General features: G+C 42.6%; 5 protein-coding genes across 7 annotated transcripts; 3 read left to right on the top strand and 2 right to left on the bottom strand.

Moving 5' to 3' along the window:
• The first annotated feature begins 11,915 nt into the window (after nucleotides 1-11,915).
• Nucleotides 11,916-19,022, top strand: zbtb18 (zinc finger and BTB domain containing 18). Its single transcript, XM_079169005.1, has 2 exons — nucleotides 11,916-12,269; nucleotides 17,275-19,022. Exon 2 carries the CDS (start codon nucleotides 17,292-17,294, stop codon nucleotides 18,987-18,989), a length of 1,698 nt encoding a protein of 565 aa, XP_079025131.1. The 5' UTR covers nucleotides 11,916-12,269; nucleotides 17,275-17,291; the 3' UTR covers nucleotides 18,990-19,022.
• A 19,127-nt stretch (nucleotides 19,023-38,149) lies between these two features.
• adss2 (adenylosuccinate synthase 2) lies at nucleotides 38,150-63,194 on the bottom strand. 2 transcript variants are annotated; one of them, XM_079168613.1, is made up of 13 exons: nucleotides 62,909-63,194; nucleotides 56,691-56,793; nucleotides 52,522-52,590; nucleotides 52,358-52,408; nucleotides 52,175-52,241; nucleotides 49,469-49,576; nucleotides 48,700-48,781; nucleotides 48,491-48,617; nucleotides 46,181-46,335; nucleotides 45,572-45,696; nucleotides 45,111-45,208; nucleotides 44,565-44,714; nucleotides 38,150-38,578 (listed from the first exon to the last, which is right to left on the bottom strand). In XM_079168613.1, the coding sequence occupies exons 1-13, from the start codon at nucleotides 63,098-63,100 to the stop codon at nucleotides 38,538-38,540; spliced, it is 1,368 nt and encodes a 455-aa protein (XP_079024739.1). In that variant the 5' UTR covers nucleotides 63,101-63,194; the 3' UTR covers nucleotides 38,150-38,537. The 2 variants fall into 2 exon arrangements, with proteins under 2 accessions (XP_079024739.1, XP_079024738.1); XM_079168612.1 differs by lacking the exon at nucleotides 38,150-38,578 and adding an exon at nucleotides 40,542-43,703.
• On the top strand, nucleotides 63,099-68,047 carry LOC306702702 (uncharacterized protein; the record flags this gene model as incomplete). Its single annotated transcript, XM_079168357.1, has 3 exons — nucleotides 63,099-63,200; nucleotides 64,156-64,311; nucleotides 66,064-68,047. The coding sequence occupies 3 exons, from the start codon at nucleotides 63,099-63,101 to the stop codon at nucleotides 67,006-67,008; spliced, it is 1,203 nt and encodes a 400-aa protein (XP_079024483.1). The 3' UTR covers nucleotides 67,009-68,047.
• A 13,569-nt stretch (nucleotides 68,048-81,616) lies between these two features.
• On the top strand, nucleotides 81,617-99,336 carry LOC306703258 (equilibrative nucleoside transporter 1-like). 2 transcript variants are annotated; one of them, XM_079169160.1, is made up of 13 exons: nucleotides 81,617-81,673; nucleotides 89,848-89,938; nucleotides 90,148-90,229; nucleotides 91,007-91,188; nucleotides 92,033-92,172; nucleotides 93,042-93,176; nucleotides 94,014-94,111; nucleotides 94,500-94,581; nucleotides 94,962-95,047; nucleotides 95,296-95,404; nucleotides 95,909-95,994; nucleotides 97,136-97,335; nucleotides 97,742-99,336. In XM_079169160.1, exons 2-13 carry the CDS (start codon nucleotides 89,910-89,912, stop codon nucleotides 97,851-97,853), a joined length of 1,341 nt encoding a protein of 446 aa, XP_079025286.1. In that variant the 5' UTR covers nucleotides 81,617-81,673; nucleotides 89,848-89,909; the 3' UTR covers nucleotides 97,854-99,336. The 2 variants fall into 2 exon arrangements, with proteins under 2 accessions (XP_079025286.1, XP_079025287.1); XM_079169161.1 differs by lacking the exon at nucleotides 81,617-81,673 and adding an exon at nucleotides 89,315-89,349.
• A 647-nt stretch (nucleotides 99,337-99,983) lies between these two features.
• On the bottom strand, nucleotides 99,984-115,455 carry atl2 (atlastin GTPase 2). The gene is made up of 15 exons (XM_079169017.1): nucleotides 115,354-115,455; nucleotides 112,295-112,476; nucleotides 108,109-108,272; nucleotides 107,588-107,854; nucleotides 106,024-106,164; nucleotides 105,738-105,842; nucleotides 105,585-105,635; nucleotides 105,432-105,488; nucleotides 105,202-105,294; nucleotides 104,740-104,878; nucleotides 104,509-104,636; nucleotides 104,185-104,241; nucleotides 104,024-104,095; nucleotides 103,417-103,848; nucleotides 99,984-101,965 (listed from the first exon to the last, which is right to left on the bottom strand). Exons 2-15 carry the CDS (start codon nucleotides 112,365-112,367, stop codon nucleotides 101,846-101,848), a joined length of 1,899 nt encoding a protein of 632 aa, XP_079025143.1. The 5' UTR covers nucleotides 112,368-112,476; nucleotides 115,354-115,455; the 3' UTR covers nucleotides 99,984-101,845.
• Nucleotides 115,456-132,165: the final 16,710 nt, after the last annotated feature.

Raw genomic sequence — 132,165 nt, 5'->3', positions numbered from 1 at the left:
GAGGCACAGGAGGAGACGTCTTCTCCTTCTCAGAACAAACTGCAGTGTAACATCTGTGTGCAGGAAGAGAGACAGATGTGAGAAAAGATGTCTGTCAAGGGAGGAGATGTCTCTCAGTCATGTATTTCTCTCACCAATTTGCATTTCCCAAATGTGTCGCATGCCGTGTTTGATAGAAAGTTGTCAGTGCAGACTAGACGTGGAGTTGCTACGACCAATTCACAGCTACTTAGTTAAATGTCTTTTGTTTTCTTGTCCTTATATCCATAATTGTTTTGCCCTTTTAAACTAGCTTAGTCAAAGCCAGTATCAGTAACATCTGACGCCTATCAGCCATAAACATTTAACCCCTGTGAAATGATTTCTAAATCAAATCTGTTTTGATATGGTGTATTATGAAATTAGTTTGTTGACAAAAAGCTTTTGGATCACTAAAGCATAAATACTGACATATGACCGAGGTAATTCACGTGAGAAAAAGATTATTCTAATGTCCTCTGTGGTTTTTCGTCAGAGGTTTGAGATAATATCCCATCCCCAAAAACATCCTGACAAAATACCACATCGTTACCTCATGTCCAGTTGTTGTTGTTTATTCGGTCAGTCTGATGGCTGGCTGGAGGTCCCACACTGGGGAGGGCTGCACCGTGTTGCCCCAGTGGCAGCTCACCATATGGGGGGGGGAGTGGACGTTCTCTAAGCCCTGTGGAAGTCCACGCACATGCATCTCACAAACAGAGCTAAAGCGCCCTGGCAGATGCCACCTCTGTGGTTACCATAGTAAACACGCGCGCACACACACACACACACGCACGCACACACACACACACAGCCAAATCTGCCCCAACATAACAGCTACACGTCCAGATGATCAAGCTAATTGAGTCCGACTGTTTGATGGTGAATGAACATGTTGTGTTTTTGTTTCTAAACTGCTCTCCTGTTTACAAAAGGAATATTTTGGAGGGATCTTGGCTTTCTGTGACTTTTAGAGCTCACGGAGAGGACATTGTGATGTCATATTCTTTCATTTGAATGTCTGTCCGGTTACTTTAGTCAACAAAGGCACACTAACACTGTGGTGTTGATGGTAGCGCAAGTTTGTGACAGTAAGTGTATGTGTGTGTCCACAGTTCCTCTCAGCATTTTAGCATCTTTCACCTCGTTGTTTTGGGCCACACCTTCACTGTTTTGGTTCACTCTCCCCGTTCTCATCAGTGACGTGCTCAGCCGCAGCAGGCAGCTGTTTTCAGCAAAAAGAGCCACAAAACCCCCCTGTACGCTACCTGCTCAAACAGACAGACAAAGTTAGTAACTAGCCGGTGAGCCTAGCAGCTAAATGAGTTGGTGGGGTGAATATTAGACTGAAAATAAATGGTGTGCTGGATATTTAAATAATCAACTGTGTGCAAGCATGTTTGTCTTATCAGCTTCATAGGGAGATATGAAGTGTTCACAGATTGTTGAAGATAAATTAATTAATGCAGATTTAAGCATACTTGTGGGGTGGCGTGTTTTAGCCGTTTGCAGCACTTACAATTTGCATAAAGATGAGTGTGATATAATACAAGTTGGAGCTTATATTTGTAGATCTTGAAAAAACACATTTCTATCAGTGATGATTTGTAATCACTAAGGTTAGTGAGTGGAACATGCCTAGCACAATGGTCAAGTTGAACTTTTTAACTTGAATCTTTTTTGAAAGTCTTGGTATATCCTAGCCATCAACACCACAGTGTTAGAGGTCCCTGCGGCCGATCTACCCGGTCACGGCTGTTTTCTGTCCTGGCCCCACAGTGGTGGAATGAACTTCCCACTGACGTCAGGACAGCGGAGTGGCTGCCCATCTTTCGGCGCAGGCTGAAAACTCACCTCTTCAAGAAGTACTACCCTGACCCTTCCACTTAGCACTTATTTTATTCGTATTAGCTTATTGCACTTATTGTAATCGTATTAATTCGTTGCACTTATTGTATTGCGGGTTTGCTCGTTGCACTTTTTGTATGTTTGTTTCTGCACTGTACGTTTGCCCTCGTTTATGCTCTTAGATACTTGTTTAGCAAGGGATATGCACTTATGACTTCTGGTGACTAGTAGTTCTCTTGAATACCGATGTTGAATACACTTCTTGTAAGTCGCTTTGGATAAAAGCGTCTGCTAAATGACTGTAATGTAATGTAATGTATAGGGCATACATGCTTCTTTTAGGTCAAGTTGAACTTAATTACAACTGTCATGTAAACATGAAATTTGACCTTGTAAAACGCCTGGGACCAATTCTGAGTTAACTGTCCCGCTCAAGGGCCCTTCGACATGCAGACAGTAAATAGCCGGGGATCAAACCACCAACCTTCGGGTTAAAGGACAACGCCAAAAGTTGAACTTGAAGGGTAGTAGTTTTACTGTTTTTCCTTGATTCATTTGTTGAAAACCTGCATGACGATTGTGTTTCCTGCCCGGTCTGACTTCTTTTCAGTGATGCTGCTATGTTGCCAGAACCCAGAAATTGACAATGGTAATGTATTATTATCGATAGGAATGATGGAGAAGATAATAAAAAGAATAAAACCTGAATTATACTTTAACATTACCCACACACACAATTTCCAAAGCACGTCATAGGTGATAGATACATTTCTTACCTTACTGGTTACAGTTTATAAATCTTGAAGACAACCTGAAACTTACTTGACACAGGTGATTCATCAAAGTGATTTATTTATTATAGTTTCTCTATGATCTCTGTGAGGAGGCTTATAGTAGCAATCACATCAAAAGTCTCTCTACCTCATCCGGTTCTCTTTTCACACGTCTGTCTCTTACTTCCCCTCTTTTTTCTTTCATACTGTCTCTCTTTTTGTCATCTGCTAAAAAAATGTTGCTGCAATTTACTATTCCTGAATAATGAGAGAGTGGCTCCCTCCATTTAGCCTGAGGCTTACAGAACTAACATCTGGGCTGTTTGGCAGGCTGGCCACCATTGGCCTTGTTGGAAAGCCTCTTCAATGCTGCTCCAGATGCAGGCAAGGGAGGCCCAGCGCACACAGATGGAGAGACACACACACACACACAGAATGCGCACTACCATACATGCATATGCACACTCACACTGCACACATGAGAGAGGATGTGCATTCGTGCACGCAGATGCAAGCACAAATACAGATGTGGGAAGAGTAAGATACAGTAAGCTGCAAACAAACAAATACGCACACAAATCCAATCTCATACCCAGATGGAGACAGAGCGGCAGCTGATGTGGTGGGCAGAGCCGGCTCATTGTTGGCACAGGTAACATGTTCTCAACAGCTGGCGCAGGTTAGGCATTCCTGGGAATTGGAGCCACAAGGCAAATGTTCCCGCTGGCTCGGGGGCTGGCGATGTGGCAGGCAGGCTGGCAGTCTGGCACACTCTTTCCGTAAAATGGATGAATCCAGGAGAAAAAAGACACATGGATACTGACAGAGGTACAAAAGTACTGTATTGCATGGGTATGTTTTTAGCGAGCATCCTTATGTGCACATGTACGGCACCATGTTCATGGAGATGCTCGGTTACAAACAAAGACACATAAATGATTTGATTTGTTCCCAAGAAACTTTAACTTTGTACGTATCATTCACTTGCTTTCTTCTGAGTTTATCTTTGTTTGTGTGTGTGTGTGTGTGTGTGTGTTGTGCATGTTTTGTTTTGGTCTCTGTGTGGAAGTGTATTAGCCTTTTCACTGCCTGGGGGCTCATTTCCTGCTGCAGCTGTTGGCTAGTTCCTCTGACATCTGGACTGAAGAGAGACAGACAAGCAGGCAGACAGTCAGAACAACACAGAGGCTACAGTGGCGCTTTTCATTTCAACATGATCTCTGAGATCTCTCAGTAAAGATTTGAGGAGATCACTCTGCTGTTTGTGCCCTCTTGGCCTGGACTCGGCTGTTCTGCATCTGCAGTATTTATTCAAAGCTCTGTCCGTGTTGGTGTTTCCCACTCCCTCTCTCTCTCATTGTTTGAACGTGTATTCTGCTTGGACAGATCGAGCAGCTGCAGCAAACCCGACCGTATATCTGGCTTCTGGAGGTCTGGTTATTGTTATGTGTTCTAACAGGACAAATCATCAAGGAAGTCCTCGTATGAAAGAGATGTGAAACATTTCAGTCTATAGGCAGTTTCAGTAGCCATGTTCCACTGTTTGCTATGACAGCGTTTGGGGTATTTCTGTAGAAAGAAAAACAATTATTATGGTATTTCACCTATAGGCAGAGACACTCTCCTCAAAAAAACACTTTAACAGTGAGAAATAAAAGGGTTGAAACCTTTGGGAGAGCAACAGAGGAGGGATCCCTCTCCCAGGATGGACAGAAGTGTAATATCATGTGTACAGAATGAACAACATAATAGAGCTACAACACATTCAATGCATATTACATAAATTATTCATATACTGAGAGTAGTAAGAAGAAGAATTATGTAAAAATGATGACTACTAACAATAACAGCAGCAGTGGACATAGCAGAATAATAAGGATAATAAAAGAAGTAATGGTATCGGTTATAGTAATAGAAATGCACACATCCATATACATATATACATTTATTTATTTATACATAAATAAATAAAAGCATGGACCTAAACGATGGAGCCCCCAACACATCGCCCCCAACACACCGCTAGCAGTGTGAATATATAGACTGTATATTATTTAGTATTTTTGAATGCATGAATGTTTTTTATTTGCAATTAATCAATTAGTGTTTCATTTTTAGCCTAGTGCTCCATCATTTAGGTCCAGACTGATATATCTCACCAACTGTCTGATGGATTGTCATGAACTTGTATTCATACATTCATGGTCCACAGAGGCTGAAGCCCACTGACTTTGATGAACCCTCGACTCTTACTCTGGCGCCACCAGCTGGTCAAAGGTTCCGCTATTCCATCTTGACGTCTACTCGATGGATTACCGTGAAATTTGGTGCAGATATTCAAGATGAACTGTAAACACTTTGGTGATCATCTGTCTCCTCTAGCGCATCATCAGATTATATTTTTACTTCAGAACAACTAAAGGACTAATGACATGTCCATCTTCTTTGTGCTTGTGCTTAATTAGCAAATAAGCTGACGCGCTAAACAAAGACGCTAAACATGGTAAATATTATACCTGCTAAACAACATGTTAGCATTGTCATTGTGAGCATTTAAGCATTCACCTCACAACGGCATGACTGTGTGTTTATTACATGTTTTTGTGTTTAAAAATATGAAAGAATGAACTGAAAAAAGTTGTCAGACTGTGGTGGGCTGCTGAGTCACAATGAAACCTGATGTGGGTTCCTCAAAATAAGAAGTACTTTAAATATGGAGCTGCGTTAACATTAACTGAGTCACATGCAACAGTGCATTGTGGTGTGGCAATGTGCTGCTTCTTATTCGCAGCAGTTTGTTTTTGCGAACACAATCAATTTGATTTTGTTTTGAAATGTATTGAATATAATACAAAAGCTAAATTATTTGGAAGGGAAAAACCCTGAAATGTCCAGCAGGGGTGTTTGTCTACAGGACGGCCGGCCAGATGTAGAGTCCCCTCACCACTCCAGTCCACCCCCGCCACACACACACACACGCACACACACACGCACACACACACGCACACACACGCACACACACACACACACACCTTCTCTCAGCTCAGCGACGGGGACGGCCGGCTGGCTGTTGGCTTGGAGGCGCCATTAACCAATTTAGCTTCCAGATGTCCATCATACAGCCACAGCCAAAGCTGCATAGCTCTCTCCGAGCTTCACACGCACGGGTGCGAACAGCCCCCCCACCCCACCCCACCCCACCACCACCACCACCACCACACACACACACACACTGCTGAGCTGTGATGTGCTGATGCTGGGACACAAACAGATACATATAGAACGGCTGAGACTTTCGATGTACAAAAGTCTCACTCACTTTAACACATCACACACACACACACACACACACACACACACACACACACAGAGCCGACTGCATTAGTGCTGCTCTCCTTGTGTGTGCGTGTGTATTTGTGAGTGTGATATTTGATTGACAAGTACAGATCCTGATGAAACTCGCTTTTTGATCATTTCTAAAATGATCCTCCACCGTCTGGAGATAAGCAAGTTAAATACACAGTTGTTTCTCCTGATGTCTAGTTCCCCATGAGACATAATGAACACACACACACACATGCATAAGGATGTGTGCTCTCAGACACACGTGCATGTCTAGAAAGGCAAGCATGCACACAAAACGCACATGTAAACTGGAGCGTGCACTTACACATTTTCACTTTCCTCAAATGGACAGATGCTGCACCTCTAGAGGCACAGAGACCCAGCAGCTGTTCCCCAGCCAGTCAGATGGACTACCATTGGTACTTCATGAATATTTTAGTCTCAGTCAAAATGGCTGAATTCCAGGCTCCTTCAACAGCAGCCACACTGGTCCAGATGATCAGATCATTAAACTATATGGACCGACTTCCTCCCACCGTCAGCTGGAAACAAAAAAAACAACTTTGTTGCATTTCTTAGAGGTTCTGACTTAGAAAAAAAGTTTGTGTTGAGTGTCTGAAAGGAGTTTACTTAGGGGGCATTGTGTTTGTAGTTTGAGTTGGAGTGTAGTGTGTTCATTTGTGTTTTTAAACCAGCATGATCTTCTCTTTGAATCTCTCTCGATGAAACACAGTTTGTGTGAAATATGCAAAATCTAGCTGAGAACTGTGAAGGCGTTGCTCGGCTTTTCTTTGTGAAAGCTGCGGTGTTGGTGGACCAGGTCAGGTCGTCTGCAACGTGTACTCCCAGGAACGACCTGACCTGGTCCACCAACGCCACAGCTGTGTGACAATAAATTCAACTTGATTTTGAATCTTGAAAATCCTGCAGAGAAACTCCAGTTTGATGTCGCAGATTTGACATTTGACTCATGAAATCAAATCCTGACAATGCAAAAAACCCGGCCCTCCATATGAGTATTTATCTGCCGTTCCGTTGATGAGACAGGCCTGCTTGTTGCCATGTGCTATTACCTAAACATCTCCACATTATAACTGTACTCACACTGCAAATATATACAATATCTGTATTTATATATCTTCCAAGCTGATAGACGTTTCTTCTTCATCTTCCTCTTTCTCACAGTGGCTGTTTGGTCCAGGCGTAGTCAGGGTGTTTGAATCTATAATTTGATGTCTGGGATGCAGAGAGGAAAAAGAGCAGCCAACTGTACTATTAGAGATTGCTTCAATCTTTCTATCTCTCTGTGTCTGCCTCGGAGGATGGATTGATCTCATCGCTCTAGAGCTGAGAGTCAAACATCTGTCTGCCTCCCTCCCTCCCCTCCCTCCTTCTCTTCCTCTGTCAGCCAGCCAGTGTCTCCCAGATCGTCTCCCCTCTTGCTTGCCTCTATTACGGGCATGATGAGGGCAGCTGTGGGACATGCTGTGGAGGATTGGGAGGCTCTTGGATGGACGGTTAGATGGTCTCAGTGTCCCTCAAACCACCAGGACAAAACAAGAGAATTTGGCCAACCACAAACGGAACCACCATCCTAAAAAAGCCCTAATCATAGATTTCACCTTTTCTTATTTCAGAGTTTTGTGTCAAAAGTGTTCCTCTAATTTAACAACAAACTGACTTTATGTTCTGTGCTCAAATAAGTGACAGTCAAGCTCAACATTCTTTTTTACCAGAAATGATATAACTGCATATTTAGCTCTTATTCATTCAGAGCAACTTACAATTAGTGCAAATGAGCTTAAACTCAATCTTCAAATTGTCCAGTAAATTAAAGGCCACATGGAACAATATTACTGTGTCCATACAAAGGCACATACATGGCATTCGTGAAAAGAGACTGTTGTGTATTTAACATGTTACATTAAATATATTTTCAATAAAGAAATCCTGCACACAGCACTCTGAGGCACCATTTATGCTGCATTTCTTCACTGAGAAAAATAAGGCTCATCATCAGAATCCCTTTTGCTTACAAACAGCTGTCTGTGTTAAACACCTTTGAATATAAAAAGCCGTTGACAAGTGAAATATAATTAATTCTGGCAAGGCAAGGCAGAGTCTGTGAAGCATATACAGTCGTAATGTCTCAGGGATGGCCAGAGGTTTTTCTCTGAATCGCTTCTTCTGCCAGATTCGTAAAAATGCTTTTTCTTTGCTTCAGACAAAGAAACAAACCTGCACTCAAGGACTATCCGCTTCAGGGGGACTGAAATAAAAAGATGAATAATGGTGTCATGCATTTTTCTTTGAAAGAGGCATCAAGAATACAGTGAAGCGACACGACAAACAAGTACAATTGTGGCACAAAAGGCAGCGACTGTGAATTCGTTTTTTCTTTATTTTCATTTACATGATTACACATAATTTATTTTTTTCTGTTTCGGAGTATTGTTTGATTAAATACCCCGTACATAACTACTGTTTAATATTTCCATTGCATGTATGATTAATTTTCCTCTAAGTGCTTTGGCAGCATATCTTTTAATCAAAATGTCATGCCAACAAAGCTTCAGTGAACTGAATAGAATAGAGAGAGAATTGGAGTGTAAAATATGGAATCTACAGCGACCTCCAGAGGTGGGAAGTAGAAACAAAGTTAAATAAAATGCTGTATTTACACTGAAACAACACACAAACTGCCCGAGCACTGTCTGGAATGTGTGCTGTATAATTCTTATTTAAAGAAAACAAAAGATGAATACAACAGTTGGAGGATCTGAGGAAGGTCTGACTGATTACCTTTAAATAAATGAGACTATTTGTGGATGTGTGCTTTCAACATTTCTCTCAGTTTTAAGTCAAAAAAGAGAACTAAACCTTCACACAAACGTGTATTCTTTTGCTGTGGACGTACATACAAGCTCTGCTTTGCATATTGGACTTTTTATGTATTTTACTTCCTTCTGCTTTGTCTTTAGTTTTCAGTATAGGGAGGATGAAATGGTAGTACAGATAATTTCAAACATCAGGCTGGCTGTGCTTATTTGGTGCACATACACAGACACAGACAAAGACACACTCACACACACACACACACACACGCACACACACACACACTCACACACACGCGGCTATATTCTGGCATCTGTCAGTGGCAAAACAATATGTGGATCAGAGAGGGGAACACAAGAGCGGTGGAAGAAGACGTTTAGAAAATTGCAGAGGAATCTCTGGAGGCATTCTCACACACACACACACACACACACACACACACACACACACACACATAGACACATACATACAAGATTTCAATGCAGTCAAGGCTATCTGAGGAGCATCTTTCTCTTTACAGCACCGTCTATACATAGGAGCTACAAAAGAGACCGTCTGACAGCGAGGCGAGTCTTCCATACAACGCATCTTCCTGCAAGCTGATAAAACACTACTCTAAAAGGAAGCTTGATGTTTAATGAAATCTGCAATTACCTAAAGACTGGTTGGACTACTTTACATGTCGTGCTTAAATTAGCGAATACTTTTGAAAGTCTGTCTCTAAATCCACTTTTCTGTCGGCGTCATGTTCTACGGCTCCTGCCCGTGGGCCCAGTTGTATTTGCCTGCAAGAACAAGGGGCTCATTGTGATGCTCGGGTAACGTGGACGCCCAAATTGACAGACACATAACAGGGTCATCATTCATTTGCATTTTGAACAAGTCCTTCAGCTATGACACCGGATCGTGTGAATCATTACCACACAGGGCTGCAGTTCATCCAGCCATCTATTAGTAACGCCAATTAGTTTACTGGGACAGGTTTAGGGGAGGCGGACTCACTCAGGCAACTAGAGCTGCCCAAACTTTTTCATGTCGAGGCTCCCAGGACAGACGTTTGACTAAGGTTTTTGTCTCAGTGACCCACATTTTAAAAGGAGTTTAAAAATATATATTTTTTGATATGACTACAGCAACAGAGTGAAACCTCTTATCAGTAATAAATGTTAAAGTGTCATAAACATTTATTTGGTTTAATCATAGCATGACTACCGCCCCTATAAATGATCAGATTTATTTTCAATCTAAGCTGGTTACAACACAATTAACTGGTTGTTCATTGTGTTTCCGGGGCCTCTTTTAAGTCCCCTGGGTGTACCTTGGTTTGAGCACTCGAAATTCTAATTCTAATTGTGAGACAGGTTCCCCTTTTCTCTGGACAAACACGGGGTCCTACATTTGCTTTTCTCTTCTCTTGGATGTCATGCAGAAAACGTACAACTCGTATGTCTCCGGCTCTGCAGCACTTCATGCTGTCGTTCTTCATAAAACAGGTATTAAAAAAAAAAATCTAACCTGCAGGCAGATATATGAGAAAAATACAATCTCACATAAGGCTGTATATAAACTGCAGGGTCCCATGTTGAAGACCACTGCAGTGAAAAACAAGAATATGTGTTGTTTTTTTCAGTGAAGATACAGATCCAGTCCAGTGTTGCAACAACCTGTTCATTCAGGTTGGTTTATTGTAAACTGAAATGTACAGGTTAAACAGGCCTTGCCACACGAAGAGATGCCATTTCTTCAGCAAGGCACAGGAATGTTGGGGGCGATACTGGGACGTCTAACTTGTTGTAATCATCTGAGTATTCATTTAAAGAAGACAATCTGAGGATTAATTTGGGAGATTTTTAAGATGTTTCTGTCAAATCGCTTTTAATATGCAATAAATCAAATGAACACATCTCTGCCTCTATTTTCACAAAACAAACCTGCCTTGTGCGGCTTTATTTTCCACAACATCCACGGTGTTTGTCACTGAGGGTTTTTCCTTACATAGAGCAAAGACTGACAATCTGACAGCACATCACAAACTGAAGGCAGCCATGCATGTAAACTGTAATAAATGCTGTCTGTTTGATGGACACTATCGAGACACAGTGAGACAAAAAGGAGGTAATCCTCAGCACATCTAGAATGTTTTTTAATGCAACTAAATGCCATAAGTCAAATACCATAAATAGTGAGTGTAATAGAAAAAACTAATATTGTACTGGAGGGCCGCATCAAACAATTATTTAACTATAGATTCATTTGTAGATTATTTTTCCAATCAATTAACTAGTCGTTTAGTCAATAAAATGTAAATGCCCAAGTTTAGCACTTCAAAATATTAAAGATCAACAACAAATCCTATTTAAGAAGTTGGCAACAGAGAATGGTTGACATCTTTACTATATAAACCAATTCAATGATTAACCGATTATCAAAACTGTTGTGGTATTCAGTGATAGACTAATCAGTTATTTGACTAATTGTGTCAGTACTAGAGTACTGCAAATGTAAGTGAAAGTACTGAGTTAAAATTTTACTTAAGTTTAAAAGTATTAACATCAAAATATAGCATACTCCAACAAAAAAACAACCCATAAGAACCAAAAGTAGAATGACGTGTTGAGTAAAAAGTACAATATTTCCCCCTAACATTAAGTGGCATTACTCAAGGCTAAAGTACAGTATTTCAGTAGTAGTAGTAGTAGTAGTAGTAGTAGTAGTAGTAGTAGTAGTAGTTACTTAGTTTCCACCATGCAAACAGTTGTTAGCTGTGGAAGTGGTTCACCTGTTTTGTGTCTTTGATTAACACCTATTTTATTTATTTTTTGCCAGCAATACATAGTCTAACAAAAAGCTGTTATTCTTTTAACAATGCAATACAATAAGCATTTCCCCCTCCTGTCAAGGTGCTGCACCTGCTCACATCAGCTCCGCCTCCACCCGCCCCCCCGCTCCGACTCGACTACAGTACCCAGGCCGCACCGCGCCGCTCTCCACTCTCTCGCTCTCCGCTGCGCCAGTCCGCCTCACTCGCAGAACCAGTTGGTTTGGCCCAGCTGCTTCTTCTTCTTCTTCTGTGTGCTGCTGCTGCTGCTGCTGCTGTTGCCTGGTATCAACCTACGCCGACGAGAGAAGAAGACATATCCCTCCCTCTCCTCTGTTTTTTGAGGGCCGCTTTCCAATTTGCTTTCACTCGCCTCCTCGCCGGCACCATTGGCTTCCGTGCCGTGCCAGTCAACTCGCCTCCTTTTTCCTTCCCAGCCCCCGAGTTGAGCAGCAACAAGCTCGGAAACATCTGTCCGCCGCAGAGTGCTAGACTCCCCGTCTCCTCCGCCTGCACGCCTCGGCAGCCTGATATGGAAATTAGTCCAAAGTCAATCTAGTTTTGTCCCCGAAAAGGAAAAGAAGAAGAAGAAAGGAGGATTTGACGGAGGAAGACGTTGGACCGTGTTGTCTGTAAGTGCTGCCTCTTAACACCGGAGTCCGATTAAAGGAGGCTCATGAGAGCGAGGGAGGGTTAAAAGTAGCTAAACCTTCCTTAGCATTACTGTGTCGTCTCCTCGCACACTAATACTCGCTGTGTTAGCTCTCGCTCCTCGCTGTTTTAGCCGTTGTTGTCATAGCACCGGGGCCTTCCGAACAGCTGTAAATGTATCAATATTGTAGCCGCTTGGCTTTACTTTTGTTAGCCACGTTCGGTAGCTACAGCTAGCTGCTGGGTCAGTGTGTGTGTGCGTGTGTGTTTGGTGTGTATTCTGCTCAGAAATCTATTGTTGTTGTTTAGTTTGTTGTTCTTTTTTTGTTGGTGCTAATTTCCTCGACGGATAAAGTCATTGCCGTGGTTGACACATTTTTTTTTTTAGGGACTGCTTGTAAATGAAGTTAAGAAGCTGTATTGTTGTAATTTAGAACAAACTTATTCATCACACTGTAGACTTGTGTGTGTCAACGTGTTGGATATAACACTGTCACGGTATTTAAAACGAAGAAGAATGTGTCGGAAGTAAAAACATAAATGGAAATCGTGCATCAGTTAGTGTGCAGCGACACACTGTAATTATAGATGCTGACTGAAACTCCAGTGGTGAAGTTAATTAAAGTTTAACTCGTGTGATTTAATGTCTGAACACTTTTGAAAGCAGAGCCCAATTTTTTTACATAAGCTTATTAAAGATTATAGAAGTTGGAGTCGACCAAATGTTTACACCGATTTTTTTTTGTAGGTGAATTTTAAAGAAAAGTTCATTTATATTTTCCAGAAGTGTTTATAATTAACTTACAAAGAAACATAATATTATTTAGCAGGACATTAATGTGCGTCGATATTGTAATAAAAGCCACCGGTATATGCTGGACTAGTCTGTTAAACTTGATTAACGGGTTTATTTTGAGAATCGGGAAACAAAGTGAAAATAAGAAAATAACCCGACTTTTGTGGCCGGACATTCACACGCTCCATATATACACACATACATGCACACTTTCACTAAAGCGAAAGTGAAATAAAAGGCTCTTGTAATAAGTTTCTCCCCGGGTCATTAAAGGCTTGTAGACCTTTTGTTTCGGGACTTGCACTCATCAGGTTCTTTCTTTATGACTTGTTCTCATTGTTTCATTTCTGTTCCTGTCAGTTGTCCGAAGGGTGTGTGTGTGTGTGTGTGTGTGTGTGTGTGTGTGTGTGGGGGGGGGGGGGGGGGGGGGTGTAGCTGGATGGATGAATGAATGAGTGAATACAAGACGAGGCAGCGGCGCTGAACCGTAAAGAAGTGGAAAACAATATCAGCTGCGTGCGTCTGTCAGTTGCAAATGTGCTGTGTTGGCCTTTGTTTCTGGTTATTGGAAGGAGACAGAGACATGTGGAGGAAGACAGGGGCATTTAAACATGAGGGGAAGCTTTTCACTCAGAACCTCTGTATAAAAAGAACATCAACTTTCCCATTATTCCTGTTAGTTTTTGGTAGCAGTTGTGGTTGCACGATTTGGTGAGCGACAACTCTTTTCTGTTTTCCCAAAAATCTAAAATCAGCACTGCCTTTAGTAGACCCGTGCGTGTTTTCTTTCCCAGAGAGAGAAACGGGGGAGAAAGAGAGACAAAGTTGCGTGGTGTTGGTGTTGGTAGAATGAAAGAGGAGTCTGGTGGCAGGAGTGTAGAGGAGGCAGCATATGGCTGTAGAAAGAGCACAGCTGGAGGTAGCATCTCCATCTGAGGATGATGTCAGAGCAGCTGACAGGCTGCCATCCACCCCACCACCTCCTCCTCCTCCTCCTCCTCCATCCCTCCACCGCCTCCACCCCTCCCCAGTCCTTTATTGTGAGTCTCAGCGGCAGCCTGGGAGAGTTAGTGCTCTGTGTGTGTGTGTGTGTGTGTGTGTGTGTGTGTGTGTGTGTGTGTGTGTGTGTGTGTGTGTGTGCGCTGTGTGTGTGTGTTTGTGGCTGCCGATCAGCGCCAGTTAGGAGGAGGAGGAGGAGGAGGAGGAGGAGGAGGAGGAGGGAGGTGGTATCTCGTTCCCCCTCCAACATCTCCTCCACTTTGCATCTGTCCCTCGCAGTTTGAACAGCGTGTTTTTTTTTTTTGCCTGCCTGCCTGCCTCCCTCTTCTTCTTCTTCTTCTTCTTCTTCTTCTTCTTCTCTCCTCTTCTCTTCTACCCACTCATTGATTCCGAGAGAGCAAGCAACGAAGAGAGAGAGAGAAAGAGATACACAGCCATTCCCAGCCAGAGAGCCCAGCTATTCTGCTACAGTGGAGTTAATCAAGTTGATGCATACTGCTGCAGGTATCGTCTTGTGTGTGTGTTTGTGTGTGTGAGGCAAAGTGAATAGAGTAGGACAGTCCGGGGTAGTTATTCTGTTTTGTTGTGAGGATCTCCGGTGTGTCAACCCAGTGTGAGCGCTGTGTGAAGCTGCTGGTGAGTAGTGAACTCGTGTTGGTGCTGCCGGTCTGAGGTGTAACTCTCTGCTGTGTTTTAAGTTTGTAGTCCTGAGAGCTGCATTTACAACTCTTTTTGCATTTAGTTTGCTATTTGTGGTGCAAGGCGGCTTTTTGTTCAGACGCTCCTGAATTGAACGCATTATTTTAAAAAGAAGTATTGGATCTGGTTGTTTTTTTTAAAATGTATTATAATAGTAAAACAAAAAGTGAAATAATTATTATTATTGATGCTTTTTCTGACATTTTAATAAAAAAAAAAAAAGATATTGTCATTTTTTTAGATTAGTGTAATTCAAGCAAAGAAAATTAAACAATTTTTTTTAGTTGATAAAACAACAAAAATGTAATTTAAAATGAGCTGCTATTTAATCCTAATCATTTTATCAGATTATCATTTTTTTTCTTCTTTCAGTTAAATCTATAACTCTCTATAAAATTACTTGAAAGCATGTGCTGCCTTTTTTCCCCCTCCTGTCAGCTGGAGTAGAGGAGACTAATTTAGAAGTTGCAGATTTGAGCTGCCTGAATTGGCTAGACAGCTGTAATCGCACTCCCTCCTAGTCTTAATCTCTTTATCTGGCTAGCAGCTGCCATATGGCCCCCGTCAGCTGGATCAGATGTGGGTAAGCCTCCCTCCCCGGCCGTCCCAGCCTCTCTCTCCCTCACCCTCTCCCTCCCTGCCCCTCTGTGTGTGTCTCTGTCAGACCCCTGCCTGATCTCACTGGCCGGGCCGGGCGGCGGGCTGCTGCCCTCCTGAGCCTCCGCCACCACCGTCTTTATTTTTAGCCATCTTTAAGGATTAGGATTGATGCTGTGACGAGCAGGGCACTTACAGTGATTGTATTGTAAATCTTCTCTTCTGGGTGGTGGTGGGTGGGTGTGCGGGGCAGTTTCTACTATGGGGCGGATGTGCGGGGCTTTTTTTTTTTCCTTGTAAGATTCAGATGGGGAAGGAGTGTGTGAGTGACGGATGGTGTGTGTGGAAGGAGGAGGCGGCGGTCCGAGGGGTTTGGCCGGACAGAGGGGGGGAGGGGGGGGGGGGGGGGGGTGTATGAGGTGGGAGGTGGTACACCCTTGTCCCCGTAAACCCCCTCATTTAAAGCAGTCTGAACAAGCCGGAGGGCGAGCAAACACACACACACACACACACACACACACAGTCTCACACACGCGGTGACATTCTTGGTTTAGCTTCATTCAAATGAGGTGATTTAGCTGCTTTGGTTAACACCGTGCAGAGCGGGGCCGATGTATTTTCTCAGACAGGACAAATCGACTTGGTTAACAGGTGGGACTTAATGATTTTACAGATCTCAGTCTCGTTATCGCCTTCTGTCATCCCAGATTTAGTTGCTCATTTATTTTATCAACTAGATACATTTTATCAACTCTTTTTTTTTTGAGGAGCGTTGCTGCAAGTTTTCATGTTTTCCGTCTTACACCTAAAGCCGCTGCTCGCAGGTTAAACGGGGGACAAGCTGTTTTGTTTTCTATTGGCCAGTTTTCCTGCTCGACTTAGCCTGTGGAGGTGGTTGGTAGGTAGGCTGGTGCGGTGTGTGTGTGTGTGTGTGTGTGTGTGTGTGTGCGTGTGTGTGTGTGTGTGAGGACAGTGTGTGCAGCTGAAAGCCGGTTACCTAAAAGGGCCGTGCCAGGCCAGGCCAAAGTGGGTTAATAAAAATAACCAGCGTAGGAGCAGCGACAATCCAGGAGTGCAGGCAGAGGAGTTAGAGAGAAACGGAGAGAGCGGAGAGACGTAGAGTAGAAGAAGCTGTCGCTGCTGGTTTACCTGAGATTAAGTCTGTCTGTGGGTACTGAATCAGTGATTATTCTTAAATTACTGTTATCCTTTTTAATTGTAATTCTCATCAGTCTTTCCCCCTTTTGTTTTCATTTGTTGTAGATAATTATAGAATTATCATCAACATTTGGCGTCGTTTACAACTATCTGCGTGTGTTTTTTTTAAATTGAAACAGAAATATTTGTGTTGATGCTGTTAAGTGAGTAAGAAATATCATGGCTGTGCATAGGTTAATATCTAGTATTCATAAAATGTACAAACGCATTTTAAATATACACGGTATATTTGCGTTTTCTGTTGTATTTTAATTGACTTTTTATGTGATAAAAAATTTGCGTTGTTAAAACAAAAACCTAAATGGTGATAAGAAGAGTGTCATGATCTCTTAACTGTCATTTGATCTTCTCACATAATTCATTTAAAAATGATAATAACTTTGTCTCCTTGCTTTTATTTTTCCGAAACGCGTTTGTCGTCTTCACATCTAAATTGTCTTTTGAAGGTTTTACTTCTCCGTTTACATTTCGTGGTTCCTTTTTTTTCTTGAGTGTTTATCTTCACTGAACAAACAAAACACTGAAAATGAACAAATGTTTAATTTAAAATAGAACAACCCAGTTAAAATCTGGCAGAGCTTCTTTTAAAAGCCTGCGTTAGGTGTAAATGTCATGTCTGCCAGCACAGATCTTGTTCAGGTGTGTCTAACTTTGCCTCTGCCTCTGTGTCTCTGTAGGTTATGAGGACGGCAAGATGGAGTTCCCAGACCACAGCAGACATTTACTCCAGTGTCTGAGCGAGCAGCGGCATCAGGGCTTCCTGTGTGACTCCACGGTGCTGGTGGGCGATGCCCAGTTTCGGGCCCACCGTGCCGTGTTGGCCTCCTGCAGCATGTACTTTCACCTCTTCTACAAGGACCAGCTGGACAAGAGAGACGTGGTGCACCTCAACAACGACATTGTCACGGCCCCGGCCTTTTCCCTGCTCCTGGAGTTCATGTACGAGGGCAAGCTGCAGTTCCAGGACCTTCCCGTGGAGGACGTGCTGGCAGCGGCCAGCTACTTGCACATGTATGACATTGTCAAGGTGTGTAAGAAACGTTTGAAGCAGAAGGGCACGACGGAGGCCGACAGCACGCGCAGAGAAGAGGACGGCGGGTCAAGCTGCTCCGATAAGGCCGACAGTCTGTCAGATGGCTCCACGGGCCGGCCCGCTACCGCAGACCTGCTGCACAGCGATGAAGAGGAGGAGGGGAAGGCAGAGAGAGGACAGCTGTGGCTGAGGCTGCCGTCTGCGGACAGACCAGGGACTCCGGCCGTGGCTAGAACCAGCCCAGGGCACGGCGAGGCGGAGATGCCGGGTGGGGAAGGTCCAGCGGAGGGAGGAAAGCTGCTCTCCCCGGCCGGCAGCCCCACCAGCTCCACCGGGTCCCTCTCGCAGAGGTCCCATCGCTCCGTGAGCTCTCGCGGAGGGCCCAGGGGCAGGAGGGTGTCGAACGACGCTACCGACTGCGTCCTGGACCTGTCGGTCAAGCCAACCGGCGGCAGCAACCACAGTAACCACCACCAGTCCTATTTCGGCGGAGCGGCCACACCGGACAGCCTCCAGAGCCCGTTGGCGGTGAGGGTAAAGGTGGAGAGGGGCGTGGCTTCAGATGAGGACGAGGAACTGGGAAGCGGGGACTACGACATGGAGCACAGCGGCATCACCAAGGCGACGGTTCCCAGCGTCAACGGGGGCCTGACCCACCACAGGGTCGGAGGGCCCCTGTCGGCCCAGCGGAGGCTCGGCCTGGAGGCGCACCTGTCCGCTCTGCGAGAGGCCTCTCTGGCCTCGGAGCTGGAGCGGGAGGACAAGCCTTCGGCCACGGCGGACGACGAGGACATCCTGGGGGGCAACAACGGGCGTGCCCAGGCCGAGGTGGCCGGCATGGATAGCTCCCTGTTGCCCTACGTCTCCAACATGCTGTCGGCTCAACACACCCAGATCTTCATGTGCCCGCTGTGCAACAAGGTGTTCCCGTCGCCGCACATCCTCCAGCTTCACCTCAGCTCCCACTTCAGGGAGCAGGAGGGCATCCGCTCCAAGCCCGCCGGAGACGTCAACGTGCCCACCTGCACCATCTGCAGCAAGACCTTCTCCTGCATGTACACGCTGAAGCGCCACGAGCGGACACACTCCGGCGAGAAACCCTACACCTGCACCACCTGCGGCAAGAGCTTCCAATACTCGCACAACCTCAGCCGCCACGCAGTGGTGCACACGCGCGAGAAGCCGCACGCTTGCAAGTGGTGCGAGCGGCGCTTCACGCAGTCCGGGGACCTCTACCGACACATCCGCAAGTTCCATTGCGAACTGGTCAACTCGCTGTCAGTGAAGAGCGAACCGCTGGCGCTGCCCAATGTCAGGGATTGGGCGATCGAGGACAGCTCCCAGGAACTGTGGAAGTAGAAAACAGACTGCTGTGTTTGACGGAGGGGAAGAGAGCGGAGAGTGAAAGAAGGGCAGTGAGGCATGGGGGGGGGGGGGTGGGGGGGGGGGGGTGAGTCGGCATAAGTTTGATATTCGGGGTTCAAGTGAGTCATGTTCTTGTGTGTCGCAAAATCTCATTCAATTGCACTTTAATAGCACATGAAAATGTTACTACTGAGTTTTTATTTTTTTGTTGTTGTTGCTGTTTGGGGTAATTTTGTTGTATTTTATTCTGAACTCTTTTATTTTTCTTTGGCATAAGTTCTGTTTGCTGGTTTCGATTGCGTCTGAAGGACGTGGGTCCCAGTGAGAATGTCTCGCCTTCTCGAAGAGTTTTCACTCTTGTTTGTGTTTTCATCTCAGACACGTCACTCTGACGCTGGCCAGCGTCTCGGTCCCAGTTCCACAGACAGCGAAACAACCGGTGCAGGAGTTCAGGTCGAACACACTGAAGTGAAAAAAAAAAAAAAAAAAAAGCATTACAATACACTAAACGGGTACTGTGATCACCTCACACACACAAGTTTGAAGAAGTGTGTGTGCGTGCGTGCGTGTGTGTGTGTGTGTGTGTGTGTGTGTGATACTGCACTACTCTGGCAAAAATTTCACCTGATGTGCGTGAGTGTGTGCGAGTGTGTTTGTGTGTGTGTTCATTTTATTTCCTACTGGCATAGAGGTGTCGTTGGCGAAGCGCTCCCCGCTTCACTTGTTAAGCTCTTTGGTGTTGTGTGTTCAGGGTGAAGCTGACTGACTGACAGACTAACTGATGGCACTCATGCAATGCACAGCCTCCTTTTTTCACTTCCAATCGATTTGAAGTATTTTCTAAAAATGAAAAAGACCTTTACAAATTATTATAATAATTATTATTGTTATGAATAGATTTCTTTCTTAAATCTAGCTGGCAGTCTTTAAAGCATCTCTTGTTGAAAAGGTATTTAATTTAAGGTTGTTGTATATTGTTCTGCTATAGTTTTAGAACTTAAATCTCTTTAATTTTCTTTCTTTTTTAAATTAATGATTAATATTATTATTTTTTTTTTATTACTTTTTTGTAATGGGACCTGCTGTTGTTGCATGACGTCCAAACCTGTATATTTTAAAATAAAAATGTGAATTTGCTGTATTACTGTACACATTGTAATTGATCAAATATTTGACAACAGGCTTTCCTTTTCTTTTCATTTCTTTGTGAATACTACTCCAGGGTGCGGTCTGTTGAAAAACTGAATATTATTCTCATGACTATGGAAAAAAATGCATGAACATTTGATTTTGTCTTAAACCTTTTAAGTTGTGGTTTTTGCATCGGGGAAGGGGGGGTTAACACTTTTGACAGTGAAAAGTTTTTTTGTTGCTGGGCTCCTAGAAGAATGTTACAGAATGTGTTTCCGTCGGATGTTGAAGCGATACGATGAAGCATTTTATGCCTGTGTGTGTGTGTGTGTGTGTGTGTGTGTGTGTGTGTGTGTGTGTGTGTGTGTGTGTGTGTGTGCGTGTGTGTGCACTGATCTCTCTGCTGCGTGTGTTTGTGAGCATGTGGCTCGGTTACCACCAGTCAATTTAACCTAACTGAAGATCTACGTCCACCCAGCACTTCCTCCTCCGGCTCCTCCTCAGGCGTTCAAATTTTCTCCACCGCTGTGTGTTTGTTTTCCACACCTCTCTCTCTCTCTCATGCTCTCCGTCCTCTCCGGCTCTAGACGTGGTGAAGCCATTTTCTTAATTATTTCTGCTCATTGGGCACTTACTTCAGGTCTGTTGAGTGCAGTTATGTGGCTCTGACTTTGCTAAAGTGTGAAGCATAACGGGGGGAGAAAAAAAAAAAAAGAAGGAAAAGGCTGAATATGAGCTGTCCTGCTGAAAGTTCAAGGGTCAGATATCTTTGTCACGAGCTGAGCGGTGCCGTGCTGATTCAGTACAATAACCCACATTAGACGCAGTGGTGTGAATGTGATAAGACGTGTGTGTGTGTGTGTGTGTGTGTGTGTGTGTGTTTTCCTCCTAAAACATAACCCTTTGAGATCGATGGGAAAGAATTGGCATGCCTGAATGCACCTTTTTAAGCTAAAAGACATGAAATCAGATTTTTTGCTGAAAAGATGCCTTGATTAAAAAAAACATTTCTGACGCTATGGAAGTATTTGATACTGTAGAGCATTAGGAAATAGTTGTTAAACTCATGCATAAATTCATGGAATTTATCAGAAAATGATGTCTTATTATATTTTGATCATGTGATTGGAAAACTCATTTTTGTATGTGAATGTTGTGTTTGGGTTGGGGGCAACATCTGTTTAATATTTTTTTTGTTTTTGTTTAAACCTCTGTATCTCTAATTTTCTTTTTTTTTATTAGAATTTCAAAGTAATGGTCAAGCGTTTAAACAATCCAAAAACATTTGACACAGAGATACTGAAAGGTGAACGCTCCACATTTCCCCTCACTCAGTGTGTTTATACGTGTGTGTGTGTGTGTGTGTGTGTGTGTGTGTGTGTACGCCCCCATTGATGTGCATGTGGTGGGGGGGTGGTTGTATGTGTTGCCCTGTCATCTGGTGGCACCTACATGCGTTTGCCAAGGCAACAGTGTGGGTGCCATTGCGGCAGTTTGCACCGCATCGTCTCATTTTCTTCTTCTTGAAACGTTATTTCTTCACTGGCAGCGTCTCTGCATATGGGCTCACTCCATCCTGCTGTTGTTTTCATCATTACTGCTGTTTCTTTTTTGTTCTGTTCCTCTGGTTGTACTTGACCGCCTTAAACTGCTGTAGTCCGGGCTGTTATATTTAATTTAATTTTGAAAGTGTGAGCGTGGGGTGGAGTCGTGGGAGCGATGTCAACCGCTCAAGACGCTGTGAAGTAACCACCCTGACGAAACATCTCCATCTTTTGCTGTGCTTACTTGAAAACAAAAGGGGGGAGGTTAACGCAAGGTATAAAAATAAAATGTTCAAATGTCATAGACAGTTTATGGAAAGACAGATGGGACAGACTGAGTCTGTTTTGAAAAAGGACAATCACTGTCTGGGAAAAAAAAACAAGCAGATTTTGATTCAGATATATTTGCTCCCTCTTGAGATTACAATTTTTATTTGCTTTTATTTTATGTTCCTTTTTCCAGATTTAGTCATTTTTAGCTTTGACAATCATAGTTGGGTTGATTTTTTTATTTTTTTTCTCAAGGGGAGTAAATTCTAATTGTGTTTAGTTTTGTAATTTTTTGGTGTGCTGTTGTTGACATTTTTAAATTGTGTGCAAACTGCAATAAATTATAAGAATCTTGAAATTCAACCTTTGTGTGAAGCTCTGTTTTTTGGGGGTTTTTCTCGGCCAAAATAAAACCAGTCATGACTCGTCTTTATGTCATAATGTGTAATTTTACCAACAATATCTTCTCCTCACCGTTTCTTTACTAAAAGAACATCTTCTTAAGCACATTTTGATATCGGGACAGAAATGTTGGCCTCATTTTCAGCTCCAATGCTCCAACGCTCGCACACATACACAGAGTTACAGGTTGCAGAAGGGCCAGTGCAGGAGGTTTTCACATTCTGTTCCTCAGTGACTTGTGATGTGGGTGGAAGTTGTGTTTGTGTGTGTGTGTGTGTGTGTGTGTGTGAGCATGACGGCCTGAACACATCGTGTGCATGAGTGTGTGTGTGCTTTCGGGTTCCTGCACAACTCCTGATCTCCTTATCTGCTGCACCGGTGGAGGCTGCACTTGAGAAGAAAATGTGCAGCAGCTTGTTGAGATACAACCCCCTGCAACACACACACACACAAAATCAGCCTCATTCCAAAGCTCCTCAAGTACGGTTTTCCAGTAACGAAATCAGCTTTGGCTAATGTATTGCTGCTCAGTAAACCTGCTCTTACAGATGCTTAAAAAGTCTGTGCACAGAGGCCAAGGAGCAGCGTTCATTAGGCCCCAGATGGTCTCTCCAGTAAGCCCCCGACGCACACTCACGCGATAAGCTCAACCTAATCTTCATTACATTGTCTGATGAATGCCTAATATTGGTTTAGGAAACTTAGAAGTTTAAAAAAAAGAGATGAGTCCATTTCGAGGAGCTCAATTATTAACGAGGGACATACTCAAGTGTTTTTAATTGGACAGGATTTACGTCCGCACTCGAAGGCGAGCAAATATTTGAAATATTTTACTTATGTTTTTCAGTTTTGGGAGATGTTTCCTTTTAAAATAAAATATAAAAAGTCAGTTTAAATGTGCAAACTATTCAAAAAGTCAGTGTTTTTTAGATACTTGCTCTCAGCAATGCTGTCAGTCGTGGTTTCAGGCAGACAGCAGACGTTATGACGACTGCTGTAGGAGAGACAGCAGCCTTATCCTTTGGTTACGTGCTGCTTGGTGATCATTAATTGCAATCTGCAGCGTTGTAAGTGAACATCTGCTTATAGACAACTGCTCGCTCGCTCTCGCTGCGAGGTGGCCGTGCGAGGTTTTGCTGTGAATGTAGGTCATTAATTTGTTTCTGTCCTTTGTTTACTTAAGGAAGGGGGACAAAGGGGCAGCTGCAGAACCATTTGGCTGTGCCCAAGGCAGGCCAGCTCAACATGTTGGGAGGCTGAGACCAGCTTGGGCTCCTGTCTGGGGGCCCGGGCCCCTGCACTCTGCTGCTTCGCGTGAGGGAGCGGCCTCTGCCAAGCTGCCAGGGAGGGCTCTCGTACCAGGAGATGGAGGAAGTGTGTGTGTGTGTGGGGGGGGGGGGGGGGGGGATAAAGAGATGGACTCAAAGCGTCCTGATGTTTGGCTGTTGTGCCACATTTTCAAACCAGTTCCCAGCTCGAGTCTCTAAACTGACATGGCTGAGACAACAATCTCCATAACTTTGTTGCAACTTCCAAAAATCAGCTCAAGACAGCTGTTTCCATTCACACATACATTTATGTATGTATTCTTGTCCGTGATGTGTAAGAAAATAGTCGCGGATCAGTTTTTATGTAAAAAAAAATAACATGAATTTTCTTGTGCATAAAATGATGTAGCTAATCAAAGGTATAGTAAAGAAGAAACCTCGGTCACAGAGACCACAACAAACAGGATTCCGTACTTTTTAGCCTTGAGGAGACGGCCGCTCCACAAAGCAACGCCAGCAGCGTTCATTCAGAGCTCGCACCGCGCTGACGGGGAGAAAAGCCTTCTGTATCCTTTTCATGTCTGAGACTTGTTGATTCTCCGTGAAAAAAGGAAACACTCCCAGGCCAGGTCTAGCCATGGAAGAATTGACGGAGAGAGAAAGAGGAAAGCAGGGACAAGCGTGTGTGTGTGTGTGTGTGTGTGTGTGTGTGTGTGTGTGTGTATGTGTGTGTAAGTGATCGAGGATTGTCTGCATATTTAAAAGAGCCCCTTTGTCAGGCACTCAGCACAGCAGGACAGAAGGCAAGCAACAAGCGGCCCGCCTGCAAGCAGACAATACAGTGGCACTACACTGGCTGGGGAGGGAGGGCTGGAGGGAGAGGGAGGGGGGGGGGGGGGGGCTGGAGGGCGGAGGGGGGATATTTTTTGGGGGAAAATCGGGGGGCACAGTGTCCCAGCAAGCCATCCATCCGTCCAGCCATCCAGCCACCCACTGCACCCTCCTCCCTCTCCTGAAAACAAAAGGCGACGCAACTCGAACTTGAATATCTGTGTCTCTGTGAGAGGGGGCGGGGGGGGGGGGGCCCAAATACTACTTACCCATAACCCCCCCCTTCTTTAACCCCCTTACACACACACACGCACACACAAACATATATATAAATGCACACTCATAACAAAAACTCCAATAAGAGTGTTATTCAGCAACCCCCATACTTGCAAGAGCACACACGGTTAGAGAACACTACCGGTTTATGTGACACACACATACACACACATGCACATGCACACACATGCACATGCACACGCACACAAACACAAAGGCCTCCAGCTGGTCTGTCTTTAGCGCTGGGCAACGATGGGATTAAACAGTACTTGTCCTTTGTTTGATTCTTGTATGGAAGGAGAGCCGCCATGAACTCTCAACATAAGAGAGAGAATCGTGGAGAAAGAAAGAAACAGACAACGGGAGGAGGCGACATAAATCTCTCCACCTAAAGGATTCACTTGAAGACGATGCGATAAACAGATAAATTAATTGGATTTAAGGTTAAAGAAACAATGACGCCCCGCGGAAAGAGATGAAACCTCTTTTCATCCGATCCTCTCCCAGCTGTGTGTGTGTCTGCCAGATAAGGGGCATTACCAGGGCGTGTTCGGGGTGTTGTTGGAAACTGCTGGCACTGGGACACATGTGCACGACTCAGCACTTTATCATCGCCATGGTGACCTGACAGGGTAACGCAGGGAGGGGTCGTTTAATGTCACCAACTCAGCTGTCTGCTGTGTGGATGTTAACGGCTTTACTGTATGTGTGTGTGTGTGTGTGTGTGTGTGATGTGAGGTGTGTATGCCGGACATCTGCTGCATCTGCCTGCTGAGTTGTACACATGTATAAGCATACACACGTACACACGTACACACTCACAAGTAAGTATAAAGAGAGACACACACACACTCACACACACACACACACATACGCACACACACGCACACACACGCACACACACACACACACACACACACACACACACACACACACACACACACACACACACGTCAAGCGAGCAGCAGTCAGCCAGCTGTGGTGTTGTGGAAGAGTCAAGTTCATTCTCACTGTTGTTTCGTTCCTCCTGATGAAACAGTGGAGACCTGATGAAACACACACACAGACACACACACACACACACACACAAATCAGCAAACAAAAGGAGCAGTATGTTTCTTACATCCCTTTGTCATTTTATAATAACCTTTAACTTTATAGAAGTTTAAGATGTGAAACATTGGAGGGGAACATTAGAGTCTTCCTGACCCGTTTAGAGACGTTTCTGATCATCATGTCATCTTTAAGGAAACAGCTATCATCTCATCTCAACAGCCAAACAGAGACTTGTGAATGAGTTGATTCTGTCACAAACAAAATGTAAATTGAATTTAACACCACTGAAGCATGGCTGAGGATAAAAACGATCATGTGCACTATTGTTTGCCTACTTTTGTATGAATAAATAAAAGTAGTTTGTATCTTTTCGGACACACTGAACTGTAAAGACCGCGTCACTTCCTGAAGAGCCTCCTTGCCGGTTGCAGACGAGTAACCATCGTAACCCATGACCAAACGACGATTTGTGAACTTTACAAAAACTGTATTGCAAATTGCAAATAATGTTATACTTATACTTACATTGAACACATTGCATTGTGGGATGTTTATGCCGGCATGGTGTCCTGTGTTTGCATACCGTAATATTTCGCCGGTAACAGTGTGCTATTCGCGTACTATTGGATTCATTTTCCGGTTTCAGACAAACTAAAACATCTCACATATTGTACAAAATAGCATGTTTATGGGGCGATGGGCCATCAGTGTATGAATGGGTATGAATGCTCGCTAGTCCTGATGGGCAGGTGGCAGCTTGCATGGCAGCCCCTACCATCACTCTATCAATGGGTGAGTGACAACTTTAACAAGTTTACTCTTTTGACTATCAAGATCACTTAACGTGTTATCCAGTCAAACCGAAATTGATTAAAGTTTAAAGCCCAATATTAACATCCAAAAGAGCACACGACTGTTGCAGCTTTACTTCAAAGTGACGTGCATGTATGAAGACTTTGGTCCCTCAGCTCATGTTGATTCCACTGACTTGCAGCTTTGCAAAGAGTTCCACCGCAGGACAACTTTGTTCGACTCTGAGATTCTGAAAGCATGAGTTTCACTCTGCATATTAAACTATTATCTTAGCCCGCCAACGCAGAAATTGATTGCAAGAGCAGAACGTAAATTTATGCAAACAATATGTCGAAACATGTCCGTTGCGCCATCTATTTGTCTATTTATCATATGTCGACATTTTCTTGACACAAGGAAAGACATCGAAAAACACTCCTGACAGCAGAGCGAGCGTGCATGTGAGGAGTTCTCTGGCGCACATGCATGTATGCGTGCAGTTCTGGTGTGTATTGTGTGTGTTTGTGTGTGTTCTCTCACCCTGTGTTGCCAACCTCTCCGCTCCCTCCCAGCTCTGGCCAGGCACGACCCATCTGTCACATTCCTCCTTCCATCCCTTCTTCCATCCCTCCCCCCCCCCCCATCCGCCGCATCCATCCCTCCCTCTGCGTACCCATCCTTCTTTTCCATCCCTCCTGTTTCTCTCACCGCCTCCATCGCCCTCACCCTGTTCCTTCCTTTTCCGTCCTGCAAAATGCCAAACTCCTCGTCTCTGTTCTCCACCTCTTTTTTTACTCTCAAGGAGTTCCCTTCCTCATCCTCCTTTCACTGCTTTCCTTTCACCTCTCTCTCTCTCCCTCTTGCTTTGTTTTTATTGTCTGTGTCAGCTTTTGTGGGCCTCTAGACGGCCAGGTTTAAAGTGATGAGAACGACAACATGTGGGCTCTCCAGCTTGAGTAATAATAACAATTGTCATCATCAAAAGATAACACAATCAAGCCCAAGAGCTTTTTTCCATTGTAGGCCCAGCTACTTGAGGCCAACGTGGGACCCTGCAGGCCCATGTAGAGCCCTAAGGCCCAGTGTTACTGCTCCATGCTGAAACAAACTGCTCCAATCTGGGCTAGAGAGACAGGGGTCCTGCCTAGGGAACTGGCACTGCCTCTGCGTATGTATGTGTGTGTGTGTGTGTGTGTGTGTGTGTGTGTGTGTGTGTGTGTGTGTGTGTGTGTGTGTGTGTGTGTGTGTGTGTGTGCGTAGTGTAGCATCAGGGGTGTAGCCCGGGGTGTACTGGCATGGCTGTGCATTGGATTATTGAAGGCAGCTTGGGACCATCTGTATGGTGGTGGGGAAGAAGTGGAGAAGGAGGAGAGGAGACTAAAAGAGCGACAAAAAGATGTCAGAGGAGACGCCGTCTTTCTTTTTGCATCTTTAAATTGTTTTTCCTGACTTTGCTTCGGTGCAAACGCATTCAACAGAACTGGATGGATACACTGTGTGTTGTCAGGTCTGCTCCTTTGATGGAGGACAGTGGTACCCAAATAAGGGGTCAGGGCCCCCCTCAATGTGGACAGGAAAAATATGAAAAAAGATATGAAAACAGAACCTAATTAAACTATAGATATATTTTCTGACATGTTGTGGCTCACGGGACGGTAATGTCAGTCGCCCAGGTGGGTGCGCCACTTTGTTTCAAACTGAAATATCTCAACAACTAATGGACTGCCATGACATTTGGTGCAGATATTAATAGTAATCAGAGTATAAATCCTACTGAATCTTGTGATCTCCTGACTTTTCCTCTAGCGTCACCAGCAGGTCAACATTTTAACCGGATGGATTGCACAGACGTTCGTGGTTCTATAAATAATGATCAAATGCACCGTTCAATTTGGTTCGGACTTTAATGTCACTCAGAGGATCAGTTGTAATCACTTTGGTGATCCCTTAACTTTTCATCTTCAGCTCTCGTCTAGTCAAAATGTGCTCAAAGTCATTAACATCAGCCTCAGCTGTACTTTTAGTTTAGAGCTAATTTACAAATGTTCGCATGCTAAACATGGTTATACCAGCTAAACATTTGCATGCTAGCATTGCATGCTAAAAAATGATTACAATAAGCAATGTGAGATGGGAAAATCAGTATTTGGGGAAAGCGCCCACAACTCATTGACATATGCATCACAGGAGGGAGGGTTGCAAGAAGAGGTTGCATCATTTTAAGGGGTCATCAGGCCAAACGGTTGGGCGCCAGATCTACTTCAAAAGTGTCTGAGCTTCAGCAGTTACACCAAAGAGTCTAAACTGTGTCACACACAGCTATGGGCTGGAGTGTACTAATCAGTGACACAGTCGGTAAACATGATTAGATGTCATACATGCAAGTCTGTGGTGAAAATGCTCACACAGGAAGGTCAGAGGTCAGGGTCGGCTACAAAACAGCCTGTGAGAATTCAGTGTTTTTTTTGTCTCGAGGGATTTCTCTCCATGGTACCAACATATCGGAACTATTCTGTTCTACACGGTTAATACAATCATATTCTTACAATAAGTACAGTGATAAGAAACAGTGTTGTTCAACAGCCATGACTTCTTAGACCTCACAAACCCCATCAATATTAGCGGCACATACATATTGAATCATTGTGTTGCGAACTGTTACAATGGTGTATGTATGTGGGAGTCTCTGAGGTAACCCAAGGAATCATCTTGGTGACCCATTTTCTTTCCTCTGACGTCGAAGCAATTATCCTGAATCAGGACATGGGCTGGTGAAAGAAACACGCAGCGTTCACTCCACTTACACACAGTCCCGACTTATCCTGTGCGGAGCTCGGAGCATCTCCCAGCAGTCTTTTTCACGGGGTCAACACACACACACACACAGACGAAGCATTCACACTCACACCTGTGATCTCCAGTGCATCTAACCTGCATGTCTTTGGACTGCAGGGAGGAAACCAGAGCACAAGGAGAAAATGCAAACCCGGTCAAGAATGCAATGTTTGAACTTCTTCTCTCCTCATACCAATTCTCATTACCTCCACTCAGGTTAATTACCAGTATACCAGTGCTCTCTTTCCCCCACATTTATAATCCGTGTTTGTCAATGCTCGGAATTTATTGGGATTATTTTCACGTGAGGTAACAGGAGGCCAGAGAAAGACTGAGTCGACGGCCCACTGTGATGTAATGACTTAAGCTGGAGATTATTTTCTTCTTAATTATAAGTTTGCGTCGTGTCGTGTCACGTTTACTTCTGAGGACTTACAAAGCCATCGCTCTAAACTGCACATGATACATGAGGCAGCGTCATGCGCACACAATGTATCTCTGATAATCCAGATTTTCCATATTGCAGTTTCACTATTTTGTTGTGTTCTGTATGCACATCATCTATTGCATGTCTGTCCTGAGAGAGGGATTCCTTCCATTTTCTTCCATTTTTACCCCGTTAAAAAGGGGTAAAAATGAACCCCTAAGAACATTGGTCTAATGGTCCAAGGACAGAGGGCGTCGTATGCTGTACAGCTTGTAAAGCCCCTTCAGGCAATTAATTTGGGCTATATATATTAAATTGACAGGTCTAAACACGGAAACAGAGAAACTGTGTTTATAGTGGATCGGTCACGTCATGGGTAGACACCAGATCCCTTAATAAGGTCAGTATCAGCGCCAATAACGACCCCGTAGGCTATCGGATCAATGCATCTTCAGAGTGCTTTGAGTGGGCAGATGAACAGCATGTTCTTATAAAAGGCTTTTACTGTAAATCAAAACATGAAAGCACTGTTGATGCTTCGGAAAGTTTTTAAGTCATATAAAACTGAAAATGACCTAAAGGTTTGAGCCTCTGCACCTCATGCACAGGAAGCACATTGGATGAATAAAGGTGCAGAACATTAAAACACTCAACAGCTGTGTGTGTGTGTGTGTGAGTGAGTGAGTGTGTGTGTGTATGACATGTATGATTGTGTGTGTGTGTGTGTGTGTGTATGACATGTATGATTGTGTGTGTGTGTGTGTATGACATGTATGATTGTGGGTTTGTGTGTGTGTGTGTGTGTGTGTATGACATGTATGATTGTGTGTGTGTGTGTGTGTGTGTGTGTATGACATGTATGATTGTGGGTTTGTGTGTGTGCATATACTGTAGTAGGTCCTCCAGAAGGTCTTCTCAAAAAGGCAGACAGGCTGGGAAGCAGCTGTGGTTGTAACTCTCTTTCTCTCTCTCACACACACACACACACACACACACACACACACACACACACACACACACACACACAAACCCAGGAACCCACACGTGCACGCTCACTCTCTCCCTCACTCACACACACACACAAAACACAAGCTGTTGTTGCTTAACGACTGGGCTGCTCCGGAGCACATCTGCACTGTGCATTATCATTAGCTCTCTCCCACATCCACAGGATCGCTGACAAAGTGAACAATACCGACAATCACCCCCATCAGCTGCGGCCATATGGGCGCCATCCATAGCCGTACCCCCCCCCCCCCCCCCCCACCCCCACCCCCTCCTCTGGCTGGGTGGGTGGAGGGTGTGAGGGGTAGAGTTGGTGGTGTTGGGGGGGGGGGGGTAAGCATAGCAGCAATTGTGCCAGCATCTGTTTGGCACTCACTTGCTCACTCTGACATTTTTGATGAAGAGTCGGCCGAGCCGGCGATGAAGAAAGTTTCTTTTTTTGCTGCTATCACAACAATCCTGATGTGTGTGTGTTGTCTTTTTTTTCTAATTATCTCCCTTTGCCCACCCATCTTATTAGTTACTCCTCCTTTGCCGCCTCCCTCTCTCTACCTCCCTCGCTCTGCTCCTCTCCCTCACCCTCCCGTTTCCCTCCCCTGGACAGTTAAATGTATTGCCAGGTACGCTCCTGTCGGCTGCGTCTTGTAATTGCCACCACCTTAATCCTCCGTCCTAATGGGCTGGGAGGAGGAGGAGGAGCACGGGAGGGAGATATGTGTGTGTGTGTGTTTGTGGTGGGGGAGTCAGCCCAGATGGCACAACAAGGTGCGCTCCACCACTCTTCTGCTAGATCCCCAAATCTTTACGTTCCTGTGGCCCTCTCTCCCTCTCTCTCTCTCTCTCCCTCTCCGTCTTTTCTCCCTCCTGGACTTTGAACCCAGCTGGCGGAGGTGTTTTTTCTGGGATCAGCAGCAGAATCCTTCACTGCTGTTCTAATTATCTTTCAACTCCAAACCCCAACTGCATATCATTCTTTTATATCCACATTCCTCTCTAACTTCTCTCTCTCTCTCTCTCTCTCTCTCTCTGTCTGATGGATCACAAGAGCTTCAGTCGCTCCTTGGAGATTTTTTTGGGGAAAAGCAGACACTTCACACACTGATGTGTCACCTTGAGATTAGCATTTGTTGATGCACAGTTATAGCCAATTGGTGTTTCGGCAGTTGTTCTTGTGTAAAATATGAAAATGTTGACTACAGGTGTAGCCTTAATTGATTCTCCTTTTTGTGTTGCTATTTTCTCCAACCCAGCTGTGCAGCTGCTTTAAACCCAGGAGGAATTATTTAGAGATACTTGCAGAAAACTACCACGCAGAATCAAAGGGAGAATAGCTGATATACCGCTACATACTGCTTAAATACATATACAGTAATATGCAAATACACCTGCAGAATGTGGCAGTTTCATGCGCGCAAGGTTTACTTGATTACAACTGAAGCCAACTCGGAAAAAGCAAAGTGGATTTACAGTTAGATTATTTTGTCAAATCAGGAAGTAAATTCGATATTTATTTAGATTTATTCAACAGGTAAAAATAAACCTACTGTAACTGGTGAAATATTATTAAAAGCAGTATTATTAATCACCGCGGGGAGCAGAACTCTGGCTCTTTAGCTGCTCAATGCTCCACTGTGTTCACCAGCTAGTCACGAACTAGTGGACTTCGCTACACAGAGAAGCATTGGATGATAATTTGAAACGGTTCACATTAGAGACTTTTCGTTTCTACAGGTGACGACTCTTAGAGGTGCTAAAAAAAAAAATCCCAAGTCTCTGAAGATCCATTTGCTGTCAGCTGTCAACTGCTGGTGTCGTTCCCAGTTGACAGCTGATCTTCAGCATCGGGGGCCACAGATCAGTTGGTGAACTGTTTTCTTTCCTCGTGTTAGCCGTCAGTTTGCCTAATGTTGCTTTTATCCTGGTGAGACAGGTGTGTGCAGACATGACCAGGTGCTCATGGGTGAACATTTTCATACACAGATAAAATTTGTCAGGTTGTTCCTGCTCCCCCCCCCCCCCCCCCCCCCCCTCCCCAGAACAAGCGCCTCCTGGGCAAATATTTGAAGTCAAAACAGGCCGGGCCCATAAAAAGCTGAGAGGTGGTGGTAGTGTGGCTACATCTGTCAGGGGGGAGGGGGGGAGGGAGGGAGGGAGAGATGAGAGGAGAGGAGAGGACTGGGGGAGAAGAGGGGTGGCAGCAGCTGCCGAAACGAGTCTGGACACTGCTGACGCCAACACCTGTCCATACTGGAGACACGCGGCGAGCAAATGTCCAGCCACAGCCCCTCAAACACACACACACACACACACACACACACACACACAGAAAACGTGCCTGAATCTGTCTGTCTAATTGTGGAATAAGATATTTGACAAACACACAGATACGGACCCAGACACACGGGAACACACACCTAACCCAGCCCTTTGTAGCTCACCACACCCCTTTCCTCTGGCTGACCCCCATCTGTTGCCTCCCTGGGGAGAGTGTGCGTGCATCTGTGTGTGTGGTTGTATGTGTGTGTGTGTGTGTGTGTGTATGTGTAAGGGTAGGAGGTCAGGGGAGGGGGCAGGCAGGCGTTGGCCCCGGCTGCCCATTGATCAACAGCTGCTAGGCTTCTCATGCTGGGCTGGACTGCTGGGAAGGCAACAGCAGCTGGGATGGGGAGAAGGTAAAAGCTCAGGGCCAGAGGCTGGGACCCGGGGTTGGATTCGAGGTCGGGGCCGAGGGTCGGCGCTTACAGGCCGGGATTGGGAAAAAGGGGTTGAAGCTGGGGCCGCGGTAAAGGCCAGACATCAGCGAGTTTTCAGCGGAGGGAAGGGAAGCAGTCGGGGCAACAGGCGAGGGACGGAGCTGCCAGAGATGGGCAGCAAGGCCTTGGACTGCAGCCAGATGCTGAGCAGGGGACGGATGCCAGAAAGAAACAATGAGGTTAAATAAAGTGGAGTTTAGGCCGGGGCTGAAACAAACTAGTCAGTGTCCTCCGGACACATTTCAAAGTGTTTACACCTGTTCCTAATGAACACACACTGCCATTATAGAGAGTGACGAGATGCGATGAATCACACAAATAGAGATAACGGTGCACACTGTGGGACAGTCCCTCCTCAATTGATTCACAGTGTTGCTGCATGTGGAGAAGTGGTGGAGGTCATAGTGAGAAGAATTTAAAAAAAAAAGAGCTTCAGAGAGAAGTTCAAATCCCTCCTTCTCTCTCACTTACACACACCTGACCAGCTGCTGGAAGTGGCTGCCGGATTGTCACTTTCACAAATTTACATAAATCAATAGTTGTGGGAGGAGGCCATGTCAAACGTATTGATTACCCTGCAAGCACTTCATTTAAAGCAAAGATGGATAAAATAAAAATTAATGTGCAAGCAAATGTACTCCCTTTCAATGACCACGGGGACTTGAGAACTAGAGCTCGAATAAATTATAGATCATAAAAAGTAGTGATAAATCAATACAGATCAATTATTACACTCGTTTATTATGTTTTGCTATTTTATATTAGTATTTTTGGTTGGTAATTGATATGATGGTCAGGCTGCAACATTTGCCTTTCCACAATGTCCACTTGTAATTAAGAGCAATACTCTTCACTAGTTTCCAAATCAAGCAATCTTGCTTTGACTTGAATAATATTTCAATAAAGTAGCCGTTTTGCTCTCTCCTGCCTTATTTTCATGACTAAAGACTAAATTAAAGTTTAAAGGTTAAAGCACAAACTTTATTGGGTTAATAAAGAGAAAGGGAGGACGGGTGAGAGGGCAAATAAAAGGGTTTGGATATTGATATTGATTGTTAAATAATTTAAGGCTTTTAATCAAACTGATCCTCAGGAAGCTTATAATGTATTTGTTTTCTAGAAATCAAGATGCCTCTCCCTACAGGCAGGTTGGATTTCACCCTTTAAGTTTGAACCACAACTGTTGGTGATGGCGGTGTGGAGCGTATACGTACTGGAGGTTGGTGTGTGTGGGGTAAAACAGGAGCTGACATAAGAGCCGACAGCTGTTGACAGCGACGGCCGGCACACATCTGCTGTGTTTGGGGTCTTTTACAGAGTGGCCACAGTTCAGGAGAGGGGGGGGCGAGGGGGAGGAGGGGCTGGAAAGAGGAGGAGAGAAGAATTGAAGCAGGTGAAGGAGGGTCAAGAGAGATATAGAGTAAGAGCAACTTTACAGGCTTTTTACAGCCATGCATTCCACAGAGAGGTTAGAGCCACGGGTCAGCAGCAGAGCAGATCAGGGAGAGAGTCTCCCGGTTGCTCAAGAGCACTGTAGAAGTGGTGCATGGCCGTCAAACACCTTTAAATCACTCGTGAAACTCTAAGTTTGAACCAAAAGTCTCTGATGATACATAGTGCTTGATGTCACATGGGAGGTGAGGACAGTGCTGGATTTCATTTCTTTTTAAAAATGGAAATCTGCTCATGTCAGAGAGAAAAAGCATGACATTGCCCTAAACTGATCCTGTCTTTGTTTTGCCGGAGTTATGACCTAGAGCAAAAGAGCAAGATGTTCCAACCTCCAAGCCCCAGGAAAAAGATAACCATTCAGATGCTGAACATGTATTTTCAACTCGCTTTGGGGTGGAACCTCCCTTTTCAATGTGAGACTGAAGGCCGACTCTGTACCTCAAATAAAAACCACCGGTGTGACCTAACTGCTACTAGCTGTTGACCTCTGCACACAAGTCAGACCTCGTCAACAGAGAGGAGAGAACAGGAGCTGGAGGTAAACTCATAAAATCAATATTTCCACCTTAAGGAGCTGTGTACATTCAGAGCATCAATACAGCAGCAAACAACTATAAACCGATGCAGAGGAGTAATGTTTACCTGAGCAGAGAATGAAGTCACTCTCCCTCTGTGTGTGTTATCAGAGCCTCTCCTTGCTTTGTTGGTATAGATATGTGTACTTCTCTGCACTGCTCTCATACGGCGGTTACAGCCGATAATGCCGTCCCGACCAATAGCGTCGATGCTGAAGCGTAGCACCCATCCTTTGGACTAAAAGGGAATAAGCTTATTTCCCAACATGTTAAACTATTTCTTTAACTACTGTACATACTGAGAGAGGCTGTGACCAACATTTATTTTTGTCTATTCCCAGAATGATTTTAGATTAGGGCATTTATTTTAATAACAGGCTTTTAGACTATGAGGTTGTCCTTAACTTGCCACCTTGTCATCATTCTCATATCTGTTCGGTGATTCTGATATGTTATTTTCTATGTAAAAAAAAAAAATTACATTTAAATCACACTGAGGCCTTCCTGAACGATTAAAGCTGCACTAATCAATATTTTTTTATTCTATATCATCACTTTCTTCAGTAAAAAGCTCCTTCCCAGGACCAAATGGCACACAGACAAAGGATATAGTGTTTAGCAGCTAAAGAGTCAGAAGAGATTGTGAAGACTAAAACAGAGCTACAGTAGAAGTAGAAAAGTATTGGACTTACAATCACCAGTTCACGAAACACGACTCTGAATAAATGCTGTTGTTGCTCCATGTCTGCTGGCTGTGTGAATGGGGTCATTATTTGCTTACATATGTACCATATCACTTTAAGTATTAATACAACTTACTGCATAGCACCATGTGCCAAAAAACCCCCCAAAGAATGCAGGTTTCCTGGAATGAGGAGGATCATATTAAAAAGCATTTTTGCACCAGCAGCAGAGCTCAGAGATTGACGGAGGACGTGATGGACGTGTTGACATGTGAACACTCGGCTAGTCTCGTGGCATTTCCCTTTCTTATTTAGAGGCCATTGTTCCCTGGTCAAAAGGTCACGGACACACAAAGGACAGAAGTTCAGTCCAAGAAAATGTTTGAAGAGAAAGAAGCTTCCTGAATTTGCGTGTAGGTTTGTGCGTGGGTGCATGTAGGTGAGTGCATCAGAGTGTGTAGTGTGTGTGTGTGTGTGTGTGTGAGATTGTTGGCTGAAGGAGACAACTCATTTGCTTGTCCATTTACTCTGCTTCCCCTCGCAGCACAATGCAGCGGCAGCCATTGGACAAAGAGGCCTCACTGTGGGATTCAAATGAAGGAGGGAGGAGGGGGAGCCGTGCATAGAAAGCATGGAGGGGTTGGGTGGTGGTGGGGTACGGAGGTTGAGAGGGTTTGAATGAGTGGTACAAGCAGGGGGGGGGGGGGGGGGGGTGGAGGTGATAGATGATGAGGGGTAAAGAGGAAGGCGGTTGGTCACGAAATTAGCGCAACCTCGACCCAAATCGTGGGGCAGCGGTGCCCTTCGGCCTGCTGCGACGCGTCCAGCCTCTCATCAACATAGTCACACAATACAGAGGAAGGCCAGGCGTCATGCCAGATGCCACTGTGTGTTTTAGTGTGTGTGTGTGTGTGTGTGTGCTTCAAGGTGACACAGTTAGTTCAATAGAATGACCTCACTCTGGACAGCTGTGGAATTTGTGTAAACTGGGCAATGAATGTCCAGTTTATGGAAAAACCAGGCAAGGTGTTTTTGTACTCGTCCGGTTCTGAAAGCTGGACGCATCTGGGCAAATTCTTCATGTTTGTGGGTTTGAAGAGGTTGTTACTGCATTCAGATGTAGTCAAATATAGAGAGGAAGGTTGGTGTAGACAGGGAAATGAGCTGCAGGTGAGGCTGTGGTGAAGGCCAACCTGCGGTCACGGTATTAATAGCGAACACTAACAAGAGAGGAGAGAGAGAGATTTCAGCTGTGAATGGTTTGTTTGTCTTTCAGTGTATTGATATAAAAAAACAACATCTGTACCTTCTCTCTGTGTCTGTGGCTTCAGGATATCTTCCATAAAAGATTCCTAAGCAGAGAGAAGGTCCGGTTGTTCGTTCTTTAACGAGTGTTTAGCATTCATTTACAGTCAAATGGCTCCCTCTAGTGCTCATGAAGAAGACTAAACTGTGTGACAATATTGCAAGATGCTGCAGTCTCGTCTCTCAAGAACAATCAAATGCCGACCCCAACAAAAAACTAAACGTTGGATTATTTTCTAGAAACACCACTGGTAGATAAAACATTGATGTTAATGTCTTTATTCTTGTTTTTATGTCTCTTTGATTTGATTGTCTGACACAATGTCGGATACTAATCAGTGGTGGAAGAAGTAGTACTCACATCCTGTACTTATGTGAAAGTATCAGTACCACAATGTAATACTACTCCTAGACAGGAATATTCCAACTTGAGAAAACGTACAGAAGTATTTTTAGAATATGCTTAAAGTATCAAAATTAAAAGTACTGGTTCTGCAGTCAAATGTCCTCAGTGGCTGACATTATTTACCGATGTATCAGTGTGTGTAAACATAATTGGGGAGCACTGGACTTACCAATGTGTTGCATATTTATATACTACATTTCAGAGGGTAGTATTATACGTATACATTAAAATGATAGATATATTTTTATTATATATATAATTATATATTATATTACTTGTTATATAAAATCTTAACCTGAAAGTGACTTGTAACTATACCTGTCAAATCATTTTCATGCATAAGTACAACCACTCCCTCTGAAATGTAGTGTAATAGAAGTATAAAGCAAATCAAGCAAAGAACAAGTACCTGAAAACTGGCGTGAAGTACATTTCTTGAGTAAATCTACTTCCACCATTGATATTACTCGTGAAAGCTTCTCCTGTGGTGTTGCTGCTTGCATCTGTCATGAAAACCGCTCATACAACCTCTCACTCGACGCTGCACTTCTTTGGGTCGTCAGTAGTGAAACCTGCAATGACATAACTTTGCGTCACACATCCAAGTCAAGGCTCCTCAGGATCAGAAACACTAGTGAAATACACTCTGGTTCAGGAGAAACACCTGGGCCTGTGGCCCCAAACAGCTTTACATTTATTATGATGGTTAGATGTGAAAAGTATTGAATTATGTTACTATTTCAACTCATTTTCCCATAAACAACTTATAAAAGGTATAAATAGTTTTACTATTAAAGAAGCTATAAAGTCCTCATCCCCAAACCTAACCAACTCATTTAAAGAGGACAAGGATACTAGGCAGAGTGCTGAGTCATGCCCTAAGGTCATGCCTTTACCAGCAGGTAAAGAATGACGTTATTCTGCATAATAATTAGCCATGTGCTTTATGTGTGTATTTTCGAAGGTGAAAAGTAAACCGTTTAGAGTGAGCTAGTATGGCAAGCTTACAGTTTGACGCTGTTCCTGCAGGCTACCCGCTCATGGTTCACTGACTCCAGGGAAGTGAAGTTAAGTTTGTTCGTGACATTAGTATATCCAGCATCCATGAAGCCTTGGCAGGTTATATTCAGCCTCCATGAAACGTTAAAAGGCTACAGCCATGCGGTATTAGCTGGCTATAGCCATGTAGCGTTAGCCCCCCCTAAAGACGACATGCTCGACATCAGTCTGCAGAGCCCTAAAGACCCGCCCACCTGCTGACCAGGCATAAAGCTCTAATAGATGAAACTGAAAAGCACAGGTGGAAATAATGAATCATGTCCGCACTGTCATGGCTTACTGGAGTGCTTGGATAGAAAGGAGCCATCGTTAATGTTATTAGTAACACCTGTGCTCTTCCCACTATGACAAAGTCAAAATGTCTGCTGTGAATAATGCTTTTTATCAAACAATTTAATTATCTGACGGTGCTGCGTGTACTGGGCCCAAATGCAACAGAATTAATGGGAAACAAAAATATTCATATATAAAAAGAGTTCTGCAAAATTGGGGTTTTGTAAAAAACGTTTAGGAATAATCTGTAAACCTTAGTTAGTAAGAAATGTGGAATATATTTAAACTATTTTAGTCCTGGAAGTATGCAAATGTGTATTTTTTGACATAAGGATTACACGCAATTCTACTTTGATGGGTTGAATCATTAAAATATCTTCTGCAGTAATAATTAGTACAAACTAGAATTACCGCCTCACCTACCAGTCAAGTTGCAGATTACATCCACGTCTGTCCAGACTCAATAATATGTCGTGAAGACTTTGAAGGAATTTAATAAAAAGTGCATTTTTTTGGCTACTATAAAACGTTGACATGTTCGATTCAGGTGAATAATTTCCAGTGAGAAACATGCCGTCTTCACTGAGAAACTATGTGTTCCAGAGGAGAACAGAGGCCTGAGCTTCGTCACATGGTGCAACGACAAGCACCTGAAGCTCAATATCAGCAAAACCAATGAGCTTGTGTTGGACTACCAGAGGAACAAGAGACCCCCTGTCCTGGAGGTCATCTAAAGGGAAGATGGGTGGACTCAAAGAAGTCCCTTGGGGTCGAATCACACAGAAGATCCATACAATCACCACAGATTCAAGGCGGGCACCCAAATTTAGTGTCACCCATTGAGTCTCCTACCAAATGTGAAATATGGTCACGATCTCCCCCTCTGTTGTTGAGTTATGGCGTTGAACAATGGCCAGATTATATTTTATATAAAACGTCATTACTTCATTTTATACAAGACGACGTTGGGTCAAATGTTGTCATAACCAGCAAATTGATTCTTGAGTTATGGCCAAAAACATGTTTGTATTGGTCATTTTTCCGGGATGTTATTTTAAAATGATGTTTTTTGAAATCTGAAATACTTAACAAAAAGTAATGCACTACTGAAACATATTGAACTTTGGAGTTTAATCAGCAAATGTGAGTATTTAAACCTCTTAAATACCGCCACAGATATTACAAACTCATGCTGAGCAGCCAAACGTTCAAAAACCTTTAATTTAAATTCAAGCGGTGACACCACATATCATGTCAGGATACATTTTCAGGAAATGTGATGATTTCTTTTTTCCCCAACCTGAAAATGACTTAAAAGGTGATAACTGAATGTCGAGGCATTTAAACAAAAGAGTTAACATGATGATTTATGTGTTGAAGGTTTTTACGTGTGTATTGTGCGTACAAAGCCTCAAACATTCATTTAGTCTGAACCAGATGTCAAGATAGAAGTCTGCCCTTCACATAAAATGGGCTGAAGAGTGAGGGAAGAAAGGAAACGTTCAAAAGAAAAAGTAAAGAAAGACAGAACTTGGACACAGACTTTCAGGTTGTAAAAGCATTCAGTGAAAGGTTGGCAGTGTGAGCACGTAAAGGGATAAATGTTCATTATAACACAGAAAAAGAGAAACATATTGCTGCTGTAAGGAAAGAGACAGGGTCACACCAAACATACACTGTTCAGTAGAGCAGATATGAGCGATGCTGGTTCACGGTTTTCATCCTGACCTCCACCAGTGAGACAGTGAATCAGTGTGAATTACTTACTTTCTTTATCAGTATAGGAGCAGCTTTGCAAAACAGTTTAAGAATTCAGAAAACAGCAGTTACACACCAGCTCAACACAAAACTAACATAAAAGAGTTAATACATTTTGAATCAATGTCCTGAGAAAAATGTGTCAGACTGAGCGGTCCTGTTTAGCTCACCAGAGACGAACGGATGAATTTGATCTCAAAAGTTCAAATCAACATTTTGACCAAATGCTTCGACTTGATGACTCGCTGCTTCTTTTACAAAATATTGAAAGCAAAACTTCTACCCATACACGTCATGTTTATACTTGATTGTGTTGAAATAAAAGCCCCAAATAAAATGCAATGTTTTAATTCTGCTAAACCGGTTGACTTTCCCCCAGCTGACAACTGCATCTGGAAATATTTCTTGTGGCAATGTGAAATTAGAATATTTTAAGAGCTGTTGCTGCTGTTAAACTACCACAATATGTATTTTAGAGTTCAGTTTACTCGTCTGGAGGAGGCTGTGAACAGCTGCATGTCTTCTGTTTGGCTCTGGAGAACTTTCCAAAGTCTGGTCTAATGCCACATTCATTTGCAATATCAAAGTTATGGTGATTAGTTTCAGGCTTATAAATAACGTCAACATCAACATCCAAGTGGTACTTACAACTCAAGAGTTTTCTGAAAGCTCGGATATTATTCAATTTGGCCTAAAACCGAAACGCAGACAACTCATGTCAGCCAACGTCTGCTGTTGATGTAAGTAAGTCCAAATCTAACGGATATAGTGTTAAATCGTCAATGCACAGTATTTTTAACTCTATACAACCATCTTGATTTATCGAATCATCTGAGTGCGCCCACGTCATGGAAAGTTATGGAAAATGTAGGCTCCATTATTTGAGGAGCTTGACCCCAAACTAGGGACTAAAAGTCAGGATAACTTGACCTCTGCTGCTTCAATTCTGACAATAAAAGAAATCTCTCGTTAGTCCCCCAACTTTATGGCAGAGCAATACTACATCACTGTAGAAACCCTTTCACATAATCCAGGTATCTAAACACCATATCTAGCAGTACACTAAACTGAGTTGAAACTGGCCGAGATAAAAACAATGGATGTTGTCAAGGCCTTAATTACCAACAGTTAAATATCACCAACAAACTGTTGGCAGAACAGATGAAAAGCCACCATCACTGGCAGTTACATCGAAATAGAATCCAATAAGACTAATTGATTCAGCCACTTTAAAGTTTATATATACATAAACTGCTGCAAACATCATAAAAGTAGCTAATTAAGGCTTTTTAAATGATATGCACGAACACTCCCAAGTCATAGTAATGGGAGGTTTCCCTTGAAGGCAGCATCAGACACCATTTATACCAGCAGGTGCTGGATGTGGATGAAACGGTGAAGAGTACCTGCTTCTGAAGACTTTTTTTTTCAAGCCTTATTTTTTCCTTTTCTTAAAGATGTGTTTTATAACAATGACAGAAAACTGGACAAAAAAAAGGGGAAATATGACCCACTTCTTATACATCCATACTTACACTGTTCTTTGTGTAAAAGTTACCGTTGCCTTCGTCTACACTTTAACACAACATTGTATTGAAAGTGCAAAGAAATCGATAAGATAAACAATCACAAGATTGAAGAACTGGATTGAATAGGTATACCAGTTTTATCTCTGTACTCGTTCACTCACCTTCTAAAATTAAACCAAAAAAAACACACCAGCTGTCAATGCGTCAACATTTCATCAACAGCGCTCAGTGGAAGCAGCCGCGAGCTACAAGAACGCAAATCTTTTGGTTGAATGACAAGGAGGAGTCTTTGTCTGATGACGTAAAGAAAAAAAAAAAAACACACACACAAAGACACATTAAAAATATGAAAGGATCCCTTTATGGTGTCAGGATGTGTTTTACACCTGGCAGAATAAAACACTAAGCAGGTGTTGTCCAAAGCATCTAAAGTGCAAAAGTTAAAAACTGATTTACACCAGACTGGCACAGAGCATAGATTAACAATAACACACTTGAACAGTTTGACCAACCAAACATCTGTGGACAGTTCCTCCAGGGAGTGAGTGTGTGTGTGTGTGTGTGTGTGTGTGTGTGTGTGTGTGTGAGTGTGTGTGTGTGTGCATGTCGAGTCCGTTCCCTCGCGTCCGCTTTCAGACCTGATGGCAGCCGGTATCGCCGAGTGAGTCGCACGTCTGAAATAAACGGCTACGATATACAAATTAAAAAAGAGAGAACTGTTATTCTAAAAGTTTAAAACTGTTAAAAATCCAGATGGAGATGCTGGGAGGTCAGTCGGTGTGTGTGTGTGTGTGGGGGGGGGGGGGTCTGATCCAGAGAGGTGCGGCCTGTAAAATGGGTCAATCTGAAGATACAGTGTTAAAGCATTAAGAGCAGACATGGCGGTGATGTCTCTGTCGGAGAGTTGAGACAGGTAGGTAGGCTGTGTGTGTGTGTGTGTGTGGGAGGTGGAAAGGTGAAGAAGAAGGGTACAGTTGATTCGCTGATGTGCATCCTCTTCGCTTGGGTTTCTCTCCTCCCTTCCTCTAGAACAGCTGGATCATGGACTCCCGAGACTTGCCCACTCCGATCCACTTGACTGAGGAGACGGAGAAGCAGAGGTAGGTGTTGACGGAGTCCCATTAAATGGTGATCCACGCCATCATGCAGCAGATGTCTCCACTTCCTCTGACCTTATATTGGATGCACGGCTAACTTGTCGGACTTCCATTTGAGTGGATAGAATCATTTAAATATGAGAAAACATATTTCCGTGTAATTATCTCTCTTTTCAGCGCTTTTCCTGTCTGCAGCCTTTTTGTCGAGACGATTAGAAACCTGGTTAGACGGTTAAATTAGTGCTGTCACTTTTTATTTGAAATCAAATATATGATCTGTAGTAATAACCTGTTCCGATTCAGAATGTACAGTCTATGAGCGCAGCAGACTATTGACGTAGTTTGCCTCGTGGTCCAGCAGATGGTGGTCTTGAGATTCACTATCAGCCTGAACTGTTCACTTATCAGTAATGTAAGCTGATTAATAAAAATAAAAGACACATAATAACAACACTGAAGCATCCGAGAAGCAGTGTGCAAGTATTCTGGGTTCAACACCACAGGGGTCAGTTTTCTGACATTAAAATAAAAATAAACTCATTGTTAGTTGCGGTCCTTTTTTAAACTCCTCTGGATACACTGAGAAGAAGCTCCATTAAAACAGGGTTAAAACAGCATTGAGATTAAAAGTAAAAGAAGTGTGTGTGTGTGTGTGTGTGTGTGTGTGTGTGTGTGTGTGTGTGTGTGTGTGTGTGTGTGTGTGTGTGTGTGTGTGTGTGTGTGTGTGTGTGTGTGTGTGTGTGTGTGTGTGTGTGTGTGTGTGTGTGTGTGTGTGTGTGTGTGTGTGTGTGTGTGTGTGTGTGTGTGTGTGTGTGTGTGTGTGTGTGTGTGTGTGTTCGTACCAGGCACTCCCACATGCTGCTCAATGTAGCAGACATATTTCTGGGCGTTCTCGGGCAGCTCCTCAAAGCTTCTCAGAGCCGAGGTGTCGCTGTTCCAGCCCGGCAGCGTCTCATACTGGACCTCCACACGCTGCAACACCTCCTGATTGGCTGGCACAGAATCAATGAGAAGAGGGTGTGTAATATCACACCATTAGCTTTACAGGAGACCACAATCAAACAGCTATGACAACAGATCAATATGTTTCTGCCTAGAAACGGAGCTCTCTATAAATAACAGTGTAGACTGGAAGAAGAGGAAGCGAGAGGTTTGACAGTAAATCCACCGACGGCAGAGATGCATCAACTCCACTATTCTACTCATGACGCCTCCGTGTCAACACATCGTTTAACCTTTGAGCCATCTTATCTACCTGAATCTACCTGAATCCTGAGCAACAACTGGAGGAAATAAGAAATAACCTATGCTGGAAATTTATTTTGATATTAATTATTTACTTTTTATAAACACTTACACAATAAGTACTCATTCACACACCGGCTCACCTGGAAAGTGAGGTATAGTTTGGTTGTCGACTTTGTACGATACGCCCACTTTGATCTCTGTGAGCACGTCAAGTATGTCCAGTTTGGTGAGCGCTAAGCTGGGTTCACAAAGAGGACAGGAAGGTTATAAGACTGAATACAAAGGACGCTCTGTCAACCATCCAAAGATTTATTATGAAAACAACATCTCCTGTGGAGACCGGCAGTTTACTTAAGTGAATAAAAGCACAAAAAGAACTGAAAAAAGACCTTCTCTTTCTTTGTTTTTGCAAACTTAGATGCAAAAGCTGCACCTCGGTCATACAGTCATATGTACAAGAAAAAATGTAATTCTCATTTTGACATCTAATGATTTTCGACTAACTGCTGTCATAAACACTGGAGGGAAACTTTGACACACAAAAACACGTAAAACTAAACAAATCAACGCAAACACACACACACGTGCACGCTGAACTCACGCGGTGAAGCCATTAATCATGTGTGCATATTTGATGAGCACCAGATCCAGCCAACCACATCGTCTCTTCCTGCCTGTGGTCACGCCCACCTCCTTCCCTCGAGTCTGAAGAAGCTCTCCGATCTCCTAAAGACAACAAGACGAGCGCAGACGGTCCCCTCAGTTTCAAGTCTTTGCCGCTTGCTGGCTTGTGAATGTTTTTTTGTAAACATGTAGAGTACTTCATATCGTTCTACGGTACGATGGTCGTGTTTTAGTCATGAATAAGTGTCATAGACACATGTATTAACATTAAAAAATAAGGTTTATACAGCTGGTTATTGGTGGCAGAGTAGCAAAACCTCCTGTGGATAGTGCTGTTTGACAAACAAAGCTACTCTTCTATTATATATTATACATATCAAGTCATTACACCTTCTTCTTCCACACTGACATGTTAATAGTGGATGACGAACACTTTCCCCCCAAAAAATACCTGTGAGTTTGCAGGTTTAAGTGACCTGAGTTGAAAGTAAACCCACTGCTTTTCCTGTGATATACTCTCCGTCTTTGCAGCAAAAAGTCTGTGTTAGCATATTGATGGGTGGGTGTGAGTTAAAGTGCGTCTTACGTTGATCTGCTCTGAGGGGAAGGCCCCGATGCCCACTCTGGTGGTGTACGCCTTGACGACCCCGTAAACGTTCCCGACGTTTTGAGGGGGCATGCCGAGACCCGTACACACCCCGCCCACCGTGCAGTTGGACGACGTCACAAAAGGGTACGTCCCTGCAACGACAGTAGGAGTGAAGAGTGATCATACTTTTCAGTTATACTGCAGGTTGAACAAACATGCAACTGAAATAACTGTGGGGAGATTTGTGTGGAGGTTTTTAAAGTCTGACACTGTGGAACCGCCCATGTCAATGTGACATTCACTGCCTTAGGAACGTCAAGAAAAAAAGTTAATATCAACATATTTTTTCACCTCCATTATTTCTTTGTCACACTTATAGTTGGTAGTTCCCACACTGCTTTTGGGGACGTTGCTATGTTTTAGTGGGCTTCAATGTTTTTGTTAACCTACATTTGTTTCCATTTTGGCACCATTAAAAGTATGCCGACTTTGGTATGAGCAGTTCCTGTTTGCAATGTAGCCATACATGTACAAACAACTATCACTGGAGCGCTTTGATACTGAAGACAACTTGTTGCTAATGTCCGTGTTCAGATTTTGCCGAGTTGTGACTTCAAGAAGTAACATTGTTGACGCAATTTGGTGCAATGAACATAGTTTAAAACTTCTTTAATTGAAGCTTAAGCGATTGGTGGCACCTTGCATGGTAGCCCCTGCTACCAGTGTATGAATGGGTGTGAATGGTTTAATGACATGTTGTGTTAAAGTGCTTTGAGTGTTCGGAGGACTAGGAATGCGCTACAGAAGTACAAGTCCATTTACCATGATAATTAAACTGAATCGCACATCTGACACTTTAACTCAGCCGTCTTCCGATATTCGTCAGTTCATATCTCCATAATGAAAAACATCACAATAAAGCATATTTTCTGGTAGTTCAATAAATAAATAGTCTATATAAAATAACCAAAAAGGTAAAGCCTATTTTTGTGTACAAACAAATATTTTGTCATTTCATTTAGAACTTTAGTGCAAATTGAACATGACAGAAAAAGTAAATATATATTTCCAGCTGTTTACTGACTTTAAATGCATGCACACAAATACAGAGGACTCAGATTAAGACAGTTGTTTGATGAGAAAGGAGAGTTCAGACGACATCATTATATATCACGATCTATGATTTCACCAGGATTTGATTCCATTGAATGACAATACATCATATTTAAATATCACCCAGCTCTATAAAACACTCACAGACTAACACGGATATAAAATAAAAAATAAAAAACTGTGCTTAAGAAATCGTCTCTCTACTGCTGTGATGAAAGAAAACAAAGGTTTGAGTTTCCTCGTCTGGGTGCCGGGTGCTTCCCACATGCAGGTCCCTCCAGTGTTCATAGAGACGGTTGTGTACACACAGAAGAACAGGTTCAGCAGTCGTGTGTCCTGTCAAAGTGCTCTTTGGCTAAACAATGACTTCCTGCTAGCGGCCACATTCCAAATCTTAAATCGGAGTTTTGTAAACGCGGATGCTTGATGTGAAATGATACAGATTAAGTTAAAGCTAGATGTCACCGTGATATTTGGCCACTTTTTATAATAAAGTCTAGATATAGCCAGTCAGAGAGAGGTTGTTTGTCTATTAGTGTGCAGGACACTGTGCCCTGATACCACCAGTTATTACGAGCATGGTGTTTTGATTATAACCATGGTTGAACTTCGACCGTAATTCGTCTCAGCAGGCGTCAGAGCTCTCAATAATCACAGGTCTGCTGTGTTACGGTGACATAAATATAGTTTACGTCTGCCGGGTCATTATCTGAAAGCAACAACACAACCGTCGCGCTTTCGTCAACCTCTTGAGAGTTTCTCCGGATTCAACGATTACTCTGCGATTCTGATCGATCGACCGACAGACTGCTGACACAGACGCCTTCGTGCTCATGCACAGTCAGGTGGCATCGAGTGGTTGAACTGTGAGCGTGCACGTCAAAGCCTGGATGCCTAGAGCGGTTAGTAAACTTACCATCATCCCTAGTGTGAGCTCCGAGCAGGCTTTTGTAAAGAGCATCACAAAGCTTAAGTGTTTCAGGGCAACATCACCGGGTCACTGTAGATGCACCGGACAGCGCTTGGCAATTAGAAATTACATTGATTTTTTTTCCAGAGGAAAGGGTTAGCACAAAGACATTGGCGTACTTTCAAAAATGATAATTGGTAAATATACAGGAGTTAAGAGTAAGGCGGGCTTAATTGTGGTGCACATGCACGCTCACACATGCACACACAGAGCGATGTACTGACCGAAGTCGATGTCCAGTAGAGCTGCGTTGGCTCCTTCCACCAGGATCTTCTTAGGAGGACCGTGAAGAGCCTCGTACATGAAGTGCACTCCGTCTCTCACCATGGGCTTGACCCGCTCCACATAGTCCTAAAAAACACACAGCATGTTACTGCAAAGAGGAAAGAATTCATGTTTGTGGAACTATTTTTTGAATGTTAATCCGAACTACCTTTAATCTGACAAGCTCTCCCTCTATGTCAATCACCAGAGTGGGGTACATGGCCTTGTACTGCTGGGCCAAAACTTTATACCTGCAACAAGCAAAATGTATCAGTTTTGATTCATTTTCAAGCATTAGTATGTCTCCAATAATGAAAAAATATAATTTTTTCTTTATTATATGCAGAAGTAGTGTTTGGTTTGACCCCCATAGTTCCTGAGCCATCATTGTTATTTGGGGGAGCAGGAACTAAACCCCAGGAGCCACATTTAGGCCCCGTTCAGACCGACATCAGCTCTCTTTATTTGAATGAGGCCAGTGCAGCGAGGCTTTAGGGCTCCGGCACAACAAAGTAGAACCAGACTCAACTTTTGTTGGACCACAACGTGACGTCTCCTGGCCAATCAAATACATGCAAGTGTTGAATTACTTTGTAATGTGAAGGCAGTGTTTCTACTGTTTACCTTGCAATGGTCGAAAACAAAAGATAAAAGTAGTTGCTGGAATGAAAACCTTCCAGAGTTGTAAACTCCCGTCTCACAGTATTACACACTGCTGAGCAGTGTTTTGGCGTTTGATAAGCGTTTAAACTCTTGGATCTGTTTCTCAAATTGGACTTCCTGGATTGCATTCCATGCCTCACTGGAACTAAACAAACAATTACATTCCTCAGTAGTCTTTGGAGAGCGTTGACCTTGACGCCCTGAGCAAATGTACTTATACAGATTTTCATGAAAAAGCCCAGATGGAAACAAAATCCCGAACTGTTGGCACAGACCTTTCAGAGAACTTAGTGAAGTCAGCCAACAGGTCACATATCCTGAGACCGCTGCGTGCTGCCTTGGCTGAGTACACGGGACCAATCCCCTTCTTTGTTGTCCCGAGGCTGGGCAGGACCAAGAGAAGAGGGGGGGGGGGACAGAAGTATCATCAGCAGGTGATCGCATTGCACAACTTAAGAGTTTCACAATAATTAAAAAGAATGACTTACTGAAAACAATGCAACACCTCCAGACACAGTAAGTTGTTTCAAAATAACTGAATCTGACATCGAGAACAAGTTCATGTGAGAGTTAAATCTTTTTTCAGAAGATTAAAGTTTACCCAAGAAAACTTTTGAATGTATTAGGTTTACTTAGCAAAATGTACATTAAGTGTACATAGTAAAAGTACTTATAGCTGCTGATAAATCATCATGTGTTACTTGACCTGGTCCAGGTGCAGCTAGTTTTAACTACTTCATATACAGTTGTGTAGTTTAGTGGCTCACAGGATGAACCTGGGGGGGTTGTGAGATTTAAAAAAATGAAATTAACCTCAAAGTTGTCGTAATTGAATAAATGTACTTAGCTAGTTAACACTGCTTGTTGCTGCTTATATTTAAAATTGTAATGAAGAAAGAAAATAAGCCATGAATAATAGATTTTAAATTTAAAATGAATATCATTAGACTTAGACAGAAAAGATGGATCCACACACGCATCATGTGCAGACTAAAAGGTATTCAGTGTATCTTTAAAAATGCATATATTCTACATCAGGATAAAACTGCAGCTACAGTTCGTCAATGTATTAACAAAAGAAATTCTACAACTGCTTTTGTTTGTGCAGATGTTTTATAAAGAAACACATTTGTTTCTTATCTTGAGTTTGCCGTTCGTTTTGAGCATCTTATTGAAACTACAAGACGGCACGTTTCCTCTTTTCTAGTTTTAAGAAACCAGATCAGACTCTGTGACTGGAAATCTACCAGCCTGTCGTAGCAATCTGCTGAAAGTTTATAATGACCGTGCCATTAAGGTACCCTTGTGAACATCCATTCACTCTGTCACACATACACACACACACACACACACACACACACACACACACACACACACACACACACACACACACACACACACACACACACACACACACACACACACACACACACACACACACAGTAGCTGGCTGGGTGTTTGGGGCTTTGGTGGCTGAGCTGGTAAAGACAACCCAGCTTTGAACAGGAATACGCTGGATCTCTCTTGAGCTTAATATTGTGAATGCACCACAGACTCAGCTTAACATTCCTCACATACGTCGGTGTGGTTCACTGCCCGGGCTAATTTATTATTAGAATACGTTTCAAAAGGGTGTGGAATAAAACATAAATACCTGGATTTACTAATGTACATGGAATACTTGTGTCTTTATTAAGAGACTAAAAGTATACCCCTTAACGGGAAGCTGCTGGTTTATTGACGAAGCACTGCTACTGTCTGTCTGTCACACTGTTCATAAACTCCACCTGCTGCAGGGCTGCTACACCCTCCGCCCGTCTGGCCTCTCTGAGGCCTCCGGGCGGACAGCGGTGAGATTATACGCACGGTGGAAAGACATTTCTTCACATATGGAAAGTGAAGATAAAAGTATGAGCAGATTAATAAAGAAGGAAAATTAGATTTCTGTCCCATCTTTATTAGAAATATATAATATCATAAATATGTTAAAATGTAAAATGTGGGGAATTTGTTTAAACATCCACTTGTTACGGAGCAACATAAGCATTTATTTCTGGCCACCAGGCGAATATGTCCAATATTTACTCTCTTTTTACTTCTCTTTTTTTGGTCTCCACCAACTCCTGAAGGAAATATCTGTCTCCTTAGCTGCTAAATGCTGCACTATGTTCACCAGCTTGTCTCTACCTGTGTCTGTCTGCTGTGTGCTGCTGAGCAGAATATCGTTCTGGGTTTTCAGAGCTGAAAACATTTGCCTTCTGCGAGAGCGGTGAGCGTGAACCAAAACAATAAAGTTGCGGGTCGGACAGCTGAAAAAAGCTCCGTAAATGTGACGGGAGCAGCAGATTCATATATCTCTGTAGCTTCATCATCCTTTTACATTGTCATTCGATACATTGTTATTATAATAATATTGATTATAACTCTTTGTTTGTGTTAGCTTGTAAGGTTTGTAAGTGAGGGCCACAGTCTTGTTTAAGTTAAGAGTGCAAATGAGACTACAGAGGACGGCTGACGCTCCTCACGGCATGTTTAAAAAGTGAAAGTTTACAGAATATGTATTATATTATATTTACAATTTAAATCACATTCAGCAACAACTTAGTGTATAATATGTGGAACAGTCTTGTGGTAGTAAGGCTCTGTGTCAACAATAAAGATTTATCTCCAAAATAATCCAGATGGAGGGACAAGGACCTCACGAAAAGAGAGAGAAGATCATGACTCCCTGTTGAAATGAACACTTTAAAAATCCAAACATTTAAAGCTGAGGAACGCATGAAGTCATCTTTTTATTTACAAACAGACTGAATAGTCGACATTGGATGTTCATCTGCGTGTTGGCCGTGACTCATAAGCCTCAAGACAAATGAGTCAAAGATGTCAAAGATGCGACAACTGATCTCTCCCTCCATGTTTGTGAATATAGTGTGTGTGTGTGTGTGTGTGTGTGTGTCTTTTTAAAGCAACAGGTTTCTTACTTCTTGCCTGCTTGCTCTGTTCTCTGCTGTTCCTGAACACCATCAACCGCTTGGTGGAAGTCAAACACTGCAGAGGAGGAAGAGAGGGGACACACACTCTCACACACCTCAGAGAAAGCAGGGCTCACACATCCACACACACACACATTCAAACATTCACACATTCACACATGGAGGACTTACCAATATGTGCTCTGTCTGAGATGACCAGCCTTTTCTCCCAGTCATTAAGACCTACACACACACACACACACACACACACACACACACACACACTTTGAGTCTTCACATGTGAAAGCAGAGTCTTGTTCTGTTACTGTATGTGTTGTTGTTTAAGACCAACTCACCTTTTCCTTTGCGTTTGTTCTTCTCTGCCTCTTCAAACAGGCCTGGCAGGTGGATCACGACACCGTTGCCTGAAGTGAAAAGATAAATGGTAAATGGACTCACACACCTTTACAGTTTGTATCTCATTCACCCATTCACACAAAAGAGCTGCGACTTGGAGATCAGAGTCCCCGCACAAGCACACTTCAACGTGAGACCAGGAACAGAGGGAGGGGGGGGGCCGCCAACCTTGCCAACCCGCCAACCTTGTGACTTAAGGACGACCCGCTGTAGCTCCCGAGCCACAGCTGCCGTTTAAGATTACAGTCTCTGATAAAACAGAATCAGACAGAGTTTGATGGATGTGTGCAAAGATACACCCGTCCATACAAGTTCATGATGACTGTTCTTGGGCCTGACGCATGTATCAACTCAAATAGATCTACACGTCTACTTGCAACCTCTCCTCACGGATTATATACATGAATCAATGAGTTATGAACTATTTTACCAAAGAGGGTTTTTCCCCAAAACACTTTTTAGAGGAAGTAAAATCGTCAGAGGAAGACGTACATTCCTCATAAGTTTCTTTATACTTAAATAAAAGTATCAATGTTATCGTACAAAATGACTCTGCTACAAGTAAAAGTCCTGCATTCAAAACTGTATTTAATATTTATCCTATAATAGAGAAGTATAAGCATCAACATATACTTTAAAGAGACAAAATTAGAAGTCGTCATTATGCAGAATGGCCCATTTCAGATTATATATATATATATATATATATATATATATATATATATATATATATATATATATATATATATATATATATATATATATATATATATATATATATCACTAATTGTTTGTACATTAATGTGTAAGCATCACTTATGTCGCAGCTGGTAACGGTCGTTCTACTACTTCATATACTGCTGGGTAGCTAAATTCATAATAATACATCATCATGTATCAGTTGATTTATATTCAGCATGAATAATCTGAATATGAAAGTAACTTGTAACTAATGCCGTCAAATAAAGGTAGTAGAGTTGAAGTATAGAGTAGAATGAAATGGAAATGCTCAAGTGAAGTATCTCAAAATTGCACCAAGCAACAAGCTGCCATCATTCTCCATCACATGATATGTTGCTGCATGAACAATGTGTAGTTTAAAAATCAGGGCTGGGCAATTAAGTCGATGTCATTGTGTACCACGGTGCGATTCCATTGAAAGAGGATCAATTCTCATGTTGAATTATCGCTCAGTCCTATCTAACAAACTACTCTGCCTTTTTCTGGCACATAACAAGTGCAATGACAAAACCAAGGCCAAACCCAAACCGAAGCTTGGACCGTAAATGGGCCTCGTTCCTGTATTCTCCTCCTAAACCTCTCTTACTTTGTGAGGTTTGCTCACACAAGTGTTTCAAGTCGGATTCACCAAACTGGAAAAAACTAGATAAGAATCGCTCGTTTCAGCCTGATGAGGAGGTGCGTGGGATTTCATAATTTGCATAATCTACATCAGCATGTATAGTAAATCTACTCGTTCCGCTTCACAAGAAAAAGAGACTTAAGAGTAAAAAAAAGAGAAGAATTTCACACGGCGGAGCTTCGAGTCCTGATCAGCGGACATAATCAAGTTCAGCATCAGTTCAGAGGTATTAGAGGAAGTTCAGCTGCGACAGATGATAAAGACAGAATAGTCGAATATGAGAGACAGTCAAGAGGACGCCGCGTGGATATTACAGCCTACAGTAGGTGATGTTACACCATCAATGCAACAGAGGAAAATAATGGACAGCTCGTTAATAAATGTAGTGGAGTTGAAGTATAGAGTAGCATAAAATGGAAAGACTCAAGGGAAGTACCTCAAAATTGTACTTCAGTACAGTACTTGGGTGTACTTCGTGAGATTCCACCACTGCATCTTGCACAGTGTTTATGTGCCATAAACGTTGACTGTTGTTGCTGCACAGTCTAGAAGGCACCTTTAATCATCCATCTGAAGTCCAATTATAAGTTACATCTAAACTAGAGTTAATGTGTGCCATTGTGAAAGCAGCCCCGGGTGTGAACCGACAGCCTAACTGTGATGTTAAGTGATGTATTTCTGACAGAGAGCTGGTACAAGCGATGCCTGTTCACAGCAGAACTCAAACAGATGGCCCGAATTATCTCTTTAATTGGGTTGCATTAACTGAAGGAGGTAAGGTAACTACTTAGAATAAATTAAATGTAAGAAATGTGGAAAAAGGGCTAAAAAAAACAAACAGGAAAAACACCTTTCTTTTAGTGTCACTGCAGGAATAAATGTGTGAGATAAAAAAGCATTTGCAGCTCAGGGACAACACAGATTTGCTCCCAGTGCTGGAGGCCATGAATGTGCTTTTAATTACAATGAATTAATTTAATTACACAGGAGGAGAATGATGGTGTAACACACGGCAACATGCTTTCCACTCTGGGACAATGACACAATTATAAATGATCAATGTCTGTCTCTCTTCCTGTGCAACGGTGTGACACAGCAACACCAATAATACGGGATGATTAGCTGCTGCTGAAAGAGAAATCTAGATGTTCTGTGCAAAACGACAAGATGTCAAAATAACTGACTAGAGCTCAAGCGAAGAGAGCAGTAAGAGCTTTATTTGAGGTTAACGGCTTCATTATTTTGTAGTGTATAAACAAAACACTGGTCAGCTTTGGGCCAAGTCATCAGTTGCTTTATGAAAACTGAATACAGCAAATTGAGTCAGCGAATTCAGACAGCTGTTGTTCCCGACAATCTGATTGGCTCATTGTCTGTTTTATACATTGAACATGATTTTAAATAAGAACAAGACAGCAACGCATGGTAATGTCTACCATATTCACAACATGTTAACATTACTGCAAGTAGTTAGTCATAAACCAAAGTATTGGACAATTTTCATGATGATGGCGCTAGATGAAAAGTCGGGATGATCAAAACGGGGACATGAATGTTTGCAACAACTTTCACGACAATCCATCGAACAGTTGTCGAGACATTCACGAACGTGAATCTCATGGTGTGCTGGGGAAGATATCAGCCGATCTTTAAGATCATTCGGGTTCATCATCTGGAGACTATGAATGTCTGAACTGAAATGTATGGCAATCCTGCTGCTACAGTATTTCAGTCTGGGCGGACCAAGATTACGTTCATAAAAACACGCCACGAGCATGGCTATAAATATCCACATACATCTAAAACAGCATCATTGAGAAAGAGACGGTGAAACTCAATGTTTCCAATCTGGTCTCCATTCAGTGTCAAATAATCCTCACTCAGCTTTTACTGTAGTGAGAGGAAAATGACAAACATGAATGAGAAACGGTGCCCTCACGGAGCGCTGAAGTACACGACTATAGTACAGTTGGGCACTTTTATGTAAATGCGTCCACCAAATTGAATGTATTGTTGTGAAAATAATGTACATGGTGTCTACTACTGATGTTAATGGCTGCATTTTGACAAGAACAGCTCACGTAAAGAAAGACAATATACATGGAATATTTTTCCTATTTCACTTGGCGGGGCAAGTGCAACCTGCTCTAAAACACCATTGATTCAGGCAGATGTCTTCCTGAGCGTTCGAGCCGATAGAGAACCAGTAATGCGTCATATATCAAAGAAGTAAAAGCATAAATGTGATTAAGCATTGACAGACCACACGGCTGCATGTTAAAGTGCAGATGTGTGTGTGTGTGTGTGTGTGTGTGTGTGTGTGTGTGTGTGTGTGTGTGTGTGTGTGTGTGTGTGTGTGTGTGTGTGTGTGTGTGTGTGTGTGTGTGTGTGTGTGTGTGTGTGTAGGGGGGAGAGGGAGAGAGAGAGAGAGAGAGAGAGTTGGAAGCCAGAAAGAAAAGACACCATTAGCTAATGAAGTTACTGCAGATGAGTGAATGTGATGCAGTCTGGCTCTGAGTCAAGCTGATCGCGCTCACTGTAGCCGTCGTCAAAATGGAGGCCGCTCCTGCTGGCGATGACGAGCGCCGGGCTAAAAGGAGCCTCGATCAATTCATCAGGAAAATAGCGAGGAAAGGTGGCCTTGGAATGAGCGTCTGTGTGTAGTTGCGTATGAGCAAATGGTGTGTGTGCCACTCCAGTGTGTGTGTGTGTAGTGTGAATTTAAAGTGTTTCTGCATTACACACCAATGAAGGCGGTGACCTTGGGGTTGATGATGCCGCTGGGGAGGAGGTGGAAGTCGTACTCCACCGAGTCCACCACCACCGTGTGTCCTGCGTTGTTGCCGCCCTGTAGAGAGGAGAGACAGACAGCGGTGAGGAGAGAGACCAACAGACACACACACACACACACACACACACACACACACACACACACACACAGGCCTAATGGAGGCTCTGAACTTTGTTTGGTCGAGCTACAAGGCAGGCGGAATAGTTTGGCAAGCAGCAACAAGCACCACACACAAACCACTGGTGTTAGTGTGTGTGTGTGTGTGTGTGTGTGTGTGTGTGTGTGTGTGAGAGAGACTCCTGCTCACTGTTCACTCACATCTCCAAAGGTCTCACTGAAGTGTAAACTAACTGACAAACGTGTCTGTTGAGGACAAATCAAAAGCAATGCCACAGATTACACGTTGTGTAAATAATGTCTGTCCACCCAAATCCATGTTGTGTCGAGACTTGCTGCTCCTGACTCCTACATCATGAAGCAAACACGTTCACAGTGTCAAACCTCAGCCGCAGAGCCACGAGCTGCCATCGTTCTCCAACAGAGGACATGTTGCTGCATGAACAATGTGTTGTTTTAGAACCAGGGCTGGGCAATATGCCCAAAATCTCCATTACGATATAGATGATTTCACATTTCGATAACGATATATATATATATCACGATGCTGTTTTCTGGTAGTTTAATAAATATACAGTCTATATGACATAACCACATGGTTTCGTTAACTCTTTTTTTGACATGTACTGTGGGTTTTCGCTTGAACTTCAAGGTGCGATTCCATTGAAAGACGATCAATTCTCACGTTGAATTATCGCTCAGTTCTATCTAACAAACTACTCTGCCTTTTTCTGGCACATAACAAGTGCAATGACAAAACCAAGGCCAAACCCAAACCGAAGCTTGGACCGTAAATGGGCCTCGCTCCTGTATTCTCCTCCTAAACCTCTCTTATGAGGTTTGCTCATACGAGCGTTTCAAGTCACATTCACCAAACTGGAAAAAACTAGATCTAAGAATCGCTCGTTTCAGCCTGATGAACGCCACCTCTTCATGAGGAGGTGCGTGGGATTTCATAATTTGCATAATCTACATCAGCATGTATAGTAAATCTACTCGTTCCGCTTCACAGCAAGCATATAAACATGTCACGTTTAGCAGCATCAGTTCGGTGGTATTAGAGGGAATATACATTTAGTTTGTTTTAGTGGTTTTGCATTATATTCACACTCAAAATTCTTTCAAAAGAAGGCATTAAGATTTCAGGTCGGTTGTTTGTTTTTTTGTCCCGTAGAGAAAGTCGGACGTTTCGCTACAGGAATCGTGCGACAGGTCTCTGGACCACTTGTGACCACAAATTCTCTTTCACTCCTTCGTGCCACTTAGGAAACAAATGTGTTTGTACGAGCGGTTCTGACAGTACGTGCTGGCTGGCCTCATACAGGCCTGCGCATGATGAAGCACAGCTGACAGTGGAGACAAAAATGCAAAAGTCGAGCCCAGAAGGAAGACAGCGAGTCCTCGGATGAGAGCGGCACAATCTGACCTGCTTGGCTCTCCCTCTGCTCTACGTTTCATAATATAAATAAAGGATTATATATTAGTAGACCAAAAAAAGCACTTTGCTGTGCTGAAAATAAAGGCAGCTGCAGATCCATTCATACGTTCACTACCTGAGGTGCCAATTCAACTCGGTGCGCCCTGTGAACGGGACGTGCTCCCAACGCTGTAGCCTGTGGATGTAAATCAAGCCCAGCATGTGGTTTTTCTTATCCTTAATTATTATGTTGTGTACAGACTTTAATGCCCCTTGAGGTGAAATATTGGGCAATACAAATAGACTTGAAATTCCCTGAAATAAAGTGTTAAAAAACACAGAAGCGCTGGGTTTGGTATGACATCTGAATGACAGGCTGATGAAAGATTCTCTGCTACATCTTTTGGAATAAAGTTTGCCGTTGGTGTTAATGGATTGGAACCTGATCTGGATGTGTGACCCTGCTCGTCATCGGGGATTAAAGTGAACCTCTCACTCTGCTGCTTTGGTATGAAAGGGCAGACAGGAGTTACTGCTGCAGCTAAAATGTCTTCAGTTATTAGAATTAGTTAGTGAATTTTTTGGGGATGTTTCTGTTGGATTTGGGCTTTTTTTATTAGAAAGCTAACGTTGGGCTATAAACGAACCGCACCACGGTTGCATGACGGTGAGTATACACAAGAGACTTTGTGTTGATAAAGTAATGGCTGCTAGGTCCAGTATTCATCTCCTACTGCTCTGGACTCTTTCCAGCCGATAAGACTTGATCCTGCTTTGCTCACGAAATAAAGGCCCATATCAAAACTGCCTTTTCTATCAAAAAGAGGTTGTAGCCAACCAGCTCACTGCTGCACTGGAGAAGCACAATATGTACGGCAAGTTCCAGTCAGGGTTTAGGAAACAGCACTCTAGTGAAAGCGCTCTCCTGAGGGTTTCTAATGATATATTAATGTCTTCTGATGCAGGTGAATGCTCTGCGTTAGTACTTCTCGACCTCGGACATTGTAGACCATAACATCCTGATTAAGAGGCTACGTGATTGGGCATATCTGGCATAGCGTTGGACTGGTTTACATCTTCCCTCACTGACTGAAGTTTTACCGTCTCTGTGGGAGACTTTGTGTCCGTTACCTCTCCACCGTCTCGTGGTGTAACGCAGGGCTCCTTTCTGGAGCCTCTGTTATTTTCTTTATATTCTCTACCCTTGTGACAGATTATAAAAAGGTAGAATGTTGCGTATCATTTATATGCGGACGATATCCAACTCCATGGTCCGCTTTCCTCTGCGGCCCACTTCAACCAGTGTAATCTAGGCGTTTGACCCCACTTAAGAAATAGAAGTAAACTTACATCTGAAGTATCAACAGCTGGACTAGGAATGCTCATACACGCCTTTATCTCTTCTCACATCGATTGCATATTTCTCCTCACTCTGTATATGGTTGGCAGGTAATCCAGAATGCAGCCGTCAGATTACGCACTGGGACAAATAGACGGTCTCAGCGCGGCAGTAGCACCAAAGTTATGGAATGCTCTGCCTGCACCGCTATGGTTTGCCGATTCTGTAAATTCATTTATAAATCTGATTTCGACACACCTGTTCAGACAGGCGTTTGGGTAAAAGTCATGCTCCAGGTCTCCAGGTAATGTGTATTGTACTGTCCATTGTGCCTTTGTTAATACGTTTCCCGTTTTAACAAGTGATCTTGTAAATTAGTGCCCCTTGTATGGTCACCTTGTCTTAAATATGTTTTCTTTTATGTCTGAAATAACGCTCCTGTTAAGCACTTTGCGATTTATGTCTGTGAAAAGCACTACATGAATACATTTGACTTAATTACCGTTACTATATGTATCCGATACTTTTAATTAACCCTCTTAAGTGTTGAAAAATCTTGTGCATACGACCTCCATTTACCAAAACGTCCAGTGAAAGAGCTAAAAACACAATGGTCTCTGTTTGCCAAGTTAGCGAAGTCATGGTTTCAGTAAACATCTTCATAGCAACAGCGTTGAGTGCATTGAATCTGCATGTGAATGAAATCATATCCCAAAGACACAAATAGTGCGTCTCCTCTCATGCGTATATACATAACACAGTGTAACCATGAGAGCTGCTACCACAAACAGTCTAATTTGATGAACCTGTTTGAGCCCTTTGGCCTTTTTCAGGTATTTTTCTTTTTTACGAGCAGAGTCATAATTAGACTTAAGTACAGTAATAATAAATAGCGCACCAACTGTGCTTCCTTCTCCGCAGTCCTAACGCAGCGGCAGCTTGTGCTAACTTTGTTTCGGATTATTAAACACAACTTTGAATCGAGTATGTTGGAGCCTCAAATGAAGTTAATGAGCAAATATCTGCAGCATTCACGTGGTGAAGCATGATATGGGTACATGATAGTCCACAATAACGACTGCTGGCTCTCCTGCCGTCAGCAACACACCCTCTATATACCAACTGTGACTTCTAGGATCTTAGAGGTCTGAACTGTAAGGAACACCGAGCAGGACTGCTGTCGAAGCTTATTTTATAAAAAGATCCTTGCTATTGGCTCCAGTGGCCCCCGATAAACACACGCACCATGAAGTATGGAGGGGACGCACTGCAGGGCGATGGTTTATTTTTACACGTCTTCTGCCTCCACAGGTCCGCAGAGACAAGGAAGCAGCGAGGCTCCGAAGAATCCTCGTTATGTCAACTTGTTATCAACAGAGACAACTAAGAGTCGACAGTTAGTACAAGCAGCCAAAAGATTGGCTGTATTGAAGGCTGGAGATAAATGGTGTTAAGTATGTAGTTACGATATTAGCTTGGCACTCCTTGGCAAAGGCAAAATTCAAAAACATGAATATTGCCGGTGTTATATTAATATTCAGAGCAGCAACAATAGTCGTTTGCTGATATATTGCTGCTTGTTGAAGTCTATTGAACAACAAAAAGGAAGTACTTCACATTGCTGTGCTGACACAAATCACAGTTTATCAACTCAAATGCATGCAATATCGATTCGGGCAACAACACAATGTAAAAAAATAGCATTTTCAGGCCATGCTGAAATAAATAGAAACCTAAATGTGAATACAGCAGCATGATAGACAACCTTGCAATGACAGCGTACAGTGAGATTGTCATTCTGACTTTATCGCCTCAGTTTGCAGAGTCTCCCTCTTCAGTATACACACACACACACAGACTCTGTTGCTGGCCAAGTGTAAACAGAAACTACTGAGAGCTGCCAGGCTTTGAAGTTTACTCAACAAAAATAGGAAGTACTTCACATTGTTGTGCTAACAAACAGCAAAACTGAACTCATACAAGTTGTTCCCAAGTTTAGTTGCCCTGACGATCACTATTTCCAAAACATAATTGTCATTTTGAGTGGAGCCAGGTTGACTGAACGACAGCTTTTCTTGGGTGTAGATGTGGTTTGAGTATGTGGCTCTAGGCCATCACCTCAGGACTGCTTTCACAAAAACTATTATGTGTTCAGGGAGATCGGGCACAGGAATCTCCCCAGCACACAGTGGGCAGAGAGCTGAGAAAGCCCTTGCCATGCCAACAAGTGCGAGACAACAGCAACACATAACACTTCAGAGTCTCCAGTCCACCGGTTTTGCATGGGAAAAGTTGAGCGCATGCAAATTCAACACCCAGCGCCAGGAGTTGAACCACAGGGCCGACGTGCTGACCGAGTCCAGATAAAGAGCACGTGGATGTCACTATAAATACAGCTTGATGAGATGAATAACATTTTGATGTGCTTAAACACTGAAGTGGAATACCAACTCACCATTACCTGCACAATCATATCTACACAACATGCCTACGTTTAGGAGGAAGCCCCCACTGTCACAGCTACGCACACTTTAACACGCTCCTCAAATCCTGATTGGCAAGAAAGCAACAACTTTGTATATCCTGTTATACCGGTATGTCATTATGTTATCAACGCACCACACATGCATCATGTCCCCTCCCAGCATGTCTGAAATGATAAGGTAGTTTATGTGTATAGTGTGTATATAGGGATACGTTCAAGTGCAGCCTGCAGGTTCAGGATAACACTAGTTTGTTAACAAATGAAAATCATTTTAACTAACTCAAATTTGCCAATATATTTCACAAAATGAGGTGACATTTTTTTGTTTTTGTGTGAAGCATAGAGAAGACAACAGGTACAGTAATTAATTGTTCATTTAACAATAGTCTCACTAATTCATACATTTTGTTACTTTAATGTAGAGAATGCAGTCTTCAACATCAGGAAAACAGCCTGCTGCCAACATTATATGTTATAGTGTTTCTGCTAGCTAACTGACTAGCTTAAACGCACCACGAGAGCCCAGTACCAGCTGATGCACCTGGTCTCGCTCGTGAGCCACAGGAGCCTTCAGCTACATCGTCGCGTGCACGCGCACGCGACGGGAGTCAATTCATCACAGACATCAAAAATGTGTGTGAGGAGCTAAAACGCAGCTAGCAGGAAATTCAAGGTGACATTAGCAAAACTGTGAGAACAAAACACACTGAATGAGACGGACGCATAACAAGTGAATGCAGCGTGTGTGTGTGTGTGTGTGTGTGTGTGTGTGTGTGTGTGTGTGTGCGTGCGTGTGTGTGTGTGGATAACCAACCTGACATCTGCACACCATATCCGCGTCTTGTGCCAGAAGGTCCACAACTTTTCCTTTCCCCTCGTCGCCCCACTGAGCCCCGAGCACCACGGTCACTTTGTTGCCGACGGGCGGTCTGTGCGCACGTTTCGTCGGGCTGTCGTCGCTGCCGTTCGCGGCCCCGGAGGGTTCCTGGCTCCCACTTTCCGACATGTCTGCAGGGTCTCTTTGGCTGACTACACTTGCGAGTCGCTATCGTGCGGCTACTGCACCAAAGATAGCTGGAGGAGGACCGGAGGAGCTTCACTCCACGGCAACGTTTAGACGCGAGGAAGTAACACACCTCGCACATGCGTACAACGTGTCTGATATTACGATTACCGTACCATGTACACAGAAAGACTAACTTCAATCAAATAAATGTCTTGCTTTTTATTAGTGTGGAATCAAATAGTTGTCAGCCACATGTTTAGTATTGTCATTCTATGAATTTATCCAAAATAAGTTTCTGGAATCCGACAGGACGTGAATCATCTTTATTGTTTCGACAATCTCAGCGGACACTCCCACTACTCTGGAGGTGTGTTCAATGCCCAAAGATGTGTTTTAGTAATTCAGCTGTTATAATGTTTAGATTAATTTTCAAATGACCTTATACTCTGTGTGCTTTTTTTTATCTTTCAGAGTTTGTGTCTTTTGTGTCCAAAACAAATAGAGAAGTCTATCTTGTAACACCGGTGCATGAATTGTTCTCATGAATTCATGTTTGAATCTGGCTGTGATGACCCACAACTTAAATCAATATCCTACGACAGTTCGGAAGCAATGAATACACTTTTTTTTTAAATATTTGTTTATTTATCCTTCATGTGAAGATGTGAAAATAAGTGATTGTCACAGTTGTTGCACTTGAACTTAGAACAATGCTCTCTTTTTTCTTAATGGACAACATGCAGTTGATCAACAAACATTTACAGAAGATCCAACTTGAACTGTTTTAGATAGTGTTGTATCTTGAATTGTTTGGTTCCCTCTGGTGGTGATCAGAAATGCACACAAGTGTGAAACTGCTTACATTAAGGAGCTTTATGTCCATACAGTGCTGCACCTAAACCCCCATTGAGAGGTGACATACAACAAAAAGCATCATAAACAATCGATTTTCTGAAAGATTGTGGAAACAACGAATGCAGAATATGTTGTTAATCAAACCCACAGGAAGTAAAAGCTGTTAGTCCATTAATTGTCCGTTTTCTTCTTTTTTGCAGACTTGCCGTTTCTCATTTGTGGCTGTTCTGTACCTGCTGCAGATGGAGATGCACAGTTCTGGGTACAGCTCACACCACGACTGTCCTTTCATCTCCTTTGAGCTCAGCGTGGGACAGATGGTCAAGTGGGTGAACAAGAGAGCGCAGTGGGAGCAGGTCACGACTCAGGATCCTTTTAGAAAAGGCCTTTTATTAACAAACTGATGTCATTCCTACAGGTTTTCAACAAAGATCACTAACAAATGACCTGATCCATATCAGTCTACCTACATCTGCAAGAGGCATCAGAACTGGGCGTGTTTGTTCACTGAACTGTCAAAGGAAATGTAAGTCTAGAGATTTCATGTTTGTTTCTGCATCACTGTTTTATATCTTAGAAATCCCTTTTATTGTTTCCTCACTTTGTGTATAAGGAAGCTGGTCTCTTTTCTTATTGTTTGATTCTTAACTGATGTTATTTGTTGTGCTTTGATTCTTTCTTTGACCATGAATATTCCCAGTTTAAGTTTGTCTGCCCTCTTAAAATCAAGCAAACTAGTAGCCTACATATAGCTGTTAAATAAATGTAGTGTAGAAAAAAGTGTAATAGTTACCTCTAAAAATACACAGCGGCGGAGGAAGTACTCAGATCCTTTTTAAGTAAAAGTAGCAATACCACACTGTGGAGAAGACTATACTACAAGAGTCCTGCATTCAAAACCGTACTTAAAAAAAGTAAAATGATCTCAGCAGGCCTATTCCCAGCAGAAAGTACTTTAGTTTATGTTAATCTTATTATTAAATCAGTACTATCTTTATTTATTTTGTATTTATTTATGTCCTTGTGCTGCTGCAACAACAGAATGTATCCGCTGGGGATCACTAAAGGTTAATTAACTCATCTTATTGCCACCGTTAGAGGTAATGACGCTGTTGGCCTGCAGGGGGCAGCAGCTACCTGACACGTGCTAACTCTCTTCCTCTGTGGTTTGTTGTTATCGCCACTTCCGTAGCTTGTAGGCTAACAACGAGCTAACAACACAGGAAACTGACTGTGTAAAACCTCCTCCCCTGGGCGATCCGCGTTTATATAAAACCGTTATTCTTTAAGATGTCAGCTCCGCTGCTTCTCCGGGCTTTTGTGAACGAGCGACTGACCGCTGCTGTCGAGGAGATATTTCAGGTTTTTGAACAAACGATAACAAAATATGAAGAAGACGCTTCCAGCTCAAAACAGGAGATTGAGCGTCTCCGAGGTCTGCTGCAGGACCACAAAACAGGTCTGTTCATTAACTTAGATATTTATATCAACAAGGGTGTTAAACTCGGAAGTTTATGCTGAAACTATTAATTTAAAAATATCATGTATTTGTTTTTTTATATTAATAGATGTATGTATTTTTCTATAAATGTATAATCTGATTAAAAACACATCACAAGAAAACAGAACCAGACAAACAGTTTAACCGAGTTCATTTATTAAATGCAGCAAAAAAAGAGAAAATTACTCTATGTAACGTAACAATTTGTCTAAATAACATGAACATTTTACAGTAAGATTTTAAATACTTTTGTCAATATTGTAATTAGAGCTGCAATGCAACTATTACTCAGATAATCTTCATTTCACATTCGCTGTTTACAGCTCATTAAAAGTGAGTGTTTGATGCTTTTCTTTGTCATACATGATGGTAAACTTCACATCCAGCTGTGGGAAATTATAATGGGCAATTTTCACTATTTTCTGACACTTCCTGGACAATCAATTTTAGTGATGATAATCATCAGCTGCAGCTATAATCTAGATTTAGTTCATATTGCCGACCTCTCTTGCAACATAAACAACCATTCCTGGTGATAAAACTATTAAAGAAATAAGAATGGGAGAAATTCTTTACTTTTGTTTGTCTTTTCCTAGACTTTTGTCAGTCGTTCACCTGTAAAGAGGAACCTCCCCCTGAGCAGCACCACTGTGAGCAGGAGCCCAGCCTCGGCGTCCCTCAGAGGGACCCAGAGCCCCGACACATCAAGGAGGAAGCTCATGAACTCTGGGCCAGCCAGCTAGAAGAAGAACAAGAGTTTAAGGACGCTGATGCCTCATGCCTACCTCAGTCGTCTGTCTGGGAGGACACTAAACCTCAGACTCAAACCAGTGAGCTGCAACTTCAGGAGGAAACAAAAACTGTACATTTTGTGCTACCCCTCGCCTCAGCTCTGTCTTTACAAACTCTGATCCAAGATGGCAGAGAAAACGAAAGACCCGCTGCAAGTTTAATGTCAAACCTAACGCAGACGGACCAAAGTCAGAGCTCCTTTATCACATCCATAGAATCCCCGGATTTATCTCACTCGAACCTCTCTGCACCTGACTATCGCTGCTTTTTGTGCGATAAGTATTTTTCCTCCAGCCATCACTTGACAAACCACGCTTTCCGCATGCATTCGAAGGACGCAGGCGTCCTCTGTGCCGTGTGCGGCACAACCCTGGAGTCCACCGAAAGCCTCAACGCCCACCTGAATTCACACAAAAGCTCGAAATGTTGCCACGTGTGCGGCAAACAGTGCAAAAGCAACACCGCCCTGACCGAACACATGGCCGGCCACGCCGGGGTGAAACTGCATCGCTGTGATGTGTGCGGGAAAGAGTGCAGCCGGAAGGGAGACTTAAAGATCCACTTGAGGATTCACACGGGCGAGAAGCCTTTCTGTTGCTCCTACTGTGACAAAAGCTTCACCCACAGCGGACATCTGAGGAAGCACCTGAGGAGCCACACCGGAGAGAGGCCGCACCGGTGTGACGTCTGCGGCAGAGGGTTCCTCCAGAGCGCACACCTGAAATACCACTTAGGGACCCACGCTCAAAAGGTTTTTTAAAATCCACCTGGACCGGAGTTTATCAAAATGGCCTTTGCTGACTGAGCACTAAGAGGAACTTTCTTCTGCTTACAGCAGTGTGTAAAAGAGACGCTCTCAGGGGATCACATGATTGATCTGAGGAAAAGGGAAACCAAACTGGAGGAAAAGGGAAATGTTTCTTATTTTTATCTTTCACTGAAGCACAAAAATATGTTTTCTAAACGTCCGTCTTCACTGTTAACATCATGTGTTCTCAGTAACGACTAACAGGAAGAGTCACTATTTCCAGTAACAACACTGTTATTAACTTCAAGAAAGCAAACAGTGTCTTTGTCATTAATATCTATTTCATGTAACAGCATTTGAATGATGTTGAATCTGTGTGCGATTAGTTTGTACTTGCTAAACACAGTTGAACCACTTTTAGTTAGTTAAGAGCCGAGTGTAGCAGAATGCACGTATTTATTTAATTCTATATTTATAAAGCAACATTTTATGGAGCCGCTGTGCTGTTTGCTTCAGCAGCAGCTTCTCTCTTACATATTAAACAAACTCTTTCACAGCTTGGTGCTGACAGACTCTATTCTACTCTTTTTCTATTCACGGTAAAGCTTAATTTCACAGTATATTGCTAATGATCTTTCCCTAGGGTGTGTCTTGTAATACACATGAAAGGGAAACACTCACCGATTGTTACTGTAATGTATAAAGAAAAGATGTATTAGCTTCAATATCCACCAGAGGTTACTGTGACAATTGTGCTTTTATTATTTATTTTATTATAGCTAACCTGTTAAAGCTGCCTGTTTCCCTGACTGTGACTCTGAAAGTTATGAAATCTGTCTTCATTCACATCTGTGTTTAGAGCTGTTCGGATCGCCCACAGTGCATTGTAGCACTGATATAAGTGGTGGTTACACAACATCAACTTTTGCGCTGAAACCAAGTCACAAATGTGTTTACAGTCATTGAGGACGATGGAGGGTATCGCTCCAGTAGAGGATCATCTGGAAACAATGCAAACGTCTTTTATCACATATTTTGACCAAATTCTAATACTAACCAGTTGAAAAAATCATTTCTGGTGGTCATGACAAATAAATGTCTTTCACATTTACAACATGTTAAAGAGATTAAAATGCGTAAACCAACTTTACTGAACATTTAAAGTAAAGAGTGAGAACAAACCTGAGGCTGGCTGATTTACATCTGGCAGAAGTTGTGAGATTATCTAAATGTTTAGGTATAACTTCCTTAAAACACCGCTATTTAGCATTTATAAGCACTATAACTATTTAATAAACAGTTTGTAAGACATTATGATGTATTTGAGGGCAGCTAAAAGAACATTTTGTATTAGTAATATTTTATAACTTCTCCAATGAAGACATATTTTATATTACAGCTGTGTTTATTAGCACTATATTGGCATTCATTACCTGTTTGTACACCAGCCTCTACTGATGAACGCTCACAGGAGGAGTTTGTTTCTGTTCTGAGAGGAATATAGTTCACCAGTAGGTGGCGCTGCAGCCTTTATTTATCCATCCACGAGCAAGTCAGTGAAGGATCACCAGAGTCACACCGTTTTGAACCGTTTTTCTTACTTCAAAACTTTAAAAAAGATAAAAAATACTATATTTTTTGCCCTTTGGGTGTTTTTTATCACAGACCTCAACTGTAAAAAAAGTTATTTGTAAATTATTAACATTATGATTTTTGACATCTTTTTGGCCAGAGCTCTTAATTCCTCAGCGAGCAGGTTCAACGATTTTATTTATAAACTGCTTAATTAATTTTCACTTTCCTCAAATAGCAGAACTCACACTCACACAGTCACCAGGTATTAAACCATTCATCCATGACGTGTTGGTCTAAATGACCATGAAGGTCTAAAAAGCCCAGGTGACCTCAAAATCTCCCACCGTGCAGGAGCTCATTCAGGAATCTGTGAGTTTGGGAAGCTGCTTCAGGCGATTCAGATTTTAGATTGTAAAGCTAATGAGCTAATCGGGCCTCAGTGACCCTCAAACCTAAAACCAACTACCGTAATCTGATTATGCAACTCCCCCTAAAGACACAGGATCACCAGCAAACACCCCGGGTCCTTGGGAACAGTTTACCCACATGTTGGCTCATGTTTGGGCTTTATGGGGATTCAATCACTCAAATGTAATCAGATGATTTGTGTTCAACACCCTCAGCTGGATAAATCACTGTCACATTATAGACCAATAGCTGTATACTGTATATTCTTAAGTATGTACTCTCTGACCCAGACTAGGCTAATTGAGAAACTACTTTTCTGAAAAAAAAGAGGGCAAGAGGTTAATCTTTTGTGAAGTTAAATTATGTGAAACTTACTCAAGGGAACTGGAAGGATTTTCCTTTATGTGGGTCAGGCTGTGTCTCGTAGATTAACACCGGAGAAGAAGGGTTACGTTGGCAGTTTTCCTGTGTGTACGTGTGGACTGCAGAGTGTGTGAAAAGTGACATTTTGCACCCACAAGCTGCTACAAAGAATTTCACGAGCACTCAGCAGTCATCAGGAATTCCTCTGGCCTTGGGTTGCATAACTGGGTCATTGAGTTATACTCACCCAGGGAAGTCTCTGCAAGTAAGCCCAAAGTATTCTAAGGGTGGGGGGGAAGCCAAATGGTCCACCCATGCGAGGATGGAGGGGAGTTTCATGAGCAAAGGAAATTGATGGAGGAGGAGATCTGACAGGATCATCCTCACAGGATTGGTTTGATGTGGAGGAGGACAGCCAACATCTGGTGGACAGCCGGACACTGAAACGCGCAAACACACCAACAAGCATTAGGTATTAGGCAATGGGGAAAAATAGGGATGTTGGTCAAGCTGAGCATTGCTGTAGTTATCTTTATTATTTTTGCACAGTTTGATGTGGGAGTTATTCGGAGGAGAAGCCGTCAGAGAGCGTGAAGGAACACAAACAGTGATTACATTCTTCAAGGTTATTGGAAAGATACTCGTGTTATTTAGGGTCTGTACAGGCCAGAAAGTGTGTGTCACAAAGATTGTTTTTAGAAGAGATGAGATCATCGCTGTACCAAGTGCGCCCTAGCACAGGTAGGAAGATGAGAGTATACAGACAAGTATAAGTTTTCACCCGGCAACATTTTTAACAACACACAATACCAATCAGAGAGCTCGTGTTTGATATTCGACCAATCGGACACTTCGTCCCATCAGGAGGAGCGTAGCGCGAAAAGCTGTAACGATGACGACGGGACAGATGTTTCGTTCTGACTCCACGCCTTTCGAACTTTCGGATCTGCAAACCTGAAGAATAAAATGTTATCTGTTCTTATGTTAGTGGTAAGTTATTAATGCTAAAGAAGACCGAAAACAGTGAGAAGAAAACCCCAGCGACAGAATATCAGTTTTTATTTAGCAGCCCATCTGATCACATGCAGTAGATGTTTTAGATCCGTGGTGCAAATACAAAGACTGTTTGTTTTGTGGAAAACCTTGAGGAGGGCCAGATGATACATTTGCCTTATTGTTTACCTTCTGTTGCTAATCCTCGTTTATATGAATCACATGCTGGACCTTTTAAGCATCGAGGAGCTCTGCTATTAAAAGCACTGCGAATGACTGATGATGCTGTCGTTGCTGCGGGTAGATTTCCAACACAGTTGGTTCCTCACACACTTGTCCTTTCCAGATCTGCTGACTGATCGCTCTCTTTTCATCGGTTACTTTAATCATACTGTGTGGTTCACCAAACGATTTTAGCCAGGCACGTGAATGAAAATGCAGGTTTAGGAGACATAGCATCGCTCTAGACCTACGTTCACGATTACATAATTCATCAACATAATGTGGAAAAGTTTCTAATTAAGTATCTGCCAAGTGGCAAACGGCTTACACAGAAAGTATCTGCAAAATGTTCGGTGACACCATTTGTTTTTTTTACAGTATCTGCTCATAGCAATGAACTAAAGCATGATAACATGGTTAAGGTTGGGGAAAGATCATGCGCAAAACATCAAGTTAGTGGCTTGAATCATCAATCAAGTGAGAAGTGGAGTCATTCTCTCATAGACTTCTATAATCAGACTTCTTTTTGCAAACAGAGGAGTCGCCCCCTGCTGGCCATTAGAAGGAATGCAGGTTTAAAGCACTTCTGCATCACTTTTCAAAACAGGAGGTTGAGTCTGGTTGGTGATGGATGGATGGTGGCCCGGGGTCCCCCTTGCTGCTCCAGGACCCTTATTGCTACGCCCCTGTTTTGTTCCATCTCCTGCTATTGGGCTGTATGTCCAGCGGTGACAGTGATGCAACAGAGCCAGAGAGAAGTTAGTAGCATTAAAAAAAGGACCCAGTACCTGCCTCGGGGCTCTAATGCATTTTGTAAATGGATTATATTCTGGTGGTGTATAAATACAAAGTAACCAGCTGGCCTGCTATTTGTCGGAATCTGGACCAGTCAGAGAGACCCCCCCCCCCCCCCCTGCCTCCCCCCTGCAGCCCGTCTCCCTGTGCCAGCTGCATAACTGCGGAGCGTTGAGATGAGTTTTGCTGCTGAATGAGAGGCGACAATAACAAGACGAACGAATGCATGAGCGTTAGTGCGCACGAAGCGACGTGCTGCTCAAATGTGAGGGCATCGCGCGCCACTTGTATGAGGGTAAGTGGGCTTCTCATGCGTCCGCCATAGAAAGTAATGGACGGGTGTTCAGAATGCCAACAATACTGAGCCCGGGGGTGCGAGGGGGGGGGGGGGGGGGGGGGGGAGCATAAGGGATGTCCACAAAGTGCACGTTGCTATTCTCTGCTAGGCTAATGCAGATGTTTGGTTTACAGCCGATTCTGTACAGCTGCTGGAGCTCCAGCTGAAACGGTGACAAGGTCACCAAGTCGCAGAGCTTCTGCATCACCAACTGCTGATGTGAGACCAAGGGCATTTAGCTGATAGCTGTATTTGATATGTGATATCAGAGAGACTATATGCACGTATGCTGCTGCTTTACAGGTCTATATTAAGACCTGGAATATATATATCTCTGTCAAATAATCAAACGTGCATGTTGTGATAGCTGCAGAGGAAGTTGAAAGCTGACCTCGCTTTGGACTCAAAGTTGTTGTGGGCCAGAGGTGGAGACTTGTACACAGTCTGAGTTGAGGCATCACAGCAGGTGACAGTGTGAGAATGTAAATCTTCCTCACACACACACTTCACAGTGGGGGGCAGCATGAAAGAGCTCCGAGAATAGACCCTGTTGAGTTTAAAACACTACCGTACCATGTAAACACTTGGTACTATGTTGTACTATGTTTTCAGTGCACACACACACACAAACACCACGCATTTCAAACCCCTCTCCTCAGTGTGCTTGATACAATGTTGGTGGAGAGTGTGTTTGATCACTTTTGAAGCAGCTTGCTTATCAGCGGTCCTGGGGCTTTGAGAACGCTGCTATTCTCACAGTGATAAGTGTTTCTGTTGATGTCAGTTTTCATGTGCAGTGAGCGAGATGCTCAAGAAGCTGGTGCTGGTGCTGAAACATCATTAGAAAAGGAATAAATGGCAATTTTGATTACTGGTTAATTGTTTTAAGTGATTTATCAAATAAAAATGGCAAACATGTGTAGGTTTAAGCTTCTCCAGTGTAAACTAAATGTAAACTGAATCCATTTAACCCTGCATCACCCTGATGACATCACTATGACATCATGGAGGGTTATTTTCTAAGACATGACGAAGCTCAAACATGCAGAGTCCTATACTCCTTTTACTAGAAAACTGTCCGTCAATCAATTATTCAGAGGAATTAAACAGATAGATGAATTGATAATGAAAAATAATCCCTTGTGATATCCCTGATATTCCTATCTGTCGTAGTCTTCTCAAGTAGCAGAAGCAGAAGTCTTATAGTTTAGGTCACAAGCTAGAAGTGGGACACCATGCCTTCAGCCAATCAGCCGTCAGCTCCACCTCAACATGAGTTACTGTCTCTTTGCAGCAGCTCTCTCAATCACCGATTCACCCACCACAACCGTGTGTCCCCAGACAACTAGACGACTATAATGAGAGCGCTCCGTCTGAAGACCTGGGAAACGGCACATAAAATAAGCATGTAGCACGGTAATATGATGCAGTGGAGCGAAACCGGGCTACTCATCAAAAGCCCCATTGTGTTTACAACCAGACGCCCTCTGATACACAAGGTCATGAACACTGAACAATCAGGGAGGTTTACTGAGTGCAAAGCAGGAGCTGGGAAGTATACAAGAGCCGACTATCAATTAATCTGTTGATTTATTTCAATGATTTGGTTAATTGTTTAATGTATGAAATGTCAAAATACTGAAAAACGTCCTCCACCGAGTCTTCAAATTATTTCTTTATTTCATTTTAAAGTATTCATCGAATTTCAATTCGATGAATACTTTTGTTTTTGACCAAATACCTGCAGATCTAGTGACCTTCTCATCAGCCTCAGCTGAAATTTGAGTTTGGTACTAATTAGCAAATGTTAGCTTGCTGACACGCTAAACTGAATATTTTGTATTTGTTGCTTGCATGTGTGTGGTCTGTCCTGATGTTTGGTTTGTGTGCAGTATCACATTCTCTCACATGTAAACTGACCTGACGCCTAAAAGACGGAGGGAAGGAAGGAGCAGGGAACGGTTGTATTGAGAAAGCTCCTCTTGTTATCTGAAAGAAAATACTGATTTTAAAAATCCCCAAGATAAAATACTTTGAGCATATTTGTTCTGAAAATACTTCTTGCCACGGGTCAGTTTAGTTTAAAGTCATTGGAATGTTGCTTCATTAACTTTCCATAAGTAAATAAGCTTAGGTTTGTTTTTACATCTTGAATAAAACATCTTATACACACACACACACACACACACACACACACACACACACACACACACACACACACAGGAGGCGAATTGGGGTCAGTTTGGTTTTTATCAACACATTTTCACACAGATTTGTTTTCATCACACTGGTGAAATTAAAGCAGTTTATTTTACAATAAAAGAACGAGCTACTCATAATGTTTCTGCATGAAGTTTAAAAGGTTAAGAAAGCAATTTTTCATCAGCGGATGTGATTATATAACTTCCCCACGTTGGTTCAGGGAAACTCCAAGGAATAATCGCTAACATATGTTAGACATTTAAAACCTTTAAATAACATTGGAACATCCAGCGGTTTTATGTTTGTCACTCTTCACGTCCGCAAAGCGAACTGCCTGCACAAAACGAAGTAAAGCGCTTTTTAATCACTTCATCAATGAATTGCTCTGCTTAGAGTTGAACCTCAGCTTCAGGAGGAACAATTTCACACTTTTACAGATGAAAATAGAGATGCATCTTAACTCTGTCCGCGTGTATTTAGTAGGAAATCGACCACAATCTGTTGAGCTTCTGTGGGAATATGGTGGTTTTGGGTCACTGCCATTTGGTCCTGATGACTTTTCAGAATTTCATGAGAATTGCTTCTCAACGTGATTTTGAACTGAAGACGTATTTCAGAAGTCTGTCACAGGAAATGATGCATGACTTCTGTTTGGGTACAATACAATGGACTTTCAGATGCTCTATATCGTGGATTGGAGTGGACGGAGTAATACTCCTCCCAAATAAGACTTTTGGAGTTTTATTGTGGTTGTTCATAAGAGGTCTAACAAGAAGTCAGACCTCTTTGGGAACCCCAAACATAATTTACGTCAGCTTCATCAAAGCTGCAAGCCCAGTTCATTAAAAGGTGAACAAACTGGGTTTTAATGATGTCCGACCAAGTGAGGCCAACTTCAGCAGAGCACACAGGTTAAAATAATCGCACAATAAACTGTGCATGACTTATGCGGTACGGTTAAGATTCGGGAAAGATTGTGGTTACTGCCTGTGACGACATGCTACATGCAGCCGCCTCTCCGACCTCCACCCTTACTCTCCACCTCGCCACATGAAGGTCACACTATTTCCTGCTTTGGCACTGAACATTGACTTTGGACATACATCTTGAATGTTATTCCCAGTGCTGAAGCTGTGGCCACATTTACATTGGCATAAACCAAAGCTAATACAAGATGTGATACGCATTGTTCCTTCTCCTGGCTATCATTGCTGAATGTGTAGCTGTGACCTTGTTGTGCATTGGAGAGATTTTCTGCTGAATAGCCGAGGAAACGAGACCACACACAGAGTTGATTAAACACGGTTTCTCTAAGAGGCATTATGCACAAATCAATGAAATGCAAAATTTAAGATTTGGATGACAAAAGGAACAGATTAACTGCCAAGATGGATCTGAATAAAGTTCCACTTAACCTCAACTGGAAATATAGTAAAACTTAATTTCCAGTTAATATACACATCCAAGAGATTTAGGGAAGACTATTGCTGCACTCCTTGTTATATACGGAGCCTGCCGGATGAACTACTGTACATCCCAGAGAGAAAAATAGTTCAGAGTCTTGAGACTAAGTTTAGGTACATTTTTAAAAACACACAAGACATTCACTCATTTTGAGGTTTGTGGTTTTTTTACTCTGACGACATTACTCAACCTGTCTAGACTGCCTCTCCCCCCCGACAACCACAACTTAACTTCAGCAGAGTTTAGTCACCTAACTTAGTTGTTGGCGGGCAGGACAGGTTTCAGTCTCTGCTATGTTTGGTTCAAGCTATTGCAATACTTTCTATTAACAACCGTTTTGTTTAGTCTGAATGATGCTACAAGGTAAACATTTCCTTATGCTGTGCCGTATTCAGATCATTATTTTAACTGAAGACATGTTTGATTATGTAGTCAATTTACCTACAAAATAAACTGTTATTACATGCAGAGCTGAAACGATAATTAACTGATTCGGACAAAAAAATGTATCTGGCATTTCGTTGTAATTATTAACTGTTTAAATCCTAAATTGTATACCTTTTGGCTTTTGGATTATCAGACAAAAAAGTTGTTTAAAGACTCACTTTTGGCTCTGGAGACTTATATTTGACATAATTAAAAACATATTGACTTGTTTACTTGCATTTTTCGTAACCTCAAGGCGTTCCAAACATGTTGAATTAATTTCCTACTTCATAAAAAAAAAAAAAAAAGTGCTCAGGATCTCCACAGCGTGACTTTAATCTGCATTGATAGACCTCAGTCGGCTACTTTGCTACTCTATTAGTGATCTGCAAACACCAACGACTGTCAGGTCTCCACGTGTAAACTGAGGTTTCACCTTTCATGCGGGGACACAGTGCACAACTAAAAGCAGGAAAATGTGAGAACAAGAAAGCGTTTCAGTGTCAAGAAGCCAGGAGTATTTAACAGAAACATGTCTTTAATAGTAATATGATAATGTAGCAGTTGGACCTCGCTCAGTAATGTGGAACTGAACCCTTCCCTGATCAGTGAGTTGGAATTCTGTGACGATCACTGGGGTTTGTGACACATTTCACATGCGGGTGGTGGAACACGCATGTGGCGGATACGTCTCACTTAATCATATTGGTGTCAAGACTGCCATGCTGTCTGTAGGCAGCTGAGGGATCTGGTAGCAGCTTCTGAAAATACTTTATCTCAGCATACATAAAAAAACAGGGACCCTCATAAGGACAGATAGACAGTAAAAACCTTCTTGGAATTCAGAGCTGTGATACACCAACTTTCTACAAGAGAAAGAGTTTAAAAGCCCACTCGGGTGTTTTCACTTGTGGTGGCTGATTGGACCTCTGCTCAGCAATGTGTGGGTGTTAACAAGCTGGGATTGATTGACATCTGCCTCTCTCTGTTTTTAGTTTAGTTGTGTGGGACAGCTCACACCTTTAATATTCTTATTAGCACATGGACTTTGATGTCCTCATGTAATATCTGGAATAGAAAAACCTGTGCCTTTTAAAATGATGTAGAAGTGTACTCCAGGCTGCATCAGGAGAGACGTCAGAGTTTGGGTCCATAATACACCGGAGCACACGACTTTAAAGTCCAAAACTTTAACTGGTTGGTTCACCCAAACATATCTTCGGTTTTACCTGTATTTCATTTGTGGTGCTCACAATCACTGAAAAAAATACATTAAAAATTCTAAATATTAAACAGTTTAAACACACAGTTTTCATTGGAGCATCGAATTATAGTCCATATATAATAATCGTGATAGTCATCAGTTATTCAACAAGGCTACATCCTGGGCTAATTGACCCCCAACATCTGGAAGAATTGTAAAAAAAAATATCATTGTATTAATCAAGCTTTCTTTAACAATGATCACCTTAAGTATGCCTCTGTGGCTCCGATGGCTTCAACAGATGGCCTCCAGGGTCCAGAGAGTCAAGCAAACAAGAGAAGAGGGCTGCAAACAGTCTCGGTTTAATGGGCTGGTATCAATACGACTGGAAAATACAGCTGGTGACGTCTCACGCAACAATAGAGAGAACAATTGAGTAATGGTTTTCAAATGGGCAAACAGGATGCTTAATTAATGGACATAACCACCCCACAGAAAACATGGTAATGGCAGCACTCCAAAATCTTAAAAGAAACAAGACCTTGCCCTCAGTTACCTCTTGATTATTTTCCAAATCAGGACAGGATGGCTGACAGCCTCTGATAAGATAAAAGGATGGGCCGGGGTGATGACTGATAAGGACGATGTTTGGATAGCGTGCCACAGAGAGAAATCGGTGAAGACAAGAGTAGATGTATAGACGGTAACACAGGACCAAAAGTATTTAAACAGCTGAGACTGTCAGCAGGGAATTCAGATTTACTGAACTGATTTAACAGATGATCTTATGTATGTGGGGACATACGTGCACACATGTGCACTCACACTTTAGTTGGTAAATCTGACATGTAGTGCACTATGATGCAATTTATAAATGTATGACTGCAGCTAAAGTCTGTACTGTAGAATGTAGAGGATTGTGTGTCAGAATACTCAGAAAAGCCGGCTGGCTTGCATGCTGCAGAATGCGAGCAGATGCAGCAGGATATCCTGATATTTTTGGCATGTTGTGTATTTGACATACTACGTATTGGGAAATAATAAATGAACTTTCTGGCACACTAAATAGTAAACTAGTATGGGTGTCAGAATGCACAGAAAGTTTCAACCCCTTTAGACTGCAGCAGTTTGATGCCCGTGAGATGTGGATATAACCGTTAACACCCAGACCTTTAACACACTGTTACTTCACTGGTTTCATTTAAGAAAAACAGCACAGGAATGAAGAAATGAAAAGAATGCACGCTCACACAATCCTCCTCCTTGTTTGCACAACAGACTCTGAACTTTGTATAATTCCAAAATTTTATGAGCATTCGTTTGAAGAAGATTAAGTACTCACTGTTGGGCCAAAATGATTGAACTTCAAGGCCGTTTCAGTTTCTCTCATTTACACCATGATGACACTTGTTTATCATTGTTGAAATGAATAATCAGGTTATTGATATCTGCGGAAACACAACCAATGTTATTGAGCTTTATTTAACAAAGTATTGACGGGCATATCGGAAACTCAGCGATAAACATTTCAGCTACAAATTATAGGCCACTAAATCTAAAATATATTTGGCAACGTGGCTTCATTTTTTAGATAAGTTTGCACCCAAAATCTAAGCCTTTCACAACATTTAGCACATACCAAATTATTGATAAATTAGGATTGTTCAGATGTTTTTGAGGATTTGGTCTGATTCCTATGGTTGAAGCCTACCACAAGTGCAGAATGTTTGTGGCTTTTGCCAATTTTGAAGTTGCTGGACATAAACTGAAGAGGTGAATCCTATAATGGACTGTCTCAAACTCACCTCTTGTCTCTAAATGCACCACTGGATTAAGAGGAATTCATTGTCTGGGCAGTAGCAGACTATCGGACGGACCATCGTGACAGGGATTTCATGCTAGAGCGTGACCCTTGGGGACCACTCACCCTCTGTTGGGAATTTGAAGGTAAAGATGAGGAGGGATTTCACTCTCACAGACCTCCCTGAGGACTTTTTTTCCTTTGTTTGCCTGTTTTTGTTGCTTCAGTCCGAAACCTTAATCCTCCAAAAAGGAGCCAGGCCTCGAAATTCTTAATCCCAAGTGGGATTTACTTCTTTCCCTCTGTGTCTCCGGAGCCATTTAGGGGTTGAAGAGGCCATCCATTGGAATTCCTTTTCCTATCCGCTGTCTCAGTATGTGGTCAGAAAGCCACTTCCAGCCCATTCATGTCATGCCCTCCTCCTCCTCTCCCCGAGCTCGCCTCTTATGCCACAGACTTCACAGGATCTTCTCAAATTAGACATGTATGATGTTTGTTTGCTCGTAAACCTGTGTTCTAAAAATGGCACGAGAGGGAACTGTCTGCAGGAAGTGTTGGAGTTCATGACATAAGATTTGCGAATGACAATAGAAACAAAAAAGAGGCCGTTGAATCTGGATTCTTCTTGACAATGTTTAACAAGCAATGGGCTTCTGATCAGGTGGATTTGGCTCATTGTTCAGCTTTTTGCAGGCTGCAAACGTCTCCGCTGGTTACTGGCAGATATTGTGTCACACAGGTGCCTCATGGTGATCAGTTAGTGGCAAAGACCTCAACCACAGGCACCTGTTGAGCTACAGTTGAGACTGTTTTTAACTGTTCATCTCTTCGTGGATATTCGGTGTCTGTCTGATGAAGGAGGTGTCCCGTAGAAACCATCCTCTCTCTTTCTTTCTTGTCGTCGTTTCTATTTCCTTTGTGTCTTTTCCATGGAAAAACACGGTCAAGGCTGCGGCATGCTGCGCCGAGAGGCTGCCGACGCACAAGCCAACAAAAATTACAGTGAGAGGAACGCACAGAGTATAGAGAGAAGGGAGCAGTTGTAAAGAGACACATTCAGCAACAGGACATAAAGATATTTCTATGGCCTTTGGTGGAAATGAAGTGTATGTTTGTGTTTTTTTTACAGCAGCTGTGAGAGAGAGACAATAGTCCCTCAGTCCTCAGCTCCACTGCTCCTCCTCAACGGGTTCGGGCGAGCCTGGAAGCAGCCAGATTCCTTCCCACATGGTTTCTGTCCTTAACCACAGCAGGCTTTTTTTAGACGGAGGGGGGGAGAGACATGGTGTGGATGACTGTGTACCTACCACGACTATGTGAGCAACCAGTGGGAGACCAGAGCTCCAGACTCACAAAAAAACTAAACGTTCGTAAACAACGCCTCGGCACGGCGGTTCAGACAGACCCACGTGTTGTGATGAAATTATACTTTGGTGTCAGTTCTCGCAGGCACTTAAGAGAACACGCTGTACTCTAAAAGCAATAGAAGAGAGGGTTGTAACGTGTTTACTTTGTCCTTTTCTCTTCACACAGATTTACAGCAGGACATTGTGTTGCGTGATGGCATCAATTGATTGCATATTTTTCCTGAAGCAAATCATTTGTTTCCCTCTTTAAAGTAAAATAATTTCTAATTGCTGTTTGTGAGAGGAATCTTTAGAGCTTTCATGTCAGTTTTACAATTTCACACGAATACAAGCTCCATCAGGCGCACTCTGTCTTTCTTATCCTTGTGTTGTTTTGTTCCTGACCGTTAAACACTGTCAGCATTGACCTTCAGCCTGGATATATTTGCTGTCTTTGCATTTGGGAAAAACTTTGTGGTTAAGCGTGAATAATGTTAGATGCTATGATTCATGGCACAGTTTGAAAAAATGCTTTAAAAATGTTTATAAAAAGAAATTCACACAAGCAAAAATGAGAATATAAGACACAGATAGAGCCAGTTGAAATATAGGGATAGAATACAACATATATAAAATTAAATAATGTGTAATGTATTAAATGAGAAGTAGAAAATATATATATGAAGAGTTGTAAACAGTTTGTAAAACAGTAGCCTAAATACAAGTATATAGACGTAAAGTGACATTTAGTGGGCCTATAACAGCTCAAATTTGAAATATACAATACAAACAATAATACAAGTTTTTTGTTTTCACTCTGACTGACTCACTGACTGCTAATAACTGACTAGTCGAAGCTTGCAGCAGCTTTGGTGTCCTCCATCATCAGTGGGGATTTCTGTGTCAGTAAAGAGATTATTCGTCACCAAATACGACTCAGAAATAGTCAAAGAGTTGGCAGACTGCTGCACATCTCATGGGTAGCAGTCAGATGACATTTTAGCGTCACCCTCCCCGAGTTCACCCCATCAAAATACTATCGAAACTCTCCGCCTCCTCTAGTGACGAGCAGCTGGTGGCTTCAGGGGTACTCGGAATCGGCAATGGTGAGATCCCGACGTTTGATTCACCTAAAAAAAATGGTTACTGCATGTAGTTTATGTATGGAATTAATGTCAGTACCAGAGTACTCAAGTGATGTTGCTTGTTGTGCTTTGGATAGTATTGTATTTTAGTTGGTTCATTTTACTTTAGGTAACTCTAAGGAACATACATAAGGAAATGCAATGGTTGTCTGCAAAATTAAACTCATTATTCAGTGCATTATTTCTTTTTTAAAGATATCTTAATTTTGTTAAACCATCAGTCTTTTAATTTAATGGTAATTTGTTCAAACAAATTTTCCGTGTTAGATTCTGCGGCTGGAATGTAACTTTTATGAGGAACACTTGAACGCAACGCTATTTGAGAGGCGCTCGAGCGGTGCGAGGACACAGACGACCTCAGACACAACAAGCCTCCACAGACTGTGATGGTATAAGGTAGGACACCTCCGCGTGCTTAATTATAGACTGTTAAATAATCAAATGGTACCGACTTGCTAAATGAATTCAGTCCCGTGGCTCGTTTAGACGTATTGTTCCCGAGAGACTACAACAGAGACAATGGTCCCGGTGCTTTGGTTCAGGACCCAAGTCAGCATGCGTCCTTTGTTGACTGCGGCTGGGAATTGAATTTAGCGCCAACTTCGAGCGTGGTGCGTCCGAAAAAAAAAAACCTTAAAGAAAGAATACTAAAAGTGCTGTTTTTCAAACTGTATTTTCACTGGCAAACGTGTTTAAAATGACCTAATTTTATTCCTCATATTTGTCCTCATTTTGATTAATAGTCTGCCCTCAGAAAACAGCAAATACAATCTTCCGATTGTCAGCTGTAACGTGTCACACAGAGCACGTGCTGTCAGTGGAAAGCATTCAAATTGTGATAAATTGATACTCAATCCTTTAAAGTAACATTGGAATCTAAGCGTAAACAAAATGTAGCGCTTTCCGCCTCCAGAAATCGTAAATCTCGATACATCCTCCTGGTGATAATTCATGTGTGGCGCAAGGCACGTGTGTGACTGGCATCTTGTATTGAAATTTGAAGTGGTAGCACGTGGGAAGATATACCGAAGGGAAAGTTTAGAATAGTCCGCTGTGCGCTTTATGAGCGTGTCGGTGGTTTTGACAGCAGCAACATTCCTGGTGCAGTGTGGGTAAAAAATAACCACAGAGGTGAATCAATGTAAAGTGTGTGTATGTCGGTCACTCATACAAGTCACTGTGATAGTATTGTAGTTGCTCTGTGGTACTAAATAGTGATATTTTTTTTTGTATTTAAGGTTTGATATTTTAATAATTGTTGGGAATAGTTTTGTGGTAGTCCTCTTAAATGCATTACCTGATTATTACAACTCCTCTGAATGACCAGGGAGCTCCCAGACTGCGAGTGTTTCCTGACTCGGCTCCGTGTCACAATTTGCCTTTGCGACTCCGTTGACCCTGAAAGCGAGAGGAAGAGCACACAATAATGGTGGCTTTGTTTTACACCGAACAGCTGATGGGACAGCAGCACCGGCCCACCGCTGGGTGCAGCATCTGTTTTCTTAAGAGTGGGAGTTAAGTTTTCCCATTTGTTTCTTGAAAATGTCCAACAAAGCAATAAACAAATGTCATTTATTTTTGCCCATGCTGGCAGTATAACGTCTATGGCGTCTCATCACTTTTTGGCTGGTGGCAACTATGCTTGTGAAGACTGACTCATCACAGGAAACCCTGCCCCACCAAGTCTTACTCATTTAAACCCAGCAGTGCTCACTGTGGTGCAGTCATGGTGATAAGTGGAGTTACTAATGCCAGTTCATCAGTCAGTTATTTATGCAGACCACTTGAGTCAACTGAAAAGACCGGCTGCTAGAGATGGGCTTTGTTCTCTCTCTCTCTCTCTCTCTCTCTCTGTCTCTCTTTCTCTCTGAGTGGCGGGAAATTATTTGGGTCGTAAAGGGGCGGGTCTGTGTGAAGACAATGAATTGGGAGACCTTTTATGACCCCTCCTATGGCATTGGTGCGACTTTGTTTTCTTTGCAGAGTCCCCCCCCGGGGTTGTTATGCAGCTATCATTAGTGTCTCACGAAAGTCTCTTTTCCTGCCTCAGAGCCATTGTTTCCTGCTTTTATTTTGCCCCGATCACATCCCAGTTATACAAAGCATGACAATCGCTCAGGTTCACTCCCCTGAGCGGATCTGTCTTTGTTTGGAAGATGTGGATCAGAATACTCTGCACTGAGCAGCAAGCAGAACTCAAAACAACCCTGTTTCCATTGAGACGTGTGTGCTTTCTTAGAAAGACGAGATGTTCAGAGTGGTGTGCTCTGTTCAAAATGGACAATAAAGAAGAAAATAATTAGTTTTTTCATTCTCAGTGAGACATAATTGTTAAAACTACTCCAGATGGCCACCTTGATGTGCTTATAGGTTGTTTCACTTTTTCCACCGAGAAAACATTTTTCTTCATAATTTGAAGCAATAACACGAACGCACAGGTTTAAAACGGGTGAAATATCAAAACCGTGTCGTCATAATCTGGTAGAGACCCGATTGAGAACAGCGACGTGTGCCAAGCTGAGTATTATGTGGTGATTGGATTTGTGACCCCATGTCCTGTCGGTGTTGTTAGAGGTTTGTTTGAGGCCATTTTATTTGTCAATCATTAGGGTCCCCCACAGTGTAACCGAGCTGCGTGACTCAAATGCCTCTCTTGTGTGTGGAAGGGATGAGGTGACTGTGTATTTCACCACCTGCCACAGTCCTTCTTTTCACGGCCAGTTCTCCCTGCAGATTGAGAAGTTTAAAGTTTTTTTTATTTTTTGTCGGATTTAAGTTGGCCTCGAGTATAAAGCCAGCGGCTGACACGAAAGGCCGGTGTGGACAAATAGTTTGAAGGGACAGCTACCGACCGTGAGACCGGCTTCCCACCAGACCACAGTGCATGTGATGGGAAGTTGTTAAATGTTTAGGCAGCGTTTTCTGCCAGATGACCGGCTGCAAACATTGCCTCACAGTGACACTGACGATGCATTTAAAACCCGTGTTTGTAGATGTGTGATTGCTGCAAACTACAGTAAATAAAGCTTGATATTTTCCCGTCGCTCATTTTTCACTCTTGATCCAAAACAGACATCCAGGGAGTTTCTCAAGCTTATCTCAACGATGTGATATCTTCTTTTTAGGAGATTTTTAATATTGGGTCCAGTCCGTCTGTTGTTAGACTCTCGTTCTGAATATTTAACTTGTTCTCTTCAGACTGCCAGAGGACAGAGTCGGTAGCACTGTCCTTGAAAGAAGAGCAGGAAGAAACGCAGAGTGAAATGGGAATCAAGGCTGTAAAAGGCAATGTACTGCAACGCAACTGTGATGGGTTCTTGGATGTTCTCAGGCTGTTGAGCAAGCTGCATTTTATGTACAAGCGTGTGTGTGTGTGTGTGTGTGTGTGTGTGTGTGTGTGTGTGTGTGTGTGTGTGTGTGTGTGTGTGTGTGTGTGTGTGTGTGTGGGTTGGTCATTCTAGGAACGGTGTGAATTTGGAAACACTTGTCAGTGTGGTTGAACTAAATCGTATTAATTTCCCTGTGAGAAATAAACGTGATGAGAAACTCTCAAATGTCTTTTATTGAACAGACACTTACAATAAATCAGCTGAATGGTCGGAGCTCTTTTCCCCAAGGGTGGTTCGGAGGTCTAACAATGAGTCAAGATTTTAGCAGAGTATACGTGCTTCTTACAAACAGAACTGCTTCTTCTAGCCCATCCATACATCATTTTTGTAAACTGCACCAGATGAGGCCCAACACTTGCACTCTGCAGCGGTAGCCAATGTCTCCAATACTTTAACGTCATAAATGAGAGATTTCTTAAGGAAGACCTAGCATAAGTGTTGTGAGCTGAAAATAGGAACCTGAAAAAGCGGCTTGCTTAGCTGCAGCATTCCCTGTTGAAATGTGTTTTAGGGAGCTGTGCCGGCTTCTAGCAAGTCGGCCCTAAGTCGGGGGGGAGAAATGGGTTTGCCGGATGATGTCAGAAAGCCTCTGCGTTTCGACAGGGCGCCAAAGGCGCAGCGAGAGTCTGTGTAGATGTTAACTGTTTTGTCGGCAGCGAGCTTACAGGCTTCCGCGAGAGTCGCACGTTTTTGCCACTTGAGCAGAGTGTTGTATGATGAGAGTAAAGCAAACCCAACTAACCCTAACCGCTCTCCCGTGTCCGGAGAGCGGGAGGCCGAAACGTCCACAAACAGTCCTAAATCAGCTTTTGGCGGGCGGGGGGGGAGTCCGTGAGGCCGGATCTGGGTGGGCAGACCGCAGTATGCTGTGCAGTGTAGTGAGTCAGCCCGCATGTGACATTATGCATGCGGTGAATGTTGTGAGGCAAAATCAGTTGGATGTAATGCTGTCGTACCGCTACCATATGGTACTAAAGACCACTGCTGTTTCTGCTTCAGGGAGAAAGGCTAGGTGGAGATAACAGCGATCCGGACAGAGGCTACCTTTGTTTACTGTCGGGTTCTGCTTTTTAACGCCGGCATGCGCACAATATTCAGAGTTAAGCGATACAAGTTACATCTAGAAGAACATACTGATAAATTACAACAGTCAGGTACTGATGTTAGTGGCATGTTAATCATCAGTGAACCAATTTATGAGTGAGTTGTGCATAAGAAGCTATAGTTGAGTCAGGCTAATTCTGATCCAGGACCTGATAGCAAAGACTGAATGCTGCACATGCAGGGCAGTAATTATTCTCTCGTTTGTCGTTGTTTGCATTGTATAGGTGCGTCCTGCCTCTGTTTGTTTATTTTAGGCCTTCTAATTAGATTGCTAGAGTGGAAACCAGCGGATCATCACATCCTGAGCACCACGGTTGAGTAACTCTGGCATTGCTGGTATTTAAGCTATGCTGCATTCTATTTAGCCAAATTACATCCTATATAATTTGGATTTAAGGACATTCTCCATACTAACAACGGCATCCGTTGGCATGAGGTTGCCATGCCTTTTGCTAATTTTCACCATTCATGTAAAAATAAATGCCGTTCACTCTGGTTGAATCCTACAATGGCATTCCAGTGTAATGCTGGGCAGAGGAGACGTTGTGACTTTGATAAGAGTGTTCCTATAAGTGAACCTATAAGCGCTGGGAAAGGACCTCGGTGAGAAAGGGGTAATTCTTGCTCCGCCTCATCATATGACCACCATCAAACTATTCAGTGTGTCAGCCTGGGAATAAAGGCGACCCAGTTAGAGAGGTATGCTGGTGAGACAAGAAAAATGCACTCTTGTCCTTTTCTAGAAAGCTATAGGTCACACCTGAAACTTGCTAAATTCTGTTTTAATTACATTTTTTATTTTCCTGTTTTCTCCCCATTGGTTATGTCCGCTTCCATGTGCACTCCAATCCCCGAAGTCTGCTGGATTTGTAACACAAAACAAAAAGAGAGCATCATTGCCAAACAGAATATGGCGGTTATCCATATTCGTATGAAGCCAAAATTCCCAGAAACGTGTTACCACACATGGTTACCAGACGCCTCTCTTCACCTGACGGCAATGGGCAGGAGGTCCACCGTGTGCAGATTCCCTGCTTATGGAGAGATCAAACATCTGATGTCCAAGTCCTTAGAAGCGGCCCAAATAATCGCCCCGTATAAGAGAGAGTGCGCAATGTTCTTGGTCCTAAACCAGAGCCCCTTCCATATTCTGGAGGTTTTTGCTGTCAAGAAACAGAAAATGAAAGTCATTCATTTTTAACACAGAATGAAAAGCCAACCTGATAATAAAATGTGTTTTAATACGAATACTTGGAGTATTGTGTCATGCCTCCATGGATTACAGTTCAATAACCATCAGCAGATGTTTGTGGAAATCTCATGCCGAAAATATAAATGTAGCAAATTTCAACACCGAGTGACCAGGTTTTCAATTTGCATCATTAAAATTTTGCACACCATTGTGTGACCATGGTGATCGGACTAGTCTGGACTGGCCCCCTTTGGCAACATTTGGAACCATATTTTTTTTTCCTTGACATCAGAGGAGGAAACGATAAATGACTGTCTGCCCGTTAAATCTTTTTCCATTGGAGAGCTGATTGTTGGAGTTGGACGTCGTTGAGAGGCCAGCTCGCTAAAGTGTCAGCCTGATGCCAAACTGGAGTTTTGTACCACTCTACAGACTGCAAAGTGCCTGTGTGACTGTGTGTGGTGGGCAACCTTTCAACACCAAGCAACTCGTGCCAGCTGGCTCGTCTTGATACGTTACTTTGAGCAAGGCATACTTTACTTTACAGAAATCTGGGACATGTCTGAGCCAGTGTGTTAAAACTGAGACTCGTAGTGTGTCTGTAATACCATTGGCTTTGATAGTGTGGATGATGCTGTAGGATTTGACTCTGTCATGACAATGAGAGGGAGATGGAAAAGAGACAAAGAAGTGTGAAAGACAAATTTAGCTATTTGTTTCTCAAATGGCATTTTAAAACGGACTAAGGCATTGTCGAGGAAGTGCTAAACTGACGGAGTCTCAAGTCAAGTTTTTCCTTCTTCTGGTAATAAAACCACCAAATGAATGCCTACTTGATTACTGAGACCAGCACCGATATTGACTTTTGAGATTTAAAGAAACAAATTTGATAAGATATCAGGACACAGTTTATTAATTAACTTAAACATATCTTTATTATTTTTGTGTTGGAACCTCTTGTTGCCTCTTGGCAAAAATATATAAACCATGCTATCAGTGGCAAGCTGATAGTATGGTTTATAGCCTATCAGCTTGCCATAGTATGATATAATACTATAGTTTATATCACCGATAGGTAACCCAACCGAGGTTAGGCTAACTAGAACCTAACCGAGGCTAACTAGATCCTAACCGAGGCTAACTAGAACCTAACCGAGGTTAACTAGAACCTAACCGAGGCTAACTAGAACCTAACCGAGGCTAACTAGAACCTAACCCGAGGCTAACTAGAACCTAACCCAAGGCTAACTAGAACCTAACCTCGCACAGTGTATGCCTGATCTCGTGATACATTTCCATGTAATCAAGCTTACAAGTTTAACAAATAGTCTATTTGATGGGCTTTTGTCCCCTCTAACAGGCCGTTACAGACCTTTCTCACAGACTGTTTCTCAGAGTTGGACTCCTTAATCAGTGTAATGTAGATGCATGATAATGGACTACAGTGTGTGTGGCTCCCATCACGTACAGTAAACTAGTTTCTGTCCTAACTCATGACCAGCCAGATCAAACATGGGACTCATCATGTGACGTCTGTCAGCAACAAGAAGCTAGTCGGTGCACTGTGGGAGACAACTGTCTGTTAAACTGTTTGAATCGAAACATGTCTTATCCGTACCTAATGTATGAAGGAGGAAGGTCTTCTGTTGCCAACATCCATTGCTCAACAGTGATTGGCTATTGAAATTATGCAATTCTTTTGTGCAAATCGGACCGCTTTTCTGATGTTTTTTAACATGCAGATGCCCTGAGCCGATCAATTGGTGCATTTCATTGAGAGCTGTTGCGTTTAAAGTGCTCACGATTCATGTATTTACTAAAAAGAGCTTAACTTTGCCTTGTGTTGTTTAGCTTGATTTGATGCCAAATAGCTCTGTGTTTGTTTGAAGAGGAAGTGTCTTGAAGAAAAGTTGTTCTGTTTGGAGAAGGTGTCACAAAGCTATCTGAGCACATGGCTTCCATCAGGTCCGGGGGAGAAGATGCCGGGACAGAGGGGGGAGATGGTGTCGGATACGTTGAGGGTGGAGAATAAAGAAAAGAGGAGTGATGGGAGGTAATACAAGTGAATTGGAGAAAATATGAGTTGCACAATACAAGCCAGGGCAGCAACAGATGTGAAAATATTAATAGAAACGCAGCGCAAGAGCAGATAAAATGAGGTGAGACATTTATTGAGAGATTAGATTGAAAAATGGACAGTAGAACAGTTTGGATTGCAAAAGGCAACACACTCGAGAACATTGTGCTACAACATAATAAAAAAACTAGGGGCGGGTCCAGTGGGGTGTCAACCTACTAAACCTCTGCATGGTATAAAATGAAGCCCTCGCTTTAGTTGTGCATCTGCTCAGAGGAGAGGAGTCTTTTGTTCCTGCTTTAACTCTGCTGTAAGTAAGTTTATAAAAGGTTTTCTTTAAAGGTTAATGGGGGCAGAAAATGGTGATGTTTCTGCATTTATTTGGTACTTTGTAGCACATGTGTGAGGAATGCTGTGTGAGGGGAAGCATGTCTCTGACCGATGGGATGTCTGTCTTGTGAGTTTCACAGCTGTTATGTAACTTTACCACCAAGTGGCAAAGATCTTTTTGAATTTTGTTAGCTTGAGCATTGAACCACCCGTTGTTCTTGTGTTTTTTCTTCCCCTGGTGCGGGCGTGCTGCCTAAACCTGACAACTGAATTGCTTTATTGTATTTTTTTTACTGTTGAAATAACATTTTGCAACCCATTATTTAATTGCCGTGTTGGCCACAGATTGTCTGGCTAATTAATAAGCTAAATATAGAAAGGAGGGACTTATGGCTGCTGCTGATAATAAATGTAGGTGCTGCCAGACTGTGAATGTTTACCGCGTTGGAAACATGAGTGTGTTATCTGTGTCTTTCAGACCTGGTGCCACCCTGATCAAACCCTGACCGAGCACGAGCCTCTAACTGTCTAACAAGAAACATGACGGCCATCAACGCACCGCGGGACAAGTAAGAGAAACTCTTTTAAAGGGAACAAAACTGTTAAAGAGTATCGGAGACTTATTCATGTCAATATGCTGCTCTCCGTTTCTGTTTGAGTTGCAGTATGTGCAACATTTCTTTTGGATGAGACCCAGTAAATAAATAACTTGTTGATGTTAAGTTGCATGACTTCACTGATGTACTTTCGTGTGAACTTCCGTTTGCCTCTTTCCCAGATACAATGCAGTCTGGATCATTTTCTTCATCCTGGGCTTGGGAACCCTCTTACCTTGGAATTTCTTCATGACGGCGACGATGGTAAGTTAAGAAACATTTTAAGGCATTTTTATTCTTCTGGATATGATGATAATTGCATCCAAATGCAGTTAAATCCTCAGAACAACAGACGGATGGTTGTGAAAGGAGGAGGCCGGTTGGTGGCCGTGTGGTTGGTCATTAGTCAATTAAAAGGTTGGGCTCCACTTAGAAGAAGGTCACCTCACTTTAGGAAAACAAAGGTTTTTTTTGTTTACCTTTCCCTCCACAATCCACCTGGTTTCACTCGGCGTGGCTGAGCTGACTCCAGCCAGGTGGATGTCCATCAGCAGTGACGTGGCCTCTCTGATCCCCCCAGCCGCTCTTTCTGAGCTTTAAGGGGTTAACTTCTTAAAATGTGGAATTTCAGGTCATTGTCCTGAGGGGTTAGTGTGGACCCGCCCTTAAGGGGATTGTTTAGTTGAAGCTCAAATAGCTTATACTTGTTTGTTTTGATGAATGAAGTTTGAATACCACTTTGATAAATAAGAAGCCTTTTACCGTTCAGTTGTTTAAGATAGGCGTTGATTCAAGGTTTGAATTTTCTTATGTTTTCTTAGTGTTCCTAAACGCCTCTCAGTATTGACCTTTTGGTAATCTATAATTAATAGATGGTTTTATCTTCCTTCTAGATTATGATGCCACTTACATTCCTGCAAATTACAGTCCTATGACTCGAACCTGTGACTCCGTACCGAATGAATTATCATTCACTGTTGTTGAGTCGCAGGAGCTGATAACCATCGTAATAACTGTGCGTTCCTCCATCCTCTTCTTCAGTACTTCACAAGCAGGCTGAAGGACCCGTCCACGGACCTCCCCTCCCATCAGGCGGCCAACGAGACCTTGGAGGGCGGAGATACTCGCAACGTGCTGGAGTCAAAGTTCAACAACGTGATGACGCTCTGCGCCATGGTGCCGCTGCTCATCTTCACCTGCCTCAACTCCTTCCTTCACCAGAGGTATCCACCCCGCTCCATGTAGATTTTTAGTGAAAAGGCAGAACGTTTTTGGTTTCCCGCTCTTTCTGCCTCCTGCTTATCACCCCCCTTTGGTCACCACATGCCACCATACATGCAGGTTGCATGATCCTGTTATGTGAATGCATGTCCGTGTGCCTGCACTGTGTTTTCTTTCATTAAAGTGGGATTGAGCGAGATCTTGGGTGGACCCTGACCACGGCTGACCATGCCCCTACACAAACACACCCAGGAATGCTATTTATGTTCTCTACTACCCCCGATCTGCTTTTCTCCTTCACCTCTTTTTGTTCTTTTCCTTCTGCTGTCCCTCACTTTCTCAATATACTTTATTCCTTTGTTTCCTGGGCTGCTCATTCTAACATTACAACCCAATTCACTCAATTGTTCACTTTCTTAAACTCTTTTTTTTAATTAGTTGTATTGGTTTATTTGATAAGGGACAGTGCACATTAATAAAAACATTGCTGTAAATGTGCCAGAGTTAGCCAAGAGGCTATTTTTCATCTGTAGTCCCAAAGCAGATGTCAGAAAGAACCTCAACTTCACCGGAAGAGCAATGACCACTTTCCAATGTTAGCGGAAGATGTTTGTTTTTACTTATGTTCATAAACAACTCGTCCACATTATGTTCTTTTTCTTTTTTTTGAACACTTATCTATAATGTTTTGACAAATAAGTAGCTGCATATTTGTTGGATTTACCCAACTTACTTTTTAAATATATTTTTTTATTCATTCTTAAAGTGTCCAAAATGGATCTGGCTGATGTTCCTGATGTGTAGTCGTGTTAAAAGGTATTTTCTCTGTGTTGCGTTCACTCTCAGGATTCCTCAGAAGCTTCGTATCATCGGTAGCCTCGTGGTCATCCTGGTGGTTTTCCTGTTGACGGCGGTGTTCGTCAAGGTGGACGTGGCCCCGCTGCCCTTCTTCACCATCACCATGATCAAAATTATCTGCATCAACTGTGAGTTTCTAAATGCACAGCTGATGATCATTACGTCATCCGTCTGTCGTCGCCGCAGGGAAAGTCCAAAAGAAAGCTCAAACCTTGATCACAATAATCAACCGGTCACAGAACCAAATGAAGTAATGCAGTTAACTGGACATTATATCATAGAGGGAGCGTTTGTTGCAGGGCTGTTGTGTCTGACTTTGTTACTCAAGGATTGCCTTTGATCTCATTTCCACGATGAACTCATGCAAATGATTATTTCCATGTGTCGTCTTCTTTGATCGACATCATCTGCATTCGGTGTGTTGGGAAAATTCCTTTCCTTCGGGTACACACACACACACACACACACATTATCTCATACCACACTGAGCTTCAGAACACAGTCTGTAATCTCTCTGCGTTTGTTTATTTACAATGACCCACTGAGCAGCAGGGATAAGCTCACCCCCCTCGTTATCCCCGTTGGGCCGGTCCCGACCCGCAGGTCTTCATGAGGAACAGCCCATCTTGTTTGATTTAGAGTGGAGGACATTCTGACCCGTAAGCTTTGATATAGACGTCTGTACATTCCTCTTAGTGGAAACACGTTACACGATCTCTGCAGCTAATTAATCTCCAAAGTCGCTTCATAAATGGTTGTTAACGATCGGTGTGATGCGAGTCTGTAGGAGCCTTATTGACTTCTGTGTGAATTGCGAGAAAGAAAATAGTTATATAACAGTTCTGTAAAACAATTCATTTGTTCGACGTTGTTTTCGGAAAGGATGTCATCTCCCCGTTTGTGACTTTTGTTCTGCTGCTGTGGGTCAGTGTGTTTCTTCCTGTGTCACAGTGGCTCTTTAAAGTTTACTGATTGAACATCCTGGTCTTGTTCCCAGCGTTCGGGGCGATTCTTCAGAGCAGTCTATTCGGCCTGGCAGGAATACTGCCCGCCTCCTACACCACCCCCATCATGAGTGGACAGGGGCTGGCCGGCACCTTCGCCGCTTTCTCCATGATCTGCGCACTGGCCAGTAAGTCTCACACACAAAGTACACTTCTTCTTCTGTCATTAGAAATGAGGATACACAAGAGGTGGACAAAACGATGAAAACACTTTGCTGTACATTACGTTTTTAGTTTTTAGGAGACAACGCTGATGCAAGACAAGTTTAATGTTTTGTTGCACAATCCCCGTCTACTGCAATGCCATCTCTAGAAATATGTCTTTCCACGTCTTGCACAACTCGTAATTCTAACTTCTAAAAAATATTGACAGAAAGTAAAACTTGCTAGTTAGTAAGTTTACTTCTGCTTTTAGGTGAAAGTGTGAGACACACATCCACACCCAAATATAGTTACATATTAAATGTGTTAAATGTTTTGGTAAAAGCCAGATGTTCAGTGATTAACAAACGTTGCTGGCTGCTCTTTGCATTTGATCTCCTAGACAGAATTAAGAAAACAGAATTAGATGCTTGGAAGTTCTTCTGGCACTCAAGGATTGTTTCTGTCAGATGTGCTTTTTCAGTTTCTCACCAAAAGAAATCCAACCACAGCAGACTGCTCAGTTCATGCTGACGTTAGCTGCTGAGGGTGAACTATAGGAAGTGTTCATTCTTTTAAAGTAGCGAGAATAGTTTACCTATTTCATTATTAGCTTCAGTATTATGTTGCCATTAGGAATTGACAACATACAGATATTTCTTGAGGTTTTAAAGCCCATTTTTGGTGCCTGAGTTACTTGTGGTTCAGTTTAGTGCATTTTAATTGAAATTTGAAAAGAGGAATACTAACACTATGAGAAACATTTGCTCTAGATCAATTCTGATATGAAGCAAACCGCTGATGATTGTTGTGTTTGTGTGTAGCTGGTTCGGCCCTGCAGGACAGCGCTTTTGGTTACTTCATCACAGCCTGCGTGGTCATTCTTCTGGCCATAATGTCCTACATTGTGCTGCCCAGGATGGTAAGACCTCATCTCCTCTACATGAAACATGTTTTTACAGTGTTAAATACCTCATGATTAAAAGAACTAGAAAGAATTTGTTTTAAACCACTTTCAAATGTTTTTGTGCCCATTTTTGCTCTTATTAACTTTGTACCTTTTTTAGAAAAAATACCTACTTAGCTTAAGATAAGTGCTGCATGCGTTTAGATTCAGTGCTGTCTGTAGTTGCATCTTTTTTTAAAATGTTAAATCAGTCCAAACTCCGCCGTGGAGGTGATGGCTAACACATCTGCCAGTGAGGATGTGCAGCAGCTCAGAGAACACAATGTGCTCCCTGTATGCTTTGATCTCTGCTCTATAGGCTCGGTGGACTCGCCTCATTATGGTTGTTTGTTTTTCTTAACAGGAGTTTTTCCAGTTCTACATGGAGAGTAATGGATCCATACCCTCTGCTGATGAGGAGAACAATATGGACTTACTCAAAAAAGGTACATAATCCAAAAGTTAACAATTATGGACGTTATGGACATCCTCAACATGAACACAGGTTAACGTGATAACACCATGTGTATGTTATGGCCATCAGTGTTGTAGCCTTAGTGTCTCCTTTACACCCAAAGGTCTCTTTACTGCACACTGACCAGGAAGCCAAACCCGCTGAAAGTGTTTGTTTCAGTTTGTGTTTTGGCGACAGCTCGACCAGTCTGTGCTGTTAATTACTAGTGTGTGAGAACGTAACGGGAACCCGGTGTTACAGAACAATTAAAGTATTGTGTGTACACCCACTCGAATGTGGGAACGACGGCGTTTACTCCCATGTGTCGCTTGACCAATGTAACGATAGAGAGGTGTTTGTGTTGTTTCTCAGAAAGCCCAGCAGAGAAGCGACCGGTGGTGAGTCTGGTGGAGGACGAGGCCAAGCCCACCGTGTCCGTGTTAAACATCTTCAAACAGGTGAAATGACTTTTTCACATTGTGACGTATAAAGGCAAATGAATGAATGCCAAAACAGCATTGTAGATACGTCTGCTGTGACACATTCTCAGCATCTGATTGGGCAGTAATATCTGTAGCTGCCATTCAGCATCACCAGTTAAATAAAACCAGCTTCATTCTGGTGACCTCTTTATGCATTTCATCCATCCTCTTCCTGCTCAACATAGTTGCCTAAATATTGATTATGTTCGTCTTGTGCTATTCAGATCTGGGTGATGGCTCTGTCGGTGTGCTTCATCTTCACCGTCACCATCGGAACGTTCCCGGCCGTAACAGTGGACGTCAGGTCGACGGTAGCAGATGGGGGCACCTGGGGTGAGTCTCCATTTCTAACATCTATACAAAGCTACACTGCTGCAGTAGCTAGAGACACTTGAGAGGGATGACTAAATCAGCCTTAACTGTTGCTGTCTATGCAGATACATGTAGTTTATATTGAAGATGCAGTCGACAAGCCTTTATTTCTGAACATGAGAACTACTGAAATCAGTTTTAGTATCTTTAAATTGGTATCTCTTTTAAAGGATTACTCTACAGAAGATCTGTCTTTTGTGAAATCCCTCTTCCCTGTTGGCTCGCAGTGCTGCTCTGACACTTTGCAGCGTTGTCCTTCATTGTGCACAGAAAGCTGTTATCAGCTTGGAGTCACAGCGAAACAAAATAAATAACAAAATACCAAAGAAGTTTAAAATGTTTCTAGGAATGATTTGACTTTCTGTGCTGTCTAAGCACACAGAGGTTGAGGGTTTTCTTTCAAGCAAAGACCTCTGCGGTATCTTTGTTGTTAGTAACGGCTTGTTTGTCTTTCTCCCTTTTCAGAAACTTACTTCATCCCCGTGTCATGTTTCCTCCTCTTCAACTTGATGGACTGGGCTGGCAGGAGTCTGACGGCCGTCTGCATGTGGGTCAGTAACACTAAAACACATGTTTTACCGACGAGGCTCCACCTTTCTCACCTTCTCTGGAGGTTTGGGCTTCCTCTTCCCTTCCTCTGGCTCCAGAGCTCCATCAGTTACCAGCTTGGTTTAGTAGATCTATTCTAAGGCGGACTGACAGCTACCTTCTATGTATGCTGCCATTAAAAACTGCTAATACTGTAAAATACTACTGAAGCATATTTCAAAATGTACCCGTTGACAGTGACTAATACGTGAACTTTGCTATCTCAAGCAGCCCCATCAACAAAACAATTGAGAAATGTCTTGCTAGTTTATACACGTTTGCATGATAGAGTCCATTTAAAATGACCACATCACAATGTTTAAGTGTGAGCTGCTGTTGTCTGTCGGGCGAACGGCGCTACGGAGAACAGACGCACTTGAATGGAAGCTTTTGGCAGCATAACATGTTTACACATGAATACATCACTGAGTCATGAGAGGAAGAACATCGGCCACTAAGGGTTTGGGGGGGAAATAAAGGAGACAAGTTTTGTTTCTGAGATCACCGGTTTGTTTTATGTTTTTTGCTGCTACGAACCTTAATAGATTGTTTAGGCTCATAATGACGCCTGCTGTCATGTGTTTTATTCACCAGTTGGTTACCAATGTCCCATTTGGCCTCGGTTTGAATGTTTTTTTTCTTCTTTTGTCCATCAAATGTTCGCTTCTTTCCGAGCAAACGTTGTCCAAGAAAAGCATACATCTACAAACGAGTCTTATTTCCTGCGATCCAGAGGAAGTGAACAAATTTAATCAATTCCTTCTGTACAAAGTCAGTACAGTTGGTTAACCCAGTCTGACCTGCACTGGAATGCAGCTTATCAGAGCAGACGACAGCAGTCAGCTGCTCGTGGACCATGTGAGTTTATTTACCATCATAAGACGACACTGATCAGGACCCGGAACCGCTTCTTCTGAGACACTTTGTGACTCACAGTCCTCTTAAACTGTTGTCTTTATACAACTTTATCCGTGTTTCTCCAACTTAAGCACCACAGCACCCATAGTAATCTGCACATGCACACATATATGTAAATCAGGATAAAGAAGCCCCCAGAAGTATGTTAAAGTGTTGTTAAGTCTGTCCCTTTCTCTCTCCCTGCAGCCGGGTAAAGACAGCATATGGCTTCCTGTCATGGTGGGCCTGCGGGTCATCTTCATCCCTCTCTTCATGCTGTGTAACGTCCAGCCTCGTTACTACCTCCCCGTGGTGTTTGGCCACGACGCCCTGTACATCATCTTCATGATCGTCTTTGCCTTCTCCAACGGATACCTGGCCAGTCTCTGCATGTGCTTTGGACCCAAGTAAGAAACACACACATCCAGACGCTACACTTGGAATGACTAGAGTCAGGTTCATTATATAATTACAGCTTATAAGGATATAAAACCACAAACTGTTGTTTTTATATTTGTTTGTGTATAATTAAATTGGATAAAACAGGAAAATTAAAGAGCTTTAGGGGTGCGAGCCAATGCACAGCCAGTTTAGCGGTTTTCCATGCATTCAGCTATGCTAAGCTAAGCTAACCCACTTTGGGCTGTAGCACCATACTTGCCGTACAGACATGAGTGATCAAGTTTTAAATCCCCAAAGGAGACGTTTGTCCTGGACCAAGATAAAACACAGGACACGATGAATTGACGCCGTGTCGAACCCCATCGTGTTTTCCTTCCTAATGAGTTTTGTCCCTCTCTTGTCTCCGTACAGGAAGGTGCCACCGCATGAGGCGGAGACGGCGGGGGCCATCATGGCCTTCTTCTTGTCCCTCGGCTTGGCGCTGGGCGCTGGAGTCTCCTTTGCTTTCCGGGCCATGATCTAAAACCTCCAGCAGACCCTTCAGTCGACGTAGATTAGACCACGATGCCATCAAACACTCGACCCGGCGACTATCTCCGACCGAGTGGAGCCAGCACAGCAGACCAGAAGACTAGAGAACCTCAGTCCTCTCAAGTGTACAGTAGAGACTCGTCTCCTCCAGCAACAATATAAGCTAAAACATGTTACTGAATATTTAGTTTTCTTCCAAACTCAGCAGCCATTGATCAAAACGGCTTGTTTCTCTGAGATGATTTGAAGAGTCCAGAGTGCAACTAGACCAGCAAATCAAAACCAAAAGACGGCAGAGATTCTCCGAGGTGTTTTAAATTTCCCCAGATTTCACAAATCTTGATCCCAGACAGAGTTAATGAAGACAGACTGTACATGAGTATCCTAGAGCCTCCTTCATAACATATTCTAATGCAAAAAATGATAAAACAATATTTTTATGTTATGTAAAGTTAAACATCTCTTACACTTAATTTGAAACGGTCACATTCAGTTATGATGGTGTGTAAATAAAGTTTGTTACACTTTCTTTTTTATAAATGAGGCGCTTAGATTCTGGTGTTCGACTCGTCTACATAAACCTGTCAGTTTATGTATTAACTGATCCTCAACGTGACTTTTTATTTTCTTCACTCTGGATTGTTGCAGCTTTTTAACTCTGATCAAGCCAAATACAAGACGACAACATGGGAAAATGATGAACTTTGAAGGGAGGCCACGACCCATCAAACTGCTAATGTGTGTGTGTGTGTGTGTGTGTGTGTGTGTAAACCACTTTGTGTTTTGTAAACTCACTCATGACGAATCAGTAAATTCTCGAAGAATGTAAGGACGGACTGAATCCTGAAGACAAGGTTTTAATCAATAATCTGGTCCACTATCTGCTGACTGTGCATTCTCTTAGAGTGTCTAGTTTAGAGGACGTTGTAGCAGCATGGGTCTGTCTGGTTTATCCAGAAGTCAGATTTTCTGTTGATTTTCCGCCCACATGTTGAAGTTGTCACCGTGTCTTTCTGATACATTTTGCTACAATGTATTGATCCCAGCAAAAATAAGAATATGCCGTCATCAGTGACGTGAAATGTGCCATTTTTAAATGATTAGGAGACTTTTTAATCTCATTCTTGGGTTTTTCTCTCATTTAAACCCATTTTCATGTAAAATAAGTTTTGTATCATAAACTTCACTTTTCTCTAGCCGAGATAGAGTTCTGAATGCGGCAGAGATAAAAAGCTTTTGTGCCCATCTGCTATATTTTTGTGGCCTTTTTTGATGCTTTTTGTTTCAAGTCTGCTTTAGATGTACACTATTAGTCATAAAACCAGCTGTGTACATCCTAAATGTTTGTTTATAAGCACAATGTTGGTCTGTTCTTCCGTACTTTGTGTTTTGGTTGGTATGGGAGTTATGGACCATTCAAATGTTATGTATTTTGCCGCTTAAAACAGTTCTGTGATAAAATAAAACTGTATTTTTAAGAATGTGGCTCCTCCTCCTGGTGATTTATGGAAATAACCTGCTCGACATCGCAGCAGCTGATGAGGTCAGAAAGAGCTGGAGATGAAGTTGTTATTTTGAACATCTGGACACAAACGGCTTTTTGTAATTCATGAATGTGCCGTTTAAACCGTCTGCGTTCCCCAGCTGATCTTTCTATTCAGCATGTGAGTGAATAATGAAGTTAACAGTCCATGAAAACGCCCCAGTGTTCGGCACAAACATGCAGCTCGTGACCTTTATGAAACGAGGCCACTGATTGAGCACTAGTGCTACTTTACAATAATGCCGTTATAAAATAGTGAAACGGAGGCTAATTAGATGTAGATTTCCCATGACAGTTACCAACTGCATGAATACACCATCTCACTAAAACTAAGCAGCAGCCAAAAGTGTGGTAAATGCCACATTTCTACCCTCAGTTTTGCCCCACAGGCTACATACCTTAAAGGAATACCTGCAGTGTTTAGACAGGAGGCATACATCTTGAAAATTGTGTCAAGTAATAGAGAAAAACTATAACTAAAATGTTGAAATTGCTTTTTTGGCCATTTGTTTAACATGATTCTTTTCCCCAGAAATAATCCCCTAAAATAAAAGACAAAAAAGGAGCCAAGAGAATTGAATTGATGATTTATTCAAAAATAAATTACCGGAGATATCATTAAAAGGCAGACAATACATTTTCTCCGACCCACTCGTCACAATCAAAAGATTTTCCTATCAGAATCCAAATATTCACACCACATGTTTCTATTAACATCCATCCTCATGAAACGGATGTAAACTAACGTAAACCTTACAGCAGCAACTTATTCTTAAACAAACCAGACTGTTAAAGTTGATCAAGAAAACAGCAATTGTCAACTGATTCACTATAAAATGTAGACAAAGTTTATTTAAATTTTGAATCCAACGACATGCCCGGTTTGCGAATGTGATCACAGAAAAAGAGACTGTACAGTGAGAGACTGGCGCTTGAGGCGAGAAATAACGTGGACGGAATCAACAAGAAAAAGAGCTCAGAGAGAAACAGCTCAACAGTTTTGGGAGATACGCCGTTTCACTTTGTTGCAGAGTTAAAATGGGAAGATGTAAACTGCTCTCGTATCTGTCCGTTGAATATGAAGCTGGAGCCTGAAGCCAGTTAGCTTAGCTTAGCATAAAGATTGGAAAAAGGGCAAACAGCACTAGTGTATGAATTTAACAAAACAAGATATGCCGTGTTCATTATTGAGCTTTTAAAGGTGCTGCTTTAGGCTGTTTCACCCTGCTGGCTGTATATTCATCCTACAGATGTGATACAAATTTAACTGATACAAGAAAGCAAATGAGTGTATTTTTCCAAAATGTTTAACTAATCCATTTAAAGATGTAATAGGAGTTTGAGCTTCAACTAAATAAGGCTCCCAAAGGTCTTAAAACTGAGGGAAACCTTCTAGTGCAGCTTTAAAAAAGAAAAAAAAAAAAGGCAGTGGAAGAGAAAATGGTTCAACATGGAAGTCCTCCCTGGCTACCGAACTATAGACACCGTGGCTGTAAAAGCTGTGAGCTAGTTTAATGCTACAGTAGCTCTTAACACCATGCAGAGCGCCAAACACTGAAGGCCAGATAAAACATTAGTCCTAATTTAAAAAACACTTCAAAGCTCGAGGCTTCCTACAGTTCTCTCCACGATTACAATCACAAAATATTAAAGGGAAAGACGTGCGGACGTCTAGAAGCAACCTGAGCCCAGCGTGGGATTATGGTACCGGGTTAACCTTCCAGACTTATTGAGAGGAACTGAATGAATGGAGTCAGGCAGCTGAGCTAGTAGCATGTCAGAAGAAGAAGAAACGTTCTACACAGCTCAGATTTGTAGAAGACAGACTGGACAATCATCTCACCATTAGCCGATAGTCACTTGTGCTTGTAGGAAAAGTTCATTAACAGGCTGAAGAGAAAGTAAACTGCGCTCTCACTTGTAAGACAAGACGATTAAATGGACAAAAGTGTTTCAGTTTGCATCCATTGTTGATAACAGCTGCCCACAGCGGTGTCAGTTTTCCCTGAATTGCAGCTCAATCCTGAAGCGAGTGCAGTCCGCTACCAGCATGTGTGTGTGTGTGTGTGTGTGTGTGTGTGTGTGTGTGTGTGTGTGTGTGTGTGTGTGTGTGTGTGTGTGTGTGTGCGTGTGTGTGTGTGTGCCTTCAACAAAGGACACTGGAGAAGAGGACAGTCCTTCAGGTCCGGTTTTGGCGATGTTACCGGCTTCTCTTCTTCCTCTCGTGAACTTGCAGTTCCTGCTCTGAGGCACTGGGGGGCGATGAAGAGCAGGTCCACAACAGATAAAGATGGGGGCAGCCATGAGATGAGATGGACGTTTGGGAGGGGAGGGGGGGATTAAAAGAGGGTCAGCTTTGGTGTTGAACTAGTTCCACAGTTCTAGGATTGAACACATTGGGCGAGTGGGCAGGAGGGTGATGAAGATGAGAAGGGAGAGCGTCAGTGAGTCTTTAACTTGGTGTGCTGCGAGCCCGGTTCTGTCAAGCTGGCTCTGATGGAGTTAACCACCGTCTGTCTGACGGTGTCTTCCATATAATGTTCACTTAGTGGCTTCAAAACCTGCAGGAGAAGAGACAGAAAGAGGAATTTGTGTGAGAACAAATCACGTTAATTAGTCCCAAAAAAAATTAAAAAATCCATAAAGGGGACAAAGAAACTGAAAGAAAGCAGGTTAGGGAAGAAAAATGTTTAAGGTCAAATAAAGAAACTAAAACATAAAAGCGACCACGGAAAGATTCACAACACAACTGAACAAAACCTCTTCAACTGAAATAAACAGAAATCAATCATCCAAGATAATTAACAACCGTTTAGGTCGGCGTCACGTCTTTGAGATCCTGAGATGGGTCTGGCCCGTCAGTGTCCACGCATTAAAGTATAAGAATCCAGCACCATTGGACTGAAAATTAACCATCAAGAAGCCAGCAAACTGCACAAGTTTTGATATGAAAAAGGAAGATCGACAGTCTGTAACACCGGCCGGCAGCTAGTTCATCTTCTTGTAGTTGTTGTTGAGAGGAGACGGAGCTCCTGATGGGAATGAAGGGAGGAGAGAGACGGGCCAAGCCAGGCGCCTCCTGACAGGCTCCAAAAGTTTGGAAAACACCTGAGAGGACAGCAGGGAGGAACGGGAGAGTTAGAACGAGGAACTGACAGGAAGACTGGAGCAGGAAGAGGAGGGGGGAAGAAAAAAAGATGGATCCAGATTCAGGAGAAATAAAGAAGGTTAGAAAAGAAAAGATGAGAAAACTGGGTAGATGTTGAACCTTACAAACGAAACAAAAGAAAAACCGCAGGAGGTGGAGAAAGTAAAAGGAAAGGAAATGATGTCGAGAACAGAAGATCAGAGAACCAACAGCCCTCACCTTTCTCACTGTCCTCTGTGAAGCAGAGAGGGAGGAGGAGACACAGAAGCAGAGGAAGGAAGGAGAAGTCAGAGGAGACACGAGGGCTGCGCTTGTGTTGAAACGCAAACATTCATGAAACTACAAATAGATAAGAAACACAGAAACACCCCGACTCTACATTTGAGTCTGCAGGACAACAACCGATGGAGCAAATAACAGAGGGTGCTGATGGAGTTTCAGTGTGGACAGAGCGCTGGAAGGTGATTTAAGAGTTCGTGAGACGGATGTGAAGACGATCATCAACACGCAGTGGACAGAAGGATTCTTGTTTCTCTTTTCAAAAACACAGAAATATACAGAAACTAAACTACAGCAGAAACCACCGGCAGGAACTTAAATAAAACACTTTATTTTGTTTTTAATTTGGAGATTAAATTAAATTTGCGATTAAAACGTCGATCACTTAAAAAAGTAATTGGGAGTCTTGTCTTAAGTCTTGACTTTGATAACAACGTTCAAGAGTTTACAAAAATCAAACAATACATCAGCTGATAAATGGCTAATAACCAGGAAGTATATGTACTGACTGAGACATCTTCCGAGTGGACACACACACACACACACACACACACACACACACACACACACGCACACAGGACCCACCTGTTCCCAGAGTGCCTCGGCCACCAGATCTATCGTCGTCCCCACCTCCCGAAACTCTCCAGAGTACTTCACATAGGCCCAGGCGCAGAGCGACATCAGCGCCACGCCCATGACCAGGTTCGCCAGCGACGCCAAGACGCTCAGGCCAATGAAGCCCGTCAGCCCGGACACCACGTAGGTGACAAACATGACGGCGAAAAGCGTGGCGGGCGTGCGCGCCGTGTAGAAGATGTTCTTGCCATCGTTGTGCTTCGAGAAGTTGGCGTAAGCCTCGTCCAGCTCGGACTCCAGCTGGTTCTGGTAGCGCTGGCAGAACTCGTCTCCGCCCATCTTCTTCACGGAGCGGAAGTGACGCACCGAGTGCTCGAGGAACTCCTCGTGGCAGCGCTCCAGGTCGGCCGGGGCGATGTACGGCTTGTCCCCGCCGCAGACCTGAGAACGACGGAGGAAGAGATGAAGACAACTCCAGCTGCACGTGCATTAGGGCCCATTTTGAAAGATTTTCTATTAGAGCTTAAATAATTCAAATGACTCCGTTAGTGTGCTGCAAGCTTCTTGTAAACATAACACCTCCCCCCTCCGGACTGAAAGATAAACACGGGCTCACCAGCTCCATGTTCTTGCCGTACAGGTCTTTTGCTCCTGCCACAGCTGTCAAGTTGTTGGCTTCTGCTGTCGCCTGACGAACAGGAGAAGACGATGAGGTTCAAGATAATAACCAATAAGTGTGAGACTTACTTGATAGGATCCCTCAAGACGGTGACTAACCTGCAGCATGGACTTCGGGTGAGGCAGTTCCTCCCCTTGGTAGATCTTTATGTAAGCCTGCAGGAATGTACAATAATACAGTTTATCACACCAGTGTTTCCTGAAGAATGAAAATAACACAGGAAATCAACAGCCTGGGGGACATATGCTACACGTGTTGCGTGTCTATGCAGTGACTAAACTTGGATTATTTTTTACATGCACTGTGGCAAAAAACCTGAAACAATTTTGTTCCGTTTATGCACCCTCAAGCTTTTGTTTGTCGTTATTTGTTGGTTTTAATTAGTGTGGAAACCACTGGACTTTAATGAAATCTTGCAGGACCTTGAAGTACTCCAGGAGGTCTCTGCAGGTCACTTTGTTGCCTCCGATCTCCTTTTCCACCAGGCGATCTGGGGCCAGGAGGAGAGGCACCAGTCTGGCCAGCGCCCTCTTAAAATCACTATCGATGTCTGAAACACACCACACACACACACCTTGATTGTCCTCTGAAACGTGACATTTCAGTCCAGCATGCTTCAGCCATCACTAGTCTTTGTTATTGTTTTTCCTCACCTTTCAGCCTGCCGTCAAAGTACGGGTTGGTGGCCACCTTGAGGCCCGGATGTGGCAGCAGGAAGCAGCCGATGTTGGAGAAGCAGGAGTGGATGTGCTTCCTCACATTCTGCAGCTCCTCGTGCTGGTTCTGCCTCACCTGTCAGCACACAACAATTGACTCACAGTGAAAGTGTGTGCTTTTTCTTCTAGCGTCATTGACTGATGTATGGAGCGTGTAAACACACACACACACACACACACGTGTCGCGCTAAGCAAACTTGAGTACACCTGAACAGACGATGAGATAAGTGGTTATGAAAAAGAGGTGTGGTGTGTCTGACAGGAGCAGTGAGTGTGTGACCTGCTGCACACATGTCTTCAACAATGTGTAGAAAGGTCAGGGTAGAATAATATCCAGTGTCCACAAAAAACAAATCTGCATTCTCAAGTTGCTACAAAAAATAAATAAAGATTCTCACTTGTAGTCTTTTGTCCAGGAAGTTGTTGCCTCCTTCCAGTCCGTAGTTGTGCTCATAAGGATAACACCAGTCCCGAATCAGAAACATCAGCGACTGAAACACAGTTTTGACTCTTACTGTCCACACATTTCCTGTTTTCTCAATACTACAGATATGTTTATTATTATAAAACGCTTGTTGATGCTTGTTCTATATAGCACTCAGACGACATGCATGTTCACAGTCAGTACCTGGAAAGGTTTTAGGTAGATCTCTTCCATTGCCAGGCGGCCATATTCTGTGAAGAGCTGAATGCGAGAGGAAAAACAAAGTATGATCCGGTTACAGGAGTCACTGTAACTTTGGTGCTATTTTCCCAGAGGAGGAGAAGATGTCACACCAACCTGCAGATGCTGCAGGTCGTCCTCCTGGATGTTCTGGGAGAGGTTGTACACCTGAGAAACAAAAAGAAGAAACACAACATGGGACAGCATTGTAAGAGAAAGAAGAAGCAACAGCATATTTCCACCAGACAACACAAGCTTGTTAAGTCCCACCTGTACAGAGCTGGTCATGGTGCTGAGGGCGAACACAGTGGCACAGTCCTTTATGGTGGACTGGCTGTCAAAAGCTCCCTGAGTGTCCACGAGGAGCACAGCGACCTGTTGACAAGAGACGCAAGAGATGTAAAATACTGCAGCCTGTCGGCCACGTAGGGAGTTTATGTTTAATGTTTACAGTGTTAGAACACAAACATCTGATCTGCAGCAGGTTCCTTATGAGCTTCATCCTCACATGAAGCTCATAGGGACTTATTGTTCCGTTTGTTTGATCACCGTCTACCTTGCTGCCATCAGGCTTGTCGACCACGAAGACTTCGCTCCAGATCTGAATTCCTGTGGTTTCCCTCTCGCAGCCTCCTCTCCAGGTGAACCCTGTGAGGGGCTCATCATCACCGCCGATCCACGACACACTCGGTTGTTGCTGAAGGTAAGAAGGAGGCGACGAGGATAGGACAAGACGAGAGGAAAGAGGAATGGAAGAAGAGATGAGAAAATGGGTTGGGACAGAAAAAAAGGGTTGAGAGAGAGAACGTTTTGTTAAATTTGTCTGAACTCTTCCGTTCTTTCTTGATAGCTGACTTAAACCACCACAGGACACTGTAGCATCACACTCATCACAAGTACCATCGTACCAACATACCATAGTCCTCATGTTTGTACAGAGAACAAATCACTCTGAGACACTGATTGAGTCACACAGAAACAAGAATATGCTGCAGCACAAGGCTTTATGTAATGTTTATCTTGTCAGTCTTTTGTTTCATGCATCATTAAAAGGCCCTCATCCAAAAGAAGTTGTGTTAAGACTTTAAAAAAACAAAAAGGCGAAATTAAAGCAGCACATTGTGACCTTGTTGTTATTTCCAGCCGACATGTGAGGAGATCCACGGACCACAAATAGGAAGAGCGTCAACAAGCAAACACCTGATTTGCAAGGCAAAGTATGTATGAACACTGATTCTTGGTGTGTACGACACGACGTCTGTGCTGAAGGCCTCGTCACTACCTCACGACAGAGCAGGAATGCAGTACGTGTAGCTGCAGTCCAATAATAACAACAGATGAACACACGACTGTGACAGCTGATGTTTGCAACATCAACATCTGGATGGAACTGAAGACCCACAGTCTGAAGAAACAATATCAGTATTCAGAGGAAAATGTGAGCATGTGCAGATCTGGTCAGACTTGCATGAATGAAAACATTCATAACAGCTGTGAGAGAAACATTCCTCCCTCTTTACGGGTGTGTGTGTTAAAGAGTGTGTCTGTGTGTGTCAGAGAGAGTATGTGCAAGTGAGTGTAAGGTGATCCTGGCTGCTTCTTAAGGACTAGTTGTTGTTGAGACACACAGGTGTTAGAGCTCAAGAGAAGTGTGTGTGTGTGTGCGTGCGTGCGTGCGTGCGTGCGTGCGTGCGTGCGTGCGTGCGTAATGTACCACTTGGTGTTATTCATATTTACAGATATTATATAAAAGGCCAGTAATTACACAGGATATTAGGTGTATTGGACCGAAACATTACATTAAAAATGTTCCCAAACTCTTATTATGAAATATGTTGTCGTTCACCTTCCCAGAAGGTGGAGACCAGTTAAACCACCGCGCCGCGTTGACGCTGCATGTGTTAGTCACCTGGTTGAGTCACTTTCTCAGGACGAGACCAAACGGGACGCACTTGTCTGTGCTGCCTGTAATCTCAGCTGCTCTACTTATTCATCCAGCCCACCTGTTTTCACAATCTCTACTGCCTGTGAATGTTACACAATATTAAAGTGCAGGAGGAATTATGTTTACTGAGCTCATGTACACACACCATCAGCAGGAGATGACTGACTGATCTCACCTGACTGTGCATGTAGCGCAGCATGAAGTCCAGCAGGAAGGACTTGCCCTTGCGGAAGGCGCCGGCCACCGACACCACCACCACGTTCAGGTCCTTCACGTGGTCCTGCAGCAGGATCCGCTCCAGCGCCGCGGCGTCCAGCTCGAAGCTGTGCTCGTCCTCGTTGGCCACGACGATCTGGATGGGCCTGGCCTTCGCCTCTTCCTCCTTTTCCTCCTTCTCCTCCTCCTCCTCCTCCTCTTCTTCTTCCTCCTCCATCACAGCAGCCTGAAGACATGAGTTCGCAATCAATCAGTGGCTTTCTCTGGCATCGAGAAAGCATTTAGTTCGTTATAATGATGATGAGGCGGGTTGTACGGAGGAAACAGGGAACTGAAAATAACAACGCTGAGATCAGCAATTAAAGCGTCTGGGAAGGGGGGGGAAATAAGGTGAAGACATTCAGGAGCCTGATGTACAAGACACAGAGATTTCTCATAGATTAAGCTTAGCTTAATGTTAGAAATACAGCAACACTTTACCTCTCCTTCCACAAACTCGTCTGGCGAGGGGGTGAGCTTGGCTTTTTTGCCCGAGTTTGAGGCCGTGGTCCTGGGGAGCAGTTGATCCCCCAGGTCCCCGGGCCGGGCTAAAGGAGGCCTCTGCTTGTGCCGATAAATGGGGACATCTTCCACACCACTCAAGCCTTTAGATAACCGGACAAAGTAGAGAGAAAAAGATTAAAATACACTGTTTAGATAAACATCATGCTGCGTTAATGTACAAGACAAGGGGCGTAAAGTGAGGAGGAGGAGGAGCAAGATGTGGAGGCGGGGTTTATGTGTTTAAGATCAAACAGCACCAGGTTCCATCGTCATAAGTTTGTTTGGAGAAGTTTAAGAGAAGGAGAAATGCCCTCCATGCGGTCATATTGTAGATCTTTCCAGCTAAATACTGTCATCCACTCTGGTCGGCTCATCTAGGTCAAGCTCAAAAATAGCCTGAAAATCACAAAGGGCCAGCAAAAAAATTAAAAAAAGACAGAAGAAAAATAAGTTACGGGGACAGCGATTTCACATTGTTCATCTCAGCCGGTTTCTATGAAAGTCTTTTATTTTTCAGTATCCAGTATGTTTCCTCTAAAACTGTAAGATACCGTCCTTCCTGTCACAGTAACACAACTGCAGTAAAAGTGTGCTGAACCACAAACTGACGCACACAGACGGGTAGCTCGTCTTGGTAGCATTACATTGTAGTTGTCAGACCTCTATGAAGCATTATTTCTTGCTTTTTTTGTGCAGAAGTAAATCCCCCCCCCCCCCCTCCCCTCCCCTCCCTTCCAGGTGTAGAATTAATGCCGGGTGCAGGATTAAGATGACTCCCTGCAGCACAAAACTCAAAGTGGGAATCCATCGGCCACAAGCATGCCACTGAACAAGTAGGACAACTAGCATTAATCATTGCTCATTCAAATATTTCAAATGACTGGCCATTCAACTGCACCGAGTTAATCGTAGCACCACAGTGACTCTCACCACATTCAAATCAGCAGGACCCATCCCTTGATGGACACGCTGGACCTGCATGCAAGTCACTGATTTCCTCATTCAATTACTCATCTAAAGAAAGAGTGCAGGGACAAAAGACACACCCTGGATACTCCACCCGTTTCCAACAGTGAATACTATTACGGCATAGAAGAAAACGTTGCTACGTCAAGCAAGTAGAACCAAATTATTTTACTCTGCCGGTGTAGACCGCCAAACCAAACGTCTCCATCGTTCACTACAGAGAGCAGCGACAGCGGTGCCTTGTGCGGTTGACACAGGAAGAGGGCATGAAGCTGTACCAACCAGTCTATCTCAAACGTGTCCCCAGGTAGTGAGCTACATCAGCAGCAAAACACACAAGCTAGATTTCACGGCTAGAAAAACCAAAGATCACACCTTTCTTTCCACAATCAGTAGGTAATCCCCAACAAGCACCGTCTATCTGCTGGTCTAAAGCTAAGGAACCAGTGACAGGGCAGACAAAAACAACAACAAACCGGATCAATAACACACTATCTTACTTTGACTGACTATCAAACCAACGTCAAGTTCCAGGAGATGACCGTGAGGGGGGGGGGGGGGGGGGGGGTAATGCTGGTTTGTCTGAATCCAGGCACCAGCACTGGGCCACTTTAAGGAAGTGGGAGGGCCGTTGTGAGTCCCCCAAACAGGACAACTGGAAATGGGGCATCCACGAGATCAACTCTGTAGTTGCTGCAAATCCACTAAAAAGGAAAAGCAGCCGTGCTCTGCTGGGCCGTATGCACGGAGCAGTAATCTAGCCATACAGTAATCTGCTCACCGCACACAAATTAGCCCAGCAGACTGCATCAGTCTGAGGCCGTGCAGGAACACATCCGGGTCCAGTGCAGCTCTCAGCAGGATGAAGTGGCTCAGAGGGGACCCACACAAAGACACCATTCTGCTGGGACCGCGAGGAGAACACAATAAGCATGCAAAGAAGCACAACAGCCGGCGAAAAAACGTATTATCTTTGCCGATATGCACCTTAACCGCTACACTCTTGATAAAGTGGCAACCGTCCTTCAGCCTCAGCTCGCAGCAAAACGAGGGCAGAACTAAAATTAGCTACTTCACCTCTTATCATGGAGCCACTGAGCAGATGTTAACTGGCCTATATAATATTTTCTCTGCACAGCGTTACACTCACACACAAAGTTGTGAAGGGATAAGATGAGTTTGTATAGCACACGAAGCATTGCACACAGACACACAAGTGTGGGGTCTATCTTTAACTATGCATGGCAGGAACAGAGTGTAGGCCGGTCCTACATCCCTTCCCCTGGACTATATCTGAGGCAGACTCTGATAAGTCCACGGACCACTTGACTTAAACGGGAGCCTTCATAGGAATGAAGACCCCGACAAACCTTTGGGAGTGAAGTTGAAACATGCGAGGAAAATCTCACCACTGCTGCGAGTTAGACGGTGACAAAAAAAACACCGCAAGCAAGATGTTAAATATTTGCTGATGCCGTCTTTTTTTTTTTAAAACCACATTTCACATTTTGGATCGTAGGAGAGAACACTGACAGTTTGAGTGTTGAGAAATTCATGCTGGAGTCGTTTTTCTACTGTTGCAAGACTGATAATTAACACCAGTGCTTCTCAAGCAGGGTTTCAACACCCCACATGTTACATCCAGGCTATGCATTCTTATTTCATTTGGAGAAAATGAATCTTTTGAGTGACCACTGGCTATATAGGTTTATTATATGTCAAGACAACACTGCAGAGTCTGAGCTAACGAATCATCCACTGTAGATGCAGTTACTCTGACTTTCATGCACACCAACAGACAACCTGCCACGGCCTCGCTGGACAGGAATCAAGGAGGGCAAATGTTCAACCGCAGCAAGCAGACCGATCAGTAGTTCGTGAGGACAAAGTGCAGACTAAGAGCAGCCGCAGTCACTGAATGTTGCCACAGAGTCAGCTGGTCCGTATGAAAGTAGATATAAAGGTTATTGTGATAAAAGTATCTCAGTGAGGAGCCTTGGGGAGACGGACAATTAAACTGTTTACGAGTCTGTACAAGGGTGAGAGAAAGGTTACAATAACAGTGAGTGTGCTGAGAATTAGCTATGAACACCTCCAAAAAAGGCTTGAAATTATGTGAATGTTCCTGACATTTTTGCTCGTTTAAACAACTCACTGATGATTGATCAATAATCAAAATTGCAGATATTTATGTTGCCAACTTTAGTCAATCAACTACTCAATATAAACAAGGTGCTGGCAGTAGCCCTATTTCCCCCCAAATACTGCTTTAAATCTAATTTAAGGACGGCACCGTTGTCAGTCACAGATGGGAACATGAATCGTTGCTGATTTACCAATAAAAACTGCATATTTAGTGGAAAAACAACCTTGATCCAGATATTTAAAAAAGAAATAGTTAACACATTTAATTTAAAAAGCAAATTCAATGCAAGAAATATCAGCATCAGATGTGACATATGTTAATTTTAGCATCAGTGTGTTAATGACTATGGTTTACATAAATAACAATACATGTTCAGAGGACAACATTAGCCGTTTAACGTTGATAAGTCTGCTGGAGAACTGAACGGACTAATAATAGAGCATTTAAATATATCCCAGAGTCATTAGTGCAATGGAGAAGATTAACGTGTTGAGTTTAAGTTGGCCAGAGCGAGCTGCTCCAAAACTTCACAAACACGTGCACTTGAAGCCAATACAGGTGTGACTTGTGCAGCTCCTGGTTCACGAGCCGCCAGGTGAAAGTGACGGTCCGGGACAAATGAGCCGACAGGTGTCGCGGGTGAATTTGGTACCCGAGCCGGAATCGGTTTCACTCGAGTTAACGAGGGAAAAACATGTTATGACAAAGCGAAAACACACGCTGGCAACATGTTTCTGCTTCAACGTTAATTTTAAACACAGTTTAGACTGTGTTGACACTACGTTTGCAGACTAACGTTGGAGGAGACACATTCTGACACGGGGTACCACATTTTTCAGGACACCAAATGAAAACAGAGGCTATAACGGAAAAGCGAGTTCAACCGCTCAGAAAAGACAAAGACGATCGAAGCAAAAGTCCATTGTTTTAATACCCCCTTGCTCCTCGGCTCCTCACTCCTCAATCGCTTCACTGTCACACATCCACTCGACAAGATCAACAACGGTTTACCTTCGTCAATGCCTCGGCTTTTGCAGTTGGGCTCGAAGTGATTTCTGCTCCTCAACCCGCTCACCTCCGCCATCTTGGACTAACTGAAACCTAACGTTGCTGACGTCAAAGGAGCTTTTTCTTCTTCTCACGCTGTCTGCCGCCCCGAGGCTGCTGCAGCGGAGTGTAGTCCGTCCTCCGCACTAGTATGCAAACTATTCAGTTAATTTCACACAAGCGAAACTCCAAAGTTATTTTGAAGTAACAGAAGAACACATTATTTTAAATACACAGCCATTACATAACCCTTCATTTCTTTGACACTATACAAATTATAGGCTTTGCAAAGTTAGTCTATTTTATATACACACACTGTTTTTGTTTCAGGTATATAAAAAAACACATGTGGCATTAATCAATCAGCATTCCACCCCTCTTTGCACTTTTTATTCTTGTTTACAATTGACAGAAATCTGACTTATAGACATTGTATGCTGTTATTCATTGTTGCCTATATACTTTTTTATATAGGCCTATTATGTCATTATCTTTTTTCACGTACTTGTCTACAGTTACATGTTTATTTGACCGTCATCATTGTTGTCTTTGTTCTTAGCTGTATGTTTATTTCTTGCTTCTCGTAGAAAGATATTAAATGCCTTCAATAAGTGTGGAACAAAGAGAATATGCAGGTAGGTATGTTTGTTTTTTAATAGTGTTACTTCAAATCTTTAAAAAATAAAGATATAGTAATAGTCGTACTATAATTAAAGTTTAACACTCAAAAACTCAGCTAATGTGTCATCATCAGGGCTGTGTGTGTGTCGCTTCATAGTTTGATTGATAACAACACAAGCTGTCGTTTGATTTATCTGGTGAGTTCATCTATCTTAGGTGGTTTTGGTGTTATTTAATAATCACCTCCCTTTCTATTTGGCGCTAGAGAAGATGACTGACTCATTCACTCATCCACAGACAGGGCGTAACTACTTCTTCTTTTCCTGTTGTTAATACTACTGGGTAGTATGACCAATTTGTTTGTTTCTTTTGCCATCCACTAATGGCATAATCTTCAGCATTATTGTTTCCATCCTAAGAATGTGAGATAGGAATCTTGGAGGAAATTGGATCCATTTCCTCTACGTGTCTCTGGACTGCCAGCAGCAGCTTGCACTCATATTTTGTACAGACATTCATGGTCTCCTGAGGATGACGTTGACTTTTCCAGTACCTTCAGGTTGAGGTTGACATTTGTGATTTTATGTGAGATATCTCAACAACTATTGGATGTATTACTATGAACTCTAACTATCATCAGGTTCACATTACTTTGGTTTGTCAAATACCTGCAAAACTGATTCCCATCAGCCTCAGTTGACTTTACGTGTAGAGCTAGTTAGCTAATGTTAGCATGCTGACACTGCAATGATCAGCACGGTAATAAATATACCTGCTAAACATTAATAAGCCTTATGAGCATGATAATGATTTAGCTCAAAACACCGCTTTGCCTATAAGCAAAGCCTCACCGACCCGCCAGCATTACCCATCAGCCTTGTGGTCTAATGTTCTACACACTGTACAACACTTCATCCCTTGGTACCTTGATGAAGGTTCATTTTGCTTTCGCATGCAGACTGCCCAAGATAAGACTTATCTCCTGTGTTGAGCCAGATATCTGTGATGAAGTGCAGATATGTTGTTCTCCGCTGGCTAACTTTATGGTGTTTTAACTACTCTCAGCGATGATGTCAGCCAAACAAAAATGTCATGAAAGCTCTTCACCTAAACTGGCTTCATGTGTTTACGCAGCTGTTCATAACCAGCATTATGTTCTGAGATTGTGAAAAAGACTATCTGCTGTCAGAGATGCGTAAATAGTGGGCAGCTTTTTATTTCAAGCCTTGTTATTCAATGCCAGATTACAGTTGGCTGCTGAGGCTTGGTGCTCAGTTTGCTGCTGGTGAAGATATGGGTTTAAAACCAATACATATGCTTTAATAGACTCTTTAGAATGAAGTATGTGGATGTTGATTTTAATATGAACAAAAGTCTCCAGCCATGTTAATGGCTCTGTGAGCTAAATGTTAACAACAGTATGCTAACATGCCACGATGACAATGTAATGCTGATGTTTAGCAGACTCAATGTTACCATGTTAAACATCTTAGTTTAGCGTGTTAGCATGCTACCGTTTGCTAATTAGCACTAAACTCAAAGTACAACTTGTAATAAGTTTTGCAGATGTTTTGTCATTATTGAACAAATTTCTGTGGTAAATTTTATTGCAATCCATTCAATTGCTGAGAAATAAAAAACATGAATGTCAACCTCATGGTGGCGCTAGAGGGAAAGTCATCAAAGTTAGATTAGATTTCAACCTCTGGGGACCATGAATTGTCTGAACAAAATTTCATTACAATTGGTATCTGTTGGTATCACATGGTATCTTTGAAGAGGTTTTATACTATACATTATACTCAGACGGTAGCCTGTGTATAATGTGGGCTATTATTTTTGAGTTGCTGCTCTTGTCAGTTTGGTACTTCGGTGCAGTTTTTAGATCCAACATGTGACTTAAAAGAGGACTTAAAAGACTAGTTTTTTGGTAAATGACGATTCATTCTCTTACCTACCAGCACCCCTGCACAAGATGTAATTTAGTGCCCATATGTAATTTAGTGCCCATAAAAATGTAAAGTTGATCGTCTACAAATCCAAATCTGTGTATAGTCCATTTTTCTGCTGAGGACGATCACGTGATACGACTGAAAATGTCATAACAACAACTAAATGCATCATGTAGTGACATTAAATAGTCCCTTCGATTATTTGTTGTCAACAGGTGTGTTTTAGTCAGCAGCCTCGGTTTAATCTGTTTGCATTAGCAGCAGCAGTGAGGTGTGTTTGCGTTGGCATTTAGCTAATGTTAGCGCTCCCTAACCTAACAAAGCTGCTGTTTGGATAAAGTCATCAAAGGAACTGTTGTGACTTTCCAACTCTCAACTCTATCTCGTCTGACCTGGACACACACAGACTCACATCAACATGGTCAATTTATATTTACATTTGAAGCTCACCTTAAGTAACCCTGCACGTCATCAGCCAATCAGGCTTTAGTTGGCTGGCTGTGATTGGGTGTCTGTCGAGTGCTGGATCAATTCTCTCTGAGGGACAACACCAGATATCCTGGAGATCCTGCTCCATCCCGGGATTAGATGTGACATTTAGGAGTCACTGAAGGACTCTCTTGTCTCTCCTGTCATTGATAAAAGTCATAGATAAAAGTTATTGTCAAGGAATATCCCTGATTGTAAACGTGGGTCTTTTGCAGGCAGTATTTGAAGGTTTTACTTTACTTAACTAAGGGTCAACAACAGCCTCAAGGCTGACCAAACATCTTACTGATACAGATCAAACCTTGGCCTGCTTTCTTGCCTGTGGTCTTTAACTCTTTATTTGAACTTCAGGTTGTCCCCGTCTTCCCCACGCTACAATGGACGAGGTCACCAGTCAAACATACGAAAAGGTCAAGACACACGCAGAGAAGGAAGAAGTTCATGGTTGTAAGAGCGACAGATTTTAGAAGGAGTGAGAGGGAGAGACCAGCCCTGTTAATCTGTGTCACTGCTCTTCTATTCTTAGCCGGTCGGTCCCGTCGGCCAGCAGAAATATGAGAGACACACGTGATGACACAAGTCCTGATAAATTTAGAGAGAGGGTCAGTGAACAGTGACAGAAACCCCCCCAGAGCAGCACTGAACTCCAGATGTGTGGCCCGCACAGTGTGTGTTTGCATGGTATAGAGGAGCTGTACTCTACCTGGGACACTTTCTGAGGGATTAGACCTAAATTTGAATTTGAAATTAAAAAAAGTTCCCCCTCCTATCACAACTCATGTCTTATTTGAATACCAGTCCCTTGGCCTCATGTTGCAGTTAGTTGTGATGGACTTTACATCTATATTCATTTGAGCTCAGGAGATGGTGGAGACTGAGTAGAGGGCTCCCTCTAGTGCTGCCACGTAAAACTGCTCGGACCCCACTTATCCCAAGCGGCAAATCCCTTTTACACCACAAGTTGCAGCCTGCTGGTTATGATTTAATATCGCCACAACAAATTATGACACAAAACTATGGAAGCCCATTCCCGCCAGCAAAATAAAATAAAAAATCCACCCGAAAAAAATAAAATAAAAAAAAATTATATATATATGTTATTATTTATATTTTGCATGTCGTATTTGTTCCGGAAAAAAGTAAAACAAATTTAAAAAAAAAAGATTATGGATGGTGGATATTTCATTTTTGGTATTTTTTTTGGGTGGATTTTTTATTTTATTTTGCTGGCAGGAATGGGCTTCCATACAAACAGAATCATTTAAAAACAAACAGAAAACGTTGTTGAATAATAGCAGCAGGTTCCCTATGATACCAGTAGAAAATAAAAATCTCAATCACAAAGTACAGTACAAGAGGGCAATTCAGCTTTGTGACAATATTTTTGGGGAATGTGTGGCCTTTAGTATCAGGGTGTTGATTTTTGTTCAACACAATACAACGTGACATAATTAGAGTTCCAGAATGAGGCAGTTTGTCACAATGCTCCTTAGATGCAGAAAACAATTTACTTTTGTCGGTTGACATTCACGAGCCGAGTGAGCAGCAACTGCAGTCCTGACAGAAAAAAAGATTCAGAATTCAACAATGGAGAAATACTTCCAACCAAGTAAGTCATTTTACACATCTATTGTGGATCAGGAAGGATACTTGTTGTCTAGAATTAAGGATGCCAGCTCACAAATGTGTTGAATATAGCTATATTTAAAAGAAAATTGTAGTTTTTTTGGTTGATGCCACTTTATTTGTACTTATATATATTTTATGTATCTTACAAATAGCACCTCTGATTTTGTCCCGGTCCAATAGTGCCCCCATGTTCTAAGTGTAACGTTACTGTACTTGAATAACGTTATTTCAACTCAATGACACTTTATTGTTCTTCTCCAATATTTGCAGATTCAGATTGTACACAAAAAAAGCGTAATTGAAGTATACCCAACATTGTACAGAAGAAAACTTTTACTTGTAACGTTGTAGTTCTTACATTATCTCACTTTTACATTAAAACATTAAAAGGGAGCTGGGAGAAAAATGTGGGAGAATGTAGGCGCTATAAGGAACGTTAACAAAATCAGGAAATGTTTTAACAGCTAATTGCTGATTTGTCAACTTTCCTGTATGTCCCGTCTTTCAGCATGGATGCGAACAGTCACTCGCCTGAATGCTTTAAAAAGTAATGACGATGAGGATGATTACACTGCATGTAATCTAACAAAAGTCCTTGGGGAAAAGCGACACCTTTACTATCCAGCCTGCAACAGCTCTGAGCTGGACTGCATCTCTGGATCCTCCAAATCTACACCAGGACCTGGAGGTCTCCACACGTGGGAGCCAGTCAGCATGAGTACTGACTTTCCTCCCACAAATGAAGACTCTTCTCCCCTGATGAAGGCTTCATGTGGTCTGAGTAGTGACGTTGAGGCGTCTTCTTGCACCGAGGTCACAGAAAGCAACCGGATATTGAAGATTCTGCATCAGGTAACTTTCAGCTCCATCTACGGTGACCCCTGTGTGTATCAAGGCTATGAGACTGTTGGTCGCAGAAACCTCTACGCTCCCCTATCGGACATATCTGGATTCGTGGATGAGGGCTTCCCTCTTTGCACCCAGATTCATCGGGATAAATGGGAGCAGGATGTCTCCCTGGGTGTCGCATCCTCCATCAACTAGAACCATGAAGCCATTTCAGTAAAATATAATGAAGTTGGTCTAATGAACATTGTTACAAATGCCTTCTTCCGAAATGTTTTATAATCTGCCTGGCTTTTATAACAGAATAAAATGAACTGATTTCCATCCAGCATTGTTTGACAGGGTTTTTCTTTAAGACCTTCAGAGTTGCACTACTGGTCTAAGTTATTTTGCACATGTTTGCACATGGTTATTATGTATATGTATAAGATATTGTATGGCAACAGGATGTACATTTTATACATTGTTTTAGAATTTAAGCTAATCTTATCTTATATTATGTTATGTTATCTTTCTTATCTTGTCTTGTCTTATCTTCTCTACAAGCTGAAAAAACTCCAAAATGTTCACTATGTAAGAAAAAGGAAACTGACACTGAAAATAACCAACTCTACAAGCCATCAATTACCAGAAGCCTACACAGCTTTTGATGATTGAACTACAACACGCAACATCTCATGTTACATTATTCAATATAAGTCAATATCCACCTTTTTCTACGAGATGCTTTTATGACTCTAAACTACTACAACTAAAAATGTGAGTTACTTGGTAATATGCATCATGAGGAAGAATATGTCCAGGACTTTGTAGATAATGGCTAGAAATGTTAAAGATTTCTGGTTTTTACTGCTACCACATGGTGGCAGTGTAGGCCTAACAGAGGGTAAATATCGTTATTATTTTGATCTGGAACACTTATATTGATATTTATCCATTTAGACTTTTAGACTCAGGCACAAAACTAAATCAGCATTTAATCATCACAAACATAGGAGGAATCGGAGCCCTCATGTCCAGACGAGATGTAGAGGAACTCATTCATGACTTCATCTCCAGCAGTGTGGACTATTGAAACGGCCTCCTGTGAAAAAATACCAACTTCAGCTCAGTCAGAACATTTTAACAAGACATTTCTCCTGTTCTCAAAGCTTTGCACGGGCTTCCAGATCGTAAAAGAATAGATTTTAGTGGTGATGCTGGGTTATAAATAACTTAACAACCTGGGCCATAAACACATCTCTGATCTGTTTGATGAGCATGAGACCCAGTCTTGTGATTCTTTAGGAGGCAGAACCAAACAGGTTGAAGCTGCTTTTAGCTACGATGCTGCAAACCTTTAGAATCTAAATCAAAAACTGTACTACCCCCGTGTCATCAGTTGATTTATTTCTCTACTGTATTTTTTTACTTTATCAAATTTGGAGCAACTTACAACGTTTTGCTGCACTGTAACTGCCCTATAACTGTGTACATTTGTGTTTATTTCTATTTTATTTTCAGTTTTATTGTGTGTTTTAGATTTCTTTGTTTTACTGCATGTGAAGCACTTTGAATTTCCTCTGTGTTTGAGAGGGTGCATTCAATTAAAAAAACAGGAATCAACTTCAATGAGTCATTTTACAATATGCAAGATCCTTTTGATAAATAGTTAATAGCATTTGCGTTTTCATCCTCATACACTTGAATGATTACAGCAGAGCTTGTGGAAATATTCTCGCTATTCGTTTCTCAAAATAATGACTTTCAATTTGATGTGATGCATTTGATGTAAAGATACGAAGAGTTACTATAAACATTAGCATTAGTACTGTATTTTGTTATTTGTATTGTCTGATTTTTACAGACAATAAGTGACATTACATTCAACACACATCCGTACCATCACATAGATCTCCTCGTGTTATTGGAGGAAAGTCTTCCAGGGTTGAAGTTCAGCTGATGTACATGTGAGTTGGGGTTCCCTTTTCCAAGCGCATTGCGAGAATTCTGGCAAATACTTGACTTTACATCTTTTGTTTCTCTATTAGATCGTTGCAAAGATCATTTAAAGTCACGACTGTTTGCTGTCCTGGCTCCACAATGGTGGAACCAACTCCTCATTAACACCAGGACAGCAGAAACTCCACACATCTTCTGTCGTAGACTGAAAACTCATCTGTTCAGACTTTACCATGGCCCTTAAAACAAAACAAGAAAAACACTTTCTTTATCTCCTGTTGTCTATAAATGGAGCACTTTGAAGTTGATCCGCATATCTGAGGAAGTTGATGAAGGCCTACTCTTGCCCTTTTTGGGGTTGTACCCTCATGATTGAATGCAGATATTTTAAGTCGCTTTGGACACAATCATCAGCTAAATAAATGTAATAAGGAAGGGAGACAACACGTATCCTGAAAAACAAACTGAGATTTCCCATTTTATTTCCACCTCCAGGACGGGTGTTTATTATTGCTGTTAAAAAGCTTCACACAATGATTTTACTTTCTAAATGTAAAAGCCTATTTGTGCATGAGAGTGAAACAGACCAAAAAGGACAGAAAGCACATTTTTCACTCATTAAGCTCCCGTTATTCCTCTGCAGCCTTTCAACACCTAGCTGTGTTTCCTCCACTCTGCAACATGTGTATTGTCCTTTTTCTCTCCGACTCCTCATACAGTTTGGTTGCTGAATCAACAGCATTGCTGCCAGGTTGTCATGGTGTCTGATTGTGGAGTATCATGTCACGCGCCCCGTCACAGCCAGACGTCCCTCCGAGCCTGCAGCCGATCCCACGTTTACCTTGGCAACCACAAGAGGTTGGCAGAGACGGGGGGGGGGGGGGGGGGGGGGGGGGGGGGGGGGGGGGGGGGGGGGGGGGCAGGAGAAGTTGGTGGTGTTGTGTCACCATAAGTCTCCCATGTGAAGCCTCCAAACACTAACAATGAAAGTTATTTTTCTCATTGAGTTCAGTATTTGGAGGTAGTTGACGAGTGTTTCTTAGTTTTCTTTACAAGTTTGAGAAACACACGTCATGTCATGTTTTATCATCAACGTTTCTTCATATCTTCTCATGCTCATCGAACAAAGCATGGACATAAATTTAAAAATAAACTGTTAAATCTGTTCTCGTGGCATGCTTTGAAGCTAGTTTTGACAGTGAGTCGATGATACAAAGCAACCACCATCGTATACAGCAGCTAAAGCTCAATGTAATTTATTTGTAATCTTAATTTTCCCTCCCAAATCAGGTGCTTTCTTATTTTATACTCAAGTGTTGAGATATAACTAAAAGTAGCAGTATCCCACTGAAAATACTTTGTTACAAGTGAAGTCCTGCATTCAAGTAAATGTTGAAAATGTACAAAAACAAGTATCAAATACTGTCATGAGGGATGTCCCTTTTTCAAGTGTTATAATTATATATTTGTTATGTATTGCATTAAAATGTTTATGTTAAGGTGGGGATCATTACTATTTTATATACTTTTGAGTAGTTAAATCTATACTGCAACATTTTACAAGATGATCATTATCATTTTGTATGTAAAATCTTAATCTGTAGTCAACAACTAGTCAATAAATATGCTCAATTATTGTAGTGGAGAAAAACGTCCAATAATTCCCTTGTAAATGTAGTGGAGTAGAAGTATAAAATAGCAGAAAATTGAAACACATCAAAGTAGCTCAAAACTGTGCTTAATACATGTAAGTAAACATACATGTACTTTTTGATACTAACCTCCTTTTATCAAAGTAAAACAGCCTCTTAGTGTAAGAGCTTTCAAACTCCTCTCACTGCTGACATACTATTAAAGTTGTTATTTTGGATTAGAGCTCAAGAAGGCTACAGCATTTGGATAAGAGGTGACCAATGGTAAACCAGGATCCCGGTGTCTCCAGGGCTCTGAGCCCTCAGGGGCAGGAGTCTGAAAGGGAAAGCCAGGGAGGAGACTCCGAGGCCAGCCAAGCTAACACGCCAGCAGGGGGTCTCATCACTCTCTCCACACTTCTGCTGTCAGGGCCTTTGTTTCAGCAGCATTACTCACTCTCGAGGCCCGGCCTCCCAGGTAACTACACTGCTGAGCTGGTGCTGCTGGTGGGAGGGACAGTACACATGCAGCCTCAGCACAGTCTGCACAAAATGTGGATCAACCAAGCGACAGCCAGAGAAGAAGAAAAAGAGCATTAACCGCTTGAGGAAGCTGAGGAAGACTGCAAGTTCTTTACGAAAATTAGACTTGAATACCACATGTTATCGCTTAATGAAGAGTTAAATCAGTCAGAAAAAAACTGTTATTTAGCACTCATATATGTGATTACATACTGTACATAAACCACCTACTGTATGCATATAAAGTAACTTATTACCCACAGCTCGTCGTCTTTTAACTACAGGGTTGGCGGTTTGATCCCCGGCTCCTCCTGCCTGCATGTTGAAGTGTCCCTGAGCGAGACACTGAACCTCACGTCTCGGTGTCCTCATGAACATCCCTCATGGAGCTGTGAGTAAGTGCATTTAGAGCCACCTGTATGCGTAAACACACTTGGCCAATAAAGCTCATTCCGATAATGTTATTTTCCGTCATCTTGTATTTGCATATAGTGACGGCTTGATGGAACAGGAACCAAAAACAAAATCTAAAAACAACACCAGTTACTTCAGTTTGTAATGCTGTGTTGATTAGCAGCAAACATTACTGTATGTCAATAGCTGTATTAATTGGTCAGTGTCAACTTGTGACTCCTGTTAATGAGAAAGAGTTTTCTTTATTTTACCTTTATAATACTCCTGCAGTTTGGACAGTTTGGCCTCTGAAATGTCTGTTTATTGCTTACAGCCGCTGCTGATTGACAATAATCTTTATACAATCCATCGTGCATTAAAACACTTAAAAACTAACTTTTGTCAGAAGAATTAACACATTCTTGAAAGTCGAAAAGCAATTGCTGCTCAATACTCTCAGGGTTTTTGCTGCTACAGCCTGACTTGGTCTGGTATGACCAGTAGCTTAATGCTAACTAATGTTAACAAACTTTACTGTTGTAGAAATAGCACATTACTGAGTCAGGCCACTGACCTGTAGACCTTTCTCCAAATAATCTAAATACATTCAGTTTGAAGCCCTATGCTGTCGTATTACTAATATAAATAAGGAAATGGCCGGTGCAATGTTGCAATAACTTTGATTTTTTTTGATTGACTCAGAATAGTGTAAAATAAAAAAATATATATATATTTAAGGAGCTTTAGGCATCAACAGAAGATACAACAGGTAATCCAACATTTGAATAATTCAGAGAAAAATCTTTTTTTCTTTGAGTAGAAGAGTTTGTGCTCACTTCCCCTCAGATCCGTCTCTGGTATAATAACAGGGTGCAGATTGTTCACCATCACAACGTCACTCTTGTGTATCTGAATCCTTCTCAGACCGAAGATGGATTTTATGGTCTTCTGCTTTCCTTCACAGCTTTCCATTTACTTCCACTGACGATTCAAATTTCCTGCCCCCCCCCCCCCCCGTGTCGTGGCATGTAGCAAAAAAACAACAACTCAATAAACAAAGAGGTAACATGTTGAACATTCTTGCAGGAATCACGCTGTGTTTTTTAAATGTTCTCGTTTTTGTTCTAAATGTTTTGGCATTTACTCAGTAATTATCTGTGCTTTAATTCTCAAGCCCTGATGATTGTTTACCACATTTTTCTGTTTCAAGACTCTTATCAATCATTTCCAAACAAGTTTCTCTTTTCCTCAGGAACGAAAACTTTTGTTCAGCCCTCAGAAGAAGAGTTTGTTGATTTTTCTCGTTAAAATGTTTAAGTGTTATTCTTGTGACTGAGGTTGGGGTTCAACAGAATCTAGTTTTCAATCCCTTACTGAATCTTTTTGTTTTCAGCTTTCAGCATTTGAAAGAAAGATAAAAAATAACAAAAACGCAAAGACTAAATTGAGATTTGTATGTTTTGCTGATTGAGGAGGCAGAAATGTTGAGTGGCAGCACAGTTTGGACTATATGTCTATTCTATGTATTATTCATATATTGAGTCTCTATTGTATGTCTTGCTCTTATATATAAAGACATTTTGTTTACATAGACAAATTATAAATTGTTTTAGTTTAGCTTCTTGCTCATGGCTGTTGTCACTGTTGTGCTTTTCTCATTACAGGTATTCGTTCCACGGTGGTCGGCCACTGCTTGAGACCAGAAACCCCCCAAAAAACTGTATCATGGTTTAGTCCTGGTCTAATCTGTTCCCTGAGAATGCTGGCAGAAAGAGGCCCACTTAAGATTGGCAAATTATTCTAAATCAAAGGGCTAAAAAGTTCAAGTGAAGTCCAGAGTCACTGGTGTTAAAGTCAAGAAGTGTTTTGTAATTTTGTCCTGCAAGTCGGCAGTATTCACGAGTCCCGTGAGATGCATTGTTGTGCACAGATTGTTCTGGTTTCACCTGCATTATGTGGCATACATTAGTTTGGAGAGGGAGGGAGGGAGGGAGAGAGAGAGAGAGAGAGAGAGAGAGAGAGAGAGAGAGAGAGAGAGAGCGAGCGCTGCAGCTCCACCACCTCTCCCTCTCTCTGGGTGCAGCTTTGTGTGCCATCAAAGGGCCCTGAGCAAAGAGACATGAGCCTTAATTGTTGTGCTTTATCAGGGGGATAAAGGCGGGATGGGCATCAATTTAGGACGCCTTTATTAGACTACAAAGTGTGACAGACTGACGGAGAGATAATTGGCAGAGAGGGGAAAGGAGGACGAGATGAAAGAGGGGAAGGATGGAGAGACGAGGAAGAGGAGGGATGTGGATGGAGGCGTATTTGATCAGGCAGTTATGGAGCAGACAGGAGCAGAAGACTCAGAGGACGGTGAAATGAAACTGAACCAGATGAAGCAGTTCCTCCGATTGAAGCTGCCCAGATTGTTTTGCAGAAAAGATGTATTATGATCACTGTTGTGGAAAAAAAAGTTCAGTGCTCAGTTGAACAAATCGCTGCATCCTTTATAGTGCATCACATAATTCTAAAAGTATAATTCACTCCATTGATTTATTCGGTCGTCTTGTGAGTGATGTGGAGTTTTTTTCTGAGCAGCATAAAGTTTTGATATTCAATTTGTTAAATGCCCCATTAGCAAGTAAAATGTTTGCCATGAAGCTCGGATGTTTACCGAAGACGCATCGCAATTAAATGTCTCTCCTCGACGTTTTGAAGGATCTCCTGAATTTAAATGTTTGCAGAGCTAAGAGTCGGATGCTTGTCGGGGTGTTATATGTGTGTTTTAAGGCTTTGTGTAGTGTCAGGATGCACTGGCTGCTCCGTTTTCCTGCGCGACACAGCTTGTTAATGTGGCAGGATAATGTTGGCCTCCTTCGATTACATCTGAACTAATGTGTTTGTCTGATTATACTGTGGCAGTACGAGGACTGTAAAACAAAAGCTGAGCATCATTTCCAATCTGTCCTCTGCACAACACGCTAACGACATCATTTGGTTTTGATGCATGTTAAAAAAGTGCTGAAAGAAAACGCTCAAAAGCAACTTCATTCTCTTCTACTCCGTTCCACCTCTAAGAGGCATTAGATCAGTTGTCGGGTTCACACTCTCTTATGTTACACTGTCACTCCCACAAATCACACACACACACACACACACACACACACACACACACACACACACAGACACACACAGACACACACACACACACACACACACACACACACACACACACACACACACACACACACACTCTCTCTCTCTAATCATTCCGGAGTTCACACACTGACGGTGCGGCCCTGAGCCCCCGCCCCTCTCCTTTCCTCTCCACCCCTGACATGAATATATGAGTGTTTTTATGTGCGCAGTGAAAAGGCGCCGCTGAGTTAAGTGGCCTTGTTGTATTCTGCTCGGGCCCTAACGGCTTCCAGTGGGGGGGGTGTGGGTGAGAGTGGTGGTGGTGGTGGTGGTGGGGGTGGATGAAGGAGAGGCCTGCAGCACCATGCCTAATCAGCCTTTCTCGCCAGGGTCAAGACTTTCTGTCTGGGTCCGCGGTGCTCCCTGCCACCGAGGACTCGCCCATTCAAGCGCACAATGTCCCTGTCAGTCCCGACAACACTTCCTGCCTCTGCTGGCTCCAGCCCTCGCAGGGATACACAATATTTCACAGCATCAAACAATGGCCTGTCTGCCTGCACCCACCATATGGTTACTATGGGCCACAATATTGACACACATCACTAATTATTCAAAGAGGGAGCGGGAGCTGAGGATGGAGTCTGCCGGTTGGTTTTTTCTCTGTGATGTGATGCAAGATGTGAGACCAAGAGGACGGGGACTAGTCCAGGTAGATTTAGCTTCATTCATTCGTCGCTATGTTCAGCACTTTTTAAAGCCCACGGACATGGCATCCTTTCTTCCAGCACAAACAGCAGCTATAAGTCAGATTTCTTATTTTGTCAACTTAGCAAAGTAGCTGACAGGAACCCAAAATACATAAAAAATGACACAGCCTATAGAAACTTTACAAGTCAATTTAAATTCAGTTGTCTTTTTTATTGAAAGAGTCTAAAAATCCCTGTAAATCCCTGAAGATATAACATAATTGTCTCTACATGATGTATCAATAAAGTTATGATACTGTAAATAAAACATGCTCATTGTTTTCACCAATGCATAGAAGGAGCACAGAGGGTGATAAACTGATATCATATCTCATGAAAAAGTATATTGTTTATGAAAGGTTTCTTGTTTCAGAACTGCTTATTTGGCTGCTTTTGAGTAGCACATAGTCTGTGAAGTTTGGGATGTTTTTGTTTTGAAGTGAGACAGAGGATGTGATCCATATTGACGGTGCTTTGTGTGGACGGGAGGACATCTGGGCTTCAGTCTAGAGGCCTCCAGCACACCTCTGTCCAACATATGCCTGTTCTTATTCCCACCGGAGCCTCTTAATGGAGCAGGAAATAATATAAATGATGTGATCTCTGACCGCAGATGAAAAGAAAAGAAAAGCAGACAGAAGCAGTTAGCAGAACGTTTAAACAATCTGTGGACGTTTCGACTCCTGCCGGATTAAATAAACACTTTTAGGGCTTAGCAACTCAAACAGCCACACTTTAAACAAACAAGCCTGGAGACATTTAGACAACAAACCACAGTTTGTGCCTCTCATGTTTTACCGTTGCAGTTGAGAAACACATTTGGTTTTCTTAAAAATAAAAGTGCTAGTGACACTTATCCACCCAGATTTGTTTGTACATAACATGCAATAGTACAACCAATACAAATAATGCAACAGTCTTTACATTAGGACTTGTTCTGACCTTCTCACACTGCTGTCTCTGAGTCCTTTTATGTAGAATACAATAAACAAGACACAAGTGTTTGCTTTTTCCTGGAAAGTCAGTTTATTATAATTACCTGTTGTCTGCTCTAGTGTGAAATTGTTCTCTGATTGTTTAATTGAGCTTCAGTGTGTTATTATGATCTACCTAATGTTGACTTTAATCTGTGAAACACACTGCACTAAATACTTTCTTTTCTCCATCACAGCCTTGGCAGGAGGGGAACTTGTTTTTAAAAAATGGCTTAACCACTTATTCTTGTATTCAAATCATATAGTTTCAGATCTAGGAGCCTATAAAAAACTTGTAGTTAAACTGCAGTGTAAAAAGTAAATACATTATTGTAATGTGTTATGATTAGGTGCATATAGCCCACTATCAACAAACTGCACCTGATGTCTTTCAAACAACAGGACTGAAAAATGTGCATTTGAGATTGTTTTCCTTCTGTACCTGCGAGGCAGTGTTGCCATCCTTAAATCCAAAGCTGTCGGGATGGCTGTCTATATATTTATTCATTGTCAGAATTATTAAATGCACTTGCAAGCGCAGTATGTTTACAGTTGCTGTACAGCATTTGATCACGTCATGATACTGTGTGCTGTGCTGCATAGAGCTTGAACGCACCGGCTGTATAGCTTCGTTATAAGCCGGGCTGTGTCAGGGAGAGATGTGGAGCTGGTCTCCGCGATAACTCTGAGCAGCATGCATGGGAAAGATACATGAGGAAAGTGACTGATTCCTTCAAGATTTATTTTGGACTTAATGCCTTTTTCCCGCACCGACACAAGTTGTGTTTAGGTAACATTCCCGTCTGTAACGCTGTGTGTGCCAACGTCAAACTGTCATGCTGCCGCAGCACATGTGTGTCGATTTGTCCCGCTCTGACTCAGGCTCTCTTATTTTAAGATAAATGTGCTCAGTCAATTTATATATATATATACATTATATATGTATATACGTATATCGAGGCTCTGCCTTTTGTTTACCTGTTGCCATGATGAATCGCGGAATTGGAGCTCCATTGATGATGTCTTTTTTTGTTAAGCGTGAACAAACTGAGATCTGATTGAACAAACGCTGATCACCTGGTCTGTAGTTCTGGAGAACTACATTTCCCAGCATGCCCACGTCGTGTATAGTTGACATATACGCTGACAGCCAATGAAATTGCAGCATAATTAACGCTGTCCAAGGTGCTCAAAATCCACTTTCATATCGCTGGTTTCAGCTCCTGGACGCAGGTTCGAGTCTCAGTTGGGGCAAAGCCACACACCAATGATAAAGAGCTATTTATAAATCAAGAAATGTTTATCCAACTTTACCTTTTACTGATTATCACTAGATTGTAGTGGCAGATAGATTATCAAGTACTTTACTTATTTATGGCTATTAACCTATTATATTGTAGTTTTTACTGTTCACATTAATGATTCACTTATTAAAGAGACATGCAAACATTAGTGAATGAAATATATTTATTAAACACAACAGGGACAGTGAATAATGAACACAGAGCCAATAGTGCAAGGTCACAAATACACAACACAAATATGTTAAACAAATATAATAATGACAAAACACTCCCCTTTTCTCTTACTTTCCCTTTTCAACCTCCCATCTCTTTTTGTCTTTCTCATAAAAGTAGACCCCTGGAACTCATTCCAGGTCGTCTGCTTCTCCATGCCCTGGTCTTTGTAAAAGGAAAATACTTTACTAGGGCAGTAAATGTACTTCCCTGTTACTCCAGGGAACCCTGTATGAATGTGAGGACTGTGTGGATCCTGCTTCAGATCCATCTGACAGAACCCACACTTGTGACACGTGTGCTGGGATTCAGTCCTCTTCCTCTTCTGCTGTCCTCTCTCCTCCACCCTTTTCCTTGTAGCATCCAGTTCCAGCTGAAAGAACTTTGGGAAAGGAAGATCAGAGATGCTGTCGATTAGTTCTGGCTGGGGAAGGAAACGCCACAATGACACCATCTTCATGAGGTTGCGCACAGGAAAGGAGCCTGGCCAGAGACCCACGGATTCCAGCTCTGTCTTCATCCAGATCCTCTGCTGCTGTGAACAGTTCCACTGGCTGACTTCCTGGTCGTAGCCAGAGAGCTGTGGAGGATGGGTGGGGACAGCTAACGGTCTGGGTAATGGCTCACCTAGTCAGACAAGAATAAACAGAGCAAATTAGTACGTATTTTGGGTGTGTCTTGATTTAACCTTTTGACATGAAACACCTTCTAATACTAACTTTGAGCTCTCTGTGCAGTTGACAGTTGACCGGGCTCTGCAGACGTCTCAGGAGAAATCAGGGGGGCCTCTGACACTATAGAGAATATTAAACATGTCATTATTATTATTGACAGTAAGGTGAAGCAAGAATGTAACATGACATCGACACTGTAGTCTGTGAAACTCAGCAAGCTGGACACTGGAGTGATGCCTACTATTTGTCTGAATACCGTGCACCAGTAAGTCTGAAACACACTTTAAAGAATTAACAACAGTTTTGATGGACATATGGATATTTTTAAGATGCAAATACAGGTCAAATAATACACACCAGGAACTGTGACGGTCGCCTCTGTTGATGGACGACCCGCTCCTTCTGGCAGCAGACACATGAGCTCCTGGGGAACAGGCACAGGTCTCTTTACAGTTAGAGCGGCGGCTGCAAGGAGAGAAGGATCACAAAACATACTCAATGGTTTATAACAGATATGAGCACAGTGAATATGACAGATACGTTTAAATGTTGGATGCATTTACCATCTACTTGTGAACCCTTCCGATGAGTTGGTGCAGCCAGTGCAGCAGATGGTTCCACAATGGAATAAACCTTGTAAGTCATTTATATTTTGACAATATACAAACACTACTGTTAATATTGTTACTTCACCTTTCTCAGCCTTATCCAATGAAACAGACTGTTTCTCACATTAATATATAAAGAATATACTTCATTCATACACGTGTGTTTATGTTTCAATGGGTCGCTAGTCATTATGATGTAACCTAGGCAGGTGAAGCAACATGGCACACTTCAAACACATGCATTCAGGTGTTAGTAACACAGCAGTTTCATACTGTTTCTTTTTATCCATATAAGATATTATTTTTAGTTTCACAAAGAGAGGTAACTTAAACTCTAGGTTCCTTATGCAAAACCTTCTTGAAAAGTCAGGGGATCACCAAAGTGATTTAATTCATCCCGAGAGAGGAGTACATGTTTCTACTAAATGTCACGACAATCCGTCCAATAGTTGTTGAGACATTTGATTCAAAAGCACAAATTTCAACCTCTTGGTGCTGCGAGAGAAAAAGTCAGGGGATCACTAAAGACTTGAGGACACATCATCTGGGGAACCATGCATGTTTTTACAAAATGTGTATTATTCTATATCTGATAAGTGTTATGGTTTATTTATTTATACTCATTTATATTTCGTCTTTTTCCCAATCTGCAATAGTCCAGCAGACGGCGTTTGTTGGCGAGGAGCATGGTCAAAGTTCTGCAGAGGTGTTTCACTGTATTTGATTGTTGCATATTTATAATTCTGTGCTAGCCAACATAGCTGACATCGCTAACATAGTTAAATTAGCTAACATCTCTTACAGCTAACATAGCTAAGTTATTTACTAAGAGGAAGAAGTATTTAATATCACTGTGAAAATATCTCCTTCAAACCACTGTATTCATTCAAGTTTCTTGCCAACAGCTACATTTTATAAGATTACATTTGATCTTCGTTTTAAGCAGGGCTGTGCTAGGCAGAGATGGAGCTGGTCACTGTGATAACTCTGAGCAGCATGCATGGCAATGGTACATGAGAAAATTACTGATTTAGTTATTTAGTACAAATGTTTTTAAGGTCGTTCCTTCAAGATTTATTTTGGACTTTCAGTTGTGACAAATTCTTCTCTTTTTCCCGCACCGACACATGTTGTTTGTGTGTGCCAACGTCAAACTGTGGCCTTTTGTTTACCTGTTGCCATGATGAATTGTGGATTTTTTTTTAGAGAGAACAACTCAGATTTGTTTGAACAAACTGCTCTGCTGTTGTGGAACTAAATACTACAATTCCCATCAGGCCCCGCCCCCTTTTTTTCTAAGAGAAGAGCATTGGTGGTTCAGTGGTAGAATCCTCGCCCGCGGGCGGCTAGGGTTCGATTCCCGGCCAATGCAAAGATCTTTACTCCCCCAGCACTGTTACACACACACTATTATACACAGTCAAACACGCTGGCAAACCCAGGTGGTCTCTCGCAATGCGCTGCTGTGGTGTGGAACTTGAGTCCTGGGCTTTGTTTAAGAAAGCAGGCTTCACCCTAATATGAGGGAAACTGTTTTTCAGTTTCAGAAGGAGAGGAAACGTAAACTCTGGGTCTGATACCATGGTTGGTCGGTGTAGACCAGCAGAAGTTTGAGAAGTTATCCTTTTACTTTGTTATTGTCATCTATAGTTTTTTTGTTGTTGCATAAATAGACACAATCCGTCCGTTACACCACAATAGACACAAGCATCAGCAGGAATACACTCGTCTTCCAGTATCTTCCTTACTCCCCATTTCTCACTACCCCTAACCCTCGTAGAAGCCCCAGTATGTCCCAGCCAGGCTGCCCCCTGAGTGGTGGGAATGTACTCCTGTGCAGCAGGCCATGACAGGCCCATGTTGGGACAGGCCTCAGCGCTCCACTCCACAGCGCAATTGATTGACAGCCCTCACTGAGGGAGGTGGGATTCCTCATCTGTCTGTCGAAATGCGGCTGGAGATGAAGATGTGATGTAAGGGGTATAGCGGGGACTGATGATATCTTACGAGTCGGTGTTTCCTCGTCTCCTCTCCTCTCCTCCCAGGTCCTTAGCAGCTAGGTAAAGTTAGCTTGTTGGCTGAGGGTGAAGGTTGCCCCAGGTCCAGATGTTCCTGAGGTTTCCGATTCCTCTCCCAGCTCACTGTGATGTGCTGTGCCACATCTGTCCG

This window comes from Pholis gunnellus, assembly GCF_910591455.1.
Source record: "Pholis gunnellus genome assembly, chromosome: 11".
In the NCBI taxonomy this organism is placed as follows: Eukaryota; Metazoa; Chordata; class Actinopteri; order Perciformes; family Pholidae; genus Pholis; species Pholis gunnellus.
Note: the sequence above shows the minus strand (reverse complement) of the source record. Positions and strands in the feature narration are given on the sequence as shown.

Bases quoted from the DNA above. Each gene is read 5' to 3' on its own strand.
- zbtb18 (XM_079169005.1), top strand. From the start codon at position 17,292: ATGGAGTTCCCAGACCACAGCAGACATTTACTCCAGTGTCTGAGCGAG.
- adss2 (XM_079168612.1), bottom strand. From the start codon at position 63,100: ATGTCGGAAAGTGGGAGCCAGGAACCCTCCGGGGCCGCGAACGGCAGC. The intron at 48,782-49,468 runs GTCTGTGCCAAC...TGCTTGTTGCAG, and splicing joins TTCACTAAGTTCTCTGAAAG to GTATAAAGTTTTGGCCCAGC. The intron at 44,715-45,110 runs GTGAGCCGGTGT...ATTCTGTGCCAG, and splicing joins AACTATACCTCACTTTCCAG to CCAATCAGGAGGTGTTGCAG.
- LOC306703258 (XM_079169160.1), top strand. From the start codon at position 89,910: ATGACGGCCATCAACGCACCGCGGGACAA. The intron at 89,939-90,147 runs GTAAGAGAAACT...CCTCTTTCCCAG, and splicing joins ATCAACGCACCGCGGGACAA to ATACAATGCAGTCTGGATCA. The intron at 94,112-94,499 runs GTAAGACCTCAT...TTTTCTTAACAG, and splicing joins ACATTGTGCTGCCCAGGATG to GAGTTTTTCCAGTTCTACAT.
- atl2 (XM_079169017.1), bottom strand. From the start codon at position 112,367: ATGGCGGAGGTGAGCGGGTTGAGGAGCAGAAATCACTTCGAGCCCAAC. The intron at 105,843-106,023 runs GTAGACGGTGAT...TCTTGTCAACAG, and splicing joins ACAAGCCTGATGGCAGCAAG to GTCGCTGTGCTCCTCGTGGA. The intron at 104,096-104,184 runs GTTAGTCACCGT...CCTGTTCGTCAG, and splicing joins ACCCGAAGTCCATGCTGCAG to GCGACAGCAGAAGCCAACAA.